This window comes from Camelina sativa, chromosome 10 (assembly GCF_030686135.1).
Source record: "Camelina sativa cultivar CO46 ecotype springtype chromosome 10, ASM3068613v1".
Lineage (NCBI taxonomy): Eukaryota > Viridiplantae > Streptophyta > Magnoliopsida > Brassicales > Brassicaceae > Camelina > Camelina sativa.
The window spans coordinates 24,495,058-24,631,852 of NC_141889.1; the positions used below are offsets into that span (position 1 = coordinate 24,495,058).

The following is a 136,795-nucleotide window of genomic DNA, read 5'->3' on the forward strand; positions in this document are numbered from 1 at the left end:
ATATTTTGATTTTTCATATTTAAAAAACTTAGGCTATGTATGTTTGAGAGGGTTTTAAGGATTTCAGATTATAGATTTTCAATTTAAAATATAGATTTTGTTTTTCAAATTCTGAAAAGAAGAAAAATTATAATGAATAGTAAAAGGGTTTGGTGGCAAACAATCTCAAAAACTCATTAATGTGGGATTTGGATTTTGTTTAGGTTTGTCAGGACAAAAAAAACTCAAATTCTAGATTTTCTATTTTTTTGAGAAAACCTCTTTGATAATCTTGAATGGTTATAATATAATTCATATCCAAAAAATAAAAACTCATTGTTAGAATTGACATTTGTACCAAAGATTTGGAATCATTTAAACCATCTAAAAAACCCATTAAAATTAAATTTGGATTTTGTTTAGGAAATTGCAAAAAAAAAAAACTCAAATTCTTATTCTAGATTCCTTTTTTAAAAATGAAACCCTACTCACAAAATCTTGAATGGTTATAAAATAGATTTTAAATAAAACTAAAACCAAAAAACTACACTGGCCTCAAAATCAAACAATTTGAAGTAATTTTTTATCTTATTATTCATAAATCATTTAATTTGGATAAACCCTGGCCCAAGTGTATACACTCAATAGACCCATTGATTCTTAGAACCTTTAACACAATATAAGCCCAATTCACGGCCCATTTTAAAGCTTCCGCTTTCCATCTTTCACAACTTCGATCATCTCTCTCAGAGGACATATCCGAAGCTTCTCCGATCTCGCAATTCACAGAGCCAATTGCAGAGAAGGATCCACGTTTCATGTGTTTCTTCTGATTCAGGAGAACAAAGGGATCTGATTTCAATTGAGTTTTAAAAGCAAGCTCTCTCACTCTCCACCGCATCGGCTCAAGCTTTCACCATTGTCTCTTCCACTAAAGAGCTTCGCCTCCGTTCACCATTACTCCGTTACAGTTGTATCTCTTCTCTTTTAAAAGAGTAGAAGCTAGGAAAGGTTTTGGATCTCCTTTTCCCGATCCCGATCTCTCCTGCCAAATTCCCCTGATTTTTGCAGTACCTCTGTGTCGTGATCTGCTGCCAGGTAAACTGAACTTGCCTCGATCCACTTCCTCCTACGCTTTTTGTTTTTGAAATCTTCGTTTAGAACTGTGATTAGTTCTCAAGGTTTCGTGGTTTTTGCTGATTTGCTATTACCTCTAATGAACTTAGTTAGATCTGAATTTGTGTTACTTAGTTTAGTTTTAGTCACTGGTATATCTGAAGCCTACGATTACACAGATCGGAATAAGTTACTGAGAATATCTGAATTTGGCGAAAGAGTTTGTGTAAACTGATTTAGTCAATGTAGCCTTCAGCAGATTTATGGAAGAGAAAGGAGAAAATGTAAGTTTGTGCATGTAACTATCTTCTGTTCAGCTAATGTATAATCGCCAATCACCTTAAGTGAACTTTCGATTTTGTTCAGTTGATATCAGGGAATGATTTACATAACTTTGTTTGGGCGTTGTTATTGTCAATTTGTTTCTAAGCATGAAAGCTTTTTACAATTTTCAGCCTGTATGCTCCGTGTGTGTTTTGGTTTTTGAGCCAAGAAGTTGGGACGAGTATGGGGTATCAAAATCATCCTTCGGGAAGTAACTCGTTCCATGGAGAGTTCAAGAGTTTTCACTCCAAACCGTCCAAGGGGGCTGTGGCATCCATGATCAATTCTGAAATTGGTGCAGTTTTGGCTGTGATGAGGAGAAATGTACGGTGGGGTGTACGCTATATTGCAGATGATGATCAGTTAGAGCATTCTCTTATCCATTCTTTGAAAGAATTGCGTAAGCAGATATTTTTGTGGCAAAGCAATTGGCAAAATGTTGACCCAATACTGTACATACGGCCTTTTTTGGATGTTATATTGTCCGATGAAACTGGGGCTCCAATCACTGGCGTTGCTTTGTCATCTGTCTACAAGATCTTGACCCTTGACATTTTTACCCTTGAAACCGTGAATGTGGGAGAGGCAATGCATATCATAGTTGATGCTGTAAAAAGCTGTCGTTTCGAGGTAACTGATCCAGCCTCAGAGGAAGTTGTTCTGATGAAGATTCTTCAAGTTCTGCTGGCTTGCATAAAGAGTAAGGCCTCTAGTGGATTGAGTAATCAAGACATTTGCACCATCGTCAACACTTGTTTGCGTGTTGTTCATCAATCAAGCTCCAAAAGTGAATTGTTGCAGCGTATAGCTCGCCACACAATGCATGAGTTGATTAGATGTATTTTCTCTCAACTTCCTTCTATCATCCCCTTGGCTAATGAAACAGAATTACATGTCGGGGATAAGGTAAAAATCTTTTATGCAAGCATTTTTAAAAAGTTTGTTCTACATGTTTATCCCCTATAGATAGAAGATTTAAACATGCACAAAAGTGTATTGCGTTATGATTTATTTGTTAAGCATGTTGATTGATAGAAGATTGCTCATCTTAAAACGTACGCAGATAGCAATATCTTGTCAAGAGTGTTTGTTGTTCACAAATTTCTAACGCTATTCTATGTTGTCTAGGTGGGAACAGTGGACTGGGATCAGAATTCTGGAGAAAGCAAAGTTGAAAATGGAAATATTGCTAGTGTATCTGATTCTCTCGACACTGAAAAAGATTCTCCAAGTTCTGAGATGGTTATTCCAGAAGCAGAAGTTCGAAATGATGAAAAGAAAACTGAGGTCAACGATGACTTGAATGTTGCTGCAAATGGTGAAAATGCAATGATGGCGCCTTTTGGTATTCCATGCATGGTAGAGATTTTTCATTTCTTGTGTACCCTATTGAATGTTGGAGAAAATGGTGAAGTCAATTCCAGATCCAACCCAATAGCGTTTGATGAAGATGTTCCTCTTTTCGCTCTAGGCTTAATTAATTCTGCTATAGAACTTGGAGGGCCTTCTTTCCGTGAGCACCCAAAGCTGTTGAATTTGATTCAGGATGAGTTATTCTCTAGCTTGATGCAGTTTGGTGTGTCCATGAGCCCTCTGATTCTTTCTACAGTTTGCAGCATCGTTCTTAATCTCTACCTAAGTCTTCGTACTGAGCTTAAGGTACAGCTTGAAGCTTTCTTTTCATATGTACTTCTGAGGTGTGCACAGAGCAAACATGGCTCTTCTTATCAGCAACAGGAGGTTGCTATGGAGGCTCTGGTTGATCTTTGCAGACAGCATACTTTCATGGCTGAAGTGTTTGCAAATTTCGATTGTGATATAACCTGCAGCAATGTGTTTGAAGATGTTTCAAACCTGCTATCCAAGAGTGCCTTCCCAGTTAATGGGCCTTTATCTGCTATGCATATACTTGCATTGGATGGGTTAATTTCTATGGTTCAGGGAATGGCTGAGAGGGTGGGTGAGGAATTGCCCGCTACAGATGTTCCTACACATGAAGAAGGATATGAGGAATTCTGGACAGCGAGATGTGAGAATTACGGAGATCCTAATTTTTGGGTTCCTTTTGTCCGAAAGGCAAAGCATTTAAAGAAAAAGCTGATGCTTGGGGCTGATCATTTTAACCGTGATCCTAAAAAAGGCTTACAGTATCTCCAAGGGATGCACTTGTTGCCTAAGGAACTTGATCCAAAGAGTGTGGCATGTTTCTTCAGGTATACATGTGGGTTAGATATGAATCTTATAGGAGATTTCCTCGGAAGTCATGACCAGTTCTGTGTTCAGGTGCTTCATGAGTTTGCCAAGACGTTCGACTTCCAGAACATGAATCTTGCTACTGCTCTGCGTCTCTTTGTAGGTACCTTTAGGTTGCCTGGCGAGGCACAGAAGATACAGCGAGTGCTGGAGGCGTTTTCTGAGAGATACTATGAACAGTCACCACATATACTGATTAATAAAGATGCTGCCTTCGTGTTAGCTTACTCGATTATATTGCTGAACGTTGATCAGCACAACAAGCAGGTGAAGACAAGGATGACTGAAGAAGATTTCATCCGTAACAACAGGGAGATAAATGGAGGCGCAGACCTTCCTAGAGAGTACCTATCTGAGATTTATCATTCAATTAGCAGCAGTGAGATTCAGATGAACGCAGATAAGGGAACCGGCTTCCAAATGATTACTGCCAGTCGTTGGATTAGTGTGATTTACAAATCCAAAGAAACCAGTCCCTATATCCTATGTGACTCTGCATCCCATCTGGACCGCGACATGTTTTGTATTGTGTCTGGTCCCACTATTGCAGCTACGACAGTGGTTTTTGAGCAAGCAGAGCAAGTAGATGTTTTGCAGAGATGTGTCGATGGATTATTGGCCATTGCAAAACTTTCAGCATATTATCATTTGAACGGTATTTTGGATGATCTGGTTGTGTCTCTCTGCAAATTCACACCTTTCTTCACCCCGTTATCTGCCGATGAAGCTGTTCTTGCTTTAGGAGAAGATGCCAGAGCGAGAATGGCTACTGAAGCTGTTTTCTTGATTGCAAATAAATATGGTGACTATATCAGTTCGGGCTGGAAAAACATACTGGAATGTGTCTTGAGCCTCAATAAACTCCAGATTTTACCAGTTCATATAGCTAGCGATGCAGCGGATGACCCAGAGCCGTCAACTAGTAACTTGGAGCAAGAAAAACCATCCACAAATCCGCTGTCAGTAGTATCACAGCCACAAACCTCAGCGGCGCCTCGCAAATCATCTAGTTTTATTGGTCGGTTTCTTTGGTCTTTGGATGTGGAGGAGACGAATGCATTACCAACGGAGGAAGAACTGGTAGTTTATAAACATGCTCGTGGGATAGTGAAAGATTGTCACATTGATAGCATATTCTCAGACAGCAAGTTTCTCCAAGCTGAGTCTCTGCAGCAGCTTGTTAACTCTCTCATAAAAGCACCCGAGAAAGATGAAGCTAGTGCTGTCTTTTGCCTGGAGCTTCTGATTGCAGTAACTCTTAACAACCGAGACAGAATCCTATTGATTTGGCAAACTGCTTATGAGCATATCTCGGGTATAGTTCAATCAACGTCAACACCATGCGCACTTGTTGAAAAGGCTGTTTTTGGTGTTTTGAAGATTTGCCAGAGATTATTGCCATACAAGGAAAATCTAACAGATGAACTTCTGAAATCACTCCAACTGGTTCTCAAGCTTAAGGCAAACGTGGCTGATGCATACTGTGAACGAATTACACAAGAAGTTGCCCGTCTTGTAAAAGCGAATGCATCTCATATTAGATCTTATGTTGGTTGGCGAACGATCGTATCTCTGCTATCAATCACAGCTCGGCATCCAGAAGCTTCTGATGCTGGATTTGAAGCCCTCCGGTTTATAATGTCAGAAGGAGCACACTTGTTACCTTCAAACTACATTCTCTGTTTAGATGCAGCTGGGCAGTTTGCTGAATCACGACTTGGTGAAATTGATCGGTCCATCTCAGCAATTGACTTAATGTCAAACTCTGTTTTTTGTCTTGCAAGATGGTCTCAAGAGGCGAAAAACTCTGTTGGAGAAGATGATGCTATGATGAAACTAAGTCAAGATATTGGAGAAATGTGGCTCAGACTTGTGGAAAACCTCAAGGGAGTTTGTCTTGATCAACGCGACCAAGTGAGAAACCACGCAATTTTAATGTTGCAGCGAGCTATAGCCGGTGCAGAAGGGATCATGTTACCACCACCTCTATGGTTCAAATGCTTCGATTCCTCAGTCTTCCCATTGCTAGACGATTTGCTCGCTATTTCGATTGAGAATTCAAAAAAGACTTTCAAGAAAACAGTTGAAGAAACGCTTGTTCTCGCCACGAAGCTCATGTCAAAAGCTTTTCTTCAATCACTTGAAGATATCTCACAGCAACCATCATTCTGTAGACTCTGGCTCGGTGTCTTGAACCGTTTGGAGACTTACATGTCAACCAAATTCAGAGGGAAACGCAGCGAGAAGATCCATGAACTCATACCGGAACTGCTCAAGAACACATTGCTGGTGATGAAGACGACGGGAGTTTTATTACCAGGTGATGACATCGGAAGTGACAGTTTCTGGCAACTAACGTGGCTTCACGTCAAGAAGATATCTCCTTCTCTGCAATCTGAAGTTTTCCCACAAGAGGAGCTTGATCAGTTTCAGAGACGAAACGCAAAGCCTGAGGATTCTCCGGCACCGGAAAATGAGGCCCGAGACTGAGACGGTGGTGGAGTAGAGAATATTTGTTCTATACAGATGAAAAAAGCATATTCAAGAATATCGAAATTTTTTTAGCAGTATAGCTTTTTTATGTTTTTTTTAAAACATAGTGAATCAGTGATTATAATACTTTTGGAGTTCGGAGGGTTTGGGGTTTTTTCCTAAAATGGAATGTCACGTTGTTGAAATTATGTGGTTGATTGGAAATATATTTGGAGGCACTTTGGAAACTGATGGTCTTTCCTATATTATTTTTTCTAAGGGAGTTGAAATATATCTCTTTTGCTTCAAATTCGTGTGCAATCCGAGAAAGTTTTCCTAAAAAAATTTGGTTTTTACTCACTCAAATCTATAATTTGATGTGAATATGCAATGTCAGCTTGTAACATTTTGACCTTTGTAGATGCTTTTTATCATTTGACTTGTTCTTGTCTATAGATTAGATGACAAATCTATCTAATGTTTTATTGTCTACTAAGTGCTTCCCTACGCAACCAGTTGATTGTGGTGTAGTTGGCATTTTCTTGTTTTTTTTGGTCTTTTTCGTTTTTTCTTTTGTATTATTTCGTTTTAATTAGACATATACGGGCTTCGCAGTCACTTATATTTATACACTATATGTTTATACCATTTCGTTTATATGTGTACAATTGTGGCGTTTATTTTTTTATGTATTATGAGGATGTTGTTTCTTGCTTTTGAGGATCCAATCTTATCATTGACTGATATTGTTCCCAATACATTTATTGTATTTTAGATTTTCTAATTAACTGCTTATGTAAAACCTTCATATGTTGATGTTGCAATAATAAGTTATTTTTTAAAAATAATTATCTTCCGTGCAAGTGATTATGTTTGTATGCCCATGTTTTGGTCTAATATCAATAAGATTGTTTCTGTTTTTCTTTAGTTGGCTTTGAAACCAATTTTGAGTTAAGCAAATAATGGGTCGAATTATGGTGTTAATAAGTAATATGAATTCTTATGTATATATATTGTATATATGTGACTATAATTTTAGCTAACTAAAAAATTCTGTAATATTTAAATATAATCTTGAACATATATATATATTTTATTTGTGGGAGGAATGTATGAAATTATTGGATAGAAGTTATTTTTGAGTTATTTTTGAGTTTAATATAGAATCAAACTCTTACAACACATATTAGATATAACAACATTTGATATTGGAGGGGGGGGGGAGGAGAGAATGATTACTTATAAGATAATAATCCAAATTAGATAATGGAGATGAATCTTTTAAAATAAGAACAATGTAAAATATATATCATGTAGTCTCTAAAATTAAAATTTATCATTAAAATTTTACAATGATATTTCATTTGTTTTCTACAACCCATACAACAAAAATAAGAAATTAAAATTAAAATTAAAAACGAAAAATGATTTGAGGTATTGTAGAAGAGAATGAGAGAATGTGAAAATTACAAAGTAAAAGAATGTCAATATGAGAGAATGAGAGATTGAGAGAATACTTATTTATATGATAAGAAATGATGGAAGTTACATTTAGAATTTTGAAGTTATAATTTATTATGTTTGAATAAAATTGAGTGGTAGAATATGATTAATGCATAATTTATTTTATTTTCAGTTATAATTTTATTTTAATGTGTGAGTTAAATGTATTGTGTTTATTGGGTCTTAAATATTATTTAAAACAATTAGAAAGCAAATAAAAAAAAAGTAGAAAACATTTAATGTAAATCAACCAATAAGGAGAGACCAAAACCTTATTTTTATATATATAATATATTGCTTTAAACTTTGAAATGAGAAATATATTATTAACAATAATTTTACATGAGAAATATATTAATTTAGCCAACCAAAATATGAATATAAATTTAGCCAACCAAAATAATTAAAAAGTATTAAAATTTAACCAAAAATATTTTTTCTTGAAAGATAAATAAGTTAGAAGGAGGAATGAATTAATGTACAATTATTGGATAGGGGTTACATTTGATTTAAATGGAGTTACATGCCTTTAATTATAAATAAATATTTTAATTTTTTATAACCTAAATTAAAAAGAATACCAAGTGGCCGAATCAAAATTTACATGATTTGGTTGTTTGTTGATATAAACTCAACACTTACACATAATATTTCAAAATATAAAAATATTACTTTTGAAGTGACAAACTAAATTAGTTTTCTTATAAAATTATATGAATTCTTCATTCTCAATAATTTTTAAAACCCCAAGGATAACTTATAATTTTGGTTTTTTTTTCACTCATCAATTTAATTTATAGTGCTAGATTTCATACTAATGGTTTTATCTTTAGAGAATTTAGTTAAATGGTATTTTTTAAATTATATTTTATTTATATATTTAAGTTTCAGTTGAATATGATTTCTTTTTTGGATCATTTTTCATTTTGATTAAACACACAAAAACCAATTGTTTAATTATGTTCTTTTTGTTTTCAAAAACCTCAAATCATAAAAATATATATATTATATTGATCTTTGCAGATTTATCAATTGGATCACAAATCAAAATAGTCTTTAAAAATAGAGTTGATAGACTTTACAAAACAAAATAGACTTTATAAATAGATAATTATATTGATCTTTAAATATTATATTGATCTTTATAAATTATTAAAAATGATACATGAATATCAGAATATGTAAGATAACCAGAGACATAATAGATAATTAAATATGGATCATTTCAACTTCATGATCTTATTGTGTGGTGAAAATTGTAAGAAAGTATGAAAATAATGACTTATAAGATGTTAAAATAAAATAGAAAAAAGAGATAAACCTTTTAAAAGATTAAATATATATATATAAGATATACATATCATACAAACTCTAAAACTAAGCTTTTACAATGATATTTGATTTGATTTTTTAAAACCCATACAACAACAATAACAAAAAAAAATACAAAAAAAAACAAAAAAGAGATTTGAGAATAGTGGAAGAAGATGAGAGAGTGAAAGAGTGATAGACTAAGAGAATAAGATAATGAGTATTTATAGGAAGAGAAATGATGAAAAATTACATTTAGAAAAATGATAGTTACAATTCTAATTTATTGTTTTGTTTTAATACAATTGATTAATACAACTTAGTGGAGAAATAAAGTTAATGCATAATTTATAGGGGGAATTTATATGATTTCAGTTTTATATTATGTGAGTTAAATGTGAAAATTAATTGTTTTTAAATTTGTGTTTTAATATAAATATTTTTTTTTGTTAAAACTGCATCAACTGGACCAATAAGGAGAGAGTAAAACCTTACTTTTATATATATGATTTGGGTTTGATTTTTTTTTTTTTGCTCATTGTCTTCTTAGAGGGGTGTATTGAATCTAATCTATCATGCATTTTAAATGATTTGTATATATTACAAATCTATTTTTTTGCAAACAATTACAAACTATATGTTATTCAATCATTGATTCTATAAAGTCTAATGAATTTCAATGTTATTTAAATAATGATTTAAAAATAAGTTATATATATATATATATGTGAAAAATTAAGAATATGATAATAGTTTTTTAGTAATTAGTTTTCTTTCAATTTTTCTTCATAATGACCAAAGTAACCTTATCACACCTTCATATGAATTATCACAAAAAGAAGGAAAATAATAGATTATAATATTTAACTATAATTTCATCATTTAATTAACGAACATATGATAATATATATATATATATATATATATATATATATATATATATATATATATATTATTTGACATTGTATGTCAAAAAGAATGTTTATTTATCACCAAAAATACTATGACAACACTGTTCGAATTTGTCACCAAAAACAATAAAATAATGATTTATGTTAATATTTATTTGATTAACAATATTATATCGAGATAAATTACAATTTATGTGATTAATTCATATTTATCTTGTTAACTCAGTTATTACATCGTATACAAACAAAGATTGAATTACATATAATATAGTATTTATGAGGATAACTATATCATTAACATATTAACTAGTTTCTTGTAGATTCATTTTTATAGGTTAAATGCATAGATATCATGTTAAATTAGTTATCACAGTTATGCAGAATTATGAGAAAATACATAGTAGTGCATAATTACTATGATTAGTTTGGGAAAAATATTATAATAGTAGGCATATATAATTATGAACGATAATAATTATAGTATAACAATGATAAAATTAAAATTTATTTGAATATGAGTAAATGTCCACCATTACGTAATCTTTGACCGTCCACATAATCTAGTGTCATCTCACCAATTACTTGGCATCGAGGCAAGCAAAACTTTCTCACTTCAAACAGTTGGTAATCTTGATTCTACCACCATCAATTTTGCCTCACTTCAACCAGATAGACTTTACTTTCGTATCAACATATGTATCCATATTATATTATTTTGGAAAATACATAATTTTTTGTAAACAATGTAATAAATATATGGGTCATTAATTGGTTATAAAATTAAAACATTAATAATTTAGACGGGTTTAAGTTATGTATTATTTGTATACTCATCATTTACCGACTGACTTTATTATCGAATGATATCTAACTAAAATCTTTTAACTTAATTATCGATCGATTGACTTAAATTATTCATCCGTACTATATTATTTTGGAAGTACATGACTTTTTTTTAGAAAAGATATTAAATATATGGGTCATTAGTTGGTTATAAAATTAAAATATTAATAGTTTAGATGGGTTTAAGTTATGTATCATTTCTATACTCATCATTTACTGACTTACTTGATTATCGATTGATTAACTTAATTTATTTATCAAATAAAATATTTTGATATCTAACTTACCATATTAATTTACTACTTATTATTATAATTCACCTCTCATCTTTATATGGTTCTATTTTTCTGAAACAAAGAAATTATCATATAAGTAATTATAATGAAAATAACTTTATTTAAGGATATATCATAATTTGGATTTTAAATGAATATAAATTGTTCAATCTATAAAATATTCAAGTTTTAGTAATATTATTCTTTTAAAAATATCTATTCAACTAAAATTTTAACTAAGTAACGAGTCAAAATTTGAATATTGAAATTCAATTTCCGATATATCTTTTGTTGAATTGTATAATTTTATATTTAAATAATTTAGTTTGAAATATTTCAAAGTTTAATTTGATATTTTTAAGAATTTCATAAATATTTAAAAGTTTAATTTGATAGATCAAAAAGTTAAAAATTATAAACACTCTAATTTGATTTATTATAGCACGGTCAGTAATATGTTAATATAATATGAAAGAATTTCAAGAAACCAAGTACATTAAAACAAAAAGTATACCATATATTAAATTACTTATAATATAACATAACGCTTTTAAAAAACCAAATTTACAAAATTATGTCTTAAAATGACATTTAATTCATGTTGTAGAACATATCTTATTGAAATAAGTTCACATTCATAAACTAATACAAATAAAATTTAACTTTATGCTATAGCACAAATTGTGTTTTCCATATCAGTTCCTTCTCTACAGAGATTATCCTTCACTAAAGAACAAGGCTTCTATCATGATGATGACGCCATTGTCGAAATCACTGCTCCTTCGCTGAAGTACTATCGCATAGGTAGTTTCAGTTCTATTGTGGATATGCCTAAATTGGTGGAGGCAGATGTTAAAGTTAACCTGACAAAAAATGAGAAGTTTCCGAGAGTTGTTTCTTTAGTTGAACATCTTTCGCTAGATTTGTATCCTTCAATGGTAACATATCTTCTTTCTATTGAGTTATAATGATATAAGTTTATACAGTGTATTAGTATAACGTGTATAAATACTCCTTGTACACTTTACTGATCATTAATGAGAAATATATTTTACACATCAAAGTTAATATGGTATCAGAGCAAAATCTTTTTCTCATTCTTTCTTCCGCATAACAAACTTTTTCAAACGCCATTGATGATGATTCTGAGCTTCCTTTTTGATATTCTTTACGATTCGAGCTCTCTTTTCTTCGATTGAGCTACGTTTCGCTCTTCCATTGCTTTTTTCTTTGACCTCTCGGAGTTCCGATTTCATCGTTCTGTTTTGATTGGGTCTCCGATGAGTGCTTCAATTTCTCAGATCTTCTCTTCCTTTGTTGCGAATCTTGTTGTGATCGTGTTAGTTTTGTGCTCGTCTTTAATTACCCGAATTGTTTTGGGGTTATTTGCTTTCCTCTCGTTTGATTAAGCTTGGGTTGTTGCCATCTATCGCACAATCTTGATTTCATTCTGAATCATGGTTCCACCGATTACGAATCAGGTACCGATGTCTCCGACGGATCAATATGAGAATCCATTCTTCTTACATAGCTTCGATCATGTTGGGATGAGTATTGAATCAGAAGTTGAACTCCATTCAGCAAGGATCATTGGATGTTACTTCTTATTATACTCTCTTAGTGACTTTATGGGAGGAGTACAAGAATTCTGTTGAGTTACCAGTCTGTACTTGTAGAAAATGTGAGTGCAATGCAGCTGCTTTATGGGAGAAGTTACAGGAACGAGGTCGAGTGACAAAATTCCTGATGGGGCTTAATGCGTCTTATGAAGCTACTCGAAGACATATCCTCATGTTGAAACCTATACCAAGCATCGAGGAAGCTTTCAACATGGTGACTTCTGATGAAAGACAGAAGACCATTCTGCCAAAGCCTGATAGTATGATTTTTCAGACCTCTGCTCCTGCTCCTGCTCCTGCACAAGATAATGTCGCTTATGCTGCTATTCAGAACAGTTATCGTCCTAGGGGCTCTCGACCTATCTGTACTCACTGCGGTCACACTGGACATGTGATTCAAAAATGCTTTAAGTTGCATGGTTATCCACCGGGTTATATACCAGGATTCAAGAGCACCTTTGCTAACTATCCGGGGAGTCATCGTCCTTCTGCACCAGCTGCTCAATCTCGTGGACAATCTTCCATTACTCCTCATCCTCAGACTCATGCTGTTGCTAATGTCGTCACGGAGCAGATTCCATCTTACTCGCAGTCCACTCCTGCTAATACTGCCAATTTTGACGTTAGCACTCTTACTGGTGATCAGATACAATCTCTCCTTCAACAGTTGAATGCTCAGGTTAAAACTTCAGAAGGTCCAGTTTCATCTTCTCAAGCCTCGTCTATTACAGAACATGGTGCTATGGCTATACAATCTACTTCTGGTAACACTTTCTCTTTTCCTTCTTCCTCCTTACGTTTTGAGAATGACTGCCTTACCTTTCAACATCAATGCTTATCCTCTCTATCTAAACACATTCCTCATGGTAGCTGGATTATAGATACTGGAGCAACTAGTCATGTTTACTCTGATTTGGCCTTTTTTAGTGAAACAGTTACCGTCTTAGGAGTTACAGTCTCATTACCGAATGAGGCTAAGGTGGATATAAAACATTGTGGGACAGTTAAACTGACAAATACTCTCATTTTACATAATGTTCTGCATGTGCCATCTTTCACATTCAATCTCATTTCTATTAGCTGTCTTTTGCAGCATAATCATGGCTCTGCTCACTTTTTTCCTGATCATTGTTATCTTCAGGAGTCTATTCAGGGCTTGATGATTGGTAGAGGCTTTTTGTTGCATAACCTTTACGTCCTTCAGCATGATTCATCGTCTGTTTCTATCACTCCGTCATCGTCATCTGCATCTGCATCACCATCTGCATCTACTCATTTCACTGGATCCTTGGAAGTCGACGGACATCTTTGGCATCAACGCCTTGGATATCCCTCTCATGACAAGTTAAAGCTTCTTACTGGTATTTTACCTTCTTCTGATCTTAGGCATGTCACCCCTTGTGATGTCTGTCTGTTAGCCAAACAGAAACGTCTTCCTTACATTTCAAATAATCACTTATCACCTTTTCCTTTTGACTTAGTTCATCTAGACATTTGGGGGCCTTTTTCCATTGAATCTGTAGAAGGTTTTAGATATTTTCTCACCATAGTTGATGATTGTACTAGAGCTACTTGGGTTTACCTATTAAGAAATAAAAGTGATGTTACTTCTATATTTCCAGCTTTTATACAGTATGTCTTTACTCAATATAAAAAGAAAATTAAGAAAATTAGGACAGATAATGCTCCTGAACTTGCTTCCACTGATCTTGTTAAGACTCATGGCATGATTCACCAGTTTTCATGTGCTTATACACCTCAACAAAACTCTATTGTAGAACGTAAGCATCAACATCTTCTTAACGTTACTAGAGCTCTTTTCTTTCAATCTCATGTTCCTCTTGCATATTGGACAGATTGTCTTCTTACTGCTGTTTTCCTTATCAATATAACTCCTTCACCCTTAATGCTTAATCGCACTCCTTATGAACTCCTTAACGTTAAGAAACCGGATTATACCTTTTTACGAACTTTTGGCTGTCTGTGTTATGTCTCTACGAACTCTAAAGATAGACATAAATTTAGTTCTCGCGCTGATAAATGTGTGTTTTTAGGCTATTCTTTTGGTTACAAAGGTTACAAAGTTCTTCATTTAGATAGTAATGTGGTCTCTATTTCTCGTAATTTTGTCTTTCATGAGACTATTTTCCCTTTTGTTGAAACTCGATTGAATACTAGTGTTCATGATCCTTTTGACATGTCCATTTTACCATTAGATATTCCTCACAATATAGACTATTTTCATCATCCTGTTCCTCATACATCTAGTACATCTCATGCTTCTACATCTGATGCATCACATAATACCACCAATAGTAATCCTACTGGTGCCCCATCGGTTGTTGGGACTGTACCTGCTGAGACAACCATTGTTTCACCATCAAATGTCAGACCAAGGCGATCTTCTAGAGAACTAGTTTATCTTTCTGACTATCACTGTTCTCTTAACCAAATCTCTTCTTCCTCTTCATTATCCACTCTTTCCACTTCCCCTAAAAAACTTACCACTCCTTATCCTTTATCTTCATACCTTTCTGATTCTAACCTCAAACCATCCTACAAATCGTATATTCTTTCTGTTACTCGCGAGACAGAACCTAAAATTTTTAAAGAAGCTATAGCATCTCTGAAGTGGACGTAGGCTATGAATGTGGAATTGGGCAACATGGAGCGTACCAAGACTTTCGATGTTATGTCACTACCACCAGGTAAGAATGTGGTGGGGTGTAAATGGGTATATACAATAAAATACCATGCAGATGGTTCTGTTGAACGATATAAGGCTCGTTTGGTAGCTAAGGGCTTCACACAACAGGAGGGTGTTGATTATTTTGATACTTTCTCACCTATTGCTAGACTTGCTAGTGTGAATTTTCTTCTAGATTTGGCTGCTAAGAAGGGTTGGAGCCTTACTCAAATGGGTGTTACAAGTGCTTTTTTGCACAGTGAGCTTGATGAGGAGATATATATGAGTCTTCCTCAGGGATACACACCATCTTCGGGCACATTACCACCAAATGCAGTCTGCAAATTGAACAAGTCCATCTATGGCTTGAAACAGGCGTCTAGACAGTAGTATCAATGTTTTTTGAAAGCTCTACTGGATGATGGGTTTTCTCAATCTTATGCTGACAATACCTTATTCGTCAAAGAACAAGGTACCTCGTATATCGCTCTCATTGTCTATGTAGATGACATTTTGATTGCGAGTAACAGTGACGAAGTTGTGGCTTCGGTTAAGTCTTGTCTTTCCAAGCAGTTCAAGATAAAAGATCTAGGTCCAGCAAAAAAAATTCTAGGCTTAGAGATAGCTAGAAATGCTGGTGGTATCTCTGTTTGTCAGAGGAAGTATTGCTTAGATCTGTTGGCAGACTCTGGCTTGTTAGGATGCAAACCAAACTCAGTTCCTATGGATCCTAAAGTTGAACTCACCAAGGAAACAAACGTTTTGTTATCAGATGACCGGCCTTACAGAGAGTTGATTGGGAGGTTGCTATATTTGTGCATCACAAGACCGGATATCACTTTCGCAGTGAACAAGCTGAGTCAATTTCTCTCGTGTCCTACGGATGTACACTTCCAGGATGCTCGCAATGTTCTCAAATATCTGAAGATTAGTCTGGGACAAGGTCTTTTCTACTCTGCATCTTCCGAAATTTGTCTAAATGGATTTGCAGATGCGGATTGGGGAACCTGCAAGGATTCACGACGATCAATTACTGGTATATGCATCTTCCTTGGTACTTCACTTATCTCTTGGAAGTCGAAGAAACAGGATATAGTGAGTTCAAGTAGCACTGAGGCAGAATATTGGAGCATGGCTCAAACAACAAAGGAGCTTCTTTGGTTCCGACAAATTCTGAAGGATCTCCGTATCACACCTGTAGCACAAACCAAGTTGTTTTGTGACAACAAATCAGCTCTTCACATTGCAAGCAACGGCGTCTTTCACGAGCGGACGAAGCATGTCGAGATTGACTGTCACACCACACGAGATCAAGTTAAGAATGGCTTTCTCAAGCTTTTTCATATGAGCTCGGAGAATCAATTGGTGGATATCCTCATAAAACCCCTCCATCCTGGTCCATTTCATCATCTACTTCAGCGAATGTCCATTTCAAGCCTTTATGCATCACAAGGATTATCGGCTTGAGGGGGTTATATTGAGTTATTATGATATAAGTTTATATAGTGTATTAGTATAACGGGTCTCCTTTAGCTTCCTATACTACTACACTTGTATAGAGTATAAATACTCCTTGTACACTTTACTGATCATTAATGAGAAATATATTTTACACATCAAAGTTAATACTTTCTTCTCCCACAAGCTAGATATTGTGTTTTCTTTGAAGATAACACTAGGGATATAACCTTGTTTTTGAGTGCAGGCTTTTCACCTTTATTGATAGATTCATCTCCAAGCAACTTCTTCATCTGGAATTAGACATTTACGACAACTTTAGGTCGAAACTACTTATGAGTTTGCTGAAATATTTCCCTAATTTATGAGCTCTCAAGCTCATACGTGTAAGCTCACAATTTCCATTTCTTAGAATAATCTGTTTTGAGAGCTTTCGATGAATTGATCTGATACCATAAACTAATACAATGTATTCATGTTGAATTACTCAGCAACATCCCAACTATATTGTCGAGGATCAACTGTGTCCAGTATCCGAACCAATTGCTTGAGTTTCCATCTGGCGACTTTTCAGTGGGTAGGCTACGCAGGAACATTTAAAGAAATAGAAGCTGAAGCTTACGTTCTGAAATACATTCAAGAGGCACGAAGAATGATCTCATTACGGTTAAGGAGTTGGAATCTATGTCTAAGGCTTCAACCATACATATCTTGGAATTGAACTTTAGCAAGAGATAATATTATTATTCGAATCTGAATTTGCATTAGAATTAGTAAATTTTTTCCCTTTTTTGTTATCAGCATTTCGATTGTAGAACTATGGAACAAATGAGTTTATTTTCTTGCAAACTCTTTTTTTTTTTCCCTTTTATATAAAAGCTGACTTGGTTAACCCCAATAGTAGAAACGCATCAGAGTGATACTGGATAGGAAAATTAGAAACTAAAACAATGGTTATATCTTTTATTGATATTACTGGAAGATTACATCATTGACGTGAATGATCACATCTTATTTTCCAAAACCAAAATATATATCAGTAATATTTTTGACCTCCCTAAACATGTTGTCTGGGTCCAGTGAGTAGACACGCAAATCTCATCATGACACGAAATAATAGATTTCCATTCCACAATTTGGGCATACATCCACTTGGAAGCTGAATAAACGCTTTGCAACAGGGACCGTTCCAGCCGAGAGAAATTCCTCTTCTCAGCCCACCAGCTGCTTCAAAACTAGCTTCCACACCCTTTGCCGCTTGGACATAGTCTATGGACTGTTGTAACTCTTTTGGATCTTCTTCTTTCATCACCATCTCCTTTTTGTTTTCTTTGTTGTTTGAATTTGATATTCGACTAGCCAAAGAAGAAGACATGATTATCAAGCAAAGAAGATAATGGCAACAACAATTGAGATTTTTTGAGCCATTGCTGATAATGAAAGTGTATATAAATTTGTTTTGAGTGTTGAGAGAATGATTTTTCTTTGTGAAATTGTGTTTAAAATAATTTTAAAGAGGGTTAATTTATACTAGTAGAGTGTGTGTGAGGTATAAACGAACCCTTGATTTTTAGGAGTATTTAATGTCTACAAAAACATTATGAAGTTTTTATTTATTTTAAACTCGGTTTTAGGTAATAGATTGATTTATACTTTACTTATTTTCGTTCACTCAAATCATGAAATTATGCAATTTTTGGATCTCGTGATTAGAGCGCCTGGCTCCTCTAATTGGGGGACTCATCAAATCTCTTGGAAATAGGAAATTCGTATAGCATGATTTAAGCTTAATAATTGATATGGAAGAAATGATGTCGTAAAACTAAAATGTCATTGTGGATATATATAGCTAAAACTTACCAAACCTAGTATCTTCTAGGAGGTGGTAAGACCTAACCAACATTGAATTCAAAACTCTTTCTTTGATTTACGATTCGGTTTTTACTGAAGTTTTCCTTTCGAATAAAAGTTGTTTATACATTCGCCTTTTATGAGCTAAGCAAAAAAAGCACTTGAGCCGTTAATATGTGCTAATCTCAAACAATAACATATAGGAAGGATTGTAGATTTTGTAATAAACGACAGGTGCTGGTGTACCCAAGAAAAGTCTGTGTAGATATGTTGGAAATTTAAGTGTAAAACAAACGGTTGCTTTATGAACCAAAGCAACTGTTCGGGTTATGGTTATATTACAAACGTATAGTTGCAAAGCGTACGAACACAACTTTATGAAACCTATAAAACTCTGTTCCTCCGCACAAAAACAAAGTACGAAAAACAGAGAGGAGAGAAGAAATTCACAACATCAAAGACAGAAACTCTTTGGTGAAAACACAAAACAAAACATTGAAACTCTATTTGTTTCTCTTGGATCTTAGCCTAGAACAAGAGAGAAACTTTGATGGTCGTATCCTGAGAGAAATTTTGTGTAACCCAAAGCTTTTGATAAGGGTCACAATACTCTTTAAGGAAAGTGCTCTTGTGCGTGATTCAATCATTATCCAAGTTCACCGTACGAGAGTTACACCGCAAATACAACATTCTTAAAGAGTATTTTCTGGTGAACTATGACGAGTGCATCGGTGTGTGAGATGACTTCAAAGTTTGGGAAGTTGGACAAGTTTGAAGGAGTAGACTTTCAAAGATGGCAAAAGAAGATGCATTTCCTTCTCACCACACTCAATGTGGTGTATGTTCTAAGCATGCCAATGCCTACCGTGATGGAGGATGCGGAGAAGGAATCTGTGGAGGAGACAAGGAAGCAACTTAAGTGGGAGAACGATGACTACATATGTTGCGGCCACATTCTTAACGGTATGTCTGATCCTCTCTTTGATGTCTATCAAAATGTCGAATCCGCAAAGGAACTCTGGGATGCGTTGGAATCAAAGTACATGGCTGAGGATGCTTCTAGTAAGAAGTTCCTTGTTAGTAATTTTAATAATTACAAGATGTCTCATTCAAGGCCTGTTATGGAGCAATACAATGAGTTGCTTCGCATCCTAGGGCAATTCGCTCAACACGACATGAAGATGGATGAATCCATCTCAGTGTCGAGTATCATCGACAAGTTGCTGCCTTCATGGAAAGATTTTAGGCGCATGTTAAAACACAAGATGGAAGAGTTGTCTCTTGTACAACTTGGTAGCCATTTGCGCATAGAGGAATCTCTAAGGGTGCAAGAGGGTGTAAAACCGAAAGAGGCTGAACCTTCTTCAATCAATATGATGGAGGAAGGTGGGAGTTCTAAGATGAAGAATAAAGGGAAGAAGCGTCCCTTTAATGACAACACTTCCGGTGGACCTAACAAAAAGCTTAAGAGCGTTTGTTGGTTTTGTAAAAAGCCGGGTCACTTTAGACGTGATTGTCGAGCTGCAAAGCATAAGAACAGAATGGGACAAAACCATTCAGGGTAAGGGTCTAAGGACCAAGGCCAAATCACTCATCAAGGTCAGAATCTTGTCAATGATTCACATTCACATGTGTATTATGTATCAAACATTTCTGAGGCATTTTATATGCAGGATGATGGAGTGATGTGGTGGATTGACTCGGGTGCAACTACACATGTTTGCAATGATTGTGGCTCGTTCAAGACATATGAACTAGTTCAAGATGGCTCTATACTTCATATGGGCAACGAGTCAACTGCTCCTATCCTAGGCCGTGGAAAAGTGGTGTTGGAGTTTAGTTCCGGGAAATCTATTGATCTCAATAATGTACTTCATGTACCTGGAATTAGGAATAACTTAGTCTCTGGTAGTGTTTTAAATAAGTGTGGTTATAAACAAGTGTATGAGTCGGATAAGTATGTTTTATCTAAAGCTGGAGTCTTTGTTGGATTTGGATATTTTTGTAATGGCATGTTTATGCTTAATATTAATAAAGTTGTTTGTTCTATTTACATGGTATGTTCTAGCAAAAATGATTCTTCTCTATGGCATTTAAGATTAGGTCATGTGCACTATAAAAGAATGATTGATATGTCTAAAGAAGGATTGATTCCTAATTTTGACATGAATTTAGAGAAGTGCAGTACTTGTATGTTGACTAAGATAGTTAGAAAACCTTTTAAAAGTATTGAAAGGAATTCTAAGGTGCTAGAACTTGTACATAGTGATCTATGTGATTTGCATGCTACACCATCTTTAGGGAACAAAAATTATTTCATCACTTTCATAGATGATCATACTCGTTTTTGTTATGTTTATCTATTACATGCTAAAGATGAAGCCCTAGCTAAATTCAAGGTTTATAAAACTGAGGTTGAATTACAACATAGTGACTTGATTAAGAAGTTACACACCGATAGAGGTGGAGAGTATTATGATCCTGTTTATTTTCAGTCTATGGGAATTATACATGAGACTACAACTCCATATATACCACAACAAAATGGTGTATCTGAGAAGAAAAATAGAGTTCTAAAAGAAATGGTTAATTCCATGTTATCTTACTCAGGATTAAGTGACGGATTTTGGGGTGAAGCCATGTTAACGGCTTGCTATTTATTAAATAGGGTTCCTAACAAAAGGAACAAGATTACCCCATATGAGCTTTGGTACAAAAAGAAACCAAACTTGAATTACCTTCGAGTTTGGGGCTGTAGGGCGGTTGTTAGACTACCCCAACCAAAGATTAAAACTTTGGGAGAAAGAGGTATTGATTTCATCTTTATTGGATATGTTGAGCATTCCAAGGCTTATCGGTTCTATGTCATAGAACCTAATGATTCTATATCGGTTAACACTGTGATTGAGTCAAGAGATGCAATATTTGATGAGACACGTTTCTCATCAATACCTAGACCAAATGATCTTCTTTCTAGTTCAAGTGGAACAAAGGAAGGAGATGACACGCTCATTCCTTCTAATGCGTTACCTATGCTCCGCAAGAGCAAGCGAGGAAGAATTGAAAAATCTGTTGGTCCTGATTTTCAGCTTTATTTAGTTGAAGGATCAAGAGATGAGGTTGAATATCAATATTTATATTGTTATCATGTTGATGAGGACCCTAGAACGTTTGATGAGGCTATGCAGTCTATAGACGTTGCGTTTTGGAAAGAAGCGGTAAACGATGAGATAGACTCCATCGTAGAGAATAATACATGGATCCTAACCGATTTCCCACCTGGTTGCAAGCCTTTAGGCTGCAAGTGGATCTTTAAAAAGAAGATGAAAGTCAATGGAACAATTGACAAGTTCAAAGCTAGATTGGTTATCCAAGGCTTTAGACAAAAGGAAGGTATCGATTATTTTGATACCTATGCTCCTGTTGCTATAATATCTTCTATAAGATTATTAATTGCTTTGGCTGCTATTAATGATCTTGTGATCCACCAAATGGATGTTAAAACAGAGTTGTTTTGGAAGAAGAAGTCTATATGAATCAACCTGAAAGGTTTGTTATGCCCGGAAATGAGCAAAAGGTGTGTAAGTTAATAAAGTCATTGTATGGGCTGAAGCAAGCACCTAAACAGTGGCATCAAAGATTTGATGAGGCTATCTTATCAAATGCATTCAAGTTGAATCAAGCTGACAAGTTCTTATATAGCAAATTTGATGATTCCGGTAATGGAGTAATCATTTGCTTATATGTTGATGACATGTTGATCTTTGGTACTGACTTAAGACAAGTAGAACTTGCAAAAGAGTTCTTGTCATCAAATTTTTCCTTGAAAGACATGGGAGAGGCGGATGTGATTCTTGGAATTGGAATCAAGCGTGAGAACAAATGCCTATGTTTATCTCAGTCTCATTACATTGAAAAGGTACTTAAGAGGTTCAATTATGAGAAATGTTCTCCTGTGAACACTCCCATGGATGCGAGTGTGAAGCTTATGCCTAATACGGGAAAAGCAATTTCACAACTCGAGTACTCACAACTTATTGGCTGTTTAATGTATGCCATGACAAGTACTAGACGGGATATAGCTTATGCGGTAGGAAAGTTGAGTAGATATACTAGTAACCCTAGTACTCACCATTGGCAAGCTATAAGACGAGTGCTTAAGTACTTGAAAGGAACCATAAATTATGGTTTGTCTTATGTCGGATTCCCTTCGGTCTTAGAAGGATATTCCGATGCAAGTTGGAACTCCAGCGTAGAAAGTAACTCTTCTACAAGTGGTTGAGTGTTCTTGCTTGGAGGAGGGGCAATTTCTTGGGCTTCTAGGAAACAAACTTGTATTACAAGTTCGACTATGGAATCAGAGTTCATAGCGTTAGCGGCTGCTAGCAAAGAGGCAGATTGGCTAAGAAACTTAGTCTATGAGATTCCATTGTGGCCAAGACCGGTATCACCAATTTGTATACATTGTGATAGTAAAGCCACTTTGGCTAGAGCTTATAGCCAAGTGTATAATGGTAAGTCACGACACCTGGGTGTTAGACATAGCATGATATGTGAGCTGATCACTCATGTGGCTATTACCATACAGTTTGTTCGGTCTGAGCAAAATCTTGCTGATCACTTGAATAAAGGATTAGCTAGAGACTTGGTGATCAAGTCGGCTAGAGGGATGGGTTTAAAGTCCATTTGAAATTTTTAATTGTGGGATACCCAATTCCCCTCTAATACAACGTTAGAGGCTGAATTCAATGTGGAAAGCTTACAGTTAAAGATTGAAGCACTTGTTGTATCATCCCCAAGTAAGTTCTTGAACCTGCAAGAAAGGATTAGGTTGAAGTTCTCTTCTTAATAGATCTTTTGAAAAATTGCATTTGCAGGTGCAAGATTAAAAGATCTACCTATATGAGTATGAAGTGGAGCCCCATCAAGAAGCTTGGACTTAGCTTCCTATATGCTCATGAATGGATAGGGATACATGTCTTATAATAGTGTCAAGTATAAACACTTAGAGTAGTGTCAAGTATTATAATTCGTGTGTGTATTAACTTCATGTACCCAAATGATTTAAAAGGATTCAATCCATTGGACATCCTAATTCTCGGGTATTTGGAATGTGTAATATTACTAAGATGTAAATTCAATCGTTACGATATTTACATTTATGCATGAGTTTGGTTTATGTGTGTTGTTAAAGATGTGAATCAAATATTACACTTAAATGGGGGAGGAATGTTGGAAATTTAAGTATAAAACAAACAGTTGCTTTATGAACCAAAGCAACTGTTCGGGTTATGGTTATATTACAAACGTACGGTTGCAAACGTACGAACACAACTTTATGAAACCTATAAAACTCTGTTCCTCCGCACAAAAACAGAGTAGGAAAAACAGAGATGAGAGAAAAGATTCACAACATCAAAGACAGAAACTCTTTGGTGAAAACACAAAACAAAACACTGAAACTCTATTTGTTTTTCTTGGATCTTAGCCTAGAACATGAGAGAAACTTTGATTGTCGTATCCTGCAAGAGATTTTGTGTAACCCAAGGCTTTTGATAAGGGTCAAAATACTCTTTAAGGAAAGTGCTCTTGTGCCCGATTCAATCATTATCCAAGTTCACCGTACGTTACGATCGAGAGTTACACCGCAGATACAACAAGATATAGTAGGAGATAATTACTCAACCGTCGACCATCCCCTTTTTAGAAATTTAATTTGAATTTCTAAAGATATCACAATCGATCGATGTTAGTCTTGTCGATGGTTTTGGGATATTGAATTTATTCTTAAATCTTAATATCAAAATGCTTCACTCATTCTTCAAAAAACGCTCGTTGTTTAAAGAATGCTATAATCTCTATTCATTCAAGAGGCACCGAGAATGATCTCATGAATCATGATGGTTAAGGAGTTGGAATCTATGTCTAACGCTTCAACCATCAACCATGTGTCAGCTTTTAATCAAAGTTTAGAAATTTCTCCTAGATATGGGTCATATATACAAAGATATCTTGGAATTGAACTTTAGCCAGAGACAAATTTTACAATTCGAATCTGAATTTGCATTATAATTACAATATTAAACTTTTTTTTATCAGTGTTTCGATTATATTTTAAACTATGTAACAGAGGAGTTTATTTTCTAGTACGCAAAGGAGCTTCGTTACGATCCTACGATCTAAGAAAATTGTTTATTTCTCAATCAAGAATACTAAAAACACCTAATTAGTCCTTTTTTTAAATAAAATTTCTGATTTTATATGATACTTCCGAATAGTTTAGGATATATGGTGCCACCTAATTAGTCCTTTATAATGAACCATTTGATTCAACGTATTCGTACAAACCCTTTACGTATTAGTTAATTTGTTTACAAGTGCATGGATTTAGCATGCAACAAGTAAGCCTTCTAAGAAGGTATTAACAGTAATTGCTGCGTAGGTAGATTTTTTTTTGGCTGATCCGGTCGTAGGAGCGCACTGGAATGCTACAGAGTGGACAAGAAAATTAGAAACTAAAACAATGATTTAATCTTTTACTGATCTAAATAAACACTTGAAAATTACATCATTGACGTGAATGATCACATCTTATTTTGCTACTACTTTTGATGGGATAAGTCTTGATGCATTTAACGGATTTGACACACAAATTTAAAAAGGTAACGTAGTAAATGTTTAATTCCAGGAAACAGACTGTGCCAACATTCATTGGGAAGCACACGAAGCAATTTGCAACAAGCACCACTCTTGCCACGATTAATTGCACTGATCATCCCACCATTTGTTTCAAAACAAACATTCACACTCTTGACCGGCTTGACACAGTGTTTGGGATGTTGTAACCCTTTTCGATCTTCTTCTTTCATCACCATCGCGTTTTGGTTTGAATCTGATAATCGACTACCCGAAGAAGAAGACATGATTATCAAGCCAAAGAAGATAATGGCAACAACAATTGAGATTTTTTGAGCCCATTGCTGATAATGAAAATATATAAAATTTGTTTTGAGTGTTTTAAGAATGATTTTTCTTTGTGAACTGTGTTTACATTGATCTCAAAGAGGGTTAATTTATACTAGTAGAGTGTGAGGTATAACGAACCTTTGATTTTAGGAGTATTAATTTACATATCTACAAAACTAGTTTTAGGTAATAGATTGATCTCTACTTTACTTATTTTCATTCTCTCGAATCATGAATTTATGCAATTTTGGATCTCGTGAATATTTTTGGAGTGCCTAGCCTATCTAATTAATGGGGGACTCATCAAATCCCCTTGGAAGCAAAATCGTATAGCATGATTTAAGCTTAATAATTGATATGGAAGAAATAATGTCATAAAGTGCAATGATATGTCATTGTGCGTATACAGTATAGCTTAACTTACCAAACCTGGTGTTTTCTAGGAGGTGGTAACAGTAACACCAACGGTAAATTCAAAACTCTTCTTTTATTACGATTTGGTACAAGATTACAATTTTGTTTAACTTATTAAAATAAACTCGGTTGGTTTAAAAGTATCATTAGCCTTTGCGACTCTGTATCTAAATCTGGAACATATGAGTAAACCACCTTTAATACAAGTTTAGAAGAGTAAGTTTTTTATTTTTGCTTTTATAAGCTATGCAAAAATGGCACTTGGGCCTTTCACATGGGCTAATCTCATACATAAGCCCAATAAACTCAACAACAACAGATAGGTGGTGGTGTACACAAGAAAAGTCTCTGTAGTTGTAGGAGATAATTACTTAACCGTCGACCATCCCTTTAGAAAATTTTTCATATACGAAATCAAATGATCATCTGATCGTCGTCTTCCACAACTTTTTATTCACCGGAGCTTTTTTCCGATCGATCTACCGATTCCGACGTACCTCTTCTCCCTCGTTCGTTTCTCATCTCTTAGTCTGCCTTATTTCTATTTTTGTTTTTCCCTAATGTCTCAGTCTGATTGCAATTTTGCTTTTTTTTTTTTTTTTTTTTTTTTTTTTTTTTTTAATTTTGTGCTTCAAATCGCTTCTTCTCCGGCTAACCTCTTTCGTTTCTTCTTCCGATCATCGGACGCATCCGTGAATTTTACCTTTTCTGGCTTAGCTTTTACTGTATGGCGATCTAGTTTTGGAACACACAAATAATATGTTAGGGTTTTTGGATTTCTTAAGATATCACAATCGATCGATGTTAATGGGATTTGGATTTTAAATTTGTTCTTAATATCGAAATGCTTCACTCATTATTGTTCTAAGTTGATTACTCTGTTTGCTTCAGTTTTTGTTTAATAATTTATTGTGTGTTGATGATTCTGCAGAGTTCTTAGTTGTAATTCCCCCATTTGGGAACAATGAGTGATGCGTTTGATGGATACGAGCGGCAGTATTGTGAGCTCTCGGCGAGTCTTTCTAAGAAATGTTCATCAGCTATTGCACTTGATGGAGGTGAAGATTAACAAATCTTGAATCCATTCTGAGATACTTTAGTTTATGTTTCATTCATAGTATTGTGCATTTTGGATCCTTCCTTCATGCCTTTCTTTTGCTTGGTTGCTGATTTGAGAAGAGAGCTTGTGCTTTAGTTGTGATGACTGACCATTATCATAGTTTTTGTTTATTCCCTTGATTAGTATATGTTGTTGTTGTTTGCACAGACAGTTTCAGATGCATTGATGATAATACTCGTAATGATTTTGCAGAACAGAAGAAGCAGAAGCTCTCTGAAATCAAATCTGGGCTGGATAATGCGGAAGTATTGGTATGTGGTTGGTGTAACGTGAAGTTATTATAATAGAAGCTTTGGTATTATGTGTTCATTTTTCATTTTGATGATGCTCTGTCCTTTTTTCTTCACCAGATTAGGAAAATGGATCTTGAGGCAAGGAGCCTTCCACCAAATCTTAAGTCCAGCCTCCTTGTCAAATTAAGAGAATTCAAGTCTGATTTGAACAATTTCAAAACCGAAGTAAAGAGAATCACAACTGGAACCTTGAACGCTGCTGCTCGAGATGAGTTACTGGAAGCTGGTATGGCTGACACAAAAACGGTAAGTAAAAGAATTAGTCATATTGTTTCCATGTAGTTACATCTCAATCTTTGCTAGTAAGACAACTTTTGAGTTAATTTTTTATCGATTTGTCGTTGAGGTCAGGCTTCGGCTGATCAAAGATCAAGATTAATGATGTCAACTGAGCGTTTGGGCCGAACCACTGACAGAGTCAAAGACAGTCGTAGAACAATGATGGAGACTGAAGATATCGGTGTTTCTATCCTCCAAGACTTGCACAGTCAGAGACAATCTCTCTTACGCGCCCACGACACGGTATTAGTTCTTTCTGCAACACTTTTGCTTGCTCTCTAAATATGAGAATTTAGGGACCTTTTTTTACCTGCTAAGTGAGTTGGTATTGTGTTAATCAAAATTTACAACTCTATTGACAGCTTCATGGAGTAGATGATAACATTGGAAAGAGCAAGAAGATCTTGACAGGCATGACAAGGAGGATGAACAAGAACAAATGGACCATTGGAGGCATTATCATAGCTTTGATTGCCGCCATTATCCTCATCTTGTACTTCAAACTCACCAAGTAAGCCTGTGTAACTAAATCGGATCAAAATGAAAGAACAACTGTTGTGTTTGTTTGTGAATCTTTTTATTTGTCCTCTTCTCTTTTTATGTGTGAAAAATTGTCTTTGCCACACCTTTGTATTCTAAATTTGACTATGCATACGCTAAAGCAAGTAAAGCTTCGAGGCCCAAGTGTCGCGTTTATTGTGTATATTGTTCATATCCAATCCAGAACTATACATTGTTGAACAATGAGAGCAAAATCCTAAATTATTTCCAACAATCGAGGTCCTTCATCTTGCATCCATTGTTCATACATTGGAATCTAGAACTATACATGGTTAAACAATGCTACTAATAATACTATCACTAGTTGTGTATTTTCCTTTCATATTTGAATTTACTATAATCAGCGACCAAGCTCTCAATAACCTTATGCTTCATGTTCTCCACCAAACCGGTCAAAATCTGTAAAAGGCCGAATCAAAAACATAGATGATGTATAATAAACCCTCTCTGTACATAGCATTTTGAGTTTGTAAACGCACAAAAGAAACAGTTTCTTACCGCGTTGGCCATGGTTCTCCTGACATCTTCTGGCACCAGTGCGAGAACGGAAGGAAGCACGAAACTAATGCTCGTTTCTAGTCGACCTTTGAGCCTTGTGCGCCTTCCACGTCGGTCTGGGTACAATGCTCCTTTGACTCCGAGAGTGAAATTAGTTGGTTCCATTCCTCGGTCTAGCCCTTTGAGCTCCCATGTCGTCTGAAAATCAGAGTTCAAAGGCTAAATAAAAATAATAATCTGACTAATACTAAACTTGTGATTCATGTGGTGGTATTACCATGTTGAGCTCAAGAACTTTGGTTGTGTCTAGAGGTATGCCCGATGGGTAATCCTGACCGTTTGATTTGCATCTAATTCGCATGACCACCACTGGCCAAGCAGTAAGAAAGAAAAATTTTATTGGCAACATTTGTATTCTCCATTCTTCCTGCACATTGTAAGTAGTATAAACATATAGTAAACAAACATGATTAAGAAAACTAACAATTATGGGACATTCCAATAATTAAATGGGGGACCTCTTTGCCTCTTAGTAAAATTATTTTCTACCAATATATTCATCTAAAACATGCTAACTATTATCAAAATTTCGAAGTCCAAGGTTGGTTTGGTCGAATAACTCAAAAAAAAAGTACGACAAAACTTCCAAAAATCAATTTTTATAGTCAGGTAGAATAAACACTTTTAGACACATGCCTTGTAGTAAAAGTAAGTAACGGAGTCTTGAGGATCCCCGGTAGAAATTGCATAATACCTCGTTAAGCCTATGGTTTTGGGGTTTATCCGGAAACATTGCTTCAAAAACCCTCGATTTGTCCTCCAAATAATCATCGAACGACGCCTGAAAAATTCCGCAAGAAATTCCATATTAATACACTCATTTGTGTGTAAAATGTATACCATTACAGAATGAGAAAGAGACCTGAGGAGACTCGTTGAGAGCGATATCGGTAGATATTTTAGATGAATACTTAGCAGGTTTTACATGTGACAACTGACACTTCACTCCCCACCGTTTTGATCTCACCTGCCCGCAACTTCCAAGCATCGCCGGCCACGAATACACCACCGCAGAGCTTACCGCCATTTCACCAAGATTTGATCTTTGATATTTCCCACATCTCTTTTATCTTTCAATCTATCTCTATCTATACCTAAAAGATTGCGTCTTGGTTTATCTCTATACGTTGAGACTTTTTTGTTAAAGATTTGAGAATGAGACAGAGAGATTAAAACCGTCACGGTAGAGTTTTGTAATATTGGTTCTTTTCGGTCTTTTACATCCACGTGCCGTGACTACAAGACGTTACATGTCATCACTGTCTTGGAATCTGTATTGCTTACTCATTCTTTCACGCATTCGTGGGTGTAGATGAGACTGACACGATACCATTCAAAGTTGGAAAGGAAAATTGTAGATAAGTTAGTTAGAAGCTTCGGTCTCAGACAGAGGTTTTGATAAAGCTAAACTGAACCTGATATAGTCTGGTTCAACCAATTGGTGTTGTAACTGCGTCAATAAAACCAAAGCTCCATTTCACATTTTTATTTCTTTTAAGGGGTAGACAAAATGAATCAAACCAAAACTGTACAGTGAATGCAATGTGTATGGATACTCAACTAGGCTATATGGTAAGCAATTAACTCTCATGCTTCTCACTGATATATATCCCGATCGTTTGAAAAACTATACATGGTCGAACGTTAACAATTAACTCGGGCTCATTCGATCAATTACTTCTGTAATTTTCTTTCATTCTTGAATTTGCTATAATCAGCAAGCAAGCTCCCATTAACCTTATGCTTCATATTCTCCACTAAACCGGTCAAAACCTGTCAAAAACAAAGATCATCATGTACTTAAATTGAGTTGAAAAGATACTAAAGAAAAGAGAGTTTAATGTAACAATTTCTAACCGCATTGGCCAAGTTTCTCCGAACATCTTCAGGTACCAATTCGAGAACTGGAGGTAGCACAAAGCTTATATTCATCTCTAGCTGACCTCTGAGCCTCGTGTGTTTTCCTCTTCGGTCAGGATACAATGCTCCTTTGACTTCCAAACTGAAATCAGACGGTTCCATTACTCGGTCAAGCCCTTGAAGCTTCCATCTCATCTGTAAAAAAAAAAAAACCATAATTCAAAAATGTAAAATTTACAAAGCGCAGCAAATCACAGATACTACAAACTAGTTTTGAAGCTAAAGACAAAAAGAGAAATTACCATGTTGAGCTCAAGAACTTTGGATATATCTAAAGGTACGTTTGGCGGATAATCTTGACCGTTGGATTTGCATCTTAACCTCATATCCACCACAGGCCACACAGTGAGGAAGAGGAAGTTTATTGGTAACATCTGAATCCTCCATTCGTCCTAAACACAAATTCCAAATTAATAAAAAGACAAGAAAAAAAAACAGAAATGGGGGGCATTCCGAGAATTGAACTCGGGACCTCTCGCACCCTAAGCGAGAATCATACCACTAGACCAAATGCCCATTTTTGTTAACCCCTATTTAACTTTAAAGATTTATACGTACCTCGTTAAGTCTATGGCTTCTTGGTTTATCTGGAAACATTGCTTCGAACACTCTCGATTTATTATCCAAATACTCATCAAAGAAAGCCTGAAACATTCCACAAAATGTCAAAATCTCAATCAAACCTGAGGAGAAGAGAAGAGAGAAAATAATAAAAAAAAAACGTTGTTAAAGAGAAGAGAGACCTGAGGAGACTCGTGGAGAGGAATATCAGTGGAGAGTCTCGATGAATACGTGGCGGGTTTTACGGATGACACTTGGCACTTCACTCTCGACCTGATAACTGATCTGACCTCCGTCGTCACTATAACCGGCCGGTGGTAACTTCTGAACATCCCCGGCGATATAACCGCAGAGTTCGCCGCCATTTCTTCAAAAATCAGATCTTTGAACTCTTCCACATCTCTCTCCTTCTCAAACTCTTCTCTATAATCTCCGACTAAGGATTCTTGCTTTCTCAAGATTTTGTGAAAACTCTATAAGAAAAAAGAGAGTAAAGTTTTGTTAAAGAGAAAGAGAGAGATTTGGAAGATGATGATAAGAGAAATCAGACTTTTCGGCTTCTATGTCCACGTGGCATATCACTAGCTTAACCACGTCATCATGATTTGGAACTTGTAGGGTCTTCTTTGCTTTACTTAAAGCATGGCTGGATGAGAATAAATGACACGCAAAAAAAAAAAAAAAAAAAAAAAGGTAAAACAATTTTCAACTAACTAATCAAAACAAAAAAAAAATGGCTGTTTTTGGCGACTGTAGGGTTTATGGTCCAACTAAAAAAGATGCTATTATGGTGGATGTTGAGGCACGGGAGCAGCCTCCAGGTGATCCGCCAGATGTTCTCGCATGTGGGTCTAGAAGGTGATATGGAGTGGTGGAGGAGGGAAACCAATCCTGGGGGAGATCTTGGCTGATGATTTTGTGGGAGATAGGATGAGTCTGGAGTTTTCGGATGGATAGGATGGAGAACCGGTGATTACAATTGGACAAGAGATTCTGGATGTGATGCATGATCTATGGAAAGACTGCATGATTATTAAGGTGTTGGGGAGACATGTGTCGTTACCGGTGCTGAGCCTCGTGGGGCGATGCTTGTCATGGACCTACCGCGGCAGTTTTTTATGGTTCGTTTTGAGGCGGAGGAGGAATATATGGCGGCGTTAACAGGTGGTCCGTGGAGAGCGTTTGGGAGCTATCTGATGGTGCAAGCGTGGTCGCTAGCGTTTGATCCACTTTGGGATGAGATAGTGACCACTCCGGTGTGGCTAAGGTTGTCCAACATACCAATAAGTTTTTATCATCAGTCCATATTGATGAGGATTGCTAGAGGATTGGGAAAACCGATTAAGGTGGATCTAAATACTTTACACTTTAAGAGGGCTAGGTTTGCAAGGATTTGTGTGGAAGTAAATTTGCAAAAGCCACTTAAAGGAACTATTATGATCAATGGGGATCGGTACTTTGTGTCATATGAAGTCCTCTCAAAAATTTGTTCAGGATGTGGTATGTATGGACAACTGGTGCACGAGTGTCCCAAAGTGGTGTTAGAAAAGGAGTTGAACACAGACATTCGTAATGTAGTGGAGGAGAGGAGCTCGCGGGGGGATGTTCCTGCGGAGGATAGGTTCATAACGATTCGGAGGTCAGCCCGGAGAACAGAGCCATCGGTGAGTACAGGGCCAACTTCGACCGTAAGAGCTGCTGCTACTTTGGGAAAGTCGAATCGGGTACCATTAAGGAATACCGATGTAGCAAATATTCCGGTATCAAATAGATTTGGCAATATCAATGAGGATATTCTGTGTATGGAAATGCGGGAAGATTTGATCTTGCCGGAATCGAATAAAGAAAACTTGGGCGTTGGTTCATCAAGCGAACAAGGAAAGGGTGCTTCCCAAGTTATTGCTGATATAGGCAATGAGACTCAAATAAGTCAAAGGGCTTTACCACGATTTGAGGCCCATGAGAAAGGATCTGCATTAGTAAAGCGTGGGGGTGCAAATGGGCTAAAGCCCAAGAAACCTTCAAATACTCGGCCCACTAGAGGATTAATTTTTGGCCCCATGCGAGAAAACATTGAGATGTCTGTGAATGGTAAACGACTTAGAGTGGAGAAAGGTAATTTGGGTTGTGCTGGAGGGTCTAGGGAGAATGCGGCTTTGGCAAGTCAACGGTCGGCAAATCAGATACAGAGCTCTGATGTTGCTAGTGGTAATTCACTCTCGGGGATGGGTGAGATTTCGGTGTCGAAGGAAGTAGCGATGGTCGGCAAATTGGCTGTGACGGAGCCGGTGCGGCCTCTCGCTTGACAATTTGCCCCGCTGGTTCTGATTGGAATCCAAAAGTATATAATGAATTGCTTGTTATGGAACTACCGGGAGGCAAATAAACCCGCTTTCCGACGATAAGTGAGATACATTCTGAAGCGCAATCCTGCGGATTTGTTGGCACTTTTTGAAACTCACGTAGGGGGAAGTCGAGCAGATGCAATTTGTCAGAAGTTAGGCTTCGAGAATTCTTATCGAGTGGATGTCGTAGGGCAAAGTGGAGGATTGTGGTTGTTGTGGAAGTCGGATATTGGGCAAGGTGAGGTTGTGGAATTTTCTGAGCAGTTTATTCAGGTAAATATTACAAAGGATCTGGAAATCTTAATCCTTATTTTTGTTTACACAACTCCTACTGTTAGTCGAAGGAACAAGTTATAGGCAAAATTAAAGGAGATTGTCGAAGATGTCTCTGGTCCAATGCTTATTGGTGGTGATTTTAACACGATTGTTAGGATAGACGAGAGAACTAGCGGAAATGGTAGGCTGTCAGCAGATTCGTTGGCGTTTGGAGAATGGATAAATGATCTTTCTCTTATTGATTTGGGTTTTCATGGGAATCAGTTCACATGGAAAAGGGGAAGAGTGGAGGTTAACTTTGTTGCTAAAAGATTGGATCGTATCTTGTGTTGCGCTCAGGCTCGATTGAAATGGCAAGAAGCCACAGTGAGACATATACCTTTTCTCTCGTCGGATCATGCTCCCCTTTATCTACAGCTATCTCCAGAATTGCGTAGTGATCCTCGAAGGCGACCATTTAGATTTGAAGCAGCGTGGTTGCAACATCCCAGTTTTAAAGATCTAGTGGCTACATCTTGGCAAGGGAATTTAAAAACGCCTGAAGCCTTGGTGGCACTGCGGTAAGTTTTGCGGCAATGGAACAGAGAGGTGTCTGGGGATGTTCAAAGGAGAAAATAACAGTTAGTGAGTGAGATAAAAGTTGTGCAGGATTTACTGGAGATTAGTCAGACAGATGCTCTTTTGGCTAAAGACGAGGAACTGATAAAGGAGTTTGATGTTGTTCTTTAACAGGAGGAGGTGCTTTGGTTTCAGAAATCCAGGGACAAGTGGATTGTGCATGGGGATCGCAACACCAGTTTTTTTCACACTTCCACAATTATTCGGAGACGGAGGAATATGATTGAAAGTCTAAAGGATTATTCAGGTAGATGGGTAATAGATTCTACGGAATTGGAGAATTTGGCTATTGAGTATTATACACGGCTGTATTCTATGAATGATGTTGATGCAGTGGTGAACATATTGCCAAGGGAAGGGTTCACAAGTCTTTCTCATGAGGACTGTGTGCTTCTGAGTAAACCATTTACAGGGGTGGAGATTGAACAAGCAGTAAGGAGCATGGGTAGTTTTAAGTATCCCGGTCCGGATGGTTATCAGCCGGTGTTCTATCAACGGTGTTGGGATACTGTTGGAACCTCAGTGGTACAGTTTGTGTTGAATTTTTTAGAGTCTGGGGGTTTACCACCTGCTACTAATGACGTCTTTCTTGTGTTGATTGCTAAAGTCGTTAAACCGGAGAGGATTACTTAGTTTAGACCGATTAGTTTGTGTAATGTCTTGTTTAAGACTATTACGAAAACTATGGTTGAACGACTTAAGAGTCTGATGCCAAAGCTAATAGGACCAGCTCAAGCTAGCTTTATTCCAGGGCGTCTAAGTACAAATAATATTGTGGTGGTACAAGAAGTTGTGCATTCCATGCGATGTAAGAAGGGTCGTAAAGGGTGGATGCTACTGAAACTTGATCTTGAGAAAGCCTATGACAGAATTAGATGGGATTTCTTGGCTGATACGCTGTGAGCTGTAGGCTTCTCTGAGGTTTGGGTTGGTTGGATTCTACAGTGTGTATCGGGTCCTGCAATGAGTTTGCTCTGGAATGGAGAGAGAACTGAGTCCTTTGTCCCTCAGAGAGGGCTTCGACAAGGTGATCCACTATCACCTTACCTGTCTGTTTTATGCATGGAAAGACTCTGTCATATGATTGATCATGCTGTCATTGATAAGAGGTGGAAACCGATAACTTTGTCTCGCGGTGGACCACAACTCTCCCATATTTGTTTCACGGATGACCTGATCCGTTTTGCGCAAGCATCCGTAGCACATATTCGAGTGCTAAGAGGGGTGTTGGAGACGTTTTGTACAGCTTTGGGACAAAAAGTCAGTTTAGAAAAGTCGAAAATCTTCTTTTCTGCCAATGTTTCTCGAGAATTGGGACATTCTATCAGTGCAGAGAGTGGCATTAAATCTACTACGGATTTGGGGAGGTAGTTGGGAATGCTTGTGTTACATAACGTATTAATAAAGAGACATTTGGACATATTTTGGAGAGGGTTTCGTCTCAACTATCTGGTTGGAAGTGTTGGGTTCTCAGCTTTGCAGGTAGGCTGACTTTGTCGAAAGCTGTGTTAGGTTCAATACCAGTTCATTCAATGTCGGCTATCATCTTACCTCAATCGCTTCTTGTGGAATTGGATAAAATTTCAAGATCGTTTCTATGGGGTAGCACACCAGAAAAACGAAAACAACATCTTCTTGCATGGGATAAAGTTTGCCAACCAAAGGCTGACGGAGGGTTAGGTATTCGAAAAGCTAAGAACATGAACATCGTGCTCATAGCGAAGGTTGGTTGGCGTTTGCTAAATGAGAAGGATAAGTTATGGGCTCGTGTGCTAAGAAGTAAATATAAGGTGGGTACCATTCATGATACCACATGGAGTAGGGTGAAGAGCAACTGGTCTTTCACATGAAGAAGTGTGGGTGTGGGCTTGCGTGAAATTGTGGTTCCTGGCCATAGTTGGGTTATCGGAGATGGCAGAAATATCAGGTTCTAGCAAGATAGATGGTTGTCGATAGATACACTCTCTAGTTGTGTATTGGGAGTTCTTCCACCTGACAGTGATGCAACGTTGGCACACAATTTATGGATTGATGGGATAGGATGGGATATGAATCAGATTTCACCATATCTTTTTGAGGACAAGTGTCTGGAATTAAGAGCTGTGACTTTGGATCGATTCTCAGGAGCGAAGGATAGGCTTTCATGGGGAATGAATTCGGATGGACGGTTTACTGTTGGTTCTGCTTATCGTATGTTGATTCAGTCGAATGGTTCCGGACCAAATATGTCAGATTTTTTTAAGCGTATATGGGGAGTAATGGTACCAGAAAGGGTTCGCCTATTTCTCTGGTTGGTGGGACATCAGGTCCTCATGGTGAATGTCAAAAGACAACGCAGACACTTGTGTGACTCTAATATCTATACGGTGTGTAAGGGGGGAGAGGAATCAATACTGCATGTCCTAAGGGACTGTCCTTCCATGTCAGGTGTGTGGGTGCGGCTGCTTCCTGTACGGAAGAGAAGTGTTTTCTTTACTCAGTCCCTACTGGAATGGATTTATCATAAATTGGGAGATGGGTTGCCTGTAGGAACCTCTCCATGGTCTACTTTATTCGCCATATCACTATGGTGGGGTTGGAAGTGGCGATGTGGCAATATATTTGGTGACATGGGGAAATGTCGTGATAGAGTTCGTTTCCTTAAGGAGCTAGCTCAGGAGGTGGCACAAACGAATAGAATCTGTGCAGTGGATAGAACTACTTCAGGACGAGTAGAGCGACTGATCGCTTGGAGACTCCCATAACCTGGTTGGCTGAAAGTAAATATTGATGGAGCTTCGCATGGTAACCCAGGTTTGGCTACTGCAGGAGGGGTTCTTCGCAAAGGGTTGGGTTAGTGGCAGGGAGGGTTTGCACTGAACATTGGGCGATGCTCTTCACCCCTGGCTGAACTATGGGGAGTCTATTACGGTCTATGGTTGTCCTGGGAGCAGCATGCACCTCGGGTAGCATTGGAGGTTAATTCAGAAATGGTGGTAGGTTTCTTGACGACAGGGATAAGTTATTGTTACCCGCTGTCCTTCCTGGTGCGATTGTGCCATGACTTTCTTTCAAGGGACTGGATAGTCCGGATTTCACATGTGTATAGGGAGGCTAATTGTCTGGCTGATGGATTAGCTACTTATGCATTCTCGTTACCTTTAGGTTTGCATACCTTTATTGTTGTTCTTACTATTGTTGAACCTATGTTAAGGGATGATCTCTCGGGGGCTTTCACGCTCTCGACGAGTCCGTTTGTAGTTTCTTTTTTTATAAATTAATAAAATCTCCGGGGACCTTGGTCACCCGGTGTTCAACCAAAAAAAAGAATAAATGACACGAAAAGTTAAAACTTAAAAGATCTCACTACAAAAAACTTTGTGTGAATGAAACACAAGTCTTTAAGAGCATCTGATGGGTAAAATATTTGGGGCATTTTTATTGGTCATCTCATGGGAATGTTTTTAAAATATATATATATATATATATATATAATAGTGTATGTTTTTTTTTTTTTTTTTTTGTCGGCAATCTAACTTTGTATTGAAGAAGCCCACAACGGGCAAATTTAAAGTACAACTTTAGGCCCATTACAAGTTGCAATACACTAGAGATAAGGATTGAAAATAAACAAACACTTGTAAGCAACGTGTCAATATCCAAGCAGTTCTGTGTTTCATCGCAAGAAGGTCTTCACCGACTTAGTTTCGGTCACCGTAATTCTTATTCACCGGCCAGATTTCTAAAATCTTCCCACAGCTTTTACGGATCGAGCCTTCTATTGTACCACTAGCCTCTTGCTAATAGTCACCGAAAGAAATTAGTTGGATTTTTCTTTGTTTACCGGAGTGAAATCTCAGTTGAACGAAAGGAAGTATTCTTCGGAGAACTATAAAAACTCGACTGGAACTTGATAGGCTAAGGGTGCCATTGGCTTTTATGAAGAAGAAACTGAGGACTAGTGGGAGAAGAGCAAGACAAATGGAGATAAGCCTCCTTTAGAAGAAGAGGGTTTACTTTTGTTGAGTTATCAATACATTGTCGTTTTAAACATATGAAGATGTATTTAAATGAAACCTGAAACAGTAGGGTTTCCTTATCTTATGAATCATCATATTAATCTTCTATACTCGCCTCCCTCTATCTTCTTATCTTATCTCATCTTCTTCTTCTTCTCTTATTTCATCATTTCGTTACAAGGATTAAGTCACGACTTAACAGAACTCCAAATCTTCATACTCCAATTCCTTCAAACTGCATCATCTTGAGACTAATCTATGGAAGAGTGAGGAATTATCATCAAATGGACGAAAAATCAAGTGCACAATACACAAGGAACCAATAATCTTTCAGTTTTTAAACACCCCTCTAGTGAAAAGTGTTACCATGAAGACAGCAAAAGGCTTCAAAAACCGACAAAAGGTCGGAGTTTATACCGACAAGATGTCGGAAACTAAAGTCCAAAAAACACCGGAAAACTATAATACAGAACCTAAACCAACAAGAAGTCGGAGAACTCCGATTTTATTTGAAGAAAACAAAAAACTGAGTTTCTCTCTCTGAAAGATCTGGAGAGAGTTAAGAGAGAGTCTCTTGAACAACGAGAGTATATTACATTTATAATAATAGTGTATGTTTGATTAGGAAAAATAATGTTTATGCAGAAACTTTTTATATCCCCAAATCATGGGATGTCTTAAACTTTAATCTTAATTTATTTTTAAGACATTTTTATCAGTATGACCGATAATGATGGTTTTAGTGGATTTCTCAAAATATTTTGTTTTAAATTATTTTAATATAAAATTATTATTTACTGAAATGATAAATTTAAAATAAAATAAAATAACATCTAAGCAGTTAATGTAGCTGAAACAATTTATCGAAGTTTTTCATTTTCTCTCATATTTTTTATTATTATTTTTAAAATTGGTAAAAATGTAATTGAAAAAACTTCAATGCTCAGAGTCTAAAACCACTTCTAGTTGTATGTTTTAAGGGGAGATTTTAGCTCAAAAACTAGTACTAAAAACAAACCAAAACTGTAAAATTGTGAAGCACCTGTTACTAAACGAGATTTATAGAATCCTTATAAACTTTTGGACATGGCAGTGTTTGGTTGGTTGATGAATTTTTAATATTAGAAAAAAATATTTCCAGCGTATTCTTCGTGTTCTTTTTCCTCTCTTCTCCTTTCGATGGTGAAATCAAAAGAGAAACATTATCTATTAATTTGATAGGAGAAATGAGCGGTAAATTGTGTTTCTTAGTGTTCGATCAACCGTTATAATCATCTCCACCAAATCATAGAGTTTGGCTCAAAGATGATATAAGCTCTTTTTCATGGTACAAATCTATTTGATTTCTTTTGTGTAGATCGTAATTAATTAGGAGAAAAAAATCTCTTAATGAACTTCTATTTAAATGTGTGGAAAAAATTTAGAACTTCTATTTAAATGATGTAAAATTTATAATGAAAATATTGTTAAAAATTTCATGGAAAATTCTACTATTGGAGATGCTTTAAAACTCGTAGTTATGTCTTAAATCATCACCAATGTTTTGTATATGATCTCGTCTTGTTGAAGAGGATCATCATTTCATGTGTCCTTTACAATATTCTTGAAATTTCACGATTATGATAATAACTTCACTTGCAAGTCAAAAAAAAATTCCATTGAAAGACCATAAAAAACCCCATATTTTTAGAAAAAAAGATTACAAAAACAAATCAAGATCCTAAAACGCTCCGTCAACTCCAATCATTAAAAAAACCAACAACATATATAGAAGCTTGATCCAAGAACAACAAGTGGATGATGTCACAAAGTTGTTTTATTTATATAGCATCTTCTTTGAATCATCAAATTGAAATTAACCGCCCGACAAGTCGAACATACATGCCACGCACGGAGCGTAAACACAATATTAAGCCACTCTGTCTTACCCCAAATCTCATCTCTGTGGCGCTCTAACGCAATCTTAGCAAAACAAATTTTCTGTTATTTGTCACTGTGCCCCTGACACCACATAACTACAAGTTTCCCACTATAGTTAACTATTGCAGTCAAGTACCCCACATAACCTCTGATACATTGCTTACGCAATTCTTCTAAACCCTTGATATCTCTCCACTCTCTACTCTCAGAGCCATACCACTGTAAATATCCCCCTCGAGTCCAACAGTACATTACATTTTCTATCACACATCAACCAATTATATTAAATTTACTCGATACCTCTCTTACGACTTCCCATGTACCATCTTTGGGCTCTTAAGCATAGTCTTTTGTATCTGCCGCTATGTAAAGCATTCCTTCAAAAGAATTGGGGTTGACCTTAATATGTCTCCATAACTTATGATCAGCACAAGGACTTGGCACTTGGCAGGGCTCTCCAAGTCTGAGTCTTTATGTCAAATACCTCACACCAAATGTCAGACTCATCAAGTTCCCAACCTCCCATGACGTATATCTCCTGGTCGAAGAGAGCCGAGACTGGATACACTCGAGCTACGTTCATGTCAAGCCCTTCACGCCACGTGTTACTTTGACAATCAAGGATCCAAAGAGCGGAAGACGCCATGTTAACGGTTCCACCAATCACGTAAATTTCTGAACCAACAGCTACGATGGAATTAAATGGTAAAAGTGGCAGATGAGATTGGCAAGAAGAAGGTAGCCACAAAGTTGTGATAGCTCAGATGGCTTCAGCGTGTAACCCTTTAACCTTAGTGTCTCAGGTTCGAATCCCCCTACTTGCGATTATAGTTTAAATTTTTAACCATATGGTGGTGGGCTAGTGGTTCTCATCTGGTTGGAAGAGTTGCCCTATTGGTCCAGGTCATGGATCAATTCTTCTCAGATACGGAATTGCTACTCATTTACTATGTGGCCACATAAATATGGGCCCTTGCTTACGGCCCATTTGAATATCCGGAGAGAGAGTCTATTTGTGGGCTGCACATTCCCAGTGATTAGTCTGGACCCCTCCATAAGTATGAAAATTTACCCTGAGTTATAATAAAAAAAAAAATAGCCGAATCAGCGAATACTCATTTAAAATATTGCCGTCAGGTTTCATCCAAAGAGTAAATTGGAAACCTGCATGCTTAGACTATTCTATGTGCAAGTAGAGGCATGGTTTGGTGGTAGAAGAGAGGAGAGATAAGAATCTCTTGGAGACGAGAGAGAGAGAGAGAAAGATTAGGGTAAGTCCATTTCGAGATATGTGCGAGAAATGTTCTCTATGATTTCCTCTGGGAGTGACGACAATGGCTGAGAACTCAAACTCGTCTTCTCTTCTTTAGCTAGTTCAACTTCGGAGATCATGGTCAGTAGATATTACAGAAGCAACCGATGGAGATGAAAGATGATATTATTGTAGGGTTTTATAAGAATTGAGCTATATAAACACCACTGATTAAGAAACTACATATATCATCATCCTCTCTGTAAAGGTAATAATATATTGTAGAGATTGATTATTTATATTTGACAAGATTTCTTTAAATGTAAATAACTGTAAATAGTTTTTAAAATATAATACTAATAAATATGTTAGAAATATTGAATAAAAATATCTACAAGATCTTAATACTCAAAAGGATATTAAAATTTACAAAATATGTAAGCCTAAATCTAAAGATTCTAAACAGAGAATTAAGAAGAAAATATAGTCCACACTTTTTTACAAACCATAACCAATAAAATTAAGACAATACTAATCTATACTATTAATTGAGAAGTACACTTAAGAATTTAAAAAAAACTATATCATATAACCATGTTGCCAAACAGACCCAATTACCTGCATAATTAAAAAAAAAATATCTTTATCCCATATATTTAGTATTTTCTAAAACAACTAAGTCAAAACAATAAAGATAATATTTCACATAAATTAAATATAGTAACAAACTTATTGATTTTTTCCCTAAATTCTATATATCATTTACTATAAAAATAATCATAGTTAATATATTTCCATAAAGTTTTATAATAACTATTTATAAATAGTTGTTTTCCTTATTTTTAATTAACTAATTCAAATTATAATTGTTTAAATAAAATTAGTTAGTATAAAACGTATTATAATTAATTATTATATCTAGCCAAATTTTTTTTACTTTTTAGTCAAATAACGTTTTCATGAAATAAAATGCATTTTTTTATTTTCAAAAAATTGTTACGGGATGGAATGTTACCATATTGATTATAATCAGGTTAATAGGTGTTTATTCCAAAGACACAATCAAAACTAACATTCCCTATATATTCTAATCGGATTTATAGGAGCATATTCCAATACAAAAATCAATATTTAACATAACTAATGAATTCTCTATAACTATACACTAGGATCTATTCCGTGTACCACAAGGCAAATATATATATATTTTTTTTCTAAACTATTCTTGCACGTTAGTTTATTTAAATTGGCATAGTTATGTTGTAGACTTGTATTAATTACATTTCCTCGTTTGCGAGATATACATTTAATATTTGTTGTATTTTTAATCAAACCTTTTGTATTCACAAATATATATAGGGAATTGTATAGTTACGATGAAATTGTTGATCAATTTACAATTGAGCAGAGCTCTATATATAATTGTTATAGTGCTTAATTTGTTATCTATATTTATGTAATACTTACATGGTTCATAGTCATTCTTTTTTTTTTTTAAATTGTTTTTTGTTTGGAAGTAAATTTATGTGTATATAATATATCCTGAAGTACAATACATTTAGAGATATCAATCGATATTACATTTCTTTATGTAAATGATCAGACCAAATTTTTGGAGTGCAAAAGAAATAAAAAAAATTGCACAAATTAAATTTAAGAATCCAAGTACCTACCTTACATCTAATAATTTAAATATATTAACTTTTATTATATAGTATTGGTTAGATATAGAAAACTATAATGTTTACGTTATAAATATATAATATTCGGTGTAGAGTAGATTTTTTTTTTTTTTTGAACAGCCAGGTGTAGATTAGATAAGTATGTTAAAACTCACCGAACAATCGAGAAAACAAATCGTTTTATTCTCTTTCAATAACGATTCATTTCCATCTGAATCGCAAAGGTTAATCTCGTGTTTCTTCTTGTAATCGTTGTTTATATTATGAACGACCTTTGACCCGTCTTTGTTGACCTTCGTTGTTTGCAAATCTGGGAGATATATTGAAGGTGGGTGATGCTGTTCTCTTTGCCCAGGTATGTTCGTTCTTAATTTTTTTTTGGAAAGGATAGATTACACCGAATTGGAGTTCAGAACTGCTCAGATCCATATAGATAACAATCAATTAACCCTAAATCTTAGGCTTTCCTCACGTGCAGAAGGAATCGAGGTTATATACTTGTCATCATCACGAAGGTCTAATTCGGTGATTCAGATTTAACATTGGCTTATTAAAGAGGTAATTTTGATTTCATCTCCATATCAGATACTGTTAATTTCGAATCTCAGAAATTATCTGTTGGGTAATGTAAAATAATTAGCTCTATAAAAGAACTTTTGTGAATAGCTGCTAAAGGAAAAGCGGAAAACAACTATGAATCAGGATATTATTTAGTTCTGATGAAATTATGTGTTTAGCACTATTTCTTATTTTTGCAAGCATTCAGAATTTTAGTTTTGAAGTACGCTAGTGAAATTTTTGCAAATTTTGTTGGTGTAAAAGATACTGTATATTTTGAAACTCAAAATAGTTGAAGTACGTTAGTGGAATTTTTTCCTCTTTTGATCTTTACTGTATAAAATGGATCATGTGGTATAGATAACACATTATAAGCAATTTGTTTCACACCTAGATTTGTGTTGTTATCTATAGGTGTAAAATTTCAAGGAAAGCAGAATCGGGGCCATCAAGCAGAAGATAATGTCAATCAAAGCGGTTCAATGGTGGTCAGTAACTTTTGACACTCTGAATAATTCTATTCTCTAGTTAGTCAAAAAAATTTTGATTTTTTTTTCATGAAGCTACCATCTGTGAGTTATATATATATATATGATAATAAATTATAACTTGTGGAAAAAAAATAATAAATTATAACTGTTATCCCATAACAAACTAAAGTTGTTGCTAAATGCTAATATAAGTAGATCTTATTAAGTATAGTAAGAAAACATTAACTTTTAGCAATCGAATATCTTTGTAAATCACGCTTAATTACCATGAGTCTACTGAACAGAAATTTCTAGTTATGTCTTGAAATGAATGATAACACCTGCAATATGAAAACATAAATTTAGTTCCTGATTAATATAACATTGTATAGTCATGATTAAATTTGTTCAGAGACATACCTTTTCAAAACATTAATCTATAAATTCTGAAACACTTCTTTGATTGTCAATCAACTAATGTTGTTTTCCTCTCAATCTTCCCTTTTTTTGTTGACAATCAAGATTTTCAACCCTTTTTTTGAAGTTACCCTAGATAACGCAACATATAGCTGTCCATGAGAAACACTGGTCTTGGTAAATATAATCTGACATGCTCTAGAGATTGTCCCTGTCTTTTATTAATAGTCATAGCAAAAGCCACAGATAATGGAAACTGTCGGCGCCTCATTTTGAAAGGGAGTTTGGCGTCTGATGGTGTGAGAACAATCTGTGGAATCAAGACTATATCACCAATTCTGTCGCCTGTTATGACTCTTGCTTCTACAACATGTGCCGCCATTTGTGTTATCTGAAGTCTAGTACCATTGCATAACCCACCTTTTGGATCAATGTTCCTAAGTAACATCACAGGAGCCCCAATTTTCAGACACAAACTGTGATGTGGCAAACCTGACAGCTTTATGGTGTTTAAAAAATCTGGTGTAATCACTGGATTTTTTAGAGAATCCAAATCTGTTGGGTCAATGCTATCAGCACTTAGATAGATCCTTTCTTCACCTGAATTTAAATAACCAAACAGTGTGTTAGTAACATATTAATCACAGTAAAAACATATTAATTAGTTTATATATTTAGCAAAGAACAAAGTGTGTGTATAAATCAGAGGACTTACTATCCAGTTTCTCTAGCATAAACTGGTTTATTGTATTCACGTCATCATTAGTTGGTGCTAAAATAGCTCTTTTTTGGAAGAATTCTGCTTCACGTGTATCTCCTAACAATGCCGGATTGCCATATATTTCGCTAGTAATAGCTGCAATAGGATCATCTGCTTCTGTGATCAAGAAATCTTCTGGGATATCGATTAGAGCTTCACCATCATTAGGTTCTGAAATTCTACCATCATCAACATCTAAAAGCCAATCTGAATATTCTTGGATCTCTTTAGCTTCTTCAACACTTAAGTTTTTCTTTAGTAGACGCATATTCTTGGTCAGCTTTAAGACTTCACAGTGATCCCATAGGTAAGAAGCATTTAGAGATGATAAGACTATTTCAGCACGTCCTACACCATTAATCACAGGAAGTATTTGTCTGAAATCACCTCCAAAGACTACAACCGTTCCTCAAAGACCTTGTTATCAACATCTCCTATAATATCGGAGAAGCTTCTGTCTAAAGACTCAAAACAATACTTGCTCATCATTGGTGCTTCATCCCAGATGATGAGAGATGCCTTTTTAATCAAATTAGCCATATCAGAATTAGGCTTTATTTTACAAAGAGAGTAGTCATCCACGATCAGAGGTATGGCAAATCTAGAGTGTGCAGTCCTACCACCTTCTAACAACAACGAAGCAATTCCACTTGATGCCACATTAAGTACTATCAATCCTTTAGATCTTATAGCTGCTGAAAGTGTCTTCCACATAAATGTTTTTCCTGTTCCTCTGAAACCATATAGAAAGAAAACTCCACCAAGATTGTTGAGAACAACACCAGTGATCTTATCATAAACCCCTCTCTGCTCATCTGTTAGAATTTCAATCCATTCGTCATGCTTTTCTTTTAATTCATCACGGTTGTACCTCATTTCTTCAGCAATTAAACGGTTGAAATTATCAAGTCCTTCTGTAGTTGGCTGAGGAAAGCCTCCAATATTTTTCAGAGATCCTCCATTAGACAACATTATCTTCTCTATTTCTTGCAACGCATAATTCTTTATTTGTGCTTCAGTTAAAAATAGATCTGAAAAACATGACAACAACCAACTTAAAACATGTATAAACAATATTAGGTTAATTGAAAACAATAAGATAAATGAAGCACTCGTTAATTGAAAAACGTATTCTATACAAACCTGGATTATTAAATTCTTCTTTCTTCTTGCTTTCAATATCTTCTGAGAGAAGCTTCCATGTTTCTTCCCAGACATGTTATGGTCTTGATAGTGAGTCCGATAGAATCATCATTGCAAAAAAATTCCGTAAATACTCACCGAAACACCAGTAACTTGCATCGAATAGACTATCAAACCAAAACTGATCATCAGATATGATCCCACGCGCAAAACATGTTTCTTTATATGTCTTGTAGACAACACCATTGTAGGTTTTTATGTCATCAAAACATGTTGGACCCCTTACAATATTAAGTAACACTCTAAAAAAATACTCATCTTCTAGTTTTCTAGGCACATAATGAATCCGACCTAATGAAAATCAACGACTCCTTTTACTGAATTTCCTATTCTTTCCAGCCCAAGTGAAGTATCCTGGGATTTCCACATATGTGAGTTCTCTAGCAGGTTTACCGTTTTTACCAACAGCATTATTCCTATTCAAAGTCATCTAAGCCATGAATTGAGAATCTTGATTAGCCACCCGTTCCAAAACGTCTTCTATTTCTTCGTCTTCATCGTAATAGGCTGGTTGCTTTCTCTCCACATGAAAAGATAACTTCTGGATAGGGGTTGATCTGTACTGGATAGAAAATTTAAATATCCTCCATATAGCCTCTGATGCCGAGACGTACCTATATCATTGAAAACTGTTAGAATTATGCACATTTTCATGGTGAATTAGTAATATATGAAATCTTCAAATATATGAAAACGTAACCTGCAGTCAAAGAAATCTTTGATTTCGTTCTTCTTCTTTTCAGTTTGATCTGTTGCTCCACCAACAATAGTTTCTTCTGTACTTGTTTTGTTAGTCGGCTCTAAAACGACAGCTACACGGTCTGGACCCTTATTGATATACTTGAATAGGTATTTGATTGAACCGCTTTGATTGCACCATTCAACGTTTATGTGAGCTCGAATAACGAAGAGATAATTTAGCATTGTAAGGAACAACATACCTATTATCACATTTTATGCCATTCTTCTCTACAAAATGTGGTGTACGACGCCTCCTATAAATAGGATAACCATCAGAACCAACCTTGGTTATATCTTCGTATTTTTTTTGGAAATAGTTTAGAGCACCTCCCATCAACCATACACGGTGATTTTGTATTTGCTGAACCACATGGGCCATGAATCATTGAATCTTTAATGACTTCATAAAGTTCTGGCTCTTCATCTTTATTTGGAATCTCTGCTGAAATGATCTTATCAATGTCATCTGTAGTTGGTAGCTTACTTTTAGCATCCATCCACAATAGAATATGAGCATGTGGAAGTCCTCTCTTCTGAAATTCTATAGTATACATAGTTGCAAGTCATTAAAAATTCTAGTAATGAGTTTTTGGAGGGTTTAAATAAATAAATTTAAAAATCATAGTCTAACTATATAATTACAATACTTACCAGCCTTTGTTTTTCCCAACAGCCTCTTTTCTGTCAAATCTGTCATTAGCGACTCCAGCTTAATTTTGAAAATTCTAGCAACTATGTCAGGTCTATCATCTGCTGTCAACCCTCTTTTCTGGACATACCTAGTAATTTCTGGCCACTTAGGATTACACGTGAAGGTGATAAACAAATCTGGAAAACCATAGTGTTTACAAATGGCCATAGCATCATAATAGCTCTGCACCATGTAACGTGGACCTCATGTGAATGATGATGGGATCAGAATTTGATTCCCATGTTCACTCATATTAGTGTTTCCAGATTCTGCTGCATTTTTGATGGTCGTGTAATTCTCACACCTTTTCTTAGACTGGTTATACTTTATATAAGATAACCGATTTGTCTCTATAGTTGTGTAAGCATCACAGAGAAACTGTTGAAACAATCGCTTAGAACGTAGGAGTGTTTGACATTCGTTTTCCCTCTCCTGTATCTGGAAGGCAAACCATTGTCGCATGCTTATACATTTTTTCTTGTTCTGGTTGTTTATTCCTGTGAAAGCTTTTTCTATACCAGGCCTCCACCCATCTTCACCATAACAGAATATAAGTGGATACTGTAGAGCCAAGTAGGATATATGAATTTCACTGATTCTCTGTAGCCGCCCAGAACTTTTTTCTTGTATAACAATATCTCTGGTTGGCATCTCTTTCCTAAAATCACCGGGTATTAATGCTGCAACCTCAGATGCTTTAGGCATGCTATAAGTTCTACCATCAACTCCAACACGATCAGCAACAATTCTCATGTGAAACGGTTCCATCAGTATTAGATTCAAACCTATCTTTGGCTGAACGGAAGTTTTGGACATAAGGGTTGACTTTGTTGAGCATTTGGATGATTGCTTCAATTATTTCCTTCTTCAAGTTTTGTTTCCCACCATCTGGATGTTTGCTATTACCTTTGCTGAAATATTTCGGGGGTAAAATACATATAATCATATAGAAGTAAGCAAAAATTGTAGACAATTGTACAACAATAAGTTTAACCTTAACTTACCTAATCACACTTGCTCGGTTATCAACTTCAGTCTCAGTATCAGCAATGTATATAGCTGTGAATACTTTGCATAATCACCATTTTCTCGTTTCAAACTTCCTATTAAATGGTAATTTCCTCCTTGTAACTGAAACATGTTAGGGCCTTTACCTTTAGGTATTGATCTGTCCACTTTCCCACCAAGTGAAGTCATTGCAAACACCATATTATAAATACGTTGGTGTTTCTGATAGTTTCTGCTCAGTGGATCATCACCTGAAAGCAACTTCTTAATAAGGTCTCGGGATTCTTTTAGGAATGGGATTTTAACACTCCCTTGTCCACAGCAAAGAGTAAAAACTGGATTTTTTTTATTCCTCCTCTTGTGTATGCGTTCATCAAACCACATAAGTGCCTCACAAAACTTACATGTATATGTAGGATCACCATGGTCAAGATAATCTGTTTAAAAAACAATCAGATTCTAACATTTTAAGTATAACCATTAATTACGTGTTAAGTAAGTGCACCACTGGGTACCTGTTTTATTTGATTGAGCAGGTTTTTTGCGAGATCTTCTTTTAGAAGAGGTTGTTGTTTTTTTGATTTTTTGTTCGCCGTGTTCTTTTTTTCTTCTCCCCTTCTTTTTGTTGGGACTTGATGCGCACACAACCACCTCGTCAGACGATTCCTTACTTCCAGATTCTATAATTGTACTAATAAGAGCTGGTTCATGTTGATGAACAGATTCTTGGTCATCCTCTTCTTCGCTACTATAATCATATGTTTGTGCTTGTCTTTCGTCAGAACTGTAATTATCTGTGCAGTGTCCTTCCATTTCATCATTTTCATAGTCAGAGCAAATATTGTCTTCCTCTTCATGGCATTGATCTGCAGAATGCAAAATTATATTGTCGATAAACCATACTATTTTATAATCTATATTGGTGAATTTAGCTTAACATTGAAGTATTACCTTGGCTAGACAGTTTGGAGAATGCATTAGCAAAATTATCATTTAAATTTTTCCTGGGGAGATCTATTGAAGCATGTTTATATTTTTCAGCAGTACTGCCTGGTTTTTGTGGATATTTTTGCGTTACACAGGACCCATAATTTGTTTTTTGTTTCCCTGAAATGCAAAAACATTAAAGTAGCATATACTTCATATACTATAATATAGTATATGCTATCACTAACCTTTGGATAGTTTCGTGATGTCCCTTATGACCAGTTTAGAGGTGTTTAATGAAAGCTGAGATGGATTTGGCGTCCCTTTATTGTCTGGAAAAGTAAGTAAATATTTTAACATACAAATAAATATTTGAGTACTGGTTATATTGTTTTAAGTACTACTTACACCCACATCTTTGTACAGGACTGCCACTCTCACATGGTGTGGACGTTATGGGAGAGTAAAGAATATTCTGATTTACATAGGTACATGATTTGGGTAATTGTCCCAATAGACCTGAGATATAGTTTAATAATTTAATATCAGAGAACAGCAAAGTTAATAGATATTAATATCGTTAGTTGATGATAGCTACGATTGTGTACCTATACTTTGCGATGGATCATCACAATAAACAGTAGGTGAAGTCCTTCCTGATGACTTCCCTTGCATGTTACTGATGTCATTAAAGACCAGACGGTCTGCTTTGCGTTTAGCAGATCTATTAATAGGTGTGACTGACGGCACAATATTATGAAAAGAGGATGTTAGACAGTCATCTAAACTATAAAGATAGAGTATAGATTCAAACGAAAAAAAAAAGATTGACTTGTTGTTACCTTGTGCAGATAGAAGTTGACTTGTTTTGAGTTTGATCCCCTAACGTTGTGCATTTTCAGAGGTTAAATCTTTGGCATTTTTCTTGGTAAGATCTCCAATGATTCTTATAAAAACTGACTTTAAAGGAACAGAAGCAACAATATTGGATGAACCATGTTTTGATTTCCATCTGTTAGTGGTAGATGTTGCTTCTTCTCTCATTCGTTTAGAACGCACTGTGACTATATTTTTCATGATAGAGTGTTAGAACTACTAATGGGTTTGTAATTTATGAAGACGGCTAGGTTAAGCTAGTTGTGTAAAATCCTTTACTAAAAACTAAAAATATATATCACTTATTTATGGCTATAAAGATTAATTATGATTTGTAATTTTGTTTTCAATAAGGCAATATTATGTTATAGAAAATATATATCACTTATATATATATATATATGGCTATACTTCACCGGATTTATATGTATGATTTATATGGATTCAATTTTTTTTTGGTAAGTCACATCTATAATATGATCATGTTTTATATTGTGTTACAGATGTATGGGTTATGAAGAATTTGTCGACACCGCTGCACATGACTGAGAGTATAGTCTCAAGTAAGTCCATAACATTATGTTTAACATTGAATCTATCAATGCTCACAAAAAATATCCCGAGTTTGTTTTTGTCATCGTCTTTTTTGGTATAATAACCTATTGTCCCAATACAAAACCACATATGCACATTTTATTGAAACCTTGAAATATAACCTAATCTATCTTAACATAAAACAATACAAAACCACATATGCACATTTTATTGAAACCTTGAAATATAACCTAATCTATCTTAACATAAAAGAATCAAATAGTAATGATAACCACATTCAAGTTAGTTGAAAAAATAACTAAACAAAAGATATTAACTAGGCACGTAATAAAAGAACACCATAGAGGCTCATTTTATTGATACTTAAAGTTGGTACATAACCAATATTATTTTAAAAATAAAATAAGGAAATAGTAACCATAAAACCCAGTAGATAGTCTTAAATCTCTAAAAAACTGACAACAGAAAGGATAAAATGCAAATCCATACTGTTAACACCTGAATCACACATTCTTTTCGATCTTAACAACCACCGGTTTCTTTTTGTTCGCATCGATAGCCTTTTTGAAATTCTCTTCCATAGGCATGATGTCGATAGGCTTAGTCACCTTCTCTTGCTTAGGCACCTTCTCTTGCTTAGGCACCTCATTATCTTTATTGTCTGCCAATTCAAAGTCCAGAGTCCCACATCTCAAAGAAAACCCCTCTTCTCCTTTTTCCAAGTCCGTAAGCGGAACACACAACTTCTTCGAAGTTGAAGTTTTTTCAGAAGACTCACCATTAGCCGCATATACCCGCTTTGAGGAAGGTGTAGTCGAATCAGTTGTGTCTTGACTATAAGTCAACATAAGCTGCTGAAAACATATACATATAGAATAACATATACTGACACCGTAAATATGAAAATTAAAGTATATCCTAATAACATATATAGATTAAAGTATATGCTAATCATACCTGGGTAGCCATTTCCAAAGATTCCTCAGGACCATCTTCAGAATCAAGACCATTATTCAACAGTACTTTTGAAACCCTATAGGAATCCTTCCCATCCAAAATGTTCTCTGCAGTAACAGATATGAGGAAGAGAAAGGTTTTCCCAACCAAATTTTTAATTTGTGCAGGTAGATTTTCTGGGTCTTCAATCTACAAATTATACATATAATTAATAATACATCGATTTATGCAGGAAAATTAATGTTTATATTAATTCAAGATACTACCTCTTGAAGACAGCCACCAAGAACAGTCGTGGCTGATTCACCAACTATATCTTGAGCAACACTATCAAACAATAGACATTTAGTTTCTCCAGTGTTGTCCAGTTAGCGTAAAGCATGTATCTGTCACAGGTTAAGCACACGGTTAATCTATGAAAACATAGTTAGGGGGAACATACAAAGGTATTTACTATCCAACGGAACATAAACCATAACACTTCTTACTTTGCAATAACGCTACTGATAACAAACTTGCACGTTTCACACCAAAATTTAGGTTTAGCTTCCTTTTGGCTAATGGCATTGTCTCCGACATGTAGTGGAGTCACTTTCTTGTTGCAGTTATGGCAACTAATATAGTACCATGCCCAATCCATATCTATTCCGTAGATTGTGCAGTGAATTATAGCCTTACCTACCTAAATGCATGAAAATTAAACATAATTAACTTCCCTGAATGTAGATGCTTGTGACATTAACTAAGTTTTTTTTTTAAAACACACATACCTCGAAAGTAGATAAAAGGTCAGAGATTGTTTTCCTGGGGTGTTCGAGACACTTGTCATCAGTGTGAGCATTCGCAAGTTGTAGCCGTGGGGGATTCAAAGGAATAACAAGGGTCAGACCATCATTAGGAAGACTGACAAACAACATGTAATGACAATCAGTTTACATATTATGAAAAAGGGTCTAATGTGAATAAGTGATGTAGTAGTAAACTCACGATTCAGTAAAGATATCTACTTTTGGAAATGGTGGATTCACAAATACTTGTGAAGAATTGTATGCGTTGGACACGCTTTTTGTACCTTCAAATTTTAAAATCATATAATATAAACATGAATAGAGTTCTGATTAAATAACAATAATAACATCCTTAATGTTGTATTGCAGGAGCAGAGAATTATGATTACCGTTGTAAGTTTTGATTTTTGCAAAACGGATAAGACAAATAACCATAATGCCATCAGCATCAGCACAAGATCTGTAAACTTTGTCTGCTAAAAGAAGCACATTCGTTCCTTACAGATTGTCAGAACAGACTTCTCGTCAATCCCTCAACTTTGCTTGCATTAGAGGAAAAAGCAGCACACAGAAAGTGGCAGATTCTTGCTGAGGCTGAAGAAAAATTCTTGCACCAGAAATCAAGAGTAAAATGGGTAGAGAGTAGCGACTCAAATACAGCTTATTTTCACAGAATGGTGAACACTAGAAGAAGAATCAACCAGATTCACTACCTTCAAGATGACTCAGGGCATAAGATTAAGGAGCCAGCTGATGTTAAAAATCATTGTGTTAACTACTACATAGACCTGTTAGGTGGAGACTCACCAGCACTTCCAGAGGAGGATAAGAACTTAATCCGTTCCCTGTTTCCCTTTAAGTGTGACGCTGCAACCAAATCAGTACTACTAGCAGAGGTCTCAGATGCTGATATCAAAAGAGAAGTTTTCTCTCTCCCTAGAAACAAATCTCCTGGACCAGACGGCTTCACAGGCGAGTTTCTAAAGTGCACTTGGGATATTCTTGGGAATGATCTCATCAGAGCTGTTAAAGAGTTCTTCCTTTCAGGGCAAATTCTGAAGCAATGGAATGCAACTGCCACTACTCTTATACCAGAGGGTCGGAGCTGATAGAATTGGAGACTTTCAGCCCATTTCATGCTGCAATGTGATCTACAAAATTGTATCAAAGATTCTGGCCAGAAGACTTCAAGCGCTTTTACCAATGATGATAAGCAATACCCAATCTGCATTTGTTAAAGGAAGGCTTCTGGTGGAAAATGTTCTGTTAGCAACGTAGATGGTTCAGGGCTTTAACAGGGACTCAGTATCTCCTAGAGAGCTTTTAAAAGTGGATCTTAGGAAAGCTTTCGACTCAGTGAACTGGGATTTTGTCCTATTGGTGCTTGAGGCTGCAGATTTCCCTCCGGTTTTCACCAACTGGATTCGGCAATGTCTAACTTCAACTTCCTTTTCCATTAAAGTTAATGGTGAACTTTGTGGTTACTTTAAAGGCAAAAGAGGACTCAGGCAAGGAGATCCTCTATCTCCCCCTCTGTTTGTGATGGCCATGGAAGTATTCTCAAACCTTCTTGCCTCTAAATTTGACCAAGGAAGAATCTCCCCCTTTGGGAAGACAGCCTCAGGTTTCTCATCTAGCTTTTGAGGATGACATGCTGCTTTTCTTTGATGGGTCCCCCTCATCTCCTGCAGGAAATTACTGAAACTCTGGACTCTTTCCAGCGCCTTTCAGGTTTGAGAATGAACAAAAATAAAACTGAGTTGTTCCTTGCTGGCTTATCTCCACAGGATTTAGTTTCCATGCATTCCTTTGGCTTCCAATCTGGCTCTCTCCCTATAAGATATTTGGGTCTCCCTCTGCGTCACAGGAAACTTGGTAAGGCTGATTACTCTCCCCTCATAGACAAGGTTGCTGATCGCTTTAATGGCTGGGCAGTAAAGTGTCTCTCCTTCTCAGGCAGACTCCAATTGATCTCCTCTGTTATCTATGGGCTGATAAACTTTTGAATGTCAGCTTTTGCCTTGCCTAAAGGATGCATTAAAGCTTTGGAAAAGCTGTGTAATAGTTTTCTTTGGTCAGGGGATATTACTAAGAGGACCAATGCAAAAGTATCTTGGGCGAAAGTCTGTTTACCAAAATCCGAAGGTGGTCTTGGGCTCAGGAATCTCCTAACTTGGAACAAGGTTCTCAACTTGAGGTTATTTTGGTTACTCTTCTCAAGCAGTGGCTCTCTTTGGGTTGCATGGATGAAGGAGCACCATATTAAAACTACGACTTTTTGGTCTGCTGAGCTTCACAGCAATTCCAGTTGGATCTGGAGATCCTTATTAAACCTGAGACCCTTGGCTAAAACTCTGATTCGATGTCAAATCGGTGATGGCACTTCTGCAAGTTTCTGGTTTGATCGTTGGTCTCCTCTAGGACCTCTAATCGATCTGCTTGGGGACAATGGTCCAGTCTTATTGGGAATCCTCATCAATGCTCAGGTTGTAGCTGCCACAAACTCTCACGGTTGGAGGCTCCCTTCTAGCAGATCCAGGAATCCGCTAGTTCTCAGCATCCGAGATCATTTGCTCTCAGTCCCAGCCCCTTCTCTCTCTTATGGCCCTGATCAGTATCTGTGGGAAGTAGATAATCGCTCTTTGAATTTATTTTCTACAAAGAAAACTTGAAATCAGCTAAGACCCTCAAAGGAGCAACAATTTTGGGCAAAAGATGTCTGGTTCAAACACCATGTGCCTAAACATGCTTTAACTTTTTGGGTTGCAAATCTGGATAAGCTCCCAGTCCGCTCAAGGCTCCTGAGCTGGGGAATGCAGGTATCTCCTGAATGCCTTCTGTGTAACTCTGAAACTGAATGCATGGATCATCTTATGCTCCATTGTGCCTTCTCAGAGGAAGTCTGGCAGCTTATTTTGAGGAAGCTCGGTCAACCAGTTTGTTGCTTTGTATCTTGGTCAACCTTAATCACTTGGCTTCTGTCCAAAACCCCTGGTCTCTCCACCACTTTGAAAAAGATTGCAGTGCAAGCGACAGTGTTCCACCTATGGAAGGAAAGAAACATCAGAATTCATGATCATATCACGGCCTCCCCTTCTTCGATTTTCTCCCAAGTCGATAGAAGTGTCAAGGACATTCTCTTAGCGCGACGGTACCGCAAAGGGTGTGGTCGCCTCTTATCCCAATGGTTTGCCCATTCATAGTTCTCTTTTAGAACCCCTTAATCTACTAAATCTTTGTTTCTATGGCTTTTTATTTTTTTTTGGGCTGTAGCAACTTCTGCAAATAAACTCTTTCCCTCGGGTAATATAATTCACATTTTATAAAAAAAAAAAAAAAACTTTGTCTGCTAATTCTCCCCACAAGGTACATGGCAACCTTTCATCTCTGTTTTATCACCATAAATAGGTAAGATTAATATCCAACGATTGGTAGCAAACATATTTGAATAAAAGAACAAACCTTTGATCCCTCAACTCAAAATCCAGCTTCTTAGTTGGCTTATCCTTAACCTCAATAGTTTCGATCTCTCCAATGTTAACAATCTGGCCCATGACGTCTATAAAAAACATTATAGTTAGACATTATGAAATTGTATCCTAATCGTTGATTTATACGGTAGTTAGGAATTGACTTACCTTTCAAGGTGTGTTCTTTTACTTCACCAGTCGTGATTTTCTGGAAATCAGCTAAGGATAAGTAATTTGAATCAGACACAGGGTCACTGGGAGTTACCACTGTTCCGTTAATGAAACCCATCTTATATAGATGGTTGGTTGGTCGATACTGACCATAAGCATTAGTCAGCTGGAAATTCTCAATGAACTTCCACTCACCAACAGACAGTTTGTTGACATAGCGGTTGACCAAGTCCTTTTTCACAATAGCATGGATCTTAATACCCTGTAATATTAGAATGAATAAATCATAAGCATAAATGTGAAGCCAATGATAATAAGGTACAAACTTTCTGATTAGCTAACCTTTTCATCAAAGAAAATGAATTCAAGAGTCTCGCCAGTGATGGCGATATACTGGCGCCATGAATGAAGAACTTTCACCTGAATCCTCCATGAGGTTTTGTAAGGACGTACGTCTCTCAAATAAGCAAATGAGGCAGCCATTGTAGAGTATAGTAGCTGTGGGATCTATCAAGGTAAGTAAGTTTACTTTTGGATGTGGTGGTGCTTGTATAGGATCGATCAAGACACATATATATATCTTTTAAGGTTGTACGTAGGGTTTTCACATTTCGCAAGTTTAGAGTATATTTTGCCGATTTTCATTTAGGGAAAATGGTAATGCATATTATTATCTTGATTCTAATTAGGATTTGAGTTTATTGAATTCCATGATCGACGAAATCTCATTAAGTACTTACCAAAACTAACTATGCAATTATTCTATATTAATTAGATGTTGCCTAACATGTTGGTCTATTTAATTAGCGAATGTATTATAAGAATGTTTGTTATCATAGATATTTAGTTTGAGTATATTTCATTGATTCATTCCATGATCGACGAAATCTTATTAAGTATTTACCAAAACTAATTATGCAATTATTCTATATTAATTATTTGTTGCCTAACATGTTGGTCTAGTTAATTAGCGAATGTATTATAAGAATGTTGGTTATCATAGATATTTAGTTTGAGTATATTTCATTGATTCATTCCATGATCGACGAAATCTAATTTAGTATTTACCAAAACTAATTATGCAATTATTCTATATTAATTATTTGTTGCCTAACATGTTGGTCTATTTAATCAGCTAATGTATTATGAACATTTCCAACCCATCCGAGAAAGTGTGATCCGATTTGATAAAGATCCGATTTTATCAAATCGGTTTGAAACTTAAAATAACCCGGCCCAAGTGTCACACAAAAGATAAAAATCCGATTTTCTCAAATCGGTTTAAAAGAACAAAATAACCTGATCCGAAACAAAAAAAAGGAATACACAAAAATGTACTCCAAAAATGTTAAGATAGATACATCAATAATATAAATATTCAAAACTATTTGAAACTACAATTATGCCCATTATATTCGAGGATTGTGAAGAATTCTTTAAATTCAAAGGATATTCTTTTTTTTTTTTTATCAAACCTAAAACAGCAGCCGACTAACATCTTCATAAATAATTATTGAGGAAAGAACCGAAAACTCACATTGCCTCTAATAAACTCATCTTCCAACAAAAAAAAAAGAGTAGAAAACAATTGGACTCTGCGATTATTAAAGCCTTTCGAACGACGATGCATATCCAAGCGAAATCTACAATACATGTGAAAACGAAGGCGATGAAATGGTTGTTCGTTTGATCAGATTTGCCAATATATGAACGTGGGAGGTAAATAACATTCTAAATTTCTCAATGGCTTAATAAGAGTCATCTGTGATTATTGTTAGGGGTGGATTTTACCCCAATAATAGGTCCAGTCCAGAAAAGGCCCAAAAAGATTAATAGGCTGAACAGGGTATTTTGGTCTTTTCAGATGACGAACTGACACAATATTCTATAAATAGTGAATGTACGGCGTACGGCGAGGGGACACAGAAAAACAGAGAAGGAATTCGTACAAGAGAACAGGTTTTCGCAGTATCGATTAGTCGAGCTCTCAGCTTGACAATTGTTTCCTTCTCGTCGTTTTATAGATCGTAGTTACCAATTGTAGCCCGACTTTTTCATATATAAAAGAGAACTTCGACCCTCTAAATACCGAACTAAAACTCTCTAATTGTACCGATCTGGACATCAACAATTTGTCGCGCCAGGTAGGGGGAACCAAGTCGAGATTCTCTTGGAAAGTTTGAAGAACGGACCTACAACATATACGCGAGATGACCATAGCCACAAAGGAAGGAAGCAAGGAAGCCGGATCGTCAGGGGGAACAACAACCCCGGCAGCGGATCAAGTAGAACAGGCGGTCCTCCCAACCCCGGATGCTCCAAGAAAGGCTGCTACAGTGGAGAGTCCAGAAGCGTTCGTCATCGCAAGAAATCTAGCGAGCCCGACGATCACAGAACCGACTCTGAACCCAGCGAAACTCACCCTGATCAATAGCCAGCCCGTCTCCAGCATAGACAAGCTATTCCGCGGGATCTTAGCACCCCTCGACCAACAGAAACAACGAACCAATACTCGATTGGACGCATTAACCGCAACACAGGTCGGATCCCAGGAGGAAATCAACCATCCCCAGGTCTGCTCACTTTCGGGATAGCACTCGGCCCCCTGCAGTTCAGCCCGACAGAATACGATGCTAGAGCATGCCAAGTCTTCGCCGAGCACTTTACCGGAGCAGCTTTAAGTTGGTTTTCGTGGCTCCCATCCGGATCGATTGATAGTATCAAGGAACTGATAATCGAGTTTTTAAAGCAGTTTTCCGTTTTGATGGAAAACAAGAACTCCCATGCCGATCTGTACACACTGACTCAAGGGCGAAACGAATCACTTCGATCTTTCATCGGACGTTTTAAAGAAGTCGTTGTTAACGTCTCAATTCCAGACGCTGCAGCTATCGTTGCACTCAAAAACGCGTTGTGGTACGAATCTCGGTTTAAAGAAGAGTTGTCCTTGACCCATGTAGAAACCATAGTCGACGCGTTACTACAAGCTGCGAAGCACATAGAAGTCGAAGAAGAAAAGGTGGTCAACGCTAAGAAGCATGCCCACAGAAACAAGCATCGCAGCCAAGCCACCAACAGTCACAGCTCCAAAGGTCGACCACGTTGAGCCGCGCCAGCACTTCTCCCGAAACCCAGACCAAACTCGTCGAACCTTCGCGATCGGTGAAAATAAGTACATCAGAAAGGAAGGAGGTGAGAGCAGCAAAGCACAATACTGCGACTTCCATTAGAGTACCACACATTCAACCGAGCAGTGTCGTTACCTCCAAACGATCCTGATGGAGCGGTACAAAAAGGAGGCAATAATTGTCGAGTCTGACAGAAGCAAGACGACCCGACCCGGAAAAGCTGATTCCAAGCGAGCTGAAAGTATTGCCTGGAAGTTTGTAAAAGATTCCAAAGCACTCACCGACCAGAACGGTGATGAAGCAGGGGCGCTAAATAACGACGATCATGAAAAACGACCGCGCACAGATCATCACACCGACCACCGTCCCCCGGTAATGAGACGAATAAAAATGATCATGGGCGGACTAGTAGGATGCAACGATTCGGTCAGGTCAATAAGATATTACACCAAGAAAGCCGAAATGAAAAAGTCTTGGCCATCGAATGTCAGTTCCGAGAACACAACGATAACTTTCGACGACAGCGACCTGGTAGGCTTAGATTTCCCGCATAACGACCCGCTAGTCGTCGAACTATTGATCGGAGAAAGTGAGGTTACGAGGATCTTGATCGATACCGGAAGCTCGGCAAATGTGATCTTCAGAAATGTCCTGGCACAAATGGAGATCGACGAGAGCGAAATCAGGCCAGAGTGCAACTCTCTGACCGGTTTCGACGGATATCATCTCATGTCGGTCGGTACAATCAACCTGCCGATCTTTGTCGGAGGAATGGCAAGGTATTCCCAGTTCGCCATCATCGACAGGCCTACCATCTACAATGTCATTCTCGGAACACCATGGCTCCACAAGATGAGGGCAGTCCCGTCTACGTACCATCAGTGCGTGAAATTCCCAACCCCCAAAGGTGTGTTTACACTGCACGGCAACCAGCAGAGCGCGAGAACTTGCTTCCGGATCGAACAAAAAATTCGTAAAGCGAAGAAGTTATAGCAACCAAAGCAGCAAGTCGGCAACGATGACTCTTCGCCGACCAATGAAAGACCGACCCCGATCCAACAGGGCGTCACCGCAACGGAAGAAGTAAGCCTCGACGAGACCGACAGAAAACGATGTGTGAATATCAGAACGGAAATAACCAAAGCCATGTGCACCGAGCTGATCCTCTTCCTCAAGACAAACATCTCAACGTTCGCATGGACTGTAACTGATATGAAAGGAATCGATCCAACCGTCACAACACACGTGCTCAACGCTGATCCAACGCACAAGCCAGTCAAGCAAAAAAGACGCAAGCTAGGCCCAGAGAGATTGCAAGCATTCAATGACGAAGTCGACAAACTACTCAGCAAAAGTAATACAGCAAGGTACTCCTGAAAGGAAGAAATGCAGCTCTCCCCCAAATGCATCTGGTGCCTGCTCGTTGCGATAAGTAATCCTAATAGAAGCCATAAATTGCCGCACCAAATCTGGATAAAGATCATACTGCCTAGTACAAATGGTTCCCAAGTGCATTTTATCTAGCAACCCTAAAACCTCATCAAAAATTCCCATCCTACCAAGAATAGCAGGATTGTAGGCTCAATGACAACATCCAACCAAGCATTGTACAGCATAGTCTCATAATCTCCCCAAACTTTGGGTGGCCTGTTGATGAATTCAGGTTTCCCAAGCTCAACAAGAGGCTTATATGCCCATTCTCTTAGGGATGAAGAATGGTTGACCTTCCTCCTTTGTCCATGGGTGTCTAGGTTGAATGGGATATGGAGGAGGAGAGAGGTCAGGCAAAGGGGAAGGAGGTCTCGCCGGAGGTTGGGGAGGCGGAGCGGCCAGAGCTGATGGAGGCGGACGACGGTTGGACTGGAGAGTTGGGCGAGAAGATGAAGCTTCGTCGTCGTTGGTTCTTGCCTTCTTGTTGGGTGCCATCACTCCAAAACACGAAATTGACACTATATCCGGGTAGAGGAGAGAAAATTGAGGGGATTAAAGCTTTGAACTCAAAACGGAGCAGTATGGGAGAAGTTATGAGGAATCTAGGGTTTTTGTCTCGTTTGGACGAATGGAGGAAGAAGAAGAAGACTCAGGGCTTTAATCGGGTGTTCCTCGGTATTAACGGTGTTGACCGATGCTCATTAATTGGCATCGGTCGATGCTGGTTCATTCGGACCCGGCCTAGTTGCAATTTCGGGCCCAATTCGCTTAAACCAATTTATCAAACCCATAAACCCTTTCTTCATTCTGCGATCCAATAGCTGGTGTCGACCGATACCCAGGTGGTATCAGTCAATGCTGATGCTTGATCAATGGTATCCGAAACGTTTTCATCCCTTGATTTTTTTTAGTTTTTCTGAAACAAATAAACCTCAAAACCAAAAATTAATATGTTAGTAATCCTAAAAATTGAAAAATAAAAAGTTCCTATTAGTTGGTTGCCTTCCACTCAGCGCTTGTTTTAAGTCATTAGCTTGACTTGGCAACGGATTAGGCGGAAGGTGCTTCGTCCAAACGCACAATGTATCCGTCTGGTATCTCGGCTTTCGCCCAATAATGTTTCACCCTTTAGCCATTAACACTGAACTTCTCTCCCTTGGAATTCAGCAACACAATGGCTCCATATGGTATAACTTTTTGGACAGTAAAAGGACCAGACCAACGGGAACAGAGTTTACCTGGAAACAACTTCAAACGAGAACTATAGAGGAGTACCTGGTCATTAGGCTCAAAGTGTATGGAGATGATCTTCTTATCATGATAAGCCTTGGTTCTCTTCTTGTACAGCTTTGAATTCTCAAATGCATGAAATCTCAGCTCATCCAACTCATTCAACTGCACTAACCTTCTCTCTGAAGCTGTCTTGGCATCAATATTCATCAACTTAACTGTCCAGGCTGCCTTGTGCTCTAACTCTACTGGAAGATGACATGCTTTCCCATAAAGCAGATGAAAAGGTGTGGTGCCAAGTGGTGTTTTATATGCAGTCCTATATGCCCATAGTGGATCATCAAGTTTTGCAGCCCATTCCTTCCTTGTAACACCAACTGTTTTCTCAAGAATCTCCTTAATCTGCCTGTTGGAAACCTCTACTTGTCTACTAGTCTGAGGGTGATATGGAGTAGCCACTCTATGTTGAACTCTATACTTTTTCAGCAGCTTGTCAAACACTTTATTGATAAAGTGCTTACCTCCATCACTGGTAACAATTTGAGGCACTCCAAACCTTGGAAAGATGATGGTCTTAAACAGCTTAAGAACCACAGCAGAATCATTTTTGTGACATGAAATTGCTTCAACCCACTTTGAGTTATAATCAACAGCAACCAGGATGTAGTTGTTCTTATAGGAAGATGGAAACGGTCCCATAAAGTCAATACCCCAGCAATCAAACACTTCAACTTCAAGAATGAAGTTTTGTGGCATCTCATTCCTCTTGCTAATCTGACCTTTCCGCTGACAAGCATCGCATCTTGAGACAAACTCATGAGCGTCTTTGAACATCGTTGGCCACCAAAAACCTGCTTGGAGGACCTTGGACACTGTTTTGAATGTAGAAAAATGTCCTGCATAGTCAGACCCATGACAATGAAACAAAACATCAGGTACCTCAGTCTCTGCAAAACATCTTATATAAATTCTATCACTGCAATGCTTATACAAGTAAGGTTCATCCCAATAATATCTCTTAAGCTCTCTCATGAACCTCTTCTTGTTATAGCCAGTTAATTTCGTTGGTTCTACCTCTGCAGCAAGATAATTGGCAATATCAGCATACCAAGGTGGATTGGAGCTAGCCACAGCAGCTAAATATCCATCATACGACCATTATGTGTCTGGAAAGCATGGTTGTCGACCGATGCCAAGGTGGTATCGATCGACACCCACTACATCCGAGAACAGACAGTTGTTTTCATCAGTCTGAAACCCTGTATCCACATAATAAACATGTTCTTCAGGCAAACAGTCTTGTATTGGGACATCATCATCAATTCTAATCCTGGACAAGTGGTCAGCAACACCAGTCTCAGTTCCCTTCTTATCCTTTACTTCAATGTCAAACTCTTGAAGTAGAAGAATCCATCTCAGAAGTCTAGGCTTTGCATCCTTCTTCTGCATCAAATACTTCAAAGCAGCATGATCAGTATGAACAATGACTTTGGATCCAACTAGATAAGACCGAAACTTTTCAAAAGCAAACACAACCGCCAACAACTCCTTCTTTGTTATTGCATAATGTCTTTGTGCATCATCAAGAGTTCTGCTTGCATAGTAAATTACATGAAGCTTCTTGTCTCTTCTCTGTCCTAGCATTGCTCCCACTGCATAGTCACTAGCATCACACATAACTTCGAATGGGAGATCCCAATCTGGTGGCTGAACAATAAGAATACTCACAAGTTCTTGCTTAATCCTTTCAAAGGCTATCCTGCACTCCTCAGTGAATTCAAACTTGACATCTTTGCACAACAAAGCAGAAAGTGGTCTAGTAATCTTGCTGAAATCCTTGAGAATATCCTATAGAACCCTGCATGCCCAAGAAAACTCTTCACTGCCTTCACATTCTCTGGCATTTGAAGACCTATCATCACTTCTATCTTAGTGCGGTCAACTTCAATACCAGCTTATGAAACCCTGTGATCAAGCACTATACCATCTCTAACCATAAAGTGACATTTCTCCCAATGAAGAACCAAGTACTTCTCTTCACATCTAGCTAGCACCTTGCATAAATTGTCTAAACAGCTCCTGAATGAAGACCCATAAACTGAAAAATCATCCATGAATACCTCCATATAGTCTTCAATCATATCAGTAAAGATAGACATCATGCATCTCTGAAATGTCGCAGGAGCATTACAGAGACCAAAGGGCATTCTGCGGTAAGCAAAAGTACCATAGGGGCAAGTGAAAGTGGTCTTCTCTTGATCATCAGGATGAATCGGAATTTGGAAGAACCCGAAATAGCCATCCAAAAAGCAGTAGTATGGATGATTGGCTAACCTCTCAAGCATTTGGTCAACGAAGGGCAGAGGGAAGTGATCCTTTCTGGTTGCAGCATTCAGCTTCATGTAGTCTATGCACATCCGGTGTCCGGTGATTGTCCTTGTTGGAATCAGCTCATTCTTATCATTCTTCACAACTATGACTCCACCGTTCTTAGGCACAACATGCATTGGACTAACCCAATTGCTGTCAGAAATCGGATAGATAATCCCAGCATTCAGCAATTTCATGATCTCCTTCTTGACAACATCTTGCAAATTTGGATTCAGCCTCCTTTGATGCTCAATAGATGTATTAGATCCTTCCTCAATATGAATCCTATGCATACACAAGTCTGGAGAAATTCCTGCAATATCATCAAGAGAATAGTCAAGAGCTTTGTGAAACTTGCGCAGCTTGCTTAGCAATAAAGTGAGCTCTGCATTGTTTAAAGAAGCATTAACTATAACAAGATAAGAAGAATTTTCACCCAAGAATGCATACCTTAAACCAACAGGAAGTGGCTTGAGATCAAGCTTTGGAGCTTTCACAAAACTCCAATCAGAAAATTTTTCAGCTTGTGAAGAAGTACTAACAAATTCCTCTTGTGCAACCAGCTTTTTCACTTGTTCTTTAGCATCAAGTAGCTTGACATACCCAGCATCAATGTCATCTAGATGCTCAACCTCTTCTACAAAAGCAACCAATGCTCTCTCAAGTGGGTCTTCAGGATGCAGCTCCTTGAATACATCTTCAGCAAGATTAGACAAAGTGTCTACATAGAATGTCTGACCATCAATGGTTGGCCTCTTGACCAGGTTGTCCATGTCACCAATATTAAGCCCAATTTGTCCCCTCTTGACATCAATTATAGCTCCAGCAGTGGCTAAGATTGATCTTCCAAGGATAAGAGGGTCCTTAGGTTCTTCTTCATACTTGAGTACCACAAAATCAGTTGGTATCAAGCATTCACCAATCTTAATTGGAACATCTTCAAGAATAGCATCATGAATGCGAATTGGGCAATCCGCAAGGATAAGAGTGATCATGGTAGGCTTGAAGTCTGTCATTCCTAGGCTGAGAGCTACTGATCTTGGCATTAAATTGACACTAGAACCAAGATCACACAAAGATCTAGCAAATCTGTCAGTGAATATAGTGCAATCAAGAACAAAACTAACTGGATCAGAAAGCTTTTCTGGGATCTTGTTCTGAATAATAGCATTGATTTAAGCTGATATCATCATGACTACTTGCTCAGCATTCAAATCCTTAGTTACCATCCTCTTTACATATCTCCTAAGCATTGGAGAAGTCCTAACAACATCAATCAAAGGTAGCTCAACAATAAGCTTGTCCATCATTGCTTTGCATTTAGCATCATCTAGCTCTTGTTTGAACTTCCTTGGATTCTTGGGGAAAGGAACATTGGGTTTGTAAACTCTTTCAGCAACTGGAGTGGAAGATGTGGCTTTCTAGGTTTCTTTTCGTAGTTGGTGTCGATCGGTACCCGTGTGGCATCGATTGATGCTGTCTTCTGGTGTAGAAACTGTGGTTTCGGGTGGATAGGGTGTCGACCGATGCTCATCAGTGTCGGTCGGCACTGGCTCAGCAGAAACTTCCTCATCGTCTTCAACATTAATCAACTCCTGTAGATCATTAGATTGGTCCTTCTCGGGTATAGAATGGAGTTGTTTGTCACTTCTCAAGGTCATTGCATTGCATGAATGCTTGGGATTTGATTTAGTTCTCCCATGGAGAAATCCCTCTTGCTTTCGAGGGACGGCGCTTGGGAGGAGACCATATAAAATGCTCTGGTCCCTGGCCTGAGGGGATGTACGGGCCTAGGCCCGGAACCTCTTAGTAATTCAATAAAAAAAAAAAAAAAAAAAAGAAATCCCTCTTGCCTCCTGACAGATCCAGCTGTTTGTGCAACCTGACTTTCCAGCTTCTTGACATGAATGGTCAATGCTTCAAACTTTCCATTAAGCTCAGTGTAGACATTGTCAAGCTTTCCATTGAAAGTCACTGTGATCTGTTCTTGACCTTGCAACAGCTGCTCAAGCATAGCTTCCATCTTACTACTTTCAGCTGTTTTTGGAGGTGGAGACTGATATGAATTGTTGTCATAGGTCCTTGTGTACCCACCGGTTTGTTGCTTGGGAGTGAAACCAGAAGAATTTCCTTGAAAGTTATTGCGCTAGCTGTTTCCACTGTAAGGCTTGCTACTTTGCTGATTACCAAACCGCTGACCTTGATTTCCATAGACATAGTTCGCATCCTCTTCTTCATACCCTTGTTCAGGTTCTGGTTCAAAAGTTTCAACTTCAGCAGCAAAGTGAACTGATTTCTTGCCAACTAAAAGGTTATGAACTGACTCAAGATTTGCACTCATTGAAGCAAGCTGATTGGCATCAAGTCCTCCATGTATTCTCCTTCTTTCAGTATCAGCTCTCTTAGTACTGTTACTGGAGGCTAGATTCTCAATCAAATTCTCAGCTTCATCTGGGTATCTTGTCTTGAAGTTTCCATGACTTGTAGCATCCAAAGCCAACTGATATTCTCAGTCAATTCCTCTGAAAAAGATACTCAACAGCTGCACTCTTGAAAAGGCATGGTGTGGACAGTCCCTTTGATATGCCTTGAATCTTACCCAAACTGCCTTGAAAGCTTCATCTGGTTTTTTCTTGAAGGAGGACAGCTTGACTCTTAACTCATCTGACATGGCATCATTATAAAAGTAGTTGAGAAAAGCCACCTTCACTTGTTGCCAAGAGGTCAAAGATCGGGCTGGCAACTGTTTCAACCATTGGGATGCTTCTCCTGCAAGTGAATATGGGAAAAGCTTGCAGTAGATGTAGTCTTTAGTTACTCCATTGGCCTTGATACTAGTCACCAAGTCTTCAAAGTGCTCAATATGGTCCAAAGCCTTCTCATTTAGCAGGTTAGAGAAAGGTCTTTGTCTAACCAGCTGGAAGTAGGCAGGATTCAGCTCAAAGTCATTCCTTGGGAATGGAGGTGGAACAATTGCAGAGCGGTTTTCATACATCAAATAAGCTTTGTTGAAGTCTGCAATAGTCCTGATCAGATCCCGGTTTTGATCCTGTCTTTGAACGGGGTTGTGGACGTGGTTGGCAACTCCACGTACGTCTGCTGGAGGTGGGTGTCGATCGATACCCTCTTGTTGGCGTAGATCAACACCAAGTTTAACCTCCTCATCGGCAACATCTTGCTGGTTGACAACAGCTTGTTCGTTAACAACTGGTTCAGCAATCACATTGCCCTCTGCATCAAGCTTTTAGTCCTACTCATTGTGCAAGTGGCCCTCTTGATCTCTCAAAGCACCATCCTCATCACGAACCAAAACGATTGTGTTAACCATCTTCAAGGATTTGGCTACTTTTCTGTTCTCACGCTCAAGTTTTCCCCACTCTTGGTTTGATAGCTTCACAGTAGGACCAGTCTTGTTGCTCCTTGTGTTAGGCTTATTAGGCATATACCTGAAACACACAAGAGAAAGTAAATAAAAATAAAAATTTAGACAAAATTAAAAACTCAAATCTAATGGTAGATCAAAGAGTCCCCGACAACGGCGCCAAAATTTGATAAGCTCAAATTGTAATACCCTAATGGTACTAACAGCCTTGTAGTTGTAATACTCTAGGGATCGAATCCACAAAGACTCAAGATCAAACACAATAGATTATAGAGTTTCGTTATTACGCTAAATAAAATGGTTTAAATCAATAAAAGCAATGCAAAATATTAAACTAAACTTGTTGTGAATTCAGGAAATCAAAAGGTTAAGCCTAGGGAATTTCTCAGGTAATTATGAAATATTAAATCAATAAATTAATTAGGGTTCATGCAATAAAAATCATATCTAGAACTCTAAACAGTTTTGTAAAATAATTCAGTTCTCACTGCAATTATTATCTAAATTTTAAAACCAGAAAATCCAAATGTCTTTGTAAAATTCAGTTTTAAGAACAGGTTTAGAAAAGTTCACAAAATTATTAATTCAAATATCTTTGCAAAAAGTAATTTTGTTCATCAATGGTTTTAATCAGGAAAACAATTTTATTCTCATATCAATTAATTTCCCTAAGATAATAATTATAGGTGATCAATCAAGAATTATTGTGAAGAACAACGATGAAGATCACAAAGGATTAAGAACCCTAAAAATCACAGATCTAATAAATCATAAAAACCCTGTGAAAAACCCTAAACATAACAAGCAAACTACTCAGACATGTTTAATGAAGAACAAAACATTCTGAATAACATGCAAGAGATATTGAAAGTAAAAAGAGGGAGTTTGAAAATCTTCTCTCTATAAAGAATTCAGATCCTTCTCTCCAAAAAGCTCTCAATAATCTCTCTCTCAAAAACTGTTAGAAAATAACTTAAGGGTTTACAGAACCAAAAAACACTATCAATATATCCTAAAACACGTCCAGGGGTTTATGTTGCAATTGTGGGAAACTTTGGGTAAAATTGTAAAACTTCCAATTTTTTGTTCTCTCGTCGGATAAACAGGGGTGTCGATCGATGCTCACGTGGTGTCGATTGATGCCATCACTCTGATCCGACTCCAAGTTCTTTTTCCTTCAGTTAAATGCTCCAAAATCATCCAAATTACTCCACTTCGCTTCATCCGTGCCAAAATCCTATATAACCTGTAAAGATTCAAAAACAACCTATAAACAAATGAAAATACTCAAAAAGCACACTTATATCATGGTTGATGAGAAGCATTGGACTATAACAATGTTTGATGAGAATACAAGTGAGAAGGATATTATAAATGAGAATCACCAAGGATAGAAACAGAAAAAGATAAAATCTACTCACAAATTTGCTGTTTCTTTTGTTTTTTAAGTTGCTCTTGACAATTTCTTTTGTTTTGTATTAGTTTTCTTTATCTTCTCTATTGTCTCGGTGTTGTTTTAATTTTGGTATCATTTTTACGTTAATTAACTCTCGGTTAAGGAGTGAAAGTTCTATGTTATTTTGCGCTACGTTTTATATGTTTTAACCAAAACTAAGATAGAATACTTGGATGATTAAATGAGCCAATTGATGGATTATCCTCCTAAGTTAATTTTTTTAAAAAAAATTAAAATAATAATATGCAATTTTTGAAACTTAAGAAACCAAAAAGGCAAAAACTCACCTGGTGCTTTTGTACTATGGTCTCACTACCTCCCAATATTTGCATCAAGGTTAGACATATGGAAGGATTAATTAAAAAATTCTCTATACTATTATACTTTATAACTATAAAAAGTTAAAAACACTATAAAAACAGTTACTTTGTTTGGTAGATTTTAGCTGTATAGGTTTAAACTTTTATAGTTGTAAAAAAATTATGTTTAGTTAAGAAAAATATGATCATTCCTAAAATATGTTTAAAAGTTTTAAGAGATTTAGTTATTAAAATCAATGGGTTCGTTTAGATCATTTGATTTAGGAGTTTTATTAGTTTTTGGCAGTTTATATATTTGATTTGATAACTCAATAGTTTAATGTAAATCTAAACTACCACTAACCCAATTTACTATTGATCTCAATATAACTGCCAAATCGGTCTGACCTTCGAAATACTGGAGAAATTAGAAAAACAAAATTTGTTCTTATCCTGGGAAATACCCTGAAATAATTGGTCTATGGTATTATCGTTGGGTAATAATACATAAATAAAAATCTATTCTCTCTAAGACACGATAATCGAGGCAACTCCACCGCAACTCCCCGCTGACGTCGGCGAAGTGAAACTTTGCCGGTGTCGGGACTCAGTCCGAATCTCCCCTCCTTGTCTCCCCTCTTGTAGTCTAGCTTTTTTTCCCCTTTTATCTTGTTTATCCCTCCTTAAGCCTTCCCACCCAATTTCCCCCAATAGCTGATCTGCAATCCAAAGAGGACAGCTGCTGGCCGGAGTTTCCCAACTCTTCACCGCCTCAAACCTCTTCCTCGGAGAGACTATCTGAAGACCCCAAATTTTTCAGATTTGGACTCATGTTTGACCAAGAGGAGATCTTAAACCAGGTATCATTGATGGGAGGAGTAGATCCTCTAAGACCACCATATGCGCCTTGCCTGGTAGTTCTGTCGACGGCGCACGACGGTCTCCTCATCCTGGTATCAATGTCCTGTACCGGAGAACTTAAGCCCTTAGGATTCACTTCTGATACCTCAAGCCTCGCTTTAAATCCCCAACCACTTTCCCTACCTTCACTAGAGATGCTCGAGCCACTGAATTAGACATCTGCTCAACCCAGCCGCTGCGTGAACCCTCCTCTGTCCCCGACAGCGAACTTAGGTTTTCTGCTGTTGGGCCCAAATTTCCTCGGCCCGTTAAGGTTCTTGAGCCCATTACCAAAAGATGTTTCTTTTGATCTTCCACTAATATTACCCAGGTTTGAGCGGAATTCAAATCTCTTCCTCTCTAGTTTTTATGTGTGTGGATTTATAGAACCACTTGTTCGAAGACTACATTTGGAAAGTAAACCACCATTGTTGCTAGTTGGGTTAAGGATTTTTGTAGGAAACCTGTTTTTAGATCTACATATTGATTCAGCTCTTGAGGTTAGAAGCATGAGTGAACTCGGCATTATGATCCAGACCTTATGGCGATGTGATTACCGAGTTATCGCCATGCCCCCTCCTTCATCATCTAGTATGCTTATAGAGACCTATAAATTGCATTGTATCAACTTGTTGAAGTACCCTCCTATAATCTTGAAGTCTCGTGGCATTATGACCCCATCTCCATGGAGTGGGTGTTACCACTACAACTTCAAGCTTTTTACACTGAATCCAATCACCCCCTTCAAACCTCTTTTTACCCTCAACCAGAGTATCCTAAACCCTGCTCGACCTCATGACAAAGCTCTCCTTCGGGTAGATATCCTCACCCAGGTGAGTATCTCAGCTTTGGCTCTTTCAATACAAGACAGTGGCTACATCTTCTTCCATCGACTTGTTCTTGGAAGCTGCATCGTTATTGCTTGATCTCACATGTTCTGAAACCCTTGCTAGGATTTGGCTCATAGCTCTCAAGACTACAATCTCGATAATCTCTATTTACCTCTTTCTCTTTGTTGTTTTGGATTTGGGGATTGCCTATCTTTGTTGTGCCTTAAATCTTGATCTTTACTTTGTATGTTCTGTTCTATTTTAATAGAATGAAACATATTTTTTGTCCAAAAAAAAAATTGTCTTATCGTTGTGTCCTTCCGGAATTTAAAATATTGGTGAGACGGAACAGAAAATCAAACTAAATATTCAAATAATATATGAGTTTGGTTTATTAATTCTATAATTTAGAAATTTGTTTTTAAACATAACTCCGCACGTACGTGCGGGTCAAAACCTAGTAAGTCATTATTCCTCCCAAATTGTTCCATGTACATATTAAGAATGAAGAACAGTTACATTAGCGGGGTATACACAATCTACACAATAGATGTGTTTTGTTTTGAGAACATGCACATCTATTGATTATTGTGAATTCAAATTGACTAAGATATTTCCCCATTTGGGGAAAATGTCATTAAAAAAATTTCAACTATATATTTTCGTTGATTTAAAGCATGAACTCTTCATCTAGTGAAATAAATACTTATTTTTTTCTTGATTTTGAAATAAAACATAAAGTCTTGTTGACTTTGCCGATTGAAGAACAATTTTAACTGGGTGAACGGAACAATCACACAGAGTTAACTAGTCGTCACTGAGAATCATTAATGAGCTAAACGACGATGTTTGTGTTAAAAAAACATATAAATATGGATTTGAACATGTTGGTGGAGATTCCGAAGATTCAAAATAAGAAGAGGAAGCTCTGTTGGTGAAGTAACTATTGTTCTTTAATTGAGGTGAGGAATTTGAATCTTACATTTGTATGTTTTACGACGTCGTTCTGTATATTAACAGTTTCCGGTAACAGCTAGTTACGACTGTGTAATTGTTCCGTTTACCCAGTTAATGTTGTGCCGCCTCAATTGGCAAAGTTAACCAGACTTTACGATTTATTTGAAAGTCAACAAAAATAAGCTTTTATTTGAAAGTCAACAAAAATGCATAGTTGAGGATTTTTAATACATTTTCCCGTTTGGTTATATATATATATATATATATATATATTCATATTCTTCTAAATTTAGCATTATCAATTTTATATAAAATGTAGAATTAGGCTTAAAATTTGGGAAAATGAATTAACAACTTCAGAGAATTTATACACACACAACTAGATATTGTAACATTTTATGCCATTACATACACAACTAAATATAGTTTACATTATGTCCATCACCAATTTAATTCATCTTTTACCAATCCTTTTATAAAACATAAACTTATTTCATTCTATTACATTTCATATATATATGCATGTATACATAATCTTACTCAACCTTTACCCATAATCTCACTTCCAAATTTCGGCATATATACATAATTTCGAGACTAGACAAGAGCCGTGCAATATAATGATGCAAGTAGGGGGCCGTAACTACAGAATTAAGCAATCTTAGCGCACCAAATTTGGTATTCTTTGTTGGTATTCATAGTTAACTATTAATAAGTTATGTGATTATTTCTAGTTAATATAATTTTTAATATCATATATATATATATATATATATATATATATTTAATTCCAAATAAACTTTATTAATGAATAATGATAATGTAAACAATCAGGGTGTAACAATTTGTCATCATTGGGAACGTGATTATCATCATATTTTTTTTTTATAATTCTAATAACTATAAAATTAATATATCATATCACAATCTGAGCAAATAAATATATAATTTCATAAAACTAAAATGTAAGAATCTCCATTATACAAGTCATTCTTTGAAAATAACTAAGAATCTTAAATCTTAATTTCTTTAAATATAAATTAAAAACTCATAATATTCTCAAAATATATAATAAATAAAATTTATATATTTTAAAATTATAAATTAACAAAAATCAGAGCGCACAGCGGAAGTGTGGTTGGCATGATATATCTGGAAAACTCAAAACATCTAGGAATTAACAGAAGAAGAAGAAAAAGAAAAAAACAGACTAAAAAAAACACATGGAACGTCTGGTTTTTATTAGTGGTTACGAGTGACGTACGAGCACATCGACGGTGAAAGCCACTTGATCAACATTATTACTCGAGGCTTTAATTTTGTTGTTCACGTCGCGTTTCTTACTGTTGGTGATATTGATAACCACTCTATCAACATTACTACTCGGTTCTTCAATTTGATTGGTCACGGACACGATGCTGTTCTTATTTTTGGTGATAATCACTTGATCCGCCGCTTTGTCTCGGCCATGGTCGCCTTCTTCGGGAAAATAGTAATCAATGTCGCAGTACTCCGCGAATAGGAGGCCACCAATTATTAGGAGACAAATGGCGACACCAAAAATTATTGAACCGACCTCATAGGTTTCCATTCTTTACCTTTCCGTTTTGTTTTTTTTTTTTTTTTTTTCTGACCTTGTTTGTGTGTTTTTATAATACCAACACACCGTATATCCTAATCCTACTAGCAGCTGTAGTAGGGTATCCTTTTCCTTTTCAAATTACGATTAGTTAAAATTGAGTGTAGCATGCAGGAAAGAAAAAAAAAAATTTGAGTGTAGCATTAAAATCTTATTATATATTTCAGATTTAATTAATTATTAACGTGATCGCTTCACATGGTAAATAATTTTGATTAAATTGTGATATGTGCAGTAACTATTTTTGGAAAGACGAAGAGAGTTGGCCATTTTCAAGGGTGTCAAAATGGGTAACCTGTTTGGTATTATTGCTCAAGTTTGTAAAATTGAAACGTTCAATCCCAAGGTATGAAGGAGAAATGGAGCTAATAAGTTACTTCCTCAAGAATTCAACAATCCTAGAGAAATTAAGGCTCAATGTTTACAACACGAAAAAGGAAAAGTGTGACTTCCTTACAGAACTCGTTTCAATGACAAGATGCTCTAGCTAGCGCTTGTAAAGTCCTTGTTCTTTAAGTACTTAAATGATATTGCTGAAAGCTTCGTTTAAGGTTAATCTTTTGGTTGTTGAATTACTTGGTATTAGGCTTTTAAAAGATATTGCTGAACTTGGCGTTTGTGGCATATATGTATATGTATATGCGTAAACATTTCCCTCTTCGTTTAGAAAGAGAATAAAACCTAGTCTAAGCCGCCAACAGAGAGAAAAGAAAGAAAGAGTGAGGGAGAGAGAAGAGAACTGGCGTGAGGCAAAGGCACCGTACGTCATCAAATCATCCGTCTGTGGCCGACGATAACCGGAGTTGGGAAACGTTGTTCACCGGAGGTGAGAAGAGCTTTTGTCATCACTTATTTCTTATGTAAGGAACCCTAATTTAATATGTCATCTCAGTCTGGAAGTTTGAGATATGATCTGTTGGATACTTAGAATAAATCTGGGTTTTATGGTGAAGAGGAAGAAGAAGAAACCAGTTCAAGTAAAAAAAAAAGGGTACAATTGTTTCGTGCCATGTTTAGCCGATGATATTTTGGTTTAGCTATATTGATGATCATGTATATGATTGACTATGACGATATGAGAAATGTGGTTTAAATATTATAATGACGCTAGCTAGGTTGAGTATTCGTGAAACCGTTATGCTTGTTTGATGTATATCAAGAATGCGGAATCTCATTCTATGTTGTACAATGATTGATGAATGTGAGTAGATTGTGTAATAGATACAAAGGCTATTATAACCTTTTGTTATGTTTGGTCTATTAAGGGTTTGTGTTCATTTGTTTTGCAGAGCTTGAGACAAAGAGGATCCAGCTGGAGATATTCAAAGTGAAGCACAAAAAAGCCAAGAATCATGCACCATACCAAGATTCTACAAGAGGCACATCCTTAAACAGTGCTATTTTATGCTCTTGAATCCTGAATATGAATCATAAAACAATAAGTCTTATTTAACATCATTAGAATCATGCCACCTCAAAAAATATAGAAGGTTAAATAAGACTTCTCTCTGTTGGTACTTTCTTGACTATTATTAGTAATAGATGATTTATTGAATATTTGGTATTATCCCTTTCTACTTTTTGTTGTCAAGGTTAGTTAGTTATTTGGTTAATTTGGGTATCGATTTGTTTTTGTTGATAGAAGTCTTCATGAAGAGTTTGATTTTGTGAATTTTGCATCTCCTGAGGGAAAGACTCAGGTGGTGGAAAATGAAGCCGATACATTATTCTTCTCCAGTTTGAAAGTCCCAAAGACTATAGGCGGGATGGCATCATCCCAGTAGAGACTCGAGTAAACCACCTTATTTACCTCTATTGTGTTAATAAATAATTCTTCTAAACTTCACCCAAGATAATCAAGTCATTTTATTTATTTATTGGTATTGATTTGGATACTTGAATAATCAAATTTAAATGTTCACGGGCCTTTATAAGAATTTAGACACACATTTGATTGTTTAATTTCAATTGTGACAGTAAAAAAAAAGTTTCGATTAAGATCGTAATGTTCATTTTGATAATTACTTTTCCAGTACACCACGGGACAAATTGTTTTTTTCTTTCTAATTTTAAATTTGCTTTATTTTTTACATATTATTATTGGTCAAATTAATAAATAAGTTTTTAGGACTAATATAGTTTTGTGTTATTTCATTTGTCATATGTATAAATTTAGTATTATGGGATTTGTGTAAACGTTACAACGTGTGCATATAAATTTTATTTATATTTATAATTAATTTATTTGGATTAGTGTGTAGAGATTCTATTTGGATTTTTAATTATTAGAACAAACAAAAGGATCTCAATACATAATAACTAATTTATAAGATGTGTTTAAGTCACATTTTCCTAATGATTTAATTATTTTACACAATCTTAATTAAATTGGATTTGATATGTCAAATATTCTAATATTAGTATTGTTGACAAATAATAAAATGAGAATTTAATCCGTGTTTTAGTTAATAATATTTTATTAATTCCAACATGTCCTCTTATATAACTACATTATATAATATTTTAAACCTTTTTAAGTTTACATATTCATAATATTTTAAAATTTTATTAAGTTTATATATATCAATAATAATAATTTAAAAAATGGGAATCTAAATTTTTATTATGTTAGAAATCAAATCTAACAGGTTTTGAAAAAAAATAATGGGAATAAAAATTTTGTTTTCTTTGTTTTGTTTGCAAAGGATTTAGAAACAAAATATATTCAAAAGACAATAGTGATTGCTGTTTTTTCCCTTTGAATCGAATGTAAAATATCTATTACTTTGCATAGTTAAACTATATATTAATAATAAATACAAATACAAATGATTAAAAAATATATATATAGGCAACAAAAAAGTAAACATATACAAATGGGCCTTGGTTGAATGTACAAAATATTTGGGTGTTTTACGTTTAGCCTGTACGGTTTGATATGTTCAATATAATATATCATATGTGAATTAAAATAAAAAAAATGTCATGGTGTCCAATGTCCATATATATGTACATGAAGGAAAAAAAAAGACATACAGTAAAAGTAAAATTAAAAATTTGAGGAAAATGTTCATAGACTTAAAAATATTATAATATTTTAAACTTTCAACGAAGTTCAAATATTTATAATAATTTAAATATTCTATAAAAAATTAAATATTTTTAATCTCTTAAACTATTTTAAAAACGTAAATATATTATAATATGTTTACTTTTTAAAAGTTTAAATATGCTCAAATATAGAGCCAAATTAAACTGTTAAATTTGGATATCTGATAAATCAAGCTCCGTGCTCATTTGTACTCAAAACATATTAGTCATATATTGATAGTAACTATGAACCATATTCCAAAATATTTAGTCGATGTGAGATATACAGTACACATTTTCTGTAAATTAGTTTACAACTTTAGATATATATAATTTATGCGTTTTTGATTCTTTCCATCTATACTAATCATAATTAATTACTATAATTTTTTAACGAAATATTGAAAAATCTAAACTAAATGATGATTTGTTTTTATTTAATTGTATTATGTTAATTTGTTGTTTCCGTAAATATCTCACAATATAAAAGCAAATCAAATAAGTTTACATATATATAAAATTTCGTATTGAATCTATTGATTATTTTGGAAGCAACAAAGTCACAATCCATAAGTATGAAAGATTTCTCATTATTATTAATATTCGTAATAATTATAAGGATTAAGTATGGTAGTAGTTAATATTTGATATTACTGAAGCCATTAAATACTCAGATACCAGTTTCCTTATTTATAGGGATAAACATCTGTTTGGTTGTGTGAATAATTATTCTTGAATCAAACCAAATACGATCCAAATAGTATTAACCCGGATTACAAATGGATCCGCGTGTAGATTTTTGTTCTATTACCGGGTTAAAGAGGATCCGCGTCCCGACCTGGTTGTAATTAAATGGGCGATTAAGGGGTATAATGGTCATTTATTGAAATCGAAAGTATAGGGTAATTTAATTAAATTAAGGGATTCTCTAATCATTTTTAATGAAAACGTACCAAAACAAAGTCATTGTCCAATTTGAGTCTAGTGAGTACTTCTGCTTTAATAGTATAGATGTAAAATGTTTGATAAAATTTTATAATTATTTATAAAATGATTTAAAATTCTTTGGTTTTTATTATAGATGATGTTACAATGTTATCTAGGTTTTGACTCGTGGTACACCGCAAGATTGTGTTTCTTATATAAAATAATATATAGATATGTGGAAAGTAAAATTAATTTTCTTTGTTTGATGTATATACAATTGAATTGTTTTCATTTAGAATTTGGTAAATTAAAATTAGCTGTTGTAAAACAGTAAAAGTAAACAGACCATGTTATGTATAACACTATGTAGTCCACATACAAATTTGGAGAATATGCTAATTAATAAATTCGAAACTAATATGACACTTCTATAATCTATGAAATTATTTAATAGCTAATATATTCATTTATCTTGGAAGGTTTTAATAATAGAGTTTAATTCGCAAGACAATTTTTTATTTATATATAATTTTATAAGATTTTACAGGTTTTTAATTTTAGTATTAATATATAGGATATTTTTAGTGTTTTCAAGATTTAACATGTGGTACATATGTAGACTAAAGGAAAAAATAAAATAAAAAAACTTTAAAAACGTTAAAAAAAATAGTTATTGATAAAAACTAAAAGGTAAACAAATTAATATTCATGAACTTAAATCTACACCAAAATATGAATTAGCAACTGCAAAATATATTATATGTACATTTTTCTTTCCATCAAAGATAGATATATATATATGTATATATAGACATATGGACAATAATTATATAAAAATTGACTAAATGATGGCCAAAAAAAAGCTTATATCGTACAAACGCATTAAAATAGAATTTAAATCCAACAACCATATCAGCTTGTAAGTTAAATCAAGCTTCTTTAAGCATATGTCATTTTCTAGATCTTGAATGAATCAGCTGTAGTTATAAAGAAAGATAAATGAGTACAGATTATATAATAAACACAACACTCAAATCATTATATACACAAAATTTCGCAGACTTAGACATTGGTCACATGAATCATCTAGGAATTTTGATGCAGATCGAGTTATCATAGTTTCAATAGACGCATGACAATAAGCTTTGTGTATAAGTTTATCATTTTTTATTAGTTTTGGTGTTATGAGTTGCGGTGAAAAAGAATTATTTATAATGTCAATGAGACAGTAGGGTTTTGTGTGAGTGCTTAGAGACAAGTTTGGTGAGCAAGTAAGTCTGAGTAGATTTTTGTTAGGAGTTTATGGAATATGCTAGTATAAAATCAAGGTTCTACCATATTTATAAATCACTAAATATTTTATAAGATATTATTGCTTGTGTTATGGTATATTAGTGAATGTGATTTTGTTTGATTATAGAAAGAATCTGCCAAATCAATTAATTTAGAATTTAGTTTTTGGCCATTAGTATAAATCGTATATGGAATTGAGATATTTTTGTTTTTATTACCGAAAATAATTAAATGATATTTTACTTTTTTGCAGAAGAATGGGAGCTAAAAATATTAAAAAGGAAACTTATAATTAAGTGGAGGAAATATAGGGAGTACTAGACATCAATATTCACGGGTCATTAAAGGTTAATTTGACCTGATCCGATTAGAGTTTGTATAGATAATTAATGAGGATCCGATTAGTAAAATTGGATATTAATTTATGATTTTAAATCGACCGATCCGAAAGAAAAGAAAGGATGGCATGAATTTGTACTCCAAAAATGTTAAGATAGATTCTCATAATAGTAGTTTGAGAGGGGGTATTGGATTAGCATTTTGAGAGATTTGGTGGATTTTAGTTTCTGAGAGACTTTAAAAGATATCTAACGATTTAATGGAGTTTTAGAAGATTTTTTGTTAATAATTAAATAATAGTGATAATTTTATGAGATTTATTAGAAGATTTTGGAATATTTAGTATGGATCAAAGAGATTTTTGGAAACGTTACCTCCGCAACAATTTTTTATCCACTTTTTATGCTCTCTTTCATGAGTTATTCTTATACCAAATACCCACAGTCCCACAACAAGATGCAACGAAAAAAACAAAAATTAGGTACACACTTAGCTTTATAATAATGCATGTATAAGAAAACTTAGAAATACTATATTAGTAAAGGTACGTGGCTTGCTCTCGTTTCCTTCAAGTTGGTGAGTCTCTCAACGTTGTAGCATCACCACTGGTCAGTGTTGGTATGCTTCGACCATTTCCATGAAACCGAGAGCAAGGTTCCACAAATCTCTACATCATTGTTGACAACTCATAACCCTAGTAGCCGCTCCTCCGTTCGGCTTAATCATCGAAATCCTCCTATTTCTCTGTTCTCTGCGGCTTATCGTCTTCCTCGTCCCCTGCTTTGGCTTCGCTCGTCTGGTCATGTGTGCTCCATGACCACTCAGGCTGAAACTGGGTCTCCCCACCAATCCGATTCTTCTAAAACGATATTTTCTTATTCTTGGAAAATTGAGACTAACGTTGAGATTTTTATTGGTAATTGGAATCAAAAATGGATTTTCGTATTAATGGGTTTTTGTATCACATGCATTGCACATTCTGTTTCCTATTGAAATCAGGTTTTCGTATTAATGGGTTTTTGTTTCAAGAACAGAAGATGGAATCAAAAAAATAATAACAAGTGTTTAGATTGAGTATGAGGGAGGAGACATGATGATTGCATCCACAAGGTAAATCCCAGTCACCAAGCATATTCAAATCTTTTGGCTATAGCCATTGTTCTATATGAGACATAATGATCTAAACACACTTTAATCACACAACAACGGTTAACGATTTTAACTCCCTTATATTTTAAAATGTTTCTAAAAAATTCCCCAGGTTAACAGATTCATTGTTCTTAAGCGAGATGCAACTAAGAGCGAGAGTATGAAAGATATAGAATTGATTGAAGAATCGAAATCTGGGTTCAATATGAAACTGAAAAGAGAATCCCTCCTCCATTGAAGCTCACTTTTGGTAAAGTGAAGAACGACAAAAAATAACGATTCGAGTATTTGTTAAATCCTTCAAAATACCACCTTCAGAGGTGAGATTTGTTCATTCCTAATTTTCAAGTAAAAATGCATCCAAAATCTTTCAAAATCAGGTTTTAGTAGTATTTTAAAAAGTACTTGTTAAGTTTGAATAACAGTAGATTTGATATAATTTTTATAAATCATTGATTGAATAACAAGATATTGTGAATTATTTTGAATGATTTTATGTAAATTCCAAATTGAATAACATGGTAATTGTGAAGAGATTTTAAAATCATGCTTTGAATAACATCTGATTTTTAAAAAAGGCCCAAAATCTTCTAAAATCTTAGTTATACCTCCCCTGAATCATGGTAATTCAAAAGACAACAAGCAGAGAGAAACAAAATCTTTTAAGAAAAGGGTATTTAAAAACTTTAAACACCAATGGTAAACATGAGTCATATCTTGATTCATAAGATCTTCAAAGGCTTTGGGGCTCTCAAACATGAAGAAAATCATTAACTAAGTTTTCACGCCGTGCTATTCTTATATAGCTTTCCTCTCCATGCATAATCTCCCTAGCATCCCAAAATGGAACTCCATTGGAGCCTAGTTGCCTAATTGAACCTATTGCCGAACACCCATCCCACCTCTGAATAAGTACATATTGAAGCAAGTTAGGTTGTGTGTGCGAATAATACACTAGATCAGGACACATACTAGATGGCTTGTTGCCCTTAACCTTTTTGGCCCTGCCCTTTTGTTGTGATCTTGTAACTACAGTGGCGGAGCCAGTGAAGCATTACCATGGTCAATTGACCCTGATGAAATTCTAAAAATTAGTGGAATTTTTATGAAAAAAAAAAATTGATCCTTATCCAATAATACAATTGACCCAGATGAAATTTTGTGCAATATTATAATTGACCCACGTGAAATATTAAAACACAAAAAGGCTTTAAATTTAAGATTTTCGGTATGAAATATTGAGCTCAACTATTTTTTTTTTTTTTTGCTTGAAAAAAATATGACTTTGGTGGATAGATTTTCTGGCTCCGCGACTGTGTAACCATACTGGTTAAATCGATAAGGTATTATCAATTGATTTTATAGTATATTGCCTTTTAAGAGATGCCCATCCGTAGATCGGAAGAGAATATATAATCAAAACAATGCAAAATTGGGCAATCTAGAGAAGTATAATCAAAAGGAAGGGTTCACGTGATGAAAAGGATAATGATGAGAAAAAGAGTATTAAACTATTAATCCAGTAGAAATATTATATTTTAAATGCTGCAGATACGCATTTTAGAGTTTTAAAGTTGCTGAAATATGGATCTTGAGACTTGTGAATTGCGGTAAATATAATTGATTTTGGTCGTCTTATTACATTTCACATGTGAAATTATTTTAGATATGAAGCCTCAATAAAGAACTTGAAGCTACCATCTTGATATAATCTTAGAAATTGAAGCTAAGACAAAACCATAATATATGATCATCATATACTTTTATTAAAAATATATTAAACATTAAAATTAAATGTATAACTTTAAATATTTAAATTGAGAATTCATGTATTTTGTCTAATTTTTTTCATTTACCTATATTGTGTTGATAAATTATTATTCACTTAACCTAAGATGATAATGTCGTTTATATATTTTGTACTGATTTGGATACTTGAATAATCAAATTTCAATATTCACGGGCGCTTTAATAGAATTTACACGATTATGTAATTTCTTTTATGACATTAAAACCAAAAAAAATTATGAAAGATCATCATGTTCATTCCGATAATTACTGTTCTAATAATTTGATAATTATTTGACTGCTGTTATTAAATTATGTATGGATTATTTGACGGCTATGTTTGATTATTATGGATGGATTGTAAAAAATTGTATATTTTCCATCGGACAAAGATGATGATCATGTTTATTTTCGGAATGGGTTGCCATATTCAACATATATACCAAAATATTGACAACACCATAAAAGAGTGGCTAACTAATTTTTATGAAAAAAATACTAATATTATACAATTAAAGTTTTACTACTTAAAATAGTTTATTATTTCACTGAATATAAGTTTTACCAGTGCTTTTGAAGTAATTTAATTTACTAATTAAGTACATATACTTAATGAAATAATAATATATTTTGAGAAAACTTCCAGTCTATTTATGGTATTAAGACAAGAAATGATATATGTAAACTGAAACGGATAATTCAAATAGTGAAAATAAATATATTGAACAATTTTTAAAAAAAAATCAAAAAATATTGGTACAAAAATTCAAGTGGTAGGCTTTCTTTAATTTGGATAAGGATTGAGTCATTGACTATGCGACTAGGGTAATTAACCACTTTGGAATAGACACTTTAAAAATTGTATTTTTGAAAACAGTTATATAATTTTTTAAATTATAAAATTTTGGATAATTTCAACAAACTAATAAAAAAAATGATGGAAAATTCTGGTATCCCGTCTAAATTCTTACCTAATCTCTTTTAATAAACATTGTCTAACGAGTAATTATTTAAAAGAGAACAAATATAAGACAAAAAATCCAGATGGATACGGAACGAGACCAGACGAGATGGGTTGAAACAGGATGAGAGGGGATGGTTTGGGAGGGGATGGGACATGTTTTCGTTCTAAAGTAAATACGTTTAGGTTTATGTTTTAAAAAATTTACATGAAAATAACGCACATGTGCTATATCACCCAGGTTAATATAATTTTTAGTCATTTTACGAATTTAAAATTAATATAAAAATATTTTATCACTTACCGTAGCACGGGTTACTACCTAGTTGATATGTATAAAGGCATCTCCAACCCCACTCTATTTTAGAGTCAAAATTCTATTATAGAGTAACATTTGCTCCAAACCTACTTTATATTTTACATTAAAATATAGAAAATGATAGGATTGCTTTATATATAGAGCAACTCTATTTTTATCTATATTTTTTTACACTAACTTTATTTTAGAGTTGAAAATAGAGTAATACATTGGAGGAAAACAATGCTCTATTTTAGAGTTACTCTATTTTAGAGAAAAAAAATAGAGATATAAATTGAGTGACTATTAAAAATAAGAGATTTGTTTTTAAACAAATAATAAATGTCTTTTTCCTAAAGGAAAAATAAGGTTATACAAAATAGTTAAAATATATATAGTATAAGATTTTCAAGCCTTAGAAACTCAAATGGAAATTAAAATCTACAAAATAAACCATAATTTTAAAATTAACATTGAAAAGAAAAAAATCTGTGGGTTACTTATACAATTTGTCCCAAAAATTTTTCTTTCCCAAAACCACAAACCATTTAATTTCTTATAAATCATTACTTGTAACCGGTTTGGTTCCCGGTTCGATCAGTCGGCAACCGGTACAATCAAAATGGGTTTTTTACTAATTAAGATAAGAGCCACGTGGCACAGCTTACCCCGAATCGTAGTGGTCTCCATGTAAACAGCAGGAAACTGTGACCCACGTAATTAGAAAGACGATCCACAAATATTAATTCAAAACGCAGCGTATTTTCAAACTCTTCTTCTTCCTCCGCGTATAAAATTTCTCATTTCGTCATTTTTATCAGATCCAAGGAAAAAAAAAACACAGAGAGAAGCTTTTAAAACGATGCCGTACTACACAAGAGATGAGAACGACGTCGACGATTTCGATGAGTTTGATCCAACGCCGTACAGTGGTGGTTACGACATCACCGTGATCTACGGCCGTCCGATTCCACCTTCCGATGAGACTTGTTACCCTCTCTCCTCTGGCGTCGATGACGATGACGAGTACGAGAGACCTGAATTCACTCAGATCCATGAGCCTTCCGCTTACGGAGACGAAGCTCTTAACACAGAGTACAGTAGCTATTCTCGACCCAAGCCACGACCCGCATTCCGACCCGATTCAGGTGGTGGCGGTCATGTTCAAGGTGAGAGACCTAATCCTGGTTATGGATCTGGATCAGGTTATGGTGGTCAGACGGAGAGTGAGTATGGTAGGAGGCCTGAATCTGGATATGGTGGTGAAACGGAGACGGAGTATGGTCGGAAACCTGAGCAGAGTTATGGATCTGGTTATGGTGGTAGAACGGAGACTGAATCGGAGTATGGATCTGGTTATGGTGGTGGAAGAACTGAGGTTGAGTATGGTAGGAGACCTGAATCGGGGCTTGGATCTGGTTATGGTGGCAGATCGGAGTCTGAGTATGAGCGTAAGCCTAGCTACGGTAGGTCTGAGGAAGGCTACAGGAAGCCTAGCTATGAAAGGTCTGAGGAACAAGAAGAAGGTTACAGGAAGCCTAGCTATGGAAGATCTGAGGAAGGAGAGGAAGGTTACAGGAAGCCTAGCTATGGAAGATCTGAGGATCAAGAGGAAGGGAGTTACAGGAAACCCAGTTATGGGAGGTCTGAGGACCAGGTGGAGAGTTACATTAAGCCTAGCTATGGAAGATCAGAGGATCAGGAGGAAGGGAGTTACAGGAAGCCTAGCTATGGAAGGTCTGAGGAACAGGAAGAAGGGAGTTACAGGAAGCCTAGCTATGGCCGTCGCAATGACGATGATGATGATGAGCAACGCAGGGACCGTTCTGGTTCAGGTGATGAGGAAGGGAGCTATGGTCGCAAGAAATATGTAAGTCGAAGAAATGAATCATTTCGTTAAGTGGAATTGTACATAGTGTGACTCTAGATTGTGTGGAATATAAGTTTTGATTTGTTCAATCCTTTGTTAATCATAGTGTAGTAGAATTATCTCCATATGGATGGTTCATGTTCCATTGATGATCTAGCCATCTATGAACACCCATTTTAAAGAACTCTGTTTACAGTCACTGTTGGGATACATGTTAACAATTATATCTCTGTTTCACATTCTGAAATAGATTTGCTTGAGTTTGCTTGATTAGAAAACTAGTTCTAGGATTCCATTTGAATTTTGCTGGTTCAGTATTGGAATGGATTTGGATAACTTGCTGGTCTTAGATACATAACATCTCTTATCCTTTCTTATGGTTGTTCACAGCAGTGGGCATCATGAACTCAATGTCACTGTGTATTGAAAAGTAGTAGAAAGGATGCAGTAGTTGCTTAACCTAATCATCTCTGTACACAATTTTCAGGGTGGCAATGACTCTGATGATGATGAGGAGAAGAAGCAGCACCGTCACAAGCATCACCACCAGAGACGTCGTGATGAAGACGATGACTAAACCCCCTCTTTGCTGGAGGGTGTGATGAGAAAGTGTGTTTGCTTAGCTTCAAATATCTACTAAATAAAGAGCTAAGTCACATATCTTTCTACATAATTTATTTCGACGTTGGTGTTGTGTTTGTTTGAATCTCTATATATTACTGCAGAGCCTGTGTTTGTACTGGTTCATCATAATAAGACCTTGAAGTGTTATTGGATCACAATGTAACTGTTGTTACTCTGTTTCGTTTCTTATCTATTGTTTTGTGTTATGATTTACCTTTATATCCTTATAGTTCTGAACTTGAATCATATGGAAACTTTGTTGAACCAAATGAACATGAGTTTTGTTACACCATGGTCTTGTTGTTTATTTCGAAATTTTTACATGTTCTTCTTCCTTCTCATTGACCTCTTGAAGGTGCCTTTTTCTCTTACCTTAAATTTTAAGACATAGTAGAATTATGTCATAATTACGAGTTTATGACTAGTGTAGTGTTGATATGTGTAGGTAAATTAGAATTTACCCGGATTATCTCGGTTTACTCCAGTGAAATTACCTTTTCTGAAAAGGACTTATTTGCCTTTTTATTTTTGTTAAAGAAACGATTTCCATCTCAAAAAAGGAATGGTTGATTTAACCGACTCTTAGGGCTTATAAATACGGCGCATAGGGTTCACAACTTCATTACCTAACAATTCAATCGCTCTCTCAATTCTTAAAACTTTTTCTCATCAAATTCGCTTTCACAAAGAGAAAAGATCTCACCCAACAAGGTACAAACGATGTCGACGAAGAAGATGATCATGTTGAAGAGCTCCGATGGTCAGTCGTTCGAGGTGGAAGAAGAGGTCGTGATCCAATCGCAGACCATAGCGCATATGGTTGAGGACGATTGCGCCAGTACCGAGATCCCTCTTTCTAACGTGACGAGCAAGACTCTAGCCCTAGTGATGGAGTACTGCAAGAAGCACCACGTCGATGACGCTAACCCAATCTCCGAGGAGGAACTCAAGAAGTGGGATGGGCAGTTCATGGAAACAGATCAATCCACGATCTTTGATCTCATCCTTGCTGCAAACTACCTAAACATCGCAAGCTTGCTTGACCTGACGTGCCAAACTGTTGCTGATATGATCAAGGGCAAAACTCCAGACCAGATTCGTGCACACTTCAACATTAAGAATGATTTTACACCTGAGGAAGAAGAAGAGGTTCGTAGGGAGAATCAATGGGCTTTTGAATGAGCAGATCATGGAAGCAAAACATTAAGCAGCTTTCTTTCTTTTCTTTAGTGTGTGGTTTTCTTTTTCGATTTCTTGATCAATGTAGATAAAATTAAATATGAAACTAAAACTTTATTTATTCCACCAAATCAAACAGAAAGAAATGGGATACAAATATGAGCAACCCACTTTTTTGGGTTCTCTCATTCCTTTCTAATCAATCGGTTTAAATATTTTTAAAAAATAAAGTCAAACTCTTAACAAATCAAACATTCAAATAAATTAGCCATAAAAACCTTAATCAATGATTAATTAACAGCAGAGCAAACCCTACGAATTTCTCCACTTCTTCCTGTTTTCACACCAATATTACTCATCTTAACCATTGACCTCGCGAACTGAACATTGAAGTTGCTGCTTGAAGCCATGAACTCTTGCACTATGGATTTTGTAGTCGGATTAGTCCAAAGAACGTGATCGGATTGAAGAATTCCTCTACCACGGCTAAGATTATTGAAGAAGGATGTATCAAATGTGTTTCCACTTCCATTGTCAAGATCCACACGAGCTGATCCGTCTCCGTTTTGGGGACAAAGTCTTTGAAGTGTTGGTACAAATGTTTGGTCCATGGTTGGATCTGCTGTGTTTCCGGTCGAGTTGAATATTCTGTTCGTAAAGAACCCACATGCAGCTGTTCCTATCGTGTGTCCTCCTATTAAATCAGACATATTCATATTCAGTTGAATAATAGTTATATAATTGAATTGGTCTGGTCGAATAAGACATTGATTGGACGAACACTCCTACATCTCATATACACTAGTTATAAGGAAAATTTGATTTTGAGCGTGGTAGATTTGGTCTTAGTCCAATCTATTTTTAGTAAAATATCGTACAATAGGAGACTCCACCGATCGAAACTACTATATTGGGTCTATTTTTGATTTCTAAACTGTAATGTTTGTAAAGTTACTTACCAACAAGAGCGACTAGATCGCGAGTGGTGAGGCGGAAAGCTGAAAATTTCCTCTGTTGAATGGCGACGGGGTCACTTGGAGAAGGGAGATTGTTAACGTTCGTTGCCAAGGAAACTCGTCCATCTCTACGTCCCGTTGGGACTTCCCAGCGTTGTCCTTGCGTCTATATGCACCCATGCAAAGCCACACACACTCGTTAACATTTTCGGATTTTTTTTTACCAATACAAATTATAGAGGTAAGTAGGTAACCATATAAACTTAATGTTGCATAGAAGTCTAAAAATCTAATTTTACGAAACATTTTTTTTTAAAACAAATCTTTCTTTTTTGGAATATATAGACAAATTATGTTATGATATTTGTATTAGTATATTAATTTACTTACGAGGGTGACGGAGTCACGAGCCGCTAATGTTAAAATATCAGCACAAGAGACAACACCAGGACATGCCACCTCGAGCTGCGTCTTGGCATCGTCAATGACCTCGAAACCACGGAGGTTAGTGTTTGCACCAGCGGTTCTTTCAGAGTTAGGTCCCGCTAAAAGCACCGAACCATCACAACCTTGAACGAAGCAATCATGGAAATGCATTCTCAATAACCCGGGTGCAATTCGTGGATCAGAACCAAAGTGGGATGTCACTGTGGTCCGAACAATCGTCTCGGCATTGGGACACGTGGTCGAGTAGAACCCGATCCTCGTACCTTGGCCATAAACCGCGATGAGACAACTAAGGAAGACTATGAACGAACAAAGTGATCGGACTAAACCCATTTTTATTCCTTTTTAGATAAGATTTGAAGTGTGTTTTTTGAGATAGCAGATAGAGTTTGTTTAGAAGATGCATGGGAAGTGATACGAGAACGTGAGTAACTTATAGAGGTATTGAGAAGTCAAAGGGTGACATTGAAGTCATCGAAATCGGCTACAGTGTTGATGTAATTAGATATATCAAAAACTGAAAAGCGCGTTTTGTAATGGTCATGAGCTGGCTCCGCGCGTTGACGACTGCATAACCATGTTTGGTCTGTTTTTTTTCCCTTTTGTACGTTTCTATCAAATCAATTATGTAATCATTTATAATAAATGTGTGGTATAGAATATTCTTTTTGTAGGAGTTATACTTTGATTCAACTCTTATTCTTTATTAAGAAAACTCGTACTAAGCTAGTGCATGAGATTTTCATTTTAGAATAATGTAGCGACTTTGGACTGGTTAAACGAATCAAGTGTTAAAATATTCATTCAAAGACATGAACATTCACTATTCAACAAAAGTCCACTGATGCTGATCCATCGTGTGAGATTAATGTATTGACCGGAACATATACTAAAGTCTTATAACAAAACAAACAAAAAACCAAAATACTATAGTGGGTTTTCCTAATGATTATAAGGTTTTATACATATATATATAACGTAACATACATGATTGGTTTGGTTTAGTTAGTCCGAATTTTCTAGTAATCTGGAAATGGAAGGTTTGGTTCGATCAGGGTCGGCTTACTAAATAGGGTTGGATCTCCAAATGCAGTTCGATTTGAATTTCAATTTTGATTAAGGGGTTTAAACAAGTTTCCGCCCCATGGTTCCCAATAATATTGAACCAATCCTTAGTTTTATTCATGTTTGTAGATTAAACAAAAACCATAAAAATGTAGCTATGCATGGTTTAAAAACACACATAATTTGGTCAATCAAAAGATCCGTCTTCACAAGTCATGTGTTGCATAGAAGAAATAAAAAATTAAGCCAGTGGTTAGTATGTATGTATGATCATGACTGTGTATGACAAAGTCTCTAATAATTTTTTTTATAGTTATCGCAGTTTTGCTAGTAATAAGATCTGTGAGAAATTTTGGAATGTGCTATAAGCTAAAAGTAAAATTTACTAACAAATTGGTGATCAATATGTAGCGGCCAGAACTCATGCTGACGAAACTAACTATCGTTGTTTTGGTCCATATGAATTTTTTCTGCAATTAAAATAGACTGAAATTTCGTAACAGAATAGTGACATAGCAAAATAGAGAGTTTCTATAAAATCCAGAAGTCTTTATGACAGCATTCATGTTTCTTACATAGTTACATATTTTTATGTTTTTTTTGTCAGTTCCTATCAAAAATCCATGCATGACGTCTACAAAGACTTAGAACACTTCAAATATATCGATGATTACAATTAGATTGAGCTGGAGATAAATATAGTCACAACGGAGATAAATTCTTTATCCTTGTTGATATCTTTGTTGTGATTTCATATAATATAATATAGTGTTAAATTCTTTTTAACTAAATTTTTTTTGGACCCTTGGCTTTTGCCACCCCCTAGAAACAGGCTTGTTTTAGAACTTTAGTGTTTTTGTTATACATATCCAACTTCATATTTGGTTTGATTAAACATTTTTTTTTTTTAATTATAGATACATGCAAAGTGACCCTTTTTCAGATCGTTTGTAGCTTCATAAAACATATGGCCGGTCGAGACAAACAATAGTTAAATAAGTTAAATAGAATCTTTTACTCGAATCTGAGTTCTGAGTATTAATGTTCCACCTGACACTGATGAACCTGACAAGTACTTTCGGGTCTGCGGCGCAGAAGAACTCTCAGTTTTCTCTACCAAAAAGTTATGGAAAATTTTGCGACCAAGACAGAATCCACCTCATTGGACTGAGCAGGTTTGGTTCAAAGAAGGTATTCCTCGACATGCTTTCATGATATGGCTAACGCACCATGATAGGCTACCAACTAGAGATAGATTGGTTAGATGGGAACTTCAAATCGAGCCTAACTGCTGCTTATGTGGGTTGTACCGAGAAACAAGAGAGCATATGTTCCTTCGGTGTGAAGTCAGTGAGGAAATTTGGTCTGCAGTGACTAGGAGGCTTGGTTACATGCCGTTTTCTTTTCACACCTGGGAAGCATTCACCGCCTGACTAGATATAAACGATCATATTGTACCACGATGTTTGCGTCGTCTAGCAGCCCAAGCAACTCTGTACGCTATATGGAAGGAACGAAACAACCGATATCACAACAACTCTACAACGGAGGCTCAGATCTTGTTCAAAGGTCTAGACAGGCAAATCAGAGATGCCATTCTGGCAAAAAAGAGGAGAAAGAAATTTAAAGATTTGCTTTTGGTCTGGTTAAAGTTTGACTAGGTATTCCTACTCATTTTTTTCAGCTTTTCCTCTCTTGTTTTTATTTTTCTGGGCAAGGGATGGGGATGTATCAAGGCTTTTGTAATCTTTGTGCAACTTCAAGTTAATGAAAATTCACATAGTTATCAAAAAAAGAGATAAGTCGGTTATAAACCGTGGTGATAGTATGAGAAAAGTTAGGATATTTTTTCTTTTTATCATTTAGCCCATTTCTCCTAATTATTTGCTTTTTTTTTTTAACTTACTCGTTTTTAACCCTTTTTAAAAAAGTTATTTTAAAAAAAAAATATTTAAAAAAAAAAATATTTTAGTGTAATTTGAATTATGAAAAAAAATTTGTCCGGTAAAAGTTTGTGGGCTAGATGATTTATACTTTATAATATAAAGGATGTGTTTGAGTAATTGAAGTTTTGGAAATCATCCAAATTAAACTATTATAAAGAAAATCCTCTAAATTTAACCATTATAACTGTTAAATATATATATGATCCTAACCTAAACAAGTGATAATAATTCAGATAGGGATTTTGGTGTGTGTCCACAATATCTGAACCCAACCAAACCCTCTATCATCCAAAATTTTAGTTGGAGAATTCGGTTTAAATTGATCAGGTCCGGTTCTGATTTTATCCCGAACCGGAACCGGATCAATCCTCATACGTGGCGAGGCGAATCGTGAAATATCTGTATGGAACTGTTCAAAATTGTCTCTTTGTTTCTTCGTATAGATCAATCAATCAATGGACTCCAATTTCTAAAAATCTCTTTTGTGGTCTTTCCAATTTCGGATTTTTGAATCTTCTCCGATCATCATCTTCACCACCAATATGGGTGCTTCATCTTCAACAGACAACAAAGAATCATCTGAGAAACGAGAAATCGAAAGCCTCGCCGCTTCAACCGGAGCTCTTCCTCTGCTTCAACGTTCCTTCTCAAAGCTCGTTGATTCTCAAACCAATACAGTTCCTTTTCAATCCTTCAAGGTATATACTTTCGTGGGTTTGTAATTGAATCGTGAATGATCTAACTTAGGGTTCTAAAAATTGGATCTTTTACTTGAATCTGAGTTCTGAGAGCAGTTTTTGGTTTTCTCTTCTTGTAGAAAAGTTTTGGTTTGAGCTACGATTCAATTACTTCTGAAGGAGGGCAAAAAGTTCCAGACTCGTTTCCTAGATTGTTGGAGTGTTTAGGATCGTCTTTAGTAGATTTGTTCTTTGTACCTGACAAAGAAGGATTGAGTTGGGTTGAGTTTGCTAGTGGTTATGTCAAATGCTGTGGGAGGATGTCAGCTTCAATGTCTTTCAACACTTTGTTGAGAGTTTACTATGTGACAGCTAAAAATGCAGGCTTTTCTCCAAAGCTTGAGTTTGAATCTGATGAATCTGATTGTAAGATTAACGGGTCGATTTCGAGTTCAGAGTTGCTTGTGTTTCTTTGGTTGTGTTGGACAATGTCGTGGGATGGTCGTACTTCTAAAGCTGCTGAAATGAAAGGGTCTTTGTTTCTTCCGGATATCAGTCATCTGGTTCTATCAGCACTTGTGTCTTGTATTGAATCTGAATCTGGAAACGGTTTTGAAGTTTGGGAGACTGATGTTTCTGGATTAGAACTTGAACTTCCTACTGGGAAATTCCTAACGTGGGCTTTGTCAACAGTTCCTAGTCTCTCTGAGTGCCTTTCTCACTTTTGTAATTCGAGACTTCAAAATGTTGAGGTATTCTCTCTTTACTTTGCTTCTTTGCATTGGTTTATGTATAAAATGGTATTGTAGTTTTAAAAGAAAGGTGAGAGATGTGAAGTTTGGATTGATGAATTTGCAGGATGTATCTGGACCTTCAAAGTCCACTGCTGTAGATGATTCTGCGTCCAAGACAAGCGAAAACACCCTTCTAACATGTGGAAGGGCATGGGCGATTTCTTTGACGAGCAAAAGTACAATAAGCGAGGAGATTTTGAGCTCATGCTTTCCTTGCAATAGTGATGAAACAAATAATCTTCTATACCGGTATCTCTCACTACCTTACTTCTGAGCAACTTGTTTATCTTTCATGTGATTTAAAATTGCCATTCTTGTGTACATCAACTTGTTTTTTGAACATTCTGTCTCTACAATGTATTAATGTTATGTTTGTTTCTCTTTCAGCTCATACTATCATGGGAAAGGCATGAATCGACTGTGGTCCAATGTTGAAGGGTATCATGCTCCGATACTAGTGATAATTTCTGCAAGCTGTGAAGGCGAACACAAGGGTACTTCAAGCGAGAGGAAATGGGTCATTGGTGCAATCTTGCAGCAAGGTTTTGAAAACAAAGATGCATTTTATGGAAGCTCAGGGAGCTTGTTCTCCATTAGTCCGGTCTTCCACGCATTCTCATCTTCTGGTACTTCACTAATCGAAATTTTGCTTCTGCACACTTGCTTTTCCATTAGTCCAGTCTTTCATACTATTGTGTTAATCTTCAGGCAAGGAGAAAAACTTTGCGTATAGCCATCTGCATCCCGCTGGTGGAGTCTACGATGCACACCCCAAGCCTGTTGGAATTGGATTCGGTGGAACTCTTGGAAACGAGAGAATTTTCATTGATGAAGACTTTGCTAAAATCACAGTCCGACATCATGCAGTTGATAAAACTTACCAGTCAGGCTCTCTTTTCCCAAACCAGGTAAACCTCAAGCATCTAGATTCCAGAAAAAACCAAATCTCAATGCTGGTGAAATTTTGTGCTCTTGGATCTGAATAACAACTCTTACTAAATGTTTTTGTGCAGGGTTATTTACCAGTAGAGGCTTTGGTTTTAGATATTGAAGCATGGGGGTTAGGTGGAAGTAAGGCTAGGGAAATTCAACAAACATACCAGAAAAGAGAAGAGCTTTTCACAAACCAACGTCGAAAGGTAAAAGAAAATAACACAAAAGGAGCATAACATCTATATTATGCAATGCACAAAGGGTTCCAAATTTGAGACGTTTGTTTTGTCTGCAGATCGACTTGAAGACATTTACGAATTGGGAAGATTCACCTGAGAAAATGATGATGGATATGATGGGTAATCCTAATGCTCCTAGAAAGGAAGAGAGGTGAAATGTGAAGCACGAGGACTGGTTTGATGTATGCACATACGTTTTTAATTGAGATTTTGTCTGTACAATATATACAAGCAAGAAACTCTTTTGCTGTTATGTGCTTGTCTTGTTGATTCAATGTGTAAGTTATGTATACTATCGTTGCCAAAACTCAAACTGGCCTTTGTCAATAAAAACACAAACACAAACGGGCGTGTTGATTTGATAAATGCCCATTAAATTTGTTTTTATTCTCAGAGCTTCCACAGCATTGTCTTAGCCATGGTTCACATAAACAAAGAACAAAACAAATCTATCTGTCCAAACCCAAAACCAAAAAGCTAAGCTTGAGATATATATCGAGTTGCAGCGTACTGAGTGAACTTACTCAAAAGCTAGTTTTTTCAATTTTCAATGAGATTACAATGATGCAGCAGCATTACTTCTTGTCTTCTGCTTTTCTAGGCTGCAAAACTCCATAAAACCAGACAGAAACTCAAAGGTTCAGTAACAGACCTGAAAACTCTACACATAAAGAAAAATGCTATTGAGTTAGACATCTCGGCTGCACCACAACAAATACAAAGGTCATTAACCAACCCGCAAGTACTACACACATAGAAAATGCTTGAAATGTAACTGATTTAGACCATTCAGATCGGGTTAACCTTCATATGATGCTGTTTCCAAAGTTTTCTACTTTCTAGACTCAAAACTTCATATGGTACTACTTTAGATGTCAGAATTGTAATAAAAAGATGGAGACATTGAAAGCTGAAGGGTGTTATTGTTAATGTGAAGATTGAGAAGAAGAAGTGATATGTTGCCGTCTTATGCGTTTGAAGTTTAATTATTTGTTCCTTTCTAGCATTTTTAGATTTTTAGATTTGGTAAAAAATTTTTTTTTCTAGCTATTAACATTTCTATGAAGAACATAGAGAAAGACCATAAATTTCTATGACGAACATATAATTTTTTGGATTAACTAACGTGCAGAATCTTTATAAGTTGTATTCACCATACTTATAATAATTAGCTCCTTTATAATGAAAAAATATTCAGCATGTGTACTGCATAATACAAAATATTGTGAACTGCACTCCATCCATTCCTCGATGATGTGAATAAAAGAGCAACTTAGTGTAGAAGATATTAACAACTTAATCACCTACACTAAAAACTGGTTTACAAATAAAAAATTCAAATATATGCATCAAGGTTTGAATATTACAGAGTTTACTCACATGCATGTTAAGAGACCATGGTATTCCGCGAGTTAAATCCTAGAAGTAACAATAAAAATAAAATTATACAATCTTAAACACTAACAAAACTTTAAAAAAAAACTTTAACAAATAAATACAATTTAAATTTTAAATTTTTTAGTTACAAAAAATTTTCTCGCGGATTAAGTACTAAAATTCATAATCAAAATACAACTATACAATCTTAAACACTAAAGAAAACAAAGAATGTTAAAAAACAAATCTAACTTAAACATATTAGGAATCAAATTGGTTTTGGGATGATTTTATAGGCATATTATTATATGAATCAATTTTGATTTACCATATTTTAGTTATTGTGAATTTTTTTAGGATTAGTTCAAAATGTTAATATATATAGCACACACTCCGTACTTTGCTGAAGCATTCTTTGCTTCTATTCGAGGTTTTGTATATAATATACCTGATTGTTCTATTTTGGTTGTTAACGTCTGCTTGTTAAATGTGAGGTCATTGTTATCAAAAAACCTTAAACCTGAAAGATGTTTGTGAAATTTATATACCTCTCGTATTCTGCTTGTGTCAATATCGCTTTTCACTCTCACGTCTTTGACTTTTAGATATAAGTACTGTCCTGCGCATTTGGAGATTGATTTATGTTGAACTTTTCTTGCACTACAAGAAAACAGTCTGGAACTGATGGGCATATCCATCGGGGAAAGTCCTTAGACCATCTCCAATACTTTTTCCTATTTTTCCCTCTATAATAGAGGGGAGTTTAATTCCAACTCACGTCTATTCTAGGAGACATCAGCTTTTAGTAGATTTGTTAATAACCTTTAGCGGTTTAGGGTTGTATTTGCAAGTTTTTTAGTGTAAAATTTCATCACTTATCTAATTTGAGGTCAAATGTGAAGCACGAGGACTGGGTTGATATATACACATACATTTTCTAATATCCATGTTGTCTATACAATATATAAGAAACTCTTTTGGGTTATGTGTAGAGGTCATAATGCGTTCTGTCTCTCAGACGAGTATGATTCATGTGCTAGTAAGTTTACTTTTCTTTGTTCACCGACTCTAGAAGGTTTTTTGTAGATTTCGTATGTAATCCAAGAAAAACCATATGGTGTTTTGTAGATTTCGTATTTCATCCAAAAAAACTATATGGTCCCTTCTAATTTAATTTTCATTTTTTTTTCATTTGGTCTTGCAGTCTTAACGCCTTCTGATTGGTTGGCCCTCTTACAACGATCTGATTGATTTTGGTTTGGATTTATGGAAGGTTGGAAAATATGTCCATCCATGTGTTACAGCTCTCCGCTCCTGTGTTACTATTCTGACTCGCCCTTCTTGGAGAATAATCGATCCTAACATCCTTCAGCCTACAACGATCCAACAAAGATATTCTACGTGTTGGGCACTTGCTTTAATTTGGCTGTTTGAAGCCCTGTTGAAGCTTGATGGTAAAATGGTCAGGGATGAGTACTTGATAGTCGATGATCTTATCCGGCTTACAGAAGGGGGGGGGGGGTAATGGTGTTGGTTCTTTATATCAAGCTCATGGTATCAGATCTACACTAGTTAGTAACTGTTTGTTTATCTCAATAATTTCTTTGCTGAAGCATTCTTTGCTTCTATTCGAGGTTTTGTATATCATATACCTGATTGTTCTATTTTGGCTGTTAACGTCTGCTTGTTAAATGTGAGGTCATTGTTATCAAAAACCCCTAAACCTGAAAGATGTTTGTGAAATTTATATACCTCTCATATTCTGTTTGTTTCAATATCGCTGTTCACGTTCACGTCTTTGACTTTTAGATATAAGTACTGTCCTGCGCATTTAGAGACTGATTTATGTTGAACTTTTCTTGCACTACAAGAAAACCGCCTAGAACTGATGGGCATATCCATCGGGGATAGTCCTTAGACCATCTCCAATAGTTTTCTCTATTTTTTCCTTTATAATAGAGGTGATTTTTATTTCAACTCACATCTATTCTAGGTGAAAACAACTTTTAGTAGATTTGTTAATAACCTTTAACGGTTTACGGTTGTATTTGCCAGTTTTTTAATGTAAAATTTCATCACTTGTCTAATTTGAGGTCAAATGTGAAGCACTGGTTGATGATATATACACATACGTTTTCTAATAGCATGTTGTCTGTACAATATATAAGAAACTCTTTTGGTGTTATGTGCTCTTGGATTTAATGCGTGTAAGTTATGTATACTATATCATTGCCAATGACAAACTCAAGTTTGCTTTTATAAATAAAGACTGAAAAGAACGTGCTGATTTTGATAATTTTAATCTTAGAGCTTCCACCAGCATTGTCTTAGGCGTGGTTCCTGATCAAAAGTTCATCCATTTCTTGTTCACATAACAAGAAACAATACAAATTTATCTGTCCAAACCCGAAACAAAACATAAAAAAAGAAAAAGCTAAGCTTGAGATACATGTCGAGTTGCAGCGTACTGAGTGATTCCAAAAAGCTAGTTTTGCCAATTCAATGAGATTACACCAAGAGATATCAATGATGCAGCAGCATCACTTCTTGTCTTCTGCTTTTCTCGGCTGCAAAACACCATAAAACCAGACACAAAGGTCAGTAACAGACCTGAAAACTCTACCCATAAAGAAAACACTATTGAGTTATACATCTCGGCTGCAACACAACGAATACAAAGGTCAGTAAGAAACCTGCAAATACTACACACAGAGAAAGTGCTCGAAATGTAACTGATTCATATCAGCTTAAACATCATATGATGCTGTTTCCAAAGTATTCTACTTTCTAGACTCAAATGAGACAAAATGAGACAGACCTTAACACCAGGAGCCTCTTGGAGAATCTCTTCATCAGGGATAAGCACAGGCCATTGCTCACCAGCTTCACGAAACATCTGCTCTGTCTCAAGATAATTACCTTTATCAAGAATCATCTTTCGAATCGACTGAGCAGATGTTGCAGCTGCATCAAAAGCTTCCTCGACACCATTGACAAAGGTGACAGTGATCTGCGGCGGCTGCTCATCTGTTCTACGTTTCACCAAAACCTGACAATTCGGATTCGACTCTTTCGCCTTCCTTGCATTGCACTGAGCCAAGAACTCAACACAAGACGCGAGTCTCGGATCCAATGTGTTGAACTCAATTCTTACTTTTGATAGAAACTTCAACATCTTCTTCCCCAAAAAAAAAAAAAAAAAAACCCTAATTTCACAGATTCCCATTTTAGATTCCATTAAAATCAGAGAAATGAGTTCGAGATTCATAAGAAAATTTAGAGATTTGAAGATGAACCTTTGAGCATAGAAACCTAATAAGTTTAGATCACATAGAGAATGAGATATAAAACGCAGTTCTAACGAGAGTAAAGGTTTAGAGTTTTTACCTGTCGACGGAAGCGTCTCCGGTGAGATTTGGGGGAAGTGATTGTGAAGAAGAAGACTGAAGAAAGGAAAGGGTTTCGATTAGATTTTAGCCGGTTCACTCTTTTCTTCTTCTTTTCTTTTTTCTCTGGTTCGGTTTAGATTTTAGCCGGTTCGGTTTGTGATGAAACCAAATGAAATGACGTGTCAATCGTATAACCGAACATTTACCGAATTAAAATATTTCAACAGTCTGTTGTAAATTCCACTAGCTAGTTTAAGTCTGACTATTATTTTTTTTACTAACTAATTTCCTTTTTTTTTTTTTAATGTTGACAGACAAAAAAATTCTCATTTTTAATTTGTAGGTTTCATATTGAATTTGATTGGTTCAGACTCAATGTGCATGTACATTTTTTTATTTTTTGTTGTTTTGCAAATAGGTTCCCAATTTTTTTTAATGTTTTGAAATTTGTCTTCAATTTATTATTATCCGAAATTTTCTTTAAATTTTTATTTTATTTTTTTGCTTGGGCTCGTTTTTTCAAGATTGCTCCTAAACATTGTATAGTAAAACAGTAAAGTGATCGAGAGTGCAATGAACTAAAATAAATAAAATTTGCAAATTACAATACGGTAAAACGAAAAACTAGTATAGAAGATTAATAGTTTTCTTTTTATGTTTTCTACATGGAGATGGAGTATATTTTTAACACCCTTGTTGGATATAGCATAATCTTTATATAAAAAAAATACTATAACATAAAAACTTGATAAATACTAATATAATCAAATCACGTTTTTAAGACACAAGAATTGACCGACTGCTATTATATATGTCATTTCGACCGTTTTAAATCCTTATATATTTATATAATGGTAAAAAATAACAAAATCACGTTTTCAAAACATAAGAACGTAAAAAAGTGTTATATCATTCGTCACCATTAGATTATTGTGAGTTTGACAAATCACAAACTTTAGAGAATCGTGGACTAGGGCCATCTTAAATTATTTATAGTCGCATATGCAATTTGTTATCAAATGGCCAGTAGAAGTGTAGAACGCAAGAAGACTGGAGACATAATAATATTATCGGATGAGGACGTTGGTATAAAGTTGAGTAATGTTCATGGAAATAAGTTAATACTGGTGGCGTTGAATAAACTAATTCACACGTGTTCTTTTGCTTCTCTATAGCATCCATGATCCACCACCACACAAGTTCATGTAGACAATTTTGCTAAACGAAAAATGTCTAAATTAGAAATGGGGGAGAAACATTTAGGTAGTATGAAAAGAAGATGATCACCTAAACAGTGTGAAGTTTGACATAACAATATAATATTGATAAGATCATTCATTTTTTTTGTTAATATACTCATAAGTCATAGTATCAACTCTTTGGTTGGTGGCCTAACACATGTCATAAAGAAGAACAGTAAACAAATTTGGCTTCTAACTACTCTAGTTTCAAATTCAATAAAGTTTAAAATAAATTCAATTTATTACTTCACCCCGGTATTTAAATATTGTCATATTATTATACGTTTAGCTTCTTGGTTTTGGATATCGAAATTTATCTAAATGTATATTAAATTAGCTTCTTGATTTTGGAACTTTGGATACATGGCGAAAGAAATTAAGATATTACTAAATTAAAAATTCTATTGAATATATTAAAATGCTAAAGCTTTTTTTTTTTCGGGACAAACAATTAAAATACTAAAGCTAACATTGACTTTCTAGCATTTTTCACCTTATTTACAAAAAATGTGATAAGAATATTCATTCACACACACGAACGCATGACTACGAAGTCTACAACAGAAGTTATACAACTCAGAAGTTCCAAACGCAATCCAATTCCTCCGCACCATCTAAAGCGGACGGGTTATGACCGTCGAAAGATCTACCGGGAAATTGAGTTTCTTGACCGTCAAGCAATATCTTCATTAAGGAATAGTTGTCTTGTAGAAACAGAGGATCAGAGTAAAACAGAGAACCAGAACCGTCTTTGGACTCGTGGACAAGGCTCTTGTCTTCGGTTTCTTGGTCGGAGAAGCAGGTCACGTGAGTTGTGGACGAACCGGGGAAAGAGTCTTGTTGAGAACAATCCATCAACAAAGGTAAACCGGCTGGTTCGATTCGGTTATCAACGCGAGAACCAAGCATTGACATTGGAATCTTTGTACCATCGGCACGTTTCTGGAATACACGACATATGACCCATTCGTTCTACATTCATAAACAACCGAACAAAAGCTATTAATTTCTTCAAGTCCACAAAAACAAAAACACACAAAAGTCTCTTCATGTTATTATTATATTACCTTAGCTGTTTGGGGAAGGTTTTCAATAGAGTATTTGCCTTCTAAACGATACTCATGCATGACCCAATTGGTTTTAACTCCTTTAGGAGCTCTTCCTTTATAGAAAACCAAAGTTTTCTTCATACCAACAAGGGATTTCCCTTTAAAAATCTCTTTGTCTTTACCTGTGGCTTTCCAATAACCTGCTTCTGTTGCCCGGTTTGTCCTTAAACCGGTTGGGTATTTCCGGTCTCTTACACAAAAGAAATACCATTCTTTCTCCCCCATCTTAGCCTTCCCTGTTTTACCAAAAGCAACCATATATATGATCAGAACCAATTGGGTCATGCATGAGTATAAGGTAGTGAAACATAGAACGGTTCTTGAAGAGATAAGGTAGTGAAACTTACAAGGTAAGTCCCAAGGCTCGATCTTGTTGAGATCAACCTCACCAATGGCAGTAGCAGAGAAGAAAGTGTTGAAGACCTTTTGCTTGAGGTAGTGGGTTATGAGTTCTTCATCAGTAGGGTGAAATCTGAATCCTGGTGGTAGATCAATCTGTTCTTCATCTTCTACCATTTCGCAGATTCTTGATGCTTGGTAGTCCATTTTAATCCTATTAGGGTTTCTAAGAAACAATAGAAAGTTTGATATTTTCTTGTAAGATCTTTTTTTTTTTTTTTTTTTGGAGATGAAGAGAGAGAGAGAGAGAACAAAGTTGGGGTTTTTAAGAGAAGAGGAAAGGGTTTGAGCAACGAAGCTCCTCTCTATATACTAGTTTTCATTTGAGAAATAAGAAAACAAATATTTATTATTATTTTAGTATTGACCAATAATTGGTCAATTTTTTCGTATTATCAAGTTCTTCTTTCGAACAATTATTTTGTACCTAAATTCAAGAGTTTCACCTACTATAAAGAAAAAAAAAATCTGATATCTCACTTCTATATAAATGGGTTTAATATTTATATCTATAACAAATATCAGAAAATGCTATTTTTAGTTTTCTTAATAGGATAGAGAAAGAGAAGATGCGTAGATTGTAAGGCAACTTAAGATGTGTAGTTCTCAAATATCGTTTTCAATTAAAAATAAAGCTTTCTATTTCAAGAACTTTAATATTTCCAAGTTTCAATTTGACCAGGAACACTTCACCTGTAACTCCCTGTCCCTTTTTTTTGTTTATGTGATAAGAACAATCTTATCACCATTAAATCGTGATGTTTTTGTCCATTCTTTATAACTCATTAGATTTTCTTTTTTTAGTAAACTATAATTATATGAGTTTGGAACTATGAACGTTGTTACTACTATGTAAAGCTACGTGTCATTTCTTTTTACCAGAAGATGACTGTTTTTTTACTAGGTCTTTCTTTTTTGAAACAAAAGAATGACTTTATTAACATTTACTAGTTACGGTGCGTACGGGTCACTATTATTGGTGTTTTTATTTAGATAATTATAAGAAAAAAAGTTCACATGGTTAGATATAAATTGTTTTATTTGCTTAACAAATGTTATCCATCTCGTGAGAAAAAAAAAAAGGTATGCATGCATGAACCTTGAAAAGTATAGTTTTATAAACTAAAGCAAGTGTTCCTTTTGTCTTATCCAATTTCTACCGTTATAAGAAACTATATAATTTTTAAAGTTCATTGATATATTGGATAAAAAACGATCTTCATGTGAAGATGGGTAATGATGATGAATGATGAGGATGGTGATGATGAAATTCTGTTAAGACTTTGGATACATTTTGAACAACCTTACTTACCTTCGTCATATTATATGTGGAGTTTGTGTTCTTTTGATGATCGAATCACGTGTTTTGTTCATACGAGGTTGTCATTTGCCACTTTATTTTGTTCCTAGCTTAAATCCTCATCATTTCGTTTGGTTTATGGATCGTTATTGCAAGGTTAATTGATGTTTTCCATACTCTTTATTTTTTATTTAAATGATTTATCAGATTCTAAATGACAAACCACTACTGTATCCGACCGTAAGTTATAAAATACCAGAAATTTTATTAAAAAAGATTCTAAATGAGAGAGATATAGTATATGTTTGACAAGTTGACAGGAACAAAAAAAAATTATAGCACAAAAAGAATATAAGACCAGGATAACTAGAGGCATATATAGACTCGAAAGTATAGTACTTACTTATCTTTATTTATTTTCTTGATCGCGACATATTCTTGAAAAGATTTTGAAATTCAAAAAGGAGTCCATGCATGATGCCTTCGTAGCCAAGCCATCATGTTACTTGGAAAGCTTTACGATAGAAATATTTCCTTTGTTAGTTATTTTGAAAATCTCTGTCCCACACCAAAATATATGACTCGTTGTATATGTTTACATGCATGTACATCCGACTAAAGAACTATGTTTGTAATTAGTAATTACATCAAAACAGGTAAAATAAAAAACTCTTGTGTTGAATCTCACTGTGAGGACACAAACCGTGGAATATATATTCTCATTATTCTCGTGTTGAATTCGACAGTAATCACACCACAAATTTCTTCAACATCAAGCACTTATTCTGGATGGAATTTCAGTTAATTAGACTGAGGGATCGCTTATGATTCGGACGAAAAGATTCTCTATCTCAAATGAAAGATGAATCTTCTTAACGCAAGCCGTTATGAATCATACTAGCTACCTTAGTCTATCTTTTTTTTGTTTTGGTGTTTAGTTTTGTTTTACTTTTGGAATTTTTATTGATTTAGTTAGTCGCAAGTAGAATCCTACTTTGGTTTTGTTTCTGATTTTTTGGTCGTTTCTCTTAAGAAAAAGACTTCGTCAATTTTTACTATAAAAGGACTTGGTCTAATGGTCTTGATTCTGATAAATGGGCGCGTACTTGGTTTTGTGTTTTGTCACTTTCTTTTTATTTGAGCATTTCTATCTATCGACACTGATAGCTATATATAGTCTTCCATTCTAAATAGTGTTTTCAACTATTGGTTAGTTTTGATACTCTTCCAATGCCAAATTGTTTTGAAATTAGTGTCGACACTTGTAGTTGTAGAGATCATAACACTTCAACACAGAGATAAGAACAAAAGTAGAAAAAGGGAATCCTTTATTTTAGGGATAGAATATAACTTTTGTTATAAAAAAATCAGAAAACAATCATGACTTCATTGAAATGTGTATTAGTGTATTATTAATCATGTGACTTGTAAGGTTGGAGTTATTAATCAAGGGAGGCTACCACCACAAGTACCCATCTTAAATCATGTGACCAAGATTTAAAAGCAAACAATAGTTGGAATCTTTTTGAGATATTTTTGTAATATTGGCTACTAATGTAAATCAAATCAATCATTCTGAAGCTAATCCTTTCCTTTATGATTAAGCAGTCCTTTCCTTTTCAAGAATATATTTTTTTCAAAATTAATTCTATAAATATCTTAGTTTTTGGTGAGCCCAAAAACACACGTGTCGATTTGTTCTTTGAAACGGCAAGAGTTTGAATCGTATTGGCAACGCCAACCTTGTCATGGACACGTCCCACGTACTGCAATGCCTCAATGGGCGCGTGGTTGAAGATCAATGGTGAAGTGAAAAGGTAAAGCATCTTGTAACTCTCTTCTTAACTATCTTCATTAAAAAGTAAAAAAAAAACAATTAATTTTAGTAATTACTAATTACTTAAGTGAGATTTGGAGTTTGACCAATGCCTTCTTGGACGAAACATGGGTTTGTGAGAGGGAACAAGACACGAGTCGAGAGTTCATTGATTCGTAGAATGAAGATAATGTAAATTTTTGTATTCTTAAGTTAGGCGATCCAACGTCAAAATAATAAAAGTTAGGCTATCCAATTTTTGTAGATATACTGAGTTATTATTTAATATAATCATTTGATAACATGATTACGGTCAACACATTGCCGTAAAGCTTGATTTGTCGTACTTATTCCTACGAATTTTTAACTCAAATTTCTGATGCTAGCTTAGTAGTGTGAGAAATCAATCTTATACTCAAATTTTGAGTCACGTGATCGAGGAAATTTCTCAAGATCACACTGACTATGAGTAAGTTTAAATGAAGACGAAGTTCGAACCAATTCACTATAACTGTCAAATGGGTTGTCCATTGTCCAATGGATGTATCCATATGGGCGTTTCTGTTTATGGGTTATGTTTGGACGAATAACCCATAAGCAACATCACATAAGATTCGAGAGAGATGTACCTTCAAAGGTCACATAAGATTCCATAGAGCTTCATGTTCTCGTAGATGAGACCCAACCCGAAAGCCAAAGCCGATAGAGCTTCGAGATCTATTGATTGATTGAGAAATTGATCGGAGAGACAGACAGAGATTGATTGATCGAGAAATTGATTGGAGAGACAGAGAAATTGATGGTCAAAAATCTAATTTTTTCCTAGATTTTAATAACCCTAGATTTTTAGAAAGTTGGGCATACTCATTGTCCACATGGTTTTGCCCATTTGGTTATAGGTAAAATTTGGTCTTTGAACCAATTGGACCATTTCATTATTGATCCAGACCATTGCCCGCCCGTTTGTATTTGGATTGGACAAGTCCACGGACGGCCTTCCCAATTGACAGCTATACAATTCACTATATCTCGGTTTCGGACATATTGGAAGAAGGAGTTGAAGAGTACAAAAAGCGTTTGAAAGATAATGATTTTTTAAAACCAAATCTTCTTCTTAACATGAACAAAAAGCGTTTGAGAATGAACAACATACTTATATATAGTGCCAATGCAATATATCGAACCAAAAATTGTGCTTGGAATCAATGTTTTAGGAATCCAACCGGAATTTTCTGATTTTTTTTTCAAAATATCATGAAAAACAAGTTTAATAATTAGGAAATATCTAGTTTGTGTGGGAGATGTTCCAAGCAAAACATATATAGAGAGCAAAACATTGGTAAGCGATTTATGTGTGTTTGGACTTTGGAGAGGAACACATCGATCAGTATTGAACTTAATTAAGAGATATAACGTTTTTTCCTGGAACTAAATAAATCGATGAAGTAGATGCGTAACGTATTGCTTAACATTCTTTTTTGTTTCTGACAGCAAAATAAGAACTTTTTATCGGCATATATGGGCCTTCTTTTCATTACGTAAATAACTGTTATGTGGAAGCACAATCTTTAAATCCCTTGTTTTGAATCAATATAACAAACAACATATGGTACGGTAGTCGATTACTTCAGCAAGAACAACGTCTTGGCATCTCCTCCAGTGGTGTGCTTATATGTATGGGCATATGTATGGGCACATATATGGGCCTTAAAGAGACAAAAATATGAAAACCTTAATAAATCATTGGTTTTTATCCGTTCTAAAAAGATCTGTGTAGTATATATATACACACTCACAAATAATGCTCATTTGAGCGAGCCTTGTTGGCCATCTCCAGAAAAGCTTCTTCTACATTGGTTTTTTCCTTTGCCGAGGTCTCAAAGTGTGTTATATTCTCCTTTGAGCCACACCATTGCTCTGCTATCTCTTTAGAAACCTGCGTAAGATAAACCCGCGTAAAGAAGAGTTTAGATGGATCTAGAGAGAAGTTTTGAGTGAGAGGATATGTCAAGCTTACAACTCGGGGTTTTCCGGTGTTTATATCAATCTTGTTGCCCACCAAGACAAAGGGAAACTTGCTAGGTGTCATTGGATTTGCCTGAGAGTTATGAGGAATTTGAGTTAGAGTGATTTTAAGTACTCCAAAGAATAGATGATAACTGTAAATTCCTGCTCAAGAACCTAACAAAGAAACGGTTATATATGTGCAACCTGTTTGATGAACTCGGCATGCCAGTTGTCGATAGATTCAAACGTTTTGAAAGTATTCACGTCATAGACAAGAACGCAACAATCTATGTCGCGATAGAACCTTGATGGTATACTTTTAAATCTTTCTTGTCCGGCCGTATCCCAAATCTGTGTAAAGGGAAAAAGAAGTATTTTTGAATAAAAAAAAGATTAAATTTGTGGAGTAAGGGATAATCATAAATTTACCTGTAAACTGAAAGTTTCTTCTGCGATACAAAGCTCCTTGGTGATAAAATCTACATATACCGTAGATTGATGTAGCTGCTTGAAATCCTTGTTATTGTATCTTGGACCACAAGTTAGGGTTTCTTACAAAGATGGAGGGATATAAAAGAGGTAATGAAAATAAAGCAAGCCGAAGATTGAACAGAACTCAAAATATTGAAATGTGCTTTAATTCTAAAGAGGATACCGGTTCAACAGTGTTGTTTTGCCTACCCTGCATAAAGAGTTAGAAAAGAGAAAAGAAAAAAAATATATATAGGTAAACACTAGTTCTTGAAAAAAGAGTCTCCAAAACTTGTAGATAAAGTTTTAATTAGTATACCCGCTATCTCCGAGGAGAATGATCTTAAGCTTTTTCGGTACATTCCAAGAATTCATTTTCCATAAGCACAAGAAAAGAAGTCTATGAGATTGTTCTCTGATTCTACTTCTGGCTTTTTTGGACAGAGACAAAGAAGTCTACTATATATTGTTTTTATCATCTACGACATTGTCTAACAATTTTTATTTGTTTATAATTTTAGGAGAGAACGGGCCCTTTATATGTTTAATCCGGAGAGAAAATGTATGTTCATGCTATCTTTTTTTTTCCGACAAAGATATATTGATTAGATCAAAGCCATCAGTTTGTTTTTTTTTTCTCTTTTTTTTTTTTTTTGTAATTTTGTTACAAAAATCTTAACACGGATTACAAAAGTTTAACATTATAAAGTTTATCATTCATCACATCCTGAAATGTGTTGTTGAGTTTATTAAATTTTGATATGTGTCGAAAACTAATATGTATACTAGAAAAATTTATATGATTGTATAGTTTTTCATTATAAAAATATGAACTTATAAAAAAATCAGGTGCATGGCAAAAAGAAATTCAAATGCCAATATCGACATTGATTTAGACATTTAGTTGATGCAAATGCAACTAACCCCTATTTTCTTTGAGATATCTAATAAATTATGGAAAGTCCCAATCTATATAATAATAAAATCTGAAAAATGTCTTCTGTACGGTTGCATATTTTAATCTTAAAATCTCGTAGTTATTTTATTTTAATAATTTGAAAAAACTATTTTTTATAATTATGTCTTTTTACAAAGTTGGATCTATTCATTTAGAATTTTATCTTTTTACCATATTTTCTTTGTATTTTTCGTCACAATTTTTTTGTTCTAAAAGTTGTGTTTTTTCCCAAACAATTGTATCTATTTAAATGTTCATGTTTTTTTCACTCTGTATATTTTTCTTGCTTCTTAGATAGAAACTCAAGTTAGCAAAATGTCCTCTTTTTAACAACAATTATATATATTCAATATTTTGTGATTTTTAGCTATATTTAATTTTTTCTTTTATAGATAATTTATTTTATTGTTAAGGAGAATATGGAAATGATCGAATTAATGGAGAATATGAAAATAATATGAATACGATTGGGTTAAGCAGGAACTAATATGAATAGGATTCTGCACAAGATTCTGTAGTTTTGACTGTCAAGGATTATTTATGTAAAGGATTATAATTTACGAATACGACATGTGAGATAAGTCGATTATGAATAAAATTTGTATTTATATATATTTATGTAATAATACAATAAGAAATAAATTAGTGCATACCTTTATCTTTAATGACATGTTCACACGATTTCAAAAGGGAGAATTGTGAGTTCGCTACAAAAATTATTATTATAAAATCCCCAACATACACCAATTTAATTAAGGTAAGTTCTTCAGCAAATGAAATTTCTTATATATTTAGTATATACTAAAAAAATAAAAGTATTGTCATTTGTCAGAGACAAGTCAGATATGTTTTGTGACTATTAAAATTAGTCACGGAATAACCACGAAATAACTATATATTCAGTCGAGGATTATCTATACAGTAAAACCTCTATTAATAATGTTGGGACCATAAAATTTTATTAATTTATAAATGTTTTAATTTATCAATAAATTAATAATTATTAAGTTATCGATAAATTAATAAAATATTATTTTGTAATAGAAAATTTTCAAAATTATGAAAATAAAAAATCTCTTCATAAATTAATATTTTATTAATTTATGAAGAGACTTTTTTTATTTTCATAATTTTGAAATTTTTTATTACAAAATAATATATTTTTCTTATCATTCACCTTTTTAATTTTTTTTTTGAATTTGTAATCTTGGCTATTTTAATAGGATGAATGTCAATTGTTTACTATATTATCTAGGTAAAAATGATAAATGTTAGAAGTTTAGAGCTTAGAAGAAATTGTTACTACTATCTTTCTTCTGGTAATGATGAAATCGAAGAAGATATTGTGATACCTTTAGAACCAGTTACTAAAGAAGCAATTATCGCATCTAGGACTCTCCATAATTTTTGGATGCGATTTGAGAAGATAACAATGAATAAGATTAGAGATGAGTTCCAACAAGAATGCAAATTCAAGAATATGAAAACAACAATAGAGTTATATTTCACTATATTTTCTTAGATATAGGCAAAACAACGATAAAGTCATATCTCACTAGATTTTCTTAGATATATATATATATATATATATATATTATTTTATTTGATTATTAATTTATGATATTGATGGGACCATATTTTTACATAGGATTTCTAAAAAAAATATTATCTTATTATTTTATCGAAATGTGTCATTTTTTACACCAGCCCAACTTGGGACCGGAAGAATTTATTAATTTATAGCGAGTATTAATTTAAAGAGTATTAATTTATAGAGGTTTTATTGTATTAACATATTTGAAGTACATTTTGTGTTATGCCCTTTAAGTTTTGCTTATTTAAATTTTTATTTATAACATTAACCCCTAAAAAAGTTTTCTAAATAACATTGCAGAAAAACTCAAATACTAAATTTTCTTAAATCGACCAACTTTTGTTACATTTATTGCCATAAAATCTTAACAATATTTATAAATTTCGATTTTTCCATAAAGAGCCCTACCCATTAAAGTTTTAATCCCATAAAATTACCAAAACTATCTTTAGAGATTTTGTTTGCATAGACTTTCTATAGAAATTTTTGTTTTACATATTTTGATTGTGAAATGTAGAGTTAGTCATCTACATTACTTGATTTGAGGTACTTAGGGGTTAATTCCTCAAATTTCTCAAATTATAATAAATAAAACTAAATAATTATCCCGTGGTGTTTCTATAAATTGAAGTACATTTGGTGTCCTTTAAGTTATACTTATTTACAAAGTTAATCCTTAAAAAAATTGCACATATAAACAGAATCAATTAGATTCCTAAAATGTCTCTACAAATTTGGTTTATAATTTCCTAAAACAATTTATATATTAAGAAATTTATTACAGTTAATATCTATACAATATTTTCTTCTTTTAAAAACTCTAATATTCAATAATAACTATATTGTTTCATATGAACAATTAAAACTTTAATGGTTATTAACATGCTGATAAAAAATACAAAAATAATTATTTCACGGGTTAAATCTAATAAATTAGAGTGTTTATAATATAAATTAATATGCGGTAGACTGCAAAATAACTTTTCTGGATATAATTCTTTCACGGGTTAAATCTAAATAACTTTAAACTTACTGATTAAATTTAAAAATATTAAAAAATTAAAAATATAATAATGTAAGAACAATTCTTTCACGGGTTAAATCTAAAAAGCAGTAAAAATTTATATTTTTATAACCAGATGAAATTCGATACGGTACAAACGTAACATTAGTATAAATAAAACTAAATAATTGTCGCGTGTATGCGGTATACAACTGATCAAATTTTATAATTAACAATTAAAATACAATTATACAATCTTAAACACTAAACAAAAGAAGCAAAATTAACAAATAAATATAATTTTTTAAAATATAATTTTTTTTTGTTGCAAAAATATTGTTCTACAGATTAAAATCTAGTTTGGTTTGACAAAAAAAACAAGAAGTCACAATTAATGAAAGTATTTCTTTTGACAAAAAAAAAAAGAAGTCACATTAATACTGTAATGAAATGAATCTCGAGGAGAATTTTTAATACTCCTATGGCCCTATGGGAGTTTATTATTGCTGAAAGGGTGTAGAATTCAAGAACTTCAGCTGTAATACAATGGTCAGCCCCGGGAAATGGGTCGAAACTTCAGATTTGTCAACACTAATAAAGTAATTCAAACTTTTTTTTAATAAAATACTAGTAATGATTCACTGTGTTTATGACAATCCAATTTTAAATTATGAAGTAGAAGGAGTCGAAGATATTCGGAAATCATTGGTATGGACCGATAGATATACCCTAGTTCCATTTTTAAAACGTTTTTTTTGTTGTCCCTAGTTGCTGAAATTTGTTATTTAAAAGTTAATAACGAATACACTATAGTGTGGTCAGGAGATAACGTCCGGAAGTACCTGGAACTTTCCAAGCATCTGGTTGTGGTCTGGAGATTACCTCCTTCCCGGCCAGTGTTTGGCGGGTTCGCTGTCCACCAAAAATTTAATATTTTATGTGGTAAGTTTTATTAGGATGTATTTCAGTTTCGACAAACTTGGGACGGCGGGAAATTGCATACGATATGGGTTGTGCCCGGTGTGGTGCTGAGGAGGAAACGATAAATCATGCTGTATTTGTTTGTCTTCCTGCTCGACAGGTTTGAGCTTTAGCAAATGTACAGGTGGGGTCATCTCTTTTCCCACGGAGTCCGTGTATGCAAATGTAGATCATTTCTGGGCAAAAATAACCCTGCGTATCAAGTTTCAATGTTTCCCTGGCTTATGTGGTATATTTGGAAAGCAAGGAATGCACGGGTTTATGAAAATATTGTTGAGCACCCTCAGGATATTGTCTTGGTAACGCAAGGTGAGACTTTGTCGTGGCAGGTGGAGAGTGATCTTATGGATTCGACCTCTACCAATCTCGTTCCAGACCCCCGACAGAGGGTGGCTACCGCTAATCTTCCTACGTTTTTAACGGGATACCGTTGTTTTGGAAAGCGGGTGACCCGCTCGCTGGGGCAGGATGGGTTTGGTCATCGTTTCAGGACGCGCTGCTGATTAGAGGAGCCACTAATTTTCCGACGGAGTCTCTCTCTCCTACATGCTGAAGTAGAAGCTTTCATTTGGGCGATGCGGTGCATGATTAGACATGTCTTCAGAGACGTTGCATTTTTTACAGACTGTTTAGACTTGGTGAAGATGGTGTCTTCTCCTAAGCACTGGCCAGCTTTCTCGGCGTACCTTGACGACATCAAAATTGACAAGGAAGAATTTTCGTCATTCTCTTCATCTCTTATCTCTAAAAATGCTAATGTAAGTGCGGATTCACTGATACGCAAATCGCGTAATTATTTGCATCATGTTTTGTTTGTAAACAATTTCTCACCTAATTGGCTCGCTAATCTTTTATTGACAAAAAATAGTAAAAGTAGAGCCGTCTAGTTACAATAAATCATAATTCTCCAAACCATAAATCATAATCAATAGTAATTCAATGAATTCAATTATTCTTCTTGTTGAAATTTACAGTTTATTAACATTATTAGTTACTATAAAGTATACAACTAAAAAGCCAATATTTATGGAACAATTTGTACAGCGATGCTACGGCATTATACCAATTCAAGGATGGAATGCTGAAGAAGTAATCCTTCTTTCTTCTTTGCATATATTCAAACGAAGAATGAAACAACTTATAGTTTTTTTTTTAAAAAAAAAAACACAACTTGAACTTGTGTATAAAAAACCAATTAAAAAAGGAAGTCAAGTATTATTTGAATAATTCTTAAAATTACGAGTTCTTATCTTTTCGTCATATTCCTTTCAGATTAGAAATTGTTCCACTCCTTCAAAATAATTATTAACTTATGCACCGGCGTACTCTCTTTCATATAATTATCATTTGAACTCTCTCATCTCTTTTATCAAAAGAAAAAAAAAGTTTCTTTCGTCTAGTAGCTAGTATTGTATTCATTCACTTGAGATCGGTGATTTTAACTCTTTTTCTTTTTCTCTATTTCGTGTTAGGGTTTTGGTAGTTTTAGACATCAATGACCTATAAAAATGTTTTCTTCTTCTAGTCCCGTGTAATAGATCTTATTGATGGTTCCGGTTAATGTGATTTATATAGAGGCTTTAGTGATCTAATTAGCTAATACAGTGTTTTTTTTTATATCTTTCGATCAGGTTTGCGAATACAGAATTGAGTTTCATCATCGTTGAGTCTGCTGATTCTGCTTCTGCACAATGACTAATACGTTCCACGAATACGAGCAGCAATATTGCATGCTCTGGGAAAATCTTATAAAGAAGGTTTCCTCAGCGTTTGTGCTTTATGGAGGTAACTTAATATCTTCATTCTCTGCCTTAGTTTTTTGGTGGACCGATATAAGTTCGAATCTTAGGTCTAGAAACCATGTTAAACTACTAGTAGTTGAACTTGTGATCTTGGAGAAATTTCATTAGTTTCCTTTGGTAAGTGGAGAAATATTTAAAACTTTGAAACCATCTTAAATGTTTGAAATTTTGTTAGGCATATTTTGGTTTGTGCTTGACTTAATTTTAGATCATCATTGTATATGCAGAAAAAAAGAAGGAGAAGCTCTCTGAAATAACATCTGATCTTGGAAGTGTAGAGAAATTGGTATGTGATTGGAATTGTGTATAGAAGTCTTCTATTATCCATTTTGTCATTTTTTTTTTTTTTCATCAGATTTGGAAAATGGATCTTGTAGCTAGTAGCCTTGCAGCAAATGTTAAATCCATCCTCCTTGTCAAGTTAAGGGAAGCCAATTCTAATCTGAAAAGTCTTAAACGTAAAATTAAGAAAATCACATATGAAAACGTGGACGCTTCTACTCAAAATGACTTGCTTAGACCTATTATGGCTGACACAAAGACGGTATGTATGGACTTGGTATCGTTCGATGTAACTAATCTATTTCCTGCCTAGCTAGTTAAACATATGTTGATACTTGATACTCTTTTGTTAATTGAGATAAGGCTTCAGCTGATCAAAAATCAAGATTGAGTAATTTGACCAAGGATTTGAGTAGAACAACAGAAAGATTGGATGACAATCGAAGATTAATGCATGAGACAGAAGAATTTGGTGTCTCAATACTCCAACGCTTGCAAAGTCAAACACGGTCTCTCCAAAGCACCCAAGAAACGGTATTTGCTTTCTGCCAGACTTTTCTCTTACTCCAGAAATCATTCCTTCACTCATATAGGTATATATTACACAACAGAGCTTAATTAACTTACTTTATAGGAGTGCAATTAACGTACTCGAACAAGATTCATCATAATTTCATCATAAAAGTCTTCTAACAAAACAATTATATGTTTTATAAATATTGCTTGAAACTTCCTAATATTTTGAGAGAGTCTTGGTGGCCTCGCTTTTGACCAATATTTGGAACGTTATTACAGCTTCACGGAATAGATGAAAACGTCAAAGAGAGCGACGCGATCTTGGCATCCATGAAAGGAACAGACTTGTTTGTGACCATTGTCGATGTGGCCATTGTTGCTGTGGCCATTGTCGCTGTGGCCATTGTTTCTGTGGCCATTGTTGCTGTGGCCATTTTCGCTGTGGCCATTTTCATTTGATTCTGTGTTCTTATATAAACTTTTCTCATCCTGACCAAATGTGTATCACTGAACAATTGCTGTGTTCGTTTGTGAAGTTATGTATTTTCTCTCTTTTGTATTCTTAACGTGACTACGTCTGGAACTAGTAACTCTTATTGATTGTTCATATATATGATCGATGACAAGGTTGGTTTTGGTGATAGATTTCATAATAATGGTTTTGTCTTTATATATATATATTTTTTTTCTTCTAATATTATACTCTATTTAAGTTTGAGTGGTAGGTTTTATTCTAATGACTTTTTTTCTTTTTTTTTATATTATATATAATTTAATTTAATTTTAATTGAAAATATTATTTCATATAAGTTTAATATCAAGGACCAAATTTTTATAATTGAGTCCTTTTTGCTTCCAAACAAACACTTAAACCTCAAACTTTAATAAAATAAATATCTCTAAAATTATTGGAACTACATCTCTCATAACAAATTTCTGAAAATTGCAAGTTTTGTGACTGTAACTTTTTGGCAATCCAAATGGCTGAGCGGAATTGTCGGGTTGATAGTGAAATGGAAAGCTGGTAACGAGTAATACAAGATGGTATACTCATACATCGAGAATAGAGTTGATTTGAATGAGAAATTAATGTATGAATTGAGACACTTGGATGCTTGGGAAAATGTCCCACATCGTAAATGGGGAGTGTTTCCCACTCTCCTATATATGGTTTCACTCTCATCTATTTCAAAAGTGTGTAGGAGGGAAAGAGAAGAATGCTGCATGCACGCCGAACCAAATCGAACCGGGCTGAGTTGGGCGTCAGACATCGCTATTCGGCTCTTCGGAATTCTCGCCTCGTCGAGTATTTTTTTGGACCATTGTTAGGCCCATATTTTTTTGTTAAATACTTAGAGTGAACTCCAAGTAACTTGTGAAATACTTCTATTACACAAAGTGGCGCATCCATTCATTATTTGTCACAGGCTAAAACATAACAACTCATAGTTCTAAAATCGCCTCTCTCAATTCTTTTGTCCAAATAAGTTCTTAGTTTAGTTATTTCAAAAGTATATCATAGATCATGTTCGTTTGAGTATATTACTTGTCTGCTCGTGTATTAATTCATGATCGATTGGATCCTGGGATTCATAAATTGTGATTGTACAAAGCACTTACGACCAATTTGTTGAACTAAGCAAAAAATATATCATATCTTGCCTCCATGATTTATATTAGGGTCTGTTGGAGAATTAGTACATTTTTGAAATTTAATTGTCGGGATGATAGTGAAATGGAAAGTTGATAACGAGTACTACAAGATGGTATATACTCATGAGCCACTTGGGATGTTTGAGAAAAATTTCCACATCGGAAATGGGGAGTGTTTGTCACTACTCTCTTATATATGGTTTCACTCACATCTAGTTTCAAAAGTGTGCTGAACCAACTCGAACCGAACCAGGCCAGGCCATGCACGGGCGACGGGCATCGTTTTGGTCTTTTGAGAATTCTCGCCTCGGCGAATATTTTTTTGAACCTTTGTCAGGCCCATCTCTTTTAGTAATGACTTGGAATGAACTCCAAGTAACTTGCGAAATACTCTAAAAATATTCTCTCGGAACCCTACCTCCTACCATCTTCTCAAATTTTTCACGCGCTAAAATATAACAAATCACAGTTCTAATATCGTCTCTCTCTTGATTCGTCTAAGTAAGTTCTTAGTTTATTTGTTTCAAGAGTATATTCTAGATAGATCAAGTTCGCTTGATTCTGTTACTCTTGTGCTCGAATATTAATTTGTGATCGGTTTTATCCTGAGATTTAGAAATCGTGATTGTCCTAAAGCAATTACAATCGATTTATTAAATTAAAAAAACAATATATCATATCTTACCTCCGTGATTTATATTACGTTTTTAAATTATGTTGTTGTAATTTGTTCATGATTTAATTATCTCAATTATTTTCGCATATTTTTTCAATTTGATTTTTTGAGCTCCTACAATAAAAAGCTAGCTTCTTTTAAGCATATGAAAACAAATAAAACAGGACCATATTTCTGTTAAATATCATAATAATATAACTTACTTTTCTAAAAAGTATAATAATATATTATTGGGCAATTGACAAAAATAGCACACATTTAAGTTTTTGTTCCAAAACTAGCACATACATTCAAATATTCCAAATTTAGCAAAAATTTGTATATCATTAAAAATAAAATATTAATAAATTAAAACAATAATCTCTCTCACATCTGAAACAAAATCGTGACTTTGTAACCACCGTGTACTCTCTCACTCCTCCATCTCCGTCGATTCCAAAACCAAATGCAAACGGTGTACCATCGACGAACCCAATCAGATCTGAATCGGAGATGAGTCATCGTCGGTCGGTGTATCATCGTCGGTCAATCAACGGTGGTATCATGTTCACGTATCAGATTCATGATTCTTCTTCTTCCCCGATCATCTTCTTCGTCTTCGCGTCACTGTTCATCATCTGGTCTTCCTAGTGTAAGCTTTATATCATTTTCACTTGCTATTCTTCTTTTATTGTAGAAATTGTAAGCATTGTAACTTTTATATGTTTGTGATTTTGAATTTTTTTTCCAAATCCCTAAAAACCTAGATCATCATATTCTTATTAATTTAGTTAGGCTAGTATTTGAGGACATAAACAAACCAGAACTTGAGATGATTCAGTGTTGGCTTTATTATGTGTGTATGATTTGCAGTTGTAATTTTTATGTGTGTGTGATTAGGATTTTTGATTATGGAAGTCTTGTTCTTTCTTACTTGAATTTGTTGCAGAATTAAAGAATCAAATTATTGTTGACTGCAAAATAATTTATATTACTCTACTTGACTTGGTCGTTTTAGTTTTGTAAGAACAAGTTTATTGTAAGTATATTTGCGACGAGTCTTGAAATTGGATGTTCTTGTTGCTTATTGAGATGGTGTTGGAGCTGAGTTAGGCCTAACATGCACCATCAATTAAGCTTCTATCTTTGTGTTGTTAGATTTATATACCACCTCATGATAAATTTAAAGTGTGTTTGCCACAAGATTTGAACCTTGCCCATAATACAACATTTTTAAAAAAGAACTCAGTTATCTTATCTCTTATGTATAATATGTTGTCATCCTTATTGATTGTTGCTTGTGTATTGTTTATTGTTTGTTGCTTGTGTATTGATGTGTTTCTTAGTCACATTTGAAAATTCAGGAAGAATTGTTGCAAATTCAGAAAAACTTTCCTCAAACATATTCCATGTTTTCATTTTTATTGCAGGAAATGGGGATTGATCATTGCTTGTTGGAGTTTATCTTATACTTCTCTCAATTGGGGAGATAAGAGTATGTAATTCAAAATTTGCTTTATTTAGCTTCTGATTACAAGGTAGTAGCAGTATTGCAGTAGCTGCGAAATTGTTCTCATAATCAGTGCATCTAATGCAATACATAATGTTCTTGAATTTCAGGAAGACTTTCATGAAAAGAAAAAAAAGAGCATTAGGAAGGAGTCATTCACGTTTAGGAAGAACTCCTTGAAATTTAGGAAGAATTCATTGACATTTAGGATGATCTTCTTAAGACATCATGTTGGATATTTCTATTTGCTACCTTTATTCTAAAACACCAATATGTGCACATAATCAAATCATTATACATCACTAATGAAGTAATATGTGGTACAATAAAGCAAAACACATATAAAGATATTTAAAAACACATTTTTAAAAAATTTAGGAATGATTTCATAGCTTTTAGGAAGGTGTTCTTGAATTTTAGGAAGACCTTCCAAAATGACGAACTCAAACTTCCACTCAAGTGCCCATTTTCCCATCTTCATCATCAACTCTCTGCTTTGTTCTTGAAATATTTGTCATCATGTATATCATCAATCACTTGAGTTAGACCTGAAAACCTTATTTGTCATCATGTATATCATCAATCACTTGAATTTGCAGGTTGTATGTCTCTGAAAAATTGTAGCAAAATCTAGTTGTAGGTTCTTCAAGTTTAAATATGATTGACACCTTAAACGGAGATGCGAGATCACAGTGAAGTAGGATGATCATAATACATTCAAGTTTAAAATTGTTAATTTTGCTCTAGTGCCAAACCTACAAACTACAAGCCAAAGAAGTCGACGACATTGAAACCAATGACAATGATGAACTTCTATTACTCTTATAAATCGTTTCCTCATCTTTCTCCACTCAACAATCTTCTACTGAACACCAGTTCTCAAATGATTGAATGATGTTTAGGAAGGATCTTTTTAAATTCAGGATGGTTTTCCTAAAAACATCATTACCCCCTCACTAATATATCATTACCCCCTCACTAATGTATTAACCTTGCACATATTGAGGTAAAACACCAAAAAGAGATTTAGAAACACATTTTTTTAATATTTAGGAAGGATACAGTAATATTTATGAAGCAAAACTTAAAGTTTGTGATAGCCTTCATAAAATATTTTTTGGAAGACACAAAATCAAATTATTACTCGTATATATCTTATATATATATATATATATAGATAAAATATCAGAATGTGCACAAAATAAAATCAAATATACCTCACTAAATGGAGTAATATGTGATACACTCATTTCTTTAGATTTAGGAAGGATTTCATAGTATTTAGGAAAACTTCATTGATATTTAGGAAGCTTTTCCTAAATATTCAGAAATCCCATTAATGGTGATGACCAAACTAGATGATCATACTCCGCCTCATCAGCACTACTAGTCAACTCGATAACAGATGAAGTATAAGCCGAAGACATCGAAATGATGAAATTTTTACTCTTTACCAACTACTTTGTTCCCAATGACATTATATCAAACACTTGATATACAACTACTTTGGTATCCAAATAAGAGAGAATATAACTCAAATACACATTTCAGCTTCAAGATTACCCATGTTTTTCTACTTCATTCACAGTTAAGATTCCAATACCAACCAATTTAAGCCACCATTCATAATCAGATTTCATTCATTACCTAACAATTCCCAGCAGTTCAAATTTCATTCAATACCCAACATTTCATTCACTTGAAGACAAAGCCCAAAGATTTAAGTGGAGGATAAGCTTCAAGTTCTCGTTCACTTCCTTCATCCAACACGACATCTCCGCTTCTACTTTCTCTTTTACATTCAAAAGCTTTGGTGGTGGGCTCAGAAGTAAGAACAAAAATCTGTGATTCTTATTAATTAGTATCGATGAGTGGTGGTGGCAATCTCGTCAACGGTGTTTGTCGTTGCTTTTTTCATCGTTGTCCTTCTTTTTATTATTCTTCCAATAACCATCACAATCCTCGACGACAATAACAACGATGGAGCTACGAATAAAAATGTGAATCCAATTGGTGATAAGAATCTTAAAATTTGAGATCAATAACAACGATTTGCCACCACAAGCTTTGCTTTCACCAGAAGATCCACCTTCATCGAGAAGCTCCGCCTTCACCAGAAGCTCCGCCTTCACCAGAAGCTTCGTCGGAACATAAGCAATAAATTCGTAATATTTAATAAATTAATGCAAAAATTATCATTTATTTTGTTTTTGAGATAAAAATTCACTAATGCTACTTTTGGAATATTTGAGGATGTGTGCTAACTTTGGAAAAAAAACTTAGATTAGTGCTAATTTATGGTATTTCTCTATATTATTTAAGATGTAAGAGAGAGTTCTGCTTGAGACATATGGATATAGGGAAATTTCAAAAATAACCCTTTTGTAATACTACTTTTCAAAAATATCCCATCGGTTAAATTTTACAAAAAAACCACTAAAAATTTGTAAATTTTCAAACTTTGTGTGTAAGCTTATAATTATATACACAAATTACCTTTATATGTATGTAAATTTTTTTATATTTAACAAATACAGTATAAATACCTTTTAAAAACCTTAGAAAATATGTTTAAAAATCTTTTAAAAAATCTTGTAAACCTTTCAAAATCCTTGTAAATACCTTTTTAAAATAGATAGTGAAAGGGATATTTTTGAAAAGGGTATACCAAAAGGGATATTTCTCAAAAATTCTCATGAATATATGATATGAAGGTCAAAGACAAATTATTAATAGATATATATAAGTTTATATATATATATATATATGTGAATAGTTTTGAGATGATAATTATAAATTAGTCAACCAAAAAAAAAAAGACATAAGAATGAAAGTTTCACCTTGACCTCCAAATTATATCGACTTGACTTGACTTGAATGCTAAATAAAGATAAGTTTCATATGATCGCAAAATTTACATATAGCTAGTTTTATGGGATTGAAAAATTGTATTTGTTTTAACCAAATTAGCCTCACTATAATAATCTCTGTAATCAGACCATATTCATATCACAAGAGACAAGAGTTATCTATGGTATATCTGTATGTATCATCTTAAGCCTAGAATGAGAGAAAGAGGCATTCGCATAGCCAAAGATAACTTGCCGGGCAGGCTCGCTTGTTCTTATTATAAAAAGTAGAACAAAAAAATCAACTACATATATATATATAAAGCACAGTCTCCACAATATATATTGAAACAACTATAAAGAATAAAAGTTAGATTCAAAGCTGCCGGCAAGTCATCCTTGGCTGAACAACAATGGCCTTTTTCCCACATTCAAGGCCTTAGATGAGATGAGACGATCATTCACATCTTCATTTTTATTCCTATCCAGAACTATCTAATAGTATATATTTCTCGAACATTAATATTTTTTTTGGACAACGAAAGTGAATTTTTCTAAATAATAAAAAATTAACTTAAATAACCCAAAAAATATGAGAGCAAAAAGGCGTTTGTGAATTGTGAGTGTATTTGTTGTTCCAAAATGTTTGAAAAACAAAAATAGTTGAAGCAAATTAGAAGAGAAAGAAGACATTTGGAAAATTGGAAGAGAGATTTAAGCAAAAAAAAGAAGAAAGAGAGACATTTGGAGAAAAGATGAAAAGATCATTCAAGTTTGTAAGTGGCTCGCTTGAAGTAAAACCTATTTTAAGGTGTTTCGTACTTACTGATTTTTCTACCAGTTTCCAATTGCTCATTAATGTTTGGGTTCCGCTGCATAGGCTCGTCTTCCAATAGCTAATTCGTACATTTATAACAGTTTTATAGTACTTCCTAGTCTTGTATTCGTACATTTATAACAGTTTTATAGTTTGGTCCTACAATCCCGAAGGCCGAAAACTACTTTGTGGAAAGGAATCGATTATATTGCTAGGTTTGTGCAAAATTTCGTTAAAATCCCTGGAACATGCTTTGTTCGTGGCACATGCTAATGCCCTAAGACTCTTGAAGCCTATTGACACTTTAGCTCTGAACTCAAATTGTAACAAGGTTGATTTTGGTTCTGCCATTATTCATTCTACGTCAATTCTAGCTAGAGGCTTTAATCACCACCCTCTCGTCATCACCTCTACGGGTAGTGTGTCATCCCGTCAACCTCATGTATTAATCCCCAGCAAATGCCCTCATGTATGAAGCTTAGGTATGTTCTATCTTTTTTTTTTTTTTTGGTCAAAGGTATGTTCTATCTATGTCCGTGTTACGTCGGCTACAAAATTTGTGTGGATTTCTTAATCTCCATGGTCTAGGCCTTATTCCGAGAGAGAACCCACCTGTCTTGTTACGACATTTCATCGTATCCGTACGAACCTTGTTGTTAGCTTATACTTTGGCTCTTATTGCTCCCAAGTGCTTGAAGCCCCATGGATTCTTAGACGGGATTTCATCGTGTCTCATGGTTGGTTATGGACCTAGGCTTCTCTTGGCCAACAATCACCACTTGACATGTCTAGAAGGCTACTCCAAACACCATCTGATTGCCAAATCCACCTTTTCAACGTCATCTAGTCTATGCTTGACAGTGACCATCTTGTTTTCCATTGAGCCTCTCTTGGAAGATTGTTCGACAAACCTTGATCTCACATGTGGTAAATTGCTTTCTAGCTTTTGCCTCAAAAGCTCTCTTGGATGCCTTTTCGATCTCTTTTAATTTTCTTTGTATGGCATTGGGGAATGCCTTTATGTATTGTATTCTAAACTTTGGAGCTTGGAATCCACGAAAATCAAGCGTTTGACAAAAAAAAAAAAAGTCTTAAATAAATATTTCTAAGTTTATATTTTATTTCCCCGAGAGGAGCATGCAGCAATATGCGTATTATATAAATAGACAATGCACGTAGGAGCTGTACTATGCATATAAACTTATTCTGCTAGTAAAATGCATATAAAATTATTAAGTGTTTTTTTTGTCAAGTAATTATTAAGTGTTTATAATTTGTAATATAAAAAAATTGTAATGTATAGTTAAAGGAAAACAGGAAATCAGCTATTATGTTTTTTTTTTGTACAAAACATCAATAAAGTAAAATATATATTAAACAAGACAAACACAAACTTCAATTTAATTTCGAATATACCATTTCTTACAAAGTAGATATATATTAATACACACATTTAACCAGTGAAGAATTGAAAAGGTAAAATAGTACAATTGTATAATAGGAAATAGACTGTCCAAGTAAATAGAGTACTGACTAAGACACAAAAGAAGGAAGTGCGTACTTGAATAAGTATAGAGTTATGTGAAGTCGATATCATACATGTACACTTTTTAGAGAGGGTATTGAATTTGACGTTCTAAAAGATTTTAGAGTATTTTTAAAATCTTTTGTTATTCAATTGAGGATTTTTAAAAATCATCTGAAATCTTATGTTATTCAACTTAAGATTTATGTAAATTTTTTTAAAATAATATAGAATCTTTTGTTATTCAATCAATAAAATTTAAAATCTACTTGAAATCTCTTGTTATTCAATTTATCACAACATTTTAAAAACTTGCTACTTTAGATGATTTTAAGAGACTTTCTTTTGTTTTTTAGTTGAAAAGTATGGCAATCAAAATCATACCTATAGAGGTGGAATTTTGAAAGATTTGAGAGAAAAAAAAAACTGAAGATCTTGAAGCCAAAAACCCGTGCCAATCATCAACCACCTTCTCCACTAGTCTCAGCCTAAGCCGTCAAGTTTTTTGGGTTTGCCGCAGCATCATCAGAGACAGAGTAAATGGATAATGAATTCTATTTGTTTGGATCAGTTTCTGGGTTTGGGCTCATGGAGAGTTCGGTCAGATTATTATTTAGACACAAAAAAAATAACATCACCACTGATCCAACTATTGATCATTTTATGGGTTTAAGTTTTACATGAAATGAGGACATAACTCCAACTATTGATCTGATTTTCTTTTGGTATTGTGTTGTAAACTATAATAAAATCACCCAAAGTTTAATAGTCAAATCTCATAGAATCACATTTCATTTTCTTTTCTTAAAATAGAAAAACTCTAAAACACAATCAAATCTCCTAAAAACTTACTAAATCTTTCAAAATTCTAAAATATTAAAATCCTACCAAATCCTTAAAACATCAAGTTGAATATACTAATGGTGAAGAAAAGATAACTGAAAGGAAGAGAAGTGAATTGTACATCTACTTTTAAGAACTTACATTTTAACAATTATAAAGTAGATGTACTATCTTTTCTTCACCATTAGTGTGTATTTTTTTATTTTTTTGGTGTGCACAAGGAGACAATAGCCTCCTTACTTTATTGAAAAAAATAAACGTTAAACACGCACATGACGATGGTACGCAGACCCAACAGAATCCTCTAATAAAATAGAATGAACACAAGCCGGACAATCCTCAAACGAGAATAATCCTAACGGTTGATCAAATGCATAGTTAGCCAAACCATCCGCCAAGCGGTTCGCTTCTCTATACACATGAGATATCCGGACTATCCAATCCTTCAAAAGTAAGCCATAGCACATACGTACTAGGAATGACAAGGGATGAGTAGCACTAATCCCATTCTTCAAAAATCCCACCCCCATCTCTAAATCCACCTCTAACTCCATCCGAGACTCTCCTCCTTCCCAGGCAAAGACCAACCCAAAGTATATGCCCCATAACTCCGCCAACGGCGCTGAACAGAACCCAATGTTTAGAACAAAGCCATATAACCATCGCCCCTCACTATCCCGTGCGACTCCCGCAGCTGCAGCCAATCCTGGGTTTCCCCGAGATGCCCCGTCCGTGTTAAGCTTAACCCAATCAGCCTGAGGAGGGGTCCAACCAATCTGTTTCACTACATGCACCTTCCCTTGAGTGCCCTTGCCTCCCGCCAAATGCGCCTGAAACACTTCCTTTGCTTTATCCTTAATAAATTGTACTTTGTCCCGACATTTTCCATTCTCACCAAAGACATTCCCACACCTCCATTTCCACCCCCACCATACCGCCATACCAAATATTGTAGCCCAAGGGACACCAAAGCGCATCTACATATCTCCCAAATTCCCAAAAATCCAGGACTGACTAAAGAACAGTCCTCTCTTACTTGGCAATAAAATCCGGCTCCAAAGTCCTGATATAGCAGGACAATCCCGCAAAACATGAAGAATTGTTTCTTCCCCCCCTTTGCATACTTCACAAACCCTGGTATCACTTAAATGACGCTGTAACCACTCTGCATTAGTCATGATCACTTGGTTTGAGACCAACCAGAAGAAGACTCGAACCCGTTCAGGAAGAGTGGATCTCCAAACTCTCCCAAAGAAACTCCCCATATTCACCCTTGGTTCATTCTGTTTTAATAAAGCACAATAAGCAGAACACACCGTGAAGAGCCCATCCGGAGTTGCTCCCCACGCCACTTTATCCCTAGCACCAGTGATCAAGTCTACCGCTACCGCCCCCAATCGTAATTTGTCTAAAGGGTAGATAAACTGCATGATACGAGACATGTCCCATCCCGAACCATCCAACCAAAGATCACACACTGATAATTCCATCTGGTCCACCAGAATATCTCTCACTCTCCCATTCACAACTGGTTCCTCACCCAACAAAGTATCTGTCCAGAACTTCACTGATGTACCATCTCCCAAAACCCACCGCAACCCTGGAAACACCACATCTCTCAACCCCAATCCCACACTCCTCCAAGTGGAAGACTAGGTGCCCTTAGCTTTAGTCCAAGTAATGTCCGGATAAGTACCAACCTTATACTTACATCGAAGCACTCGAGCCCACAGACTCACACGATCATGCATTATGCGCCAACCAATCTTAGCAATTAAAGCTTTGTTCATCGTTTCATCGCATTTAACACCCAAACCATCATCATGCTTTGGGGAACAAACCTTCTTTCAGGCCACCCGATTCTGTTTTTTCTTCTCCACAGTGCTCCCCCAAATAAAGGCCCTTGATAAAGCATCCAACCGTGACAAAGTGGACTTAGGCAACAAGACACTGCTCATCGTATGAACCGGGACAGAGGACAGCACCGACTTCGTCAAAGTGATACGTCCAGCTAAGCTTAATACACGACCCTTCCATCCTGACAACTTGGATGACACCCTCTCAACAACAGTCCCAAATGTATTCTTATTTATCCGCTTGTGCAAGATAGGCATCCCGAGGTACTTGCCAAGATCCCAAACACGACGAATGCCACTCTCCTCACTAAACACCTTCCCCATCTCATGACTTACATTATCCGAGAAGAAGATTTGAGATTTCTCCAAACTCAATTTCTGACCTTAAGCCACACAAAAAGTCTCCAAAACTTCCCGAATTATCCTTATCTGAGCCACTGAAGCTTCTGCAAAGAGAATGAGGTCATCCGCAAAGCAAAGATGCGAGAATTTAGGCCCCCCTCTGGAGAGACTGATTGGTTTCCATTTTTTCAGCTCAATAGAGCGATCAATTTGGTGATATAAACGTTCAAGGCATAACACAAACAGGTACGACGACAAAGGATCACCCTGTCGCAGGCCACGCGCTGGTTGGAAGGAAGCAGTTCTTTCTCCATTCAAGAGTATACTCATCGAGGGACCTGTAACACATTTCATAATCCAATAGATCCACTCATCCGGGAACCTCGCAGCCTGTAGAGTATCTTCGAGGAAATCCCATCGTATTCTATTATAGGCTTTTTCAAGATCCAACTTAGAGTAACATCCAGCTTTTCACTCCTTTCTTGCGTCTCATTGAATGGACTGCTGGACTATAACAATGTTCTGTGTGCTTAATCTCTCCGGAATAAAGCTAGTTTGGGCCGCTCCAATCAATACAGGCATCAAACTCTTCAACCGTAACACCATGGCCTTAGTACCATTAGTGTGTGTTCATCTGTTGTAAATTGTCGTGCTTTTGTTTATCTGAGTATAGAGGTGCAAATGGATTTGTTCATAAAAAATGAGTTGAATATCCAAACGCCCAAAACAACTAATTCACATTTACCTGGGTTCATTAATTTGACATATATCTATTATATTTACAGTGAAATATACAATATATAGAAATGGAAAATGAAACTACACAATCATTTTTTTGGTAAATTTGATCTACGGATTCAATGGAGTGTAACATTTTACTATAGTGGCACTAGAAAACTCAAAATATACAACTATAATTATAAAAAGACTAATTGCACGACAAAAAAAATATATTATAAAAAGACTACTTGTTAAATGTATGAATTACCACTGAAATATGACGATAGCTATAGTAAAAAGTTTAATATTCACCATAGTGTCTCGCATGTGGTTGTTAAGCTAGTCAAATTGATATTAAAATTGTTAAGCCAGTAAATACGAAAAAGTTACTGTGTTCTCCATATAATTTTCTTCAACTGAATTTCTATTATAAAATTACTTGACATACAAATTAAATATTTTTACTAACTTGATGTTATATACATGATAAAAATCAACATATTTTTGAAACTAATTGTACTATCAGTTTCATTTTAACATCTCTTAATTCATTAAATGTACTGATTCAGTGCTGTATATCTTTTAGAAATTAAACAAAAATATTTGTGAAAAAAACAGTATTGTCATTTAGCTCTAAGAAGCAGAATAAGTAATTTGTGTGCATCTATCAAGGGTAGAAATTAAATATTATAAGTTGTAAAGGATAAAGAACCATAAGACACATCTCTATCACCACCAAACATTGCAAAGTCTTTTATAAATAGCTTTTATAGATAGGCACAGTATTTGTATTAGAAAATAATAGATACAGCTCTTCCTTTGACCTATATTATCAGCTTTGTAGTAAATGAAAAATGACCATCGGGTGAATTTGTGAATTGTGAGTGACGACAACATCTCACTAAGTTCAATTTATTGCTTCTTCAACCCTCACACTTTGTTCATAAAGTCATTTCCATTAGAAAAACTCTGACGTAACTTTTTCATTTAGCAATTTTGTAACTGATTTGTCTCCTTTTTAACATTATAAAATTGTGTACTAACTTTATAAAGTCGTCACATAGCTGATAGCTCCAAATACTTGTATATTGTAAGTAGAATTGTGTATGGGTCGTCCGTACAACTTTCAAACTCTCCAGGCACGGCAACCGAGGTAAAGATGAAGCCTTTAGTCCAGATCTCACCCACCTATATCCACCAATAAAAGCTGGACCCTGGCTTTATCCACTGGTTCCTCCCCTTTGTTCGACTGTTCTTCAATATCCCAAACAAGATCAAGACAAAAAGTTAATCTGTTTATGCAAATCTTCAACCTATTGATATCTGGTATTAACTTAAACTTTATCTCAACATTTACTGCACCTTTGTTTTGTCGAATCTGCCTTAAGCTTTTATTTCGAATCCCCTTCCCGTCCCAAACCCTGTTTTAAACGCTTTATTCACCTGAAACTGTTTTGGCTCTGAATCTCCTCCACCATGGTGAACCGAATACCTTATCACCAAAAAGGAAAAAATTTAGCTCAAGAGTACTCACCTCCTCCTTGCAAAAGAATCAAAGCACCAGAACTAGATACAACTGGTCTCATACAAGAAAACTCCCTTACTTTACTGGGACGGCTCACAAACCCTGCTGGCCAAAGAATGTGGGCAATCTTTCAGTTTCTCCTTAACCGGTGGAACCTAAAGGGGAAAACAACTGGTGCAGATCTAGGCCAAGGTGTCTTTCAGTTCAAGTTTGAACTTGAAGATGACCTACAACAAGTTCTCAGTAACCGCCCTTACCATTTTGACCAATGGATAGTCATTCTCCAAAGGTGGGACCCAATTATCTCCCCCTGTTTCTCCTCTAAAATCCCATTCTGGCTCGAAATCCATGGATTACCAAAGCACTACTGGAAAAGCGAATTGATCCAAACCATTGGAGAAGCTTTAGGGGAAATAATGGACTGGGAGATATCCACTGCAGCTGTCCAACTGAAGGTCCTCATCAACGGTCTTGAACCACTAACAAAGGAAACTGTTATCGAATTCTCTAATGGGAGTGAAGCCTTAGTCCACCTAGAATACAAAAACCTTAAGAACCATTGCACATACTGTCTACGCCTGTCTCACGATAGGTACCACTGCCCAAGCTTGAAGGAGATTCAAAAGGAAGTTCATCGGAAACAACCTTTGCAGGGACCCCAAAATACTCTCTCCTCAACCCCAAGAAACTACTATACTCCGCAGGATAAGTTCTTACCACCAAGATACCTGATAACTTCTCAGGAACCAGAACAATTCCACCATATGACCCAGGATATCCACTCCTCTAGGAAGAGATCATATGAACACGTGGAGCAAAGATCTTATCTCCCCTCAGATTCTCAACCGTGACCAGAGATTCGACAACTCCAGAAGATCCATCTCCCGAGCCCCTTCAAGATCGTACTCCAGAAGAGAAGCACCCCCTTATAACCGCCCAAGACCATCCCAGGCACCTACCCTCTCCAAACGTACTCTACAGTGGCGTGAAAAATCAAACTCATCAATGGAACCCCAAGGTGAACCTTCTGTATCTTCACGAGCTAGGAGACCACCTCTGGAGAGAAACCAACTGAGCCCTGAACCCCAGACACCACCACCACCAACTGATCACCTAAATGCACAACCCGAATTAACTCTTGAAAACCCTCAAATAAATGAGAACCTCCCTTCAAGAGAGCAGGTCCTTAGTGAACTCCAAGAAGTTACTATACAATACCTGAATTGCCCTGACCCAGTGGAGAGTGCAGCAAGACGAGTGAGGGTAATCCAGAGTGATTCCAAAAACCTGATGGGAAACACAACAAACTACATCATGGCATCAAACCTTGCGACTGCGCAGCTTAACCAGGTCCAGGTTACTAACACTTTACCAGAAAATACTCATACCATGCTACCGAATGAAGCTCCCCCTACTAGGGACCAAGAGACAGCAAGCACAAGTAAGAAGGGACGAGGTCGACCACCTGCACAAAAACAAACTGGTAAAAGTAATCAAGGCCTAATGGGAGCAAGAACACAAAAGAGAAACCTAACCCGAGCCTCTCCAAGGAAGACTGTGGAACAAAAAGGAAGTAATAAACCTGGTACACCAAGAACAAAACAATCAAAACCAACCAAATCTACTACTGCAGTACCTAGTATAAGCAACAGAGCCCAAACACAAAGTCTATCACCAAACCAGGAGAGAAACAATAGACTTACTACCTCTGAACCTCCACGAACAAACTCAAATACTACCCCTCGTGTGTCCCTCATTCCACCAAACAGGAAGAAGAAGGTGGTTTTTCAGAATCCACCAACCCCTCTTCCTTAAGACTGGTGAGCTGGAACTGTTGTGGGTTGGGGAACCCCATAATAGTCCAGAGACCGAAGGACATCAAGAAAAATGTTTGTCCTGATCTCATTTTCCTAATGGAAACAAAGAACCAAAATGATATGGTTGTGCAGACCCTCCAATGGCTTGATTACCCTTCACACCACCTGGTTCCTCCCCTCTCTCCTGGGGCATGTGGCCTTGCTTTGTTCTGGAAGCAGAATATAGAGGTTGAAATCCTTCACTCTTGTCAAAACCTAATTGATACCAGAATAAAAGCAAAAGGAATATACTTTTTTGCTACCTTTGTGTATGGAGAGCCGGATAGAACAAAACGAGTGGAAATTTGGGAGAAGCTCAAAGCACAGGAAAACTCACGATCTGATCCCTGGTTCCTTACTGGCGATTTCAATGATATCATCAATAGCAATGAGAAAGTAGATGGACCACCCAGATCAGAAGGCTCTTTCTCTGACTTAAGATCTCTCATGTCCATCTGCGACCTCTATGACCTGAAACATACGGGTAACTTCCTATCCTGGAGTGGAAAAAGACACTCCCACCTGGTAAGATGCAGACTTGACAGGGCAATGGCAAACTCATAATGGACCATTTCTTACCCCTCAGGACAGAGTGAATACCTTCGCTTCGAGGGATCTGACCATCGATCCCTTGTCACGTCTTTTGATCCTATCAAAAAGAGAATACAAGGCATTTTTAGATATGATAGAAGATTGAGACACTTGCCAGAAGTTAAAAAGCTCATACTAAAAGCCTGGAACACCAACCCAGAAGCAGAAGTATAACAACGACTACATCTTTATAGAGCAGCATTCATTCACTGGGCAAAAGAGCAACAAAACAACAACCAACAAATCATTAGTGATCTAAAAGAACAACTTGAGGAAGCCATGACAGATGACACAAGTACCCAAGAATCCCTAGATGACATAAACAACAAACTCGTCACTGCTTACAGGAAAGAAGAGGAGTTCTAGAAACAGAGGAGTCGCCAACTCTGGCTAGCCCTTGGGGATAAGAATACTGGGTACTTTCACGCTGCAGCAAAAGGACGCAAAGCCATCAACATATCAGTTCTAGAATCAAACACAGGTATGGTTGTTTATGAAGAACAAGAGATCGTGAATACCATTACCGCTTACTATCAAGATTTGTTTACTGCGGTTGAAGGACCTAGGAATATCATTGTCCGAGAAGCCATATCACCTTGTGTAACAGATACCATGAATGAGGATTTGGTAAAACCCCCCACACCAATAGAAATAAAAAAACACATGCTTTGATATCCACCCAAACAAAGCTCCTGGCCCGGATGGTTTTTCAGCAAGCTTTTTCCAAACAAACTGGGATACGATCAGCACCAAGGTAACATCTGAGATCCAAGACTTCTTTCTGTCTGGCTCCCTACCTACACACATCAATCATACCCATGTTAGATTGATCCCCAAGATAACTTGTCCAAAACGGGTGCTGACTACAGACCAATAGCTATGTGCTCAGTTTACTACAAGATCATTGTAAAAATCATCTCAAAAAGACTCCAACCAGTCCTACAAACTTGTATATCTCAGAACCAATCTGCCTTTGTCCCAGGTAGAGCCATCACTGACAATGTATTGATCACTCATGAAGCTCTTCACTACCTGAAGACATCTCCTGCACAACAGAGAGTATTTATGGCAGTTAAAACCGATATGAGTAAAGCCTATGACAGACTTGAATGGAATTTCATTGAGGAAGTACTTACCAGAATGGGATTCCACCACCAGTGGATAGGATGGACCATGCAATGTATCAAAACAGTCTCCTATTCTTACCTTTTGAATGGCCAAGCGAGAGGATTGGTGAAACCGCAGCGTGGAATCAGACAGGGAGATCCCTTGTCTCCATATATCTTCATCCTCTGCAGTGAAGTGTTATCAGGCCTCTGCAATAGAGCACAAGACACTGGTCGCTTACCAGGTATCTAAGTGGCAAGAGGCTGCCCACGTGTCAACCATCTCCTCCTCGCGGATGACACTATGTTCTTCTGCAAGTCGGATAAAACAAGTGTAACCCACCTGAAGAGTATACTGCAAAAATATGAGATAGCTTCTGGTCAAAAGATAAATCATGACAAGTCCTCCATCACTTTCTCAAGCAAAACAAAACCAGAAATCAAAGAAAGAGTGCAACAAGTTTTAGGAATCACCAAGATAGGAGGCCAAGGGAAATTAGGATTGCCAGAACTCTTCGGAAGGAAAAAGAAAGACTTATTAAGTCTGATTGTGGATAGGATAAAGCAACGAGCTCTCAGCTAATCATCTCGATTCCTTTCCTCGTCTGGTAAACTGACACTCCTCAAATCTGTCCTAGCCGCAATGCCATCATATAAGATGTCCTGCTTCAAACTCCTTACGTCCCTATGCAGCCGTATCCAATCCGCACTAACCCGCTTTTGGTGGGATGAGAAACCTGACAAAAAGAAAATGTGTTGGATTGCCTGGAACAAAATGACAAAATCTTTCAAGGATGGTGGTTTAGGCTTTCGAGATATACAAACCTTCAATGATGCTCTATTGGCAAAGATCAGCTGGCGTTTACTTACAAATCCGTCTTGCTTACTAGCCAAAATCCTCTTGGGAAAATATTGCAAAACCTCCAACTTCCTGGATAGCCCTGTCCCAAACCATGCGTCTCACGGATGGAGGAGCATTTGCTTTGGAAGGGACCTCTTAAAGTCAAACCTGGGAAAATGATAGGCAGTGGGGTCTCAACTCCTGTATGAGGAACCCCTTGGATATCGCTCGACCACCCGATCGCGCCCATGGGCCCTCCAACAAAGGAAAACCAATACTGGCGGGTAGAAAACCTGTTCTTACCTGACTCAAAGGAGTGGAACCTTCCCCTGATCCGTCAAACACTCCCATATTATGAAGAGTGTATAACCCAACTTCGACCAAACAAACAGGGAGGACCAGATTCCTGGGCTTGGCTTCCAACCCCTGATGGAGTTTATACTGCAAAATCTGGATATCATGAAGCACTTAGATCAAAAACTGCAAGAATGGATAAAACACCAAGCTCCGAAACTGTTAAGCCTGCAGAAACTTTTCTTTGGAAAAAAGAAATTTGGAATATCAAATGCTCACCTAAAACAAAGCTCTTGCTCTGGAAAGCTGCTCAGAAAGCTATCCCAGTTGGAAGCAACCTCCAACTCAGGCAGCTAGACTCGGACCCTCGATGCCCACACTGTGGCATTTTGGAAACCAAAGCCCACTTGTTTTTCCAATGCCCCTATGCAACAACAGTATGGAACCTAGCACCACACAAAGAAAAATTCAACTTGGAGGAGATAACGAACTTCAAATCGGGTTTGAGCCAAACCACAAAACTCACATGCCTCCCACCAACAGGTCTCATGATTGGACCTCTAGCGCCTTGGATCATTTGGACTCTATGGACAACCCGGAACAAATTAATCTTCGACAAAGTCAAAGCTCCTGCAAAAGACACACTGGACTTAGAAATCATACAAGCAAACGAATGGCAGGATGCACAACAGGCACAAGACTCCTCACCCCCAACACAGACTCGAGCCTCAACACTTGGAACGCGATCAACAATAACCACAACATCACATATTGTATGCTCCAGTGATGCAGCCTGGAGAGACAACGGGAACACGGGATGCGCCTGGATCTTCAAGGACTACGCCGATCAACAGCTGACCCAGGGAGCCTCCACGGCCCAGAATATCAGATCACCCTTGATGGCTGAAGCTTTAGCAACTTTCAAGGCATTGGAAGTTGCTATTGAATCGGGATTCAATCAAGTTCACTTCGCTTCAGACTCGCAATTGCTAGTCAAAGCACTCAATCAGAAATCTTCACCAAAGGAACTCCATGGGATTCTATACGATTCTCAATCCCTAATCTCTCAATTTCATCTTTGTACTTTTAATTTCATTCCTAGAAATTGCAATCGTCAGGCTGATGCCCTTGCAAAAAACGCCCTTCGGACCCTTTGTATCGAACCCTAAGTCGAGTTTTATGAAAAGTTTCTAGTTTGCCAAAAAAAAAAAAAAAAGAAGCTGATAGCCCAAATCACTCTTAAGAAAAAGGATATATATATATATTAAGAGAAAAAAGCCAAAAAATACTTCATTTATTTTTTATTTGGACATTTAATACCTGGTCTTTTTTGATTAGAACAAAAATACCTCATCTAATTATCTTAGGTTAAAAAGTATTTGATTTTTAAATTGTTGTCAGATTCTAACCTACAGTTTAACAGTAGTTAAAGGGCGTCACAGAGCAGTAAACGGTCGTTAAAATCTAACCACACATGTTTTTGTAGATATAAATATGATACCTTAAACATATAGATGTAATATGTATTCGTAGTGTAGTGGTTAGAAGTGAGTTGGATTTTTTAGTGAACCAATGTTCGAACTACCAAATTAGTTTTTTTGTTTCGTTTTTTTTTTAATTTACTTTTCTTCTTCACACGATTTCAGTGCACAAACACAGTGAAGATGATGATATCATCAGCAACATGAGAATTAGGAAAGAAGAATCTGTTAGATCTGTCAGAAGAATTGTTGACGAAGAGTGTTTGGATTCTTTAAAGTCAAATATCTATAACTCTGATCTGGTTTGAGATTTTCCGAATCAAATCTGAATCTTAATTTTTCCATCTCCAGAATCTGAAGAGTTAGACGAACTTTCCCCAGTCATCATCCTCGCCGTTGTTTCTAGTGGATACATCGGCGGTAGGCTAAGAGGACAAGAAGAAATCGATGTCGTCCATTAGATTGGGAAAACCAGTTGTAATGGATGGATCTGGAAGCTTCGATTTTAGTTGGCCACCACCAATGGAGGTTAGGGTTTTAGTGAAGAAGACGACTTAATTACGATTTTACCATTTATTAAAAAAAAAATAGAACATCAAAAGATGTAGGATGGTGGCGTCGAACCGGCGTTCTAAGGCTTTAATAAAACATATAATACCACCAGACCATGAAAGTATACACATCAAGGCATCTATAAAACTTATATATATCTACAAAAACACGTGTGGTTAGATCCGTTTACTGCTCTGTGATGCCCTTTAATGACTGCTAAACTGCGGGTTAGAATCTGGCAACAATTTAAAAATCAAATACTTTTTAGCCTAAGATAATTAAATGAGGTATTTTTCTTCCAACCAAAAAAATCAAGTATTAAACATCCAATGAGATATTTTTTGGTTTTTTTCCTATATATTAGGCTCCAAAACTAAACTA

At 35.5% G+C, this 136,795-nt stretch overlaps 16 protein-coding genes, 1 long non-coding RNA gene, 1 other non-coding gene and 6 pseudogenes across 24 annotated transcripts in view; 13 read left to right on the forward strand and 11 right to left on the reverse strand.

The window, feature by feature from the left end:
- LOC147937291 (uncharacterized) overlaps positions 1 to 1,330 on the forward strand; it is a 3,840-nt gene extending 2,510 nt beyond the window's left edge. The window contains exon 4 of the mRNA XM_087468734.1: positions 1,141 to 1,330. Within this exon, the coding sequence (XP_087324860.1) occupies positions 1,141 to 1,330 (190 nt within the window). The remainder of the gene's footprint in view (positions 1 to 1,140) is intronic.
- Positions 679 to 6,392, forward strand: LOC104719629 (ARF guanine-nucleotide exchange factor GNL1). 2 transcript variants are annotated; one of them, XM_087469618.1, is made up of 4 exons: positions 709 to 1,077; positions 1,275 to 1,379; positions 1,551 to 2,325; positions 2,548 to 6,392. In XM_087469618.1, exons 3-4 carry the CDS (start codon positions 1,603 to 1,605, stop codon positions 6,160 to 6,162), a joined length of 4,338 nt encoding a protein of 1,445 aa, XP_087325744.1. In that variant the 5' UTR covers positions 709 to 1,077; positions 1,275 to 1,379; positions 1,551 to 1,602; the 3' UTR covers positions 6,163 to 6,392. The 2 variants fall into 2 exon arrangements, with proteins under 2 accessions (XP_087325743.1, XP_087325744.1); XM_087469617.1 differs by lacking the exon at positions 1,275 to 1,379 and having other exon boundaries at positions 679 to 1,077.
- Positions 6,393 to 11,652: 5,260 nt separating this feature from the next.
- Positions 11,653 to 24,574, forward strand: LOC147937292 (putative F-box/FBD/LRR-repeat protein At5g56810; annotated as a pseudogene).
- Positions 24,575 to 26,302: 1,728 nt separating this feature from the next.
- On the forward strand, positions 26,303 to 28,376 carry LOC104719627 (vesicle transport v-SNARE 11). Of its 2 annotated transcripts, none has more exons than XM_010437580.3 (6): positions 26,303 to 26,490; positions 26,913 to 27,039; positions 27,294 to 27,352; positions 27,452 to 27,640; positions 27,746 to 27,916; positions 28,036 to 28,376. In XM_010437580.3, the coding sequence occupies exons 2-6, from the start codon at positions 26,946 to 26,948 to the stop codon at positions 28,186 to 28,188; spliced, it is 666 nt and encodes a 221-aa protein (XP_010435882.1). In that variant the 5' UTR covers positions 26,303 to 26,490; positions 26,913 to 26,945; the 3' UTR covers positions 28,189 to 28,376. The 2 variants fall into 2 exon arrangements, with proteins under 2 accessions (XP_010435882.1, XP_010435883.1); XM_010437581.3 differs by having other exon boundaries at positions 26,326 to 26,474.
- Positions 28,346 to 29,958, reverse strand: LOC104719628 (uncharacterized). The gene is made up of 5 exons (XM_010437582.3): positions 29,655 to 29,958; positions 29,487 to 29,573; positions 29,010 to 29,159; positions 28,733 to 28,930; positions 28,346 to 28,633 (listed from the first exon to the last, which is right to left on the reverse strand). The coding sequence occupies exons 1-5, from the start codon at positions 29,817 to 29,819 to the stop codon at positions 28,535 to 28,537; spliced, it is 699 nt and encodes a 232-aa protein (XP_010435884.1). The 5' UTR covers positions 29,820 to 29,958; the 3' UTR covers positions 28,346 to 28,534.
- A 293-nt stretch (positions 29,959 to 30,251) lies between these two features.
- On the reverse strand, positions 30,252 to 32,027 carry LOC104719626 (uncharacterized). Its single transcript, XM_010437579.3, has 5 exons — positions 31,456 to 32,027; positions 31,271 to 31,357; positions 30,955 to 31,104; positions 30,650 to 30,847; positions 30,252 to 30,565 (listed from the first exon to the last, which is right to left on the reverse strand). The coding sequence occupies exons 1-5, from the start codon at positions 31,636 to 31,638 to the stop codon at positions 30,467 to 30,469; spliced, it is 717 nt and encodes a 238-aa protein (XP_010435881.1). The 5' UTR covers positions 31,639 to 32,027; the 3' UTR covers positions 30,252 to 30,466.
- Positions 31,157 to 31,228, reverse strand: TRNAP-AGG (transfer RNA proline (anticodon AGG)). Its single transcript has one exon. It is a non-coding gene; the product is annotated as a tRNA-Pro (tRNA).
- On the forward strand, positions 32,007 to 37,256 carry LOC147937293 (uncharacterized; annotated as a pseudogene).
- A 3,001-nt stretch (positions 37,257 to 40,257) lies between these two features.
- LOC147937294 (F-box/kelch-repeat protein At5g39560 pseudogene) lies at positions 40,258 to 41,303 on the reverse strand (annotated as a pseudogene).
- Positions 41,304 to 44,883: 3,580 nt separating this feature from the next.
- Positions 44,884 to 49,596, reverse strand: LOC147937295 (uncharacterized; annotated as a pseudogene).
- Positions 49,597 to 52,073: 2,477 nt separating this feature from the next.
- On the reverse strand, positions 52,074 to 53,618 carry LOC147937296 (uncharacterized; annotated as a pseudogene).
- A 2,436-nt stretch (positions 53,619 to 56,054) lies between these two features.
- LOC104720625 (uncharacterized) lies at positions 56,055 to 57,439 on the reverse strand. The gene is made up of 5 exons (XM_010438507.2): positions 57,299 to 57,439; positions 56,954 to 57,218; positions 56,778 to 56,874; positions 56,278 to 56,359; positions 56,055 to 56,168 (listed from the first exon to the last, which is right to left on the reverse strand). Exons 1-5 carry the CDS (start codon positions 57,437 to 57,439, stop codon positions 56,055 to 56,057), a joined length of 699 nt encoding a protein of 232 aa, XP_010436809.2.
- Positions 57,440 to 59,720: 2,281 nt separating this feature from the next.
- On the forward strand, positions 59,721 to 60,062 carry LOC109126949 (uncharacterized). The gene has a single exon (XM_087470362.1). The coding sequence runs from the start codon at positions 59,721 to 59,723 to the stop codon at positions 60,060 to 60,062; it is 342 nt and encodes a 113-aa protein (XP_087326488.1).
- Positions 60,063 to 80,896: 20,834 nt separating this feature from the next.
- LOC147937297 (uncharacterized) lies at positions 80,897 to 81,910 on the forward strand. Its single transcript, XR_015568056.1, has 2 exons — positions 80,897 to 81,337; positions 81,489 to 81,910. It is a non-coding gene; the product is annotated as an uncharacterized LOC147937297 (long non-coding RNA).
- Positions 81,911 to 85,139: 3,229 nt separating this feature from the next.
- Positions 85,140 to 87,130, forward strand: LOC104719622 (uncharacterized). The gene is made up of 2 exons (XM_087470363.1): positions 85,140 to 86,293; positions 86,781 to 87,130. Exons 1-2 carry the CDS (start codon positions 85,286 to 85,288, stop codon positions 86,868 to 86,870), a joined length of 1,098 nt encoding a protein of 365 aa, XP_087326489.1. The 5' UTR covers positions 85,140 to 85,285; the 3' UTR covers positions 86,871 to 87,130.
- Positions 87,131 to 87,534: 404 nt separating this feature from the next.
- On the forward strand, positions 87,535 to 88,203 carry LOC104719623 (SKP1-like protein 11 pseudogene; annotated as a pseudogene).
- On the reverse strand, positions 88,191 to 89,975 carry LOC104719621 (peroxidase 62). The gene is made up of 3 exons (XM_010437575.3): positions 89,443 to 89,975; positions 89,056 to 89,218; positions 88,191 to 88,790 (listed from the first exon to the last, which is right to left on the reverse strand). Exons 1-3 carry the CDS (start codon positions 89,830 to 89,832, stop codon positions 88,387 to 88,389), a joined length of 957 nt encoding a protein of 318 aa, XP_010435877.1. The 5' UTR covers positions 89,833 to 89,975; the 3' UTR covers positions 88,191 to 88,386.
- A 2,761-nt stretch (positions 89,976 to 92,736) lies between these two features.
- LOC104719620 (uncharacterized) lies at positions 92,737 to 95,530 on the forward strand. The gene is made up of 7 exons (XM_010437574.3): positions 92,737 to 93,208; positions 93,328 to 93,939; positions 94,046 to 94,230; positions 94,369 to 94,607; positions 94,690 to 94,889; positions 94,995 to 95,120; positions 95,210 to 95,530. The coding sequence occupies exons 1-7, from the start codon at positions 93,053 to 93,055 to the stop codon at positions 95,306 to 95,308; spliced, it is 1,617 nt and encodes a 538-aa protein (XP_010435876.2). The 5' UTR covers positions 92,737 to 93,052; the 3' UTR covers positions 95,309 to 95,530.
- A 3,270-nt stretch (positions 95,531 to 98,800) lies between these two features.
- On the reverse strand, positions 98,801 to 100,029 carry LOC104719619 (uncharacterized). Of its 3 annotated transcripts, none has more exons than XM_087470359.1 (3): positions 99,918 to 100,029; positions 99,349 to 99,736; positions 98,801 to 99,097 (listed from the first exon to the last, which is right to left on the reverse strand). In XM_087470359.1, exons 2-3 carry the CDS (start codon positions 99,703 to 99,705, stop codon positions 99,071 to 99,073), a joined length of 384 nt encoding a protein of 127 aa, XP_087326485.1. In that variant the 5' UTR covers positions 99,706 to 99,736; positions 99,918 to 100,029; the 3' UTR covers positions 98,801 to 99,070. The 3 variants fall into 3 exon arrangements, with proteins under 3 accessions (XP_087326485.1, XP_010435874.1, XP_087326484.1); XM_010437572.3 differs by having other exon boundaries at positions 99,349 to 99,705; positions 99,918 to 100,016; XM_087470358.1 differs by having other exon boundaries at positions 99,349 to 99,842; positions 99,918 to 99,964.
- A 1,515-nt stretch (positions 100,030 to 101,544) lies between these two features.
- On the reverse strand, positions 101,545 to 103,188 carry LOC104719618 (NAC domain-containing protein 92). The gene is made up of 3 exons (XM_010437571.3): positions 102,617 to 103,188; positions 102,228 to 102,505; positions 101,545 to 102,132 (listed from the first exon to the last, which is right to left on the reverse strand). Exons 1-3 carry the CDS (start codon positions 102,813 to 102,815, stop codon positions 101,737 to 101,739), a joined length of 873 nt encoding a protein of 290 aa, XP_010435873.1. The 5' UTR covers positions 102,816 to 103,188; the 3' UTR covers positions 101,545 to 101,736.
- A 4,092-nt stretch (positions 103,189 to 107,280) lies between these two features.
- Positions 107,281 to 108,773, reverse strand: LOC104719617 (ras-related protein RABG1-like). Its single transcript, XM_010437569.2, has 7 exons — positions 108,582 to 108,773; positions 108,447 to 108,473; positions 108,221 to 108,320; positions 107,996 to 108,142; positions 107,802 to 107,882; positions 107,581 to 107,720; positions 107,281 to 107,490 (listed from the first exon to the last, which is right to left on the reverse strand). The coding sequence occupies exons 1-7, from the start codon at positions 108,635 to 108,637 to the stop codon at positions 107,412 to 107,414; spliced, it is 630 nt and encodes a 209-aa protein (XP_010435871.1). The 5' UTR covers positions 108,638 to 108,773; the 3' UTR covers positions 107,281 to 107,411.
- A 5,168-nt stretch (positions 108,774 to 113,941) lies between these two features.
- LOC104719616 (vesicle transport v-SNARE 11-like) lies at positions 113,942 to 116,041 on the forward strand. 3 transcript variants are annotated; one of them, XM_010437567.3, is made up of 6 exons: positions 114,080 to 114,230; positions 114,430 to 114,583; positions 114,828 to 114,886; positions 114,956 to 115,144; positions 115,246 to 115,416; positions 115,678 to 116,041. In XM_010437567.3, the coding sequence occupies exons 2-6, from the start codon at positions 114,490 to 114,492 to the stop codon at positions 115,855 to 115,857; spliced, it is 693 nt and encodes a 230-aa protein (XP_010435869.2). In that variant the 5' UTR covers positions 114,080 to 114,230; positions 114,430 to 114,489; the 3' UTR covers positions 115,858 to 116,041. The 3 variants fall into 3 exon arrangements, with proteins under 3 accessions (XP_087326200.1, XP_010435869.2, XP_010435870.2); XM_010437568.2 differs by having other exon boundaries at positions 114,170 to 114,329; XM_087470074.1 differs by having other exon boundaries at positions 113,942 to 114,583.
- A 7,371-nt stretch (positions 116,042 to 123,412) lies between these two features.
- Positions 123,413 to 123,871, forward strand: LOC147937298 (uncharacterized). Its single transcript, XM_087468735.1, has one exon. The coding sequence runs from the start codon at positions 123,413 to 123,415 to the stop codon at positions 123,869 to 123,871; it is 459 nt and encodes a 152-aa protein (XP_087324861.1).
- Positions 123,872 to 134,335: 10,464 nt separating this feature from the next.
- On the forward strand, positions 134,336 to 135,550 carry LOC104720624 (uncharacterized). The gene has a single exon (XM_010438505.2). The coding sequence runs from the start codon at positions 134,336 to 134,338 to the stop codon at positions 135,548 to 135,550; it is 1,215 nt and encodes a 404-aa protein (XP_010436807.2).
- Positions 135,551 to 136,795: the final 1,245 nt, after the last annotated feature.

What these genes read in the sequence shown, in the direction of transcription:
- LOC109126949 (XM_087470362.1), top strand. Translation starts at nt 59,721, where the DNA reads ATGGAAAACAAGAACTCCCATGCCGATCTGTACACACTGACTCAAGGG.
- LOC104720625 (XM_010438507.2), bottom strand. Translation starts at nt 57,439, where the DNA reads ATGGCTGCCTCATTTGCTTATTTGAGAGACGTACGTCCTTACAAAACC. An exon ending in TTTGAGTTGAGGGATCAAAG is followed by an intron (nt 56,360 to 56,777) that starts GTTTGTTCTTTT and finishes TTCCTTCCATAG; the next exon opens with GTGGAACACTGTCGCTTGCA. An exon ending in ACAGAAGCCAAGTGATTAAG is followed by an intron (nt 56,169 to 56,277) that starts GTTGACCAAGAT and finishes CCATGCATTCAG; the next exon opens with TTTCAGAGTTACACAGAAGG.
- LOC104720624 (XM_010438505.2), top strand. Translation starts at nt 134,336, where the DNA reads ATGGGCCCTCCAACAAAGGAAAACCAATACTGGCGGGTAGAAAACCTG.
- LOC104719617 (XM_010437569.2), bottom strand. Translation starts at nt 108,637, where the DNA reads ATGAATTCTTGGAATGTACCGAAAAAGCTTAAGATCATTCTCCTCGGA. An exon ending in AAAACAACACTGTTGAACCG is followed by an intron (nt 108,321 to 108,446) that starts GTATCCTCTTTA and finishes TTGTGGTCCAAG; the next exon opens with ATACAATAACAAGGATTTCA. An exon ending in ACACCGGAAAACCCCGAGTT is followed by an intron (nt 107,721 to 107,801) that starts GTAAGCTTGACA and finishes TATCTTACGCAG; the next exon opens with GTTTCTAAAGAGATAGCAGA.
- LOC147937298 (XM_087468735.1), top strand. Translation starts at nt 123,413, where the DNA reads ATGTCCGTGTTACGTCGGCTACAAAATTTGTGTGGATTTCTTAATCTC.
- LOC104719627 (XM_010437580.3), top strand. Translation starts at nt 26,946, where the DNA reads ATGAGTGATGCGTTTGATGGATACGAGCGGCAGTATTGTGAGCTCTCG. An exon ending in TGGATAATGCGGAAGTATTG is followed by an intron (nt 27,353 to 27,451) that starts GTATGTGGTTGG and finishes TTTCTTCACCAG; the next exon opens with ATTAGGAAAATGGATCTTGA. An exon ending in TCTTACGCGCCCACGACACG is followed by an intron (nt 27,917 to 28,035) that starts GTATTAGTTCTT and finishes CTCTATTGACAG; the next exon opens with CTTCATGGAGTAGATGATAA.
- LOC104719619 (XM_087470358.1), bottom strand. Translation starts at nt 99,798, where the DNA reads ATGAATCTCGAACTCATTTCTCTGATTTTAATGGAATCTAAAATGGGA. An exon ending in AAGAGGCTCCTGGTGTTAAG is followed by an intron (nt 99,098 to 99,348) that starts GTCTGTCTCATT and finishes GGTGTTTTGCAG; the next exon opens with CCGAGAAAAGCAGAAGACAA.
- LOC104719629 (XM_087469617.1), top strand. Translation starts at nt 1,603, where the DNA reads ATGGGGTATCAAAATCATCCTTCGGGAAGTAACTCGTTCCATGGAGAG. An exon ending in AATTACATGTCGGGGATAAG is followed by an intron (nt 2,326 to 2,547) that starts GTAAAAATCTTT and finishes TATGTTGTCTAG; the next exon opens with GTGGGAACAGTGGACTGGGA.
- LOC104719620 (XM_010437574.3), top strand. Translation starts at nt 93,053, where the DNA reads ATGGGTGCTTCATCTTCAACAGACAACAAAGAATCATCTGAGAAACGA. An exon ending in TTCCTTTTCAATCCTTCAAG is followed by an intron (nt 93,209 to 93,327) that starts GTATATACTTTC and finishes CTCTTCTTGTAG; the next exon opens with AAAAGTTTTGGTTTGAGCTA. An exon ending in CGAGACTTCAAAATGTTGAG is followed by an intron (nt 93,940 to 94,045) that starts GTATTCTCTCTT and finishes ATGAATTTGCAG; the next exon opens with GATGTATCTGGACCTTCAAA.
- LOC104719622 (XM_087470363.1), top strand. Translation starts at nt 85,286, where the DNA reads ATGCCGTACTACACAAGAGATGAGAACGACGTCGACGATTTCGATGAG. An exon ending in GCTATGGTCGCAAGAAATAT is followed by an intron (nt 86,294 to 86,780) that starts GTAAGTCGAAGA and finishes CACAATTTTCAG; the next exon opens with GGTGGCAATGACTCTGATGA.
- LOC104719626 (XM_010437579.3), bottom strand. Translation starts at nt 31,638, where the DNA reads ATGGCGGCGAACTCTGCGGTTATATCGCCGGGGATGTTCAGAAGTTAC. An exon ending in GAAGCCATAGACTTAACGAG is followed by an intron (nt 31,105 to 31,270) that starts GTACGTATAAAT and finishes ATTTGTGTTTAG; the next exon opens with GACGAATGGAGGATTCAGAT. An exon ending in GGAGAAACTTGGCCAATGCG is followed by an intron (nt 30,566 to 30,649) that starts GTTAGAAATTGT and finishes TGTTTTTGACAG; the next exon opens with GTTTTGACCGGTTTAGTGGA.
- LOC104719618 (XM_010437571.3), bottom strand. Translation starts at nt 102,815, where the DNA reads ATGGACTACCAAGCATCAAGAATCTGCGAAATGGTAGAAGATGAAGAA. An exon ending in CGAGCCTTGGGACTTACCTT is followed by an intron (nt 102,506 to 102,616) that starts GTAAGTTTCACT and finishes TTGGTAAAACAG; the next exon opens with GGAAGGCTAAGATGGGGGAG. An exon ending in ACCTTCCCCAAACAGCTAAG is followed by an intron (nt 102,133 to 102,227) that starts GTAATATAATAA and finishes TTATGAATGTAG; the next exon opens with AACGAATGGGTCATATGTCG.
- LOC104719616 (XM_087470074.1), top strand. Translation starts at nt 114,490, where the DNA reads ATGACTAATACGTTCCACGAATACGAGCAGCAATATTGCATGCTCTGG. An exon ending in TTATGGCTGACACAAAGACG is followed by an intron (nt 115,145 to 115,245) that starts GTATGTATGGAC and finishes AATTGAGATAAG; the next exon opens with GCTTCAGCTGATCAAAAATC. An exon ending in TCCAAAGCACCCAAGAAACG is followed by an intron (nt 115,417 to 115,677) that starts GTATTTGCTTTC and finishes ACGTTATTACAG; the next exon opens with CTTCACGGAATAGATGAAAA.
- LOC104719621 (XM_010437575.3), bottom strand. Translation starts at nt 89,832, where the DNA reads ATGGGTTTAGTCCGATCACTTTGTTCGTTCATAGTCTTCCTTAGTTGT. An exon ending in CTCGTGACTCCGTCACCCTC is followed by an intron (nt 89,219 to 89,442) that starts GTAAGTAAATTA and finishes GGGTGCATATAG; the next exon opens with ACGCAAGGACAACGCTGGGA. An exon ending in CGATCTAGTCGCTCTTGTTG is followed by an intron (nt 88,791 to 89,055) that starts GTAAGTAACTTT and finishes CTGATTTAATAG; the next exon opens with GAGGACACACGATAGGAACA.
- LOC104719628 (XM_010437582.3), bottom strand. Translation starts at nt 29,819, where the DNA reads ATGGCGGTAAGCTCTGCGGTGGTGTATTCGTGGCCGGCGATGCTTGGA. An exon ending in CTCTCAACGAGTCTCCTCAG is followed by an intron (nt 29,574 to 29,654) that starts GTCTCTTTCTCA and finishes GGAATTTTTCAG; the next exon opens with GCGTCGTTCGATGATTATTT. An exon ending in GGAGAACCATGGCCAACGCG is followed by an intron (nt 28,634 to 28,732) that starts GTAAGAAACTGT and finishes GGCCTTTTACAG; the next exon opens with ATTTTGACCGGTTTGGTGGA.